We start from the raw sequence: 144179 nt of genomic DNA, 5'->3' as shown, positions 1-144179 counted from the left end.
GTCTTGCAAACTGTGCTCTTTCCTGTTTTGCTTTCATAATTAGCACACTATTGAAATACATTTACGTTTTGGAGGGTACCTGTTGCACCTTCCATTTTATTGTCAATATTTGTTTATCGTATCATCTCTTAATGATTTTTGTTTTCCACTTGGGTCTATAGAACAGAACTTATATGAACATTCTTGCAACTATCTTTACAAGGGGACATCCTTTTGATTCTCTTCAGGAAATGCCGAGGAGGAGAATTGGTAGCTATACTGTAAACATATTTTTAATCTGATAATAAGTTATCAAATTGTTTTCAAGTGTGACTGTGCTATTTTTTTATTTCAACCTCAATGCATAAGAGTTTTGGTTGCTTTATATCCTTCCAATGAGTCATATTAATGTATGTGCAGTATTATCTAATTGTATTAATTTGCTTTCCCTAATGATCAGTAATTTGAGTATATCTTGTCAAGTGCTTATAAGCCATTTTTAGGATTATCTACCTAACAGATACTCAGTTTAGTCTATTTTTAATAGTTTTGTCTTAGTATTGAGCATTGAGTATATTTTAAAGATTCTTAATACAAATTACTTCTCAGACACTAATGAGGGAGATACGTATTTTCAGTCCACTAACTTATTTACTTTCCTTAATCGTGTTGTTCTAGACCTGAAGATTTTAATATTGATGACAACCAATTTAAATATTTTTCTATTATATTTGAAATTTTAAGTTTTTAAAAAATTTTTAATTTTAATAGTTGTGAATGTTTACAAGGTGCCATGTGTACATTTAACAAATGTACAAAATGTGTAATGATTAGATTAACTACATATTCATTCCCTGAAATATCTTTATTTTCTTTGTGTCAAGAACATTAAAAATCCTCTTTACTAGCTATCTTGAATTATTAATTGTTGTTAATTATATGTATGTATCATGTTTTACATGTCCCAAGAAATTTTTACCTAAAGTCATGAATGTGTTCTATGTTAACTTCTAGAAATTTTATTTCAACTTGTGAAGGTAGGTGTGTGCCTGATACAGAAATAATTGCTGCATATTCTCTGAGATCACAATGAGGATTATATGAATTTTGACTTTTTGAGAAAATCTAACATTCTTCATCAAGTGTGGATAGAATAGATATATAAGGTTGTCTTCTTAAATCATTTATTTTACATCATTGCCATAATCTATTCTTAAAATAATACCATGCAGTCATCATAATATTTTCAAACTAAATTTTGAATTCAAGAACTAGAAAATTGTAAAACTTCATTTTGAAAATATTTTTAGCTATTCTTTATCTTTTGCATTCTGATATAAATTGTACAATACTTTGGGCATTATTTATGAAAAATATATCCTGCTAATGATTGTTTTGTTCAGAGTGTAGGTTGTCCAATAATTTGACCCATTTATCTAAAAATAATTTGTCTTTATTTTAATGTTTTATATGCACTGATTTTAAACTTTGTTTTAAAATTGAAAGCTGTGTTACATAGAAATACAATCCATTTCTTATATTGACCCTGTGTATTACAACTGTTATAAAGTGAATATTACTTTTAGTTGATATTTAATAACATCCCTTAACACTTCCAACATAATGAATCACACTGTCTATGAACAAACAGGATTTTCACTCTGCTTTGAAAAATTACAGGACTTTTGTTTTCCCCATTTTATTGCACTAAGATCTTCAGTACATAATAAGAGCAATTTTTATGCAACCTTTTTAAAATTAAACCCATTTCATCATAATACCTTATCCTTTGATATGCTGTCACATTAAATTTGCTAATATGTTGTTGAGTATGTTGCTTCTGCGCTTGTGATGTATACACATAAATAATTATCTTTCGGTGGTGCACTTTTTTGTGGTTTAACTTTTTTGTGATATTATCCCATAAAATGAGCTGGCAAGTACTGCTCTGCTTCTGTTTCCTGAAAGCTTATGCATGACTTTAAGTATTGCATTCTTTAGTTTTTAATAGGTTTTACCTGCAAAGAAATGTATGTCAGATTAGTCCCTGGGTTTAATCCTGAGTGCCAAAAACAAAAAAACAAAAAAACAAAAAAACAAAAAAAAAACGAGAAAAGAAATGAAATCTATGTTTGGAAATTTTTTTGGTAGATAAATTTTATTATAGATAAAATTCAATTAATAGAGGTTTGAGGGATTTTCCAAATTTATTCTTGTTTTGTTGGAAATTTGCATTTTTCAAGGAATTTGTATATTTCATCAGAGTTTTAACTTATCAACATTATTTTTAAATACTATGTCCTGGTCACCATTAGATCTAGACAATGTATTAAAGACCCTTTCCTATCTTTAACTCATTCTAGATCTGTACTGATGTCCCGCTTTCATTTCAAGTATAGATAGGTAAGCTTAATTTTTACCTGTTATGGTTTGGATGTTGAATTTTCCCTAAAAGTTCATCTGCTGAAGACTTGTTCCCCAATGCAGCCATGTCCAGGGGTAGGGCTTTCAGAAAATGATTAAATCATAAACACTGTAACCTCATGAGTGGATTAATCCACATGATCTATTAATAATTTGAATGAATGACTGGAAGTGGAAACTCTAGGCAGGTGGAACATGGTTAAAGGAATCAGGTCAGTTGGGGTAAGCCCTTGGGGACTCCTACATCTGATTTCTGGCACCTTCCTTTCTTCATTCCTCTCCATTTCTGCCTCATGACTGCCATAAGTGAACATACGCTTGTGGCAGGATGCTCTGCCTCACCTCAGGCCCAAAGCAAAGGAGTCAGTGAGGCCAGTTGACTGTGGGCTGAAACTCTGAAGACATGAGCCAAAATAAATCTTTCCTCCTCTAGGTTTTTCTCAGGTATTTTCACAGAAAAAAAAAAAAAAAAAAGAAAGAAAAGAAAAGCTGAGTAACACATCATTCATTTTTACTTATCCAGTTAAAAATTTGAGTCTTTCAAATTTCTTATTATTTCATATTCATTGTTCTTAATATTGCTTTTTGCTACATTATTTTTATTAACTTTGAATTCTCTTCCTATTTAAAGATGAAATCCCTAATTTTCCTTTAGCCTGAAAGCTTTCTTTTAATATTTCTCATCATTCCAATCTTTTGACCACAAATCGTTTGATCTTTACCTTCATTTTCATTTTCTATATTTCACTGGATATAGAATGTTACACTCATATTTCTTTCAACAGCTCAAAAATTGTATTCCACAACCTTCTGATTGACTTGTTTCTTCTCTAATGCAATGACTTTTTTTGTTATGTGTACTTTCAATTGTCTTCTCATTATTACCTTTTTAAGTAACTTAATGATGAGTCTTAATGTGGTTTTCTTTAATTTTAAAATACATGAAATGTTTAAGCTTCAGTGTTTAAGACTGAATCCTTTAGTTAACATTTTTTATTAAATTCATCTATTTTAGTGTCATTTCTTCCTTTAATTTTCTGTACCCTTGTATTTTCCTGAGTCAAGTTAAACTGCTTTTATTTGTTTATTTACTTATTTTCTCTCGTAGTTCACTGAAGCTCTGGTAAGTCTATTGGAATATTTTTTGTGCACTTCCTTTACATTTTTTTTTACATTATCTTCATCTTTCCCTATATTTAGTTTTATAAGGCCTAATATTCTATTAACACATATTAATTTTTTTTTACTTCAGATATTTCATTGTTCAATTCTAAACTTTTTAAGTTCTTGTAAAGTAATTTGATAATTTTTCTACATTAAAATATGTTTTAATCAGTTCAGGGTCATTTCATCATAGGTCCAATTTTCTTAATTGTTGGCAAGTCTAAAGTATTGTTTTGAATTCATAGCGAATATGGGGAATGATGTTGAGCACATAGTTTTTCTTGTCTTTCTTTAAAAATGGTTTGTTCTTCAGAAAACATCCTCATAAATCAGCTTTATATTAAACATTCTTACTTTAGGACTAGACTGGGGATTTTACTCTAGGGCATTTTTAGCCTTACTGCACAGAACTGGCCTCTCTGGTGTTCTTTTGGAATGTGTTATATATTCAATGAGGTTCTTCTTTCTTGGGTAGTCAACATTTGAATATCCTGAAATATTCAAATGTTGTACCCTGGTGGATCTTTCGCTTACAGCTCATTGGTCATTATGTATCTTCTAGTTGTTCCCTGAGGTGCTGATTGGATTCTCTTCCTATACATGATCGGCTTTGCAGTCAGCCAGAGATTCAAAGTGATGCCTATGCATCTTTCTGGAGGTTTTCTCTGGAACTTTATGTTTAGCTCATTCTATTACTATGCCCTACAAATTTCAGCTGCCTCCTCCCCACTCCCCACACCCATTCCCCCTTCACTTCCCTGAGTCTTCTCACTCAAACAAGATTTCAGGATACGCTTAGCTCCTTCTTGACTCTAGTAGCATTAGTTCATTTCACATGGAAGGTAAGGTGGTCATGGGCTTACCTTGTTTTTCTCTCTCACCTAATAGTCCTGGCTCTAAAGCACCAGTACAATTTCTCAAGAAGTTTCATACATTTTGACCAATTTTCTAAGCATTTCTTTATTTTATGACAGTCTGGCTTTGGTTAATATATCATTAACTGAACTATCAGTTAATATGTCATTAGAGTTGAATTCCAGGACATATAATTTAAAGCAAGAAGAAGGATCTATGATCATATGATCTAGAAGCTGTGCTAAATTATTTAAAGATACCGTCTTATTTTACCCTGAAAAACACCCTAGGAGATTCTATTATCCCTATTTCTTCAATAAAGGAGAAAAGAAAAAAGGAGTAAGACATACTGATAACTTGATGCTGGAAATTTTCAGAAAGGGTTTATTTAGGATTAGATTAGGAGGAAAAAGAAATAAAAGGGGAACAAACAAAAAGTGTATAAGAACATTATTGCATGGAATTTTTACAAATACTTTTTTTTTTTGAGCAGGGGTTTCAAAAATAGGAGTGATGTAAATCTTAGGTAATGTATGACACTTAAGTGACAGAAATTGCAGCACATCAGCTTAACAATGTATTATACTGTTTAAGCAAGGGAAAACCACTAAGGATCTTTCCGGAACTACTCTGAATGACTTTGTGCACCAACATCTAGAGCTGCTCTGCAGTGGGGCAGGAAAATGTACACGTTCAACTCTGGCTTTCAGCATTGCTGCAATATGTTGTTTATTGACTGATTCATAAGGAATTCTGACAATAGTCATTTGAAAGACAGTTCTAAATTAGAAGTTTTCTATCTCTGGAGTACAAAGCCTCTGGCATTGCTATTTAGAATCAGAGAAACTGGCAATGTGGCCAACAGGTAATACTTTGAAAATAAATTATGTTATGATTGACTGGTAGAACATGCTGTGCTCAACCCATTAGAAAATCTAAATCCAGAGTGGACAAAATATTGGTTTGCATTGTCATTCATTGATTCTAGATATTACAAAATAACAACAAAAGATATTTTAGCTATCAAAGGATGGGGAGAAATTAAATTCCTTCATGACATCTTACCTTGTCAAGGGATTTAAATATATCACTTCCAGTCATGTGGTAAACATAGATGCCAATTGAGCACAGCAGTCATTAGAGAACCTGTTTTATTTGTGAAACTGAATGTTGTCCAGAACACTGGGTAAAATCTCAACTTTGCTACTCTCCTGGGTGTTTAACATGAAATGAGTTTTATTACCAATTCAGATAAGCATAAAAGATAGAGAATTTATTAGCTCTCTGGGGTGTTTATATCCAAAAAGATTCCATAAAAGCTATGATGGGCAAGACATGACAAAAACACTTATTGATATTTTTTTCTGCTTTAAATATATGTTCAGTTTTCCATTGCATTTGGAGGAATAAGTCAGCCTGTGAAAGCACCCAAGGTGAGCAGGTGTTGCCAGTTTAAACTTTTCTCATTAAATTCCTCATTTGTCAAGTTTATGTGTTAAAATATCCCCTTACAGTTCTAGTATATCATATAACATATTTTACATCATTAGTTATTCACTAATGCTCAAATCTTGGAAAGAATATCTATATTTTTACAGAAGAAAAAAATAAAAAATAAACTCTACCTTCTAAAAAGCCACCAATTACTGAAATGGTTTGTATGTTACATTTTTGTTTTGTTTTTCCTAAATCATCAATATGATTTCAGTGGGAAATAATTTATTGGACTGTATAAAGGAAGCACGCAAAATTGATTAGCTGTTTTGCAATGACCTTTGTGCTCTGAAAACTGTCAATAACTGACCATTTTAGACACTGGCATGAAAAAACACAAGGCATTTTCATTTGTTTGTCTGTCTAGTTGCTGCTTGAACAGCTGGAATGTCTTTCAGTGATTCTCATTCTCCTATGAGAGCAGAGCAGTGCAATCTCATTTTCTGGGCCAAATTCAAATAATCATGCTTTAATTTCACAAAAACTAATAATTTGGCTACATCGATTAGACAACTACTGGTGCCTTAGCAGTATATTTATAAATCAAGCAATCATAGTCCCAAATTTCCCAGATGTCTGCAAGCTTGCACTGCCATGTGGTAACATCAACTTTATTGTCATTTGAGTATACCTTAATTTCATTCTTTCTCAAAAACAATGTGCTTTTGGAATTAGGAATTGTCAGCAGCAATGTGGCAAATTAAATTTTTTAGCATGATAAATACAGTTTTGTCTTCTTCTTTTCAGGTTCTGTCTATTGAAATCAGTGCTTTTATGTCCATTTCATGTGCTTAGCATAATAAGCTGAACAAAGGACCCTGTTCACATGACATCACACAAAGTGGATGAGACATTCCTTTTTAGCTACTCTAGAACTTGCATGGTGACCTTGAACAAGCTACTTAACCTCTCATTGACTTATTTTTATCACCTGCAAATTGGATATAATAGGTTCAGCTTACTTCTTAATGGTACTGAAGGGTAGTTAACATAATATTTTAAAAATGCCTCAGGCCCCTGAGGATTCATGCTCTGAAACAGCAGTTATATTGGAAATCAGAACCTAGACCACACTTGCCACTCTTCAATTGCACATTTATGCAAATCTTTATGTCTACTCTTTGCTTCTCAGATTGACCTCAGTTTTTTTTTTTAATTTTAAAAGCATCTCTTATAGGTTCTTGGTCCATTTGAAATTACCGTTCAATAAAACATGTAGTTTGTGATGAGATTTGCAAACCCTAGAGAAATTAAAGATTTTTATTAAAATATCAGGTCTAGAGACTTTTTAAAATATTTTAAGCATTGAGTTAAAATTAGGTAGAGCAGATGGATAAAATTATAAGAATATCAGAAAAAATATGGTTGGTAATAAGCTCATCTTCCAAGGTATATTGGAGAAAACTTTTATCTTAAAATATTTCACTTAGAAGTGGTATTATTTTTTAATCCTTGAAAATAACATATCTTTTTCATTTTACCCTTAGCACACTTATAAACAGGGGAAGATTTTCTTACACTTTACATGTACACGGATATTTTATTTTCCTATTTCTGCTATTGTCACAGTTTTTATTAATTGTAGGTGCCTGGACAGAACTGCTGCAATTTCTTTGCAGATATAATTATATGTACTTTTTTCCTCTTTTCTTAAGATATATTTTTCTGACAGTCTAGCATCAAGTTTACTAAAAACAGTGACTGGATCCATCAGAGATCTTCATTCTTCCACTTTCTTGATTTTCATTCTCTGTGTTTAGAATCCAAAGTACATGAATTTGGGCTGGGAGCATAGCTCAGTGTAGAGTGTTCACTTAGCATGTGTGAAGCTCTGGCTTCAGTTTCCCAGCAACACACACACACACACACACACACACACACACACCAATGTACATAAATTCTTTTTTCTTTAAAATGGGAAGGATGCAATCATTTATTTGGTGACAGAAAAAGCAGTAAGACTAGCTACATCTCCAAGCCAGTTGGAGTGCAAGAGTATTCAGTCACAGTGAGAATGTGCTTAGTCAAATCAGCTTTTAGTTTTTTGAAAATAATAATAATCAGGTATTTGTAGAAATGTGACTTGTCCATTTTTTCACTTAACTAAAACAATTGACATGATTTGATTGTATTAACCTTTGGTTAGTTCCTTAACTCAAATGTACCCAACAAAATCATATTTGAACAGATGTACCAGAATGTCCTAAGAGATCTGAAATCAATATTTAGAGAAAATTCTGTAAATCAATTTAAAAAATTATGTGTCATAGAGTATGGACACAAATTAAAAATATAAGTTATCATGAACTTCATCATAGGAGATATTTGATATTCTCATGGAAAATATCAGGATCAAGAGCTTAAGTATATACATTTGCCATTTGACCATTTTATCTGGAAATTTTCCCTATGAAGATTTGCACTGAAGTTCAGGTATGTAATAGAAGTCCATCTTGGATTCCTGCACAGCATACAGGGATCTGTCTCAAATACTGGGCACTTATAGAAGGTAAGCTTCACGGAATATATTGAAGGAAAATGGTCTTCAATTTACGGTATTATACAATTTTATGAAATAAGAGATGAGGGAGAGATTATTAAGAACTACAATAATTACTGAAGGAACCAGTACCTACAAAGCAAAGATAGATTTTTTTGCAGAACACAGAAAAGCATCTGATTTATTGAATTATGAGATCAACAAATACTAATAGCATATATTATGGTTTAGATGTGAAGTATCCCCCAAAAGCTTATATGTGAGACAGTGCAAGAAGGTTTAAAGAAGAAATGATTATGAAAGCCTTAACTCAACCAGTGAATTAATCCCCTCATGGATTAACTAAGTGGTAACTGAAGGTGGGTAGGGTGTGGTTTGAGGAGGTAGGTTATTGGGGTGTGTCTTTGGGACATATATTTTATATCTGGTAAGTGGACTCTCTCTCTCTCTCTCTCTCTGCTTTCTGATCATCATGTGAGCAACTACTTTTGGCCACACTCTTCCACTATGATGTTCTGCCTCACCTTGAACATCAAGGAATGGAGTTGGCTGTCTATGAACTGACATCTCTGAAACTGTGAGCCCATGAATACACTTTTCCTCCTCTACAATTGGTCTGGTCAAATCTTTTAGTCACAGCAGTGGAAAAACTGAGTAAATCATCATGTATGGAATTGAATAGGACTTTAATCAGTGACTGTTACAGAACAATCAAGAACAAGATATTATCTGTTCAAAAAGATTAGGTATAACAAAGGGAAATGAAGGGAAGGGATGGGGAGGGAATAAAAAGACAGTAGAATTAATTGGTCATAACATTCCTAGTCTTGTATTTGTGTACACGATCAGGATTACTCCACATTATGTACAACCACATTCTATTTAGGTGGTATCCTAATAGAATAAGTTGTACTCTATGTATGTGTAATCTACCAAAATACATTCTACTTCCATGCGTAACTAAAGAGAACACATTAAAAAATTAAAAATCTGGTTATAAACTTGAGTAAAAAATTAATGCAGTAGCAAACAACCCTTGCCACTTATGTAATCTCCATTCCAGACTATTATCTTTTATCATAACTCAGATAACCGAAATACAGGAATGCAAAATTATCATCTTGATTATTTTGGAGTTCTATGAAGCAGGTAAAAGGAGAAATTTTATGACAAAGTTTTGGTACACAAATTGGACATTGTCAGAATATTATTTCTCATCTGGAAGCTGAGGGATTTAGGCAAGTTCAATAAGTGTATGCGGTTTCAATAATCCACCTCCCCCCGCTCAAGTATCCTAGGGTCTTGAGGCTTTTATTATATGTAATCTTATATGTTAGGTTGCTTTTTAACTCTAATAGAAAAACAGTTTTTACCAGCTAAAATGCAGGTTATTTACTATATCAATAGGAGGAAAGATGGATCTAGAGTTAGCTATAATTTAAGCTTAAAGATGACCTCATGAAACAGATTTCCTTGCTCATTCATTAGTTTAAAAATATTTATTGAAGCTGGGTACGTGGTGCATGCCTGTAATCCCAGAAGCTTAGGAGGGAGGTTAAGACAGGAGGATTGAGAGTGAAAAACCAGACTCAGAAAATTAGGGAGGCCCTAGGTAACTAATTGAGACCCTGTCTCTAACTAAAATATAAAAAAGGACTGGTGATGTGGCTCAGTGGTTCAACGCCCCTGGGCTTAACAACAACAAAAAATTATTGAACACCTATTTGTAGCCTAGGCACTGACCTTTGAGTGTGCTACTTTTGAAATGAAGGAAGATTATTTAACTATTCTCCCAAAGTAAGGTGAAATTTAATTTCTCTAAACTTGAATCTTGGCTGGTCTTCCTGTCTTGCTCTGCCCCAAGAATACAGTCCAAATGATGTTTTGTTACTATCAAGCATTGATTGGATCCTTCCAAGGCCTACCTGGTATTCTTAGAGTGTTCGTTCTCCAAACAATCTCTTTTGGAACACGTTTCCACATTCTGAGAAGCCCAAACTATGTGGAAAGTCTCCATAGAGACATTCTAGTTAATTGTCCATGCTGAGCTGGAAGAGGACTTCTACCCAAGTCAGTTTTTACCTCACTTGACTGCATTTATGTAAGAGATTCTTAGTTAGAACCAACAACTAAAGCCCAGCATATCATAAGCCTATGAAGAGTAATAATAAAATTTGGTTTTACTTGCTAGGTCTTGGGGTCGTGTGACAGGCTGCCTTAACCACATAACATGCAGTGAAGTGTACAGTTAAGAATCCCTAGAGTCACGTGGTTGTGTTCTCATTATGGAGGTGTTAATACAGAAGCTATGCAAATATATCAGGGAAGGTGGAAGAGAAAGAGGGAGAGAGAAGAAGTGGAGGCAGGGGAACAGAGAAGAAAGACAGAAAGAAAGATATCTTGGTCCTGATGTTCTTGGAGTATGGACCAGTTCCTCTTCAGCAAAGAAATCAATTACAGACACAAAGAGACTCTTTCCTGCATTCTATCCTTTAAAAACAAATAAATGAATATTTTTTGCCAGAAATTCTCCATTATATTTCCCAGAAAACCTTCCATATTATGTGAGATAACTGAGTCACATGCCCAACACTGGCAGCAATTGATTTAGACCAAGAGGCATAAAGAAGTAAGTCTCAATATTAACTTGGAAAAATCATGTCCTTTTATGACCAAATAATATCTTAGAGGAAGCCTGATTTTATGCTACCTCTCTGGGAATTCTGAATTAGAATTCCTTGAATAAAACTCTGCATCCAATTTAAATCATCCAATACATATACATATAATAAAAACACAGGGAAGAGGTAAGTATCATCAAATGCTAATATTGCATGAATTGGATGAAATAGTGGGCTATTATTTACCTGTATAAATAAATAAATACATGCAGAAGAATTTCAACTACTTTTAAAGACTTATGAAGAAAATATGCAAATAATCTCATCTGATATTAACAAATGCTTAAGAAGTCTTTAAAAATCTATTAAGTAGATTGAATTATACGATTTCAAGAGATTTGTGTGAAGGAATTTTTAAAGTTAAAAATTATAGTAATTTTAAAGAGGAAAATATAAGGAAAGACAATTTATTTCTTAAACGAAGATGTCAAGCCGGGGCATGTTTTCCCATGCCTGTAATCCCAGTGGCTCAGGAGGTTGAGGAGGGAGGATTGCAAGTTCAAAGCCAGCCTCAGGAAAAGTGAGGCGCTAAGCAACCCAAAGTTACCCTGTCTCTAAGTAAAATACAAAATAGGGTTGGGGATGTGGCTCAGTGATTGAATGCCCCTGAGCTCAATTCCCGGTACACAACCCCCCCAAAAAAAGGCATCAAAAGAATGAAGTTATTACATTTCCTGGACAAAAATTTAAAAATAATTAATTTTAAATGATCCAACACTTTTATGAGAACTACAAAATGAACTTGCAATAAAATGCAATTGAGAAATTTCATATTCTAATGTAAATAGACAAAATTTATTTGAATAATATTCTGCTTAAATATTTGGTTTTGGAATGTAAAAATAAATACACCAGTATTAGAGTAAATACAGTGGAGTTTTGAGTATAAATCCAAGGTAAGGAGTGGCTTTGAAAAAAAGTATAAAGTAAGACTTGTAAAATTTTTTAAAAAATGAAAATCTTTCTAGCCACCAGCAGTAATATTAATATATAAAATTAAGCTTTGGTTTCAGTCTGGACTATATTCATCTCTCTTTAAACAATAATTTCCATTTTAGATTTTATTTCAATTTTAAAACATATTATAAAAATCTTAATTCATATTCTCCTTAGAATCACTGAAATTACAAATATATAAAACCTTTTAGAAGCATGATTAATATATACCAATAACTATGAAGTCTAGGTTATATCTCTGCAAGCATTCATATTACATAATTATTTTTAATAACAAATTAACTTCAGAATGCAAAGTATCAGATTGTCATAATTCTGTAAGTCCCACTAATATGCATAGGCAAGACTCAGTTAAAATAGAATGAGGTGATCTGTTTAGATTTCTTTTCTTCCAAAAATAAGCTCTATTAGAAACACACCTTGATTTCTTAAATATATCTGTGATATTTCCAGTTTGTTATCATTATTACTCAGCAAGGAAGAATTTAAGCTTCCCAACCATTTTTCTCTTATAATAGCTTAATTAAAATAGTGAAAACAACTAAAAATTCTTCAGTAAATGTGAGATGTTTAATTATTCTACCTCTTCAATTGCAGAAAATGAAAAACTGAAATAAAATTTCAGTTTCTTTATTAGATTTATTATGTTACAGCAAAGATGCATCTAAGTCTAATAATTGACTTTGGAAAATATTATTAATTAAATTTAAGACATTCATTTGCCTTCCTAGAGGAAAAATTTCATAATTACTGACTAATCATTGTACAATAAACATTACACATGAATTTCCAAAGCGTATATTTTAGTGAATATGTACTCATAGAAAAACTATTTTTAAGTACCTAATTTTCCTTTTTTACAGAGTATATGTGTCAAATGAGAGTGTTACAAATACTATCAGCTCTGTATTGTTTCCATTTTATACCAAAAAATTTAATGTTGATAGTTGGACAATTTTCCTTTAAGAATTCTCTTGGAGAGATTTTTGCCTACTTTTTCTAAAACCTAATGTTTATGATCTAATATTTTTGCAATTCATGAAAATTTTAATTTCTGAACATTTATGATCTCCACAAATCACCTCCTTGGATATTTAACCTCTCTACATTTTCTATAGTCTTAATTTATACAACCAAAAGATGGCAGTACTTCATCAACTATTCTTTTGCTATAGCTCTTAATATTTATTTTCATGACAGGCAAAATCTATTGGGTGCAATTTTTGTATTGCAAGAAAAAAGATATATTCAATATTAACAGTTATTCAACAAATATTTTAATTTTTGAGCTTAAATCATAATAGATTTATTTTTTAAAAAGGATCTAAAAACTAAAATCCCCATAATAATAACAAATGAGGTATATTCTAGTAGGATATTTTAAATATTCTTCTGCAACTCTTCTCAGGGCTATATTTGATTAGTTGCCTATGAGACTCATTGAAGACAAATCTTTGAAGACCTGTGGAGTACCTTTCTATGAATATAATGATCTTGATTTCATTTTAAAGAACTCGAGGCTTATAAATGTTCTTTCATATGTGGCAAAGTGAGGCTGAATCTTAAAACTGTACATTAGCTTGAGAATTTGGGCTGCACCCTAACCTCTAACAGGGGCAAAACCCCTGTATTTCTAATTAGCACAAAATCAATGTAAGGAAAGATTTTTACCTTTCAATACTGGCAGTACTGAATGATATGTCTTTGAATTTTAGAATGATAACTTTGTGATTTTTCTCACTGCCTGTTGCATTAAAAGCAAGTTTTCTCTGATAATCTTTATCACTTCTCTTTCCTCTTGCTCACTCCTTTAAATAAAATAATGAAATAATTCCATTTTATCACTTTAACATTTTTGTCATATATTATAAACCACGAATTATTTCATCTCAACCACATTCAAGTTTTAATCTAGTCTCTAACTTTGCCTGTTCCATAAAGTTTGTCAAAGTTTATCACTATGTTATATATTGTGGAACATCAACCTACATATCCTGTTTGCATTTTCCAAGTTGGGTAGCGATCAAGGCAGCCTTAACATTCTTCTTATATTGTCCCATGAAAGAAATCTGGAAAAAATGTTTTGGAGAAACAACTAATTCAGATAGCTGATGAATCAGGCTCATACAGAGGTTACTACTGACCTAATCATAGCCATCCTTTCAGCATCTTGTTGGATACATTAAAAGTCTACTATCCACAAGGTGGGCATGCTCTTGAGCTTCAACTGGTTTGTTGGCGGGCACATCAGAAGAACCCCTGGCCAAACTTTACCTTCTGTTTATTATGACTAATTACCATATGTATGCATACTCCTTAACTGCATAAGTTGATGCTAATGAAGCTGAGCAGCATTCCACAAAAGGACTTCCCATTTCCAGAGAAATTCATTCATATTCAGATACTGCTTATGAATATTAATTTCCTAAACAACATAAACCACAACCCACCTGTCTGTGGCACAGCTCAGCTCTTGAGTCTTCCCACACTACCCTTGAATTTGTCTTTAGCTTTGTCAAGGAACCCCTTCCTCTGCTCTGAAACATGACCAATCCTGACATTCCTTTCTAGAATGACTATCCAGGGCCCAGAGGGTTTTAGTAGAGGTCTCCTCTTTTCCAAGAGGGCTTTTCTAATCCATGACCAATAACAATCTGGACTTCAGGGTCTCCTTCCAGAATACAGGCTTCTCATTCCAAATTTCTTTGAGTGTTAAATTTTATTAATTTAAATTATAAGTATTTTTTTCTGCTTCTTTGAGGATAAGTCTTCTCCCATGTTCTTGCCAGTTTTATAACCCATGGATATCTTTTCCAAAGACATAGATAACTTCCCTCTGAAACAGGGTCATCAAGAAAGGGTTCTGTATTCCAATCTCTGTGGTAGGGTAGGAGACTTACTAAGATAACTGCCAATGAGTGAACACAGATGGTCTGAACACCTGGAATACCCGTGTCCTCTAGCACTTTCTCCACTAGCTCATCTCAGTGCATAAAAACTGCCTTTTGTTTCAATAAATTTGAGTTCAATTTCTCTCTTCCTACTGAAATGGACTTGACTCCTACTGCAAAAGCACGGAATTAGTCCTTCTTGTCTGTTTAACTCCATCTACTGCAATTTTTCTTTGACATTCTTTTCTGTTGTTGAAATTGCTGAAAGAAAACATGTCACAGATATATTTCAGTGATTCTCTTCATCTAAAATATGTTTGAGATAAATGAAATAAGAGTTCATCTTTTTATTGTCAATATTTTTCATGTGGTAAGTGGGGATCCCTGTTGCTGAGTTTGAACATTTTCAGGAAAATTTAAGGTAGCCCTTAACAATCACTTCCATTTCTTTACCTTATTTCCCAAGTTCCTCCATAATTTCAAGGAAATGTCTTTTATCAAAAAGTTATGGTAAAGAATGGCAAATCATGTTGGAGAAAAATGAATTGCCTAAGAAAATCTATCCCATACTTAGGTAAGTGTCAGCAAATAGATGGGCCTTACTGAGACAGGCCAATCACAAACAGAATAAGACTAGAGTTTGTGAAGTCTAAAATTTATATAATCTGAAAAGTCTTCAATTGGGAATGGAAAACAGTTTGAATACAAAACTTATTCTTGCTACTGCCAAGCCCTTCCCTCTGGAAAATAGCTATGTGAAACAATGGTGGATTCATCCTGTGAGGGAAGACAAAGACATGGCCATGTGTTTGTGCACACACATCTGTGAACTGGCAGACAAGATGATTCTTGAGCCTCAGTTAGATTCCACCAAATCCCTGTGTAGGATGTAAACTAAACTCAGAGCTCAGAACTCAAAGCAGATCTCACAGGAAAGAAGAAAATTGTGTAAGATAAAAGTAATTACAAACGCTCAGATCAAATAATTCTCCTTTAGCCCATTCTTTTGCATATTATTCTACACATTGACTGTTTCCTATGATGGTCAAGGTGAATTTAGGAAACAAATGTGACCTAATAGGAGACTTAACCAGAGATAACCTAAAAAGGATGAAAACATAGATATGTATGTAAGTCTGCATGTCGGGGTACGAACACACTCAATGGTACTCCTTGGTCGATTGTTCTCCACTCAAGTGTGCACAGTGAGCACTCTGCTTCTGTTTTCCTCTTCTAGCCCCTCTGTAATTTAATAACAGGAGCTGACACTTGTAATAATGACAATGGGAACATGGAAGACTTGACTGTTTTAGTTTGTTTGTTTTTTATTTGTTTGTCTTGAGAAGATTTTGATAGGATGAGTACAAAATGAATGAAAGATGAACAAATGTTACGTGCTTGCTCTTGAACATAGGGAGCATCAAACTAGCAAACCCGGATCTTGTAACCAATCATGTTCTCCTTAGAAAGATTCATTTTCATGTTTAAAAACCTCCTTGTCATGCTATTTATTTCTACCCAGGCTAAAAACTTTCTGAGCTCATTATGGAAAATAATAATATTATCTATCTTCCAAAAAAAAACTGTAAACTGTGACTCAAAGTTAGTTTCACTTTGAAAAGATAAAACTCTCTGCTGAGCAAATGAAAACTAAAAAATAAGTTCCTTGCCTCTCCCCTTCTAACTCCACTTTGGCTCCCCTGAAATTAAAACTTTAAAGTAGCACTTTTCATTTCCCAAAATATATTCACATTTATTACTCCGTTGTTATAAAAGACAAAAGTAACCTAGTGAGAAAAATCAGGACAGGATTTTGGTTGATTTAGTTATTCATGTGTTTCTTTTCCATTAGTGGAAAGAGAATAATTGTCTTTTTGGTTTTTGGAATACTGTGGAGACAGTACTATATTTGATGATTGATAAAGGATCACTAAATCAAAAGTACTCATAAGGGTACAGGAAAGCTTTCTAAGAATCTTATGAGTTTTAAGGGAATCAATTTCCAGATTCTCAACTTTCATGTAGGCCATTTTCAAAAATTGATCTGTCTGAGAGTGCACTCTATGATAACATTACACCTTCACCACACCTTTCTCCTTTTCAATTGTTCTTCAATTTTGCAAATACTGAATTTATTCTGACACATACACACATCTCCTACCATTCCTAAACTTTAACTCTCAAGCATTTTTCAGATTCACTTGTCACCCAACAGGAACTTTTGGAGATATGGATTAAGTTAATAAAAACTTTCGTAAAATCATATGGTTTTTCCAAGTTTTACTCGTTAAAAAAGTTAATGACCAAATCAAGTCATTAGCTGACAGACAATTTGTCTGTAATATCTGTGTGTAATAAAACAGTTTTAGAGAATTGGGTAGCATCATGCTAACAAAACTTGGCATTGTTATTTTATTGTTATGAATTAGGCACTGACCTCTACAAACCTGAAGAAAAAATAAAAAGAGAGAGGAATGCCTAATTCAGCTTTAGTCTAGAAATAAGTAATATTCACCCACAGATATAGTAAACAATAATTGAAGAAGGAAATCTATCTCATTAATAAAAGCATTTCCAACAAAAGTTGACATAAAAAATTATATATTGAACCCCTAAGTTTTTATGCTGTGGTAATCTACTAATATCTAATAAAATTGTATAAGATTATTTTTATATTAAGACATTTATGATCACAAGATATGTTAAATTATATGTATTATGTGTATTTGGGTGAAGAAAAGATGACAGTCTTTTAGGACTATGCTGTCTTACATTGAGATAAAAATCTATGCGGAATTTGAATGGAAATACTTTAAAAACTTCTTAATTTACAACGAAATAACTCAATAAATTTAAAAAGTGAATGGAGTGTATAATTATACATATCCCTTTGGAAGACACATGTGTCAAAAATCCAAAGAACATTGATTCCTGCAATCATTACAGAGGCAAAAAGAAAGAGCATAATCTTCTGTTTATAATATATAGCATATGAAAGTCTGACAGCACAAAGATATGTTAGAAAGTGAAAATCCTATTTCAAGTAAGTGTGTTTACTTATATATTTATTTTAGAAGAATCTTTAAATATGGCATTTGATATTTTTATAGACCCTTAATTCCAACCATATTTTTTATGAAATGACAAAATTCCTTTTCACCTTTGCTACCTTCAATTAAGGTAATTAAAAATATATAGGAAAGGTGGTTGAACTTTAACCAACCATATAAGTGGATAAATTATTTAAGGTAATGAGTGATAACATTATTTTGTTTAGATGTTTTCTATGAAGTTTGTTTTTAAAATCTATTGCAGCTTAGACATGGGACTAATTAGCCATGATATTGATAATAGTGGTTTTTTTTGTTTTTTTTTTTTTTGTATTATTTTCCCTTTCACCTTAGGAAAAAAGGGACTTCAGATCACATCAGTCTTTCTTAATCATATTACAGCAATAGTCAACAAAGGTTGCCAAGGACCAGGGTCATTGCCAAAATGAGGTGAGTTGCCTTTGCTACTTACCCAATATAAATGGCTGCCAAAAGAAATTATACTTGAAAAGAGGCCAGATTCACAACATTTCCAGACTCCTTAGAGTAATGCAATTTTAATTTTAATGTTCTTCAGAAAAGAGGCTAAAAGGGAAGTGCCCCATGCTACTTCCTGTGTTCTGATGCTAGCAAACCACAGCCAAAAGTGCACTATGGCTGATGTGCTCAGTGTTGGGAAGTCACAGTGACAGGAGGGCAGATATTAGAAGCAAAGATGCAATCATGTCATTCAATTGCAAAGAATCCTGTCCTAGAATCTTATTTTCTTTTGGATAAAATGCAAAACTCTTCATTTGACATTCAAGGAGAGGAATCCCTGCCTGGCATGCTGCTGCCTAACATTGCAATCTCTTTATATTTTCAGACCTTCCATGTACACCTTCCACAGCTTGAAATACTCTGAAGTGACTCTCATTCAATTCTACCTTTAGGTCTCAACTTTAGTCTCATTTCTTCAGGAAGTCTCTTCTTAATCTAGATTTATTTTCATTTGTATGTGGATCCCAAAGCCTCTTTATAAGGAGGAGGGAATATAGGGACGAGAACTTGGCAACTAATATTTAGGGGGCTCTGACTATATGTCAGGCAGTCATTAGCTCTTTGAATCATTGCAATAGTGCCATGAGGTAGAGTCTACCATACTATTATCCCCGTATTAAAACCAAGTGTTAGACTCTGATTGTGGTAGCCTGTCCAAGATGACAAGACTAGTAAGTGGCAGTTAATTACTTCTTTAACATTCATCTTTCCTAGTGGTCCCCTACCTCTGTGAGAGTAATGGTGAATGTCTCTCTTGCTCATTTCGTGTTCACCTTGTGGACTTGTGACACTGTGGATAAATATTTACTGGATAACTGGATTATGCACATAATGAGATGATAAAGTATTTATATATTTGTGTTATATCATGGGATATGAGAAACATTTCTGAGTGACAATTGCAAGAGGGGTGTTTGGTTCCAAGTTTAATAAATAAAAGACAGGTTATTATCTATCTTGGCAGAGCTGTCCATGTATTTTAACCTCAGAGAGTAGCAAGCTTGTCATTTAAAAGCATATCAGTGAGCAAAATAGCACTCAAACATTGTGAATGAGGTTAATTACTCCCCTAGTTTTATTGATATTATTTGATTAAAATAAAAACTTGGAAAAATGTAAAAAGTGTCTAAAAATGCCCTTTATGTAAAGAAAATAGGTAACTGCCTTAATTTATCTCATTTAGTTCAGTTGAATACTTTTGCTGCATAAGAAATAAATCCAATAAAGTAGTATTAGTCTAATGATAACAGTCTTTATAGAGAAAAAAGAAAATGCAGAGACAAAGAGTGATGGCTGAATCCAATAAAAAACATAACCACTGTTGAAATTTGGCTGTATTAGTTTGGCTATTATCTAACAAACATATTGAAATACTATTGAAAAGGGCTTTAATCAGCCTGTTTATTTGTAGAAACTGAGTAATCTATTTAAACATTGTGTTCTCAGAATTTTGAAGCACCCAAAGTCAACGGTTTTTATCAGCATGTCCTGATTTATTAAAAATCAAATGTTAAGAACTGATTCTTTTTCAATGCAGAAATCAAAGCAGTAGATTTCTAGGCTCATTTTGTATGTGCTTAAAGTTTAAGAGAAAGTAGAAAAATATTATCTTCATGCACCATTTTTAAAATAATGCCATTTTCATGACATCAAATGTTGTTGCCTGAATTATATACTAATAGTCTGGTAGACTTATTTTCCTCCAGTTTGAAATTAATTAATCACTACTGTCTTTACTCATGGCTTCTACAATTAGGAAACTTTTGACACTATGTAAACATATGACTTATTCATATATCCATATATATTACACATATGCAAGTTTGACAATTTATTCTTAATGCCTAAATCTGTTATACTATATACCATTACAATTTGATGATGAAATATCTATATTCAGTTATTGTATTTACTTACAAATAGTTGTTTATGAACTTTTAAGCTGAACAATTTATTTTCTTAAAATATTGGAATTCATTATGCCTGAATTATTATTCTCTCATTCTGAGGGAATTGTCAATAAAATGTAGATTTCTGTAAACCAGTCAGTTTGCAATCAAAATTTTATCTTTCTAGCATCTAGCAACAAAAGCTCTCCTTTAAGACATTTAGAAAGGCACTTGAATACTGCTGCCAACAGAAAGGGATCTCTTTTTAATTATTGGCCATATTCTATAGGTAAGACAAATATTTAGTTGAGTTTCTGATTTTATCTGCAAGTTTCTAAAATATTTTCCTTAAGCTTTGGTTTTATCAGTGGTATTAAGAATCTGTTTGTAAATCCAAGTTTTCTCATGAAAAATACCAAAGTATGAGTGTATGTGTATATATGTATGTGTGTGTGTGTGCGCGCATATACATGTATATATATGTGTGTATATACATTTATGTGTACATATATGTTTGTGTACATATACATGTATATATGTGTGTATATATGTGTATATGTATATATATATACATATATATATTTGAGAATACAAAAGAAAATAAAAATATTTATGAATGTTAACATCTCAATTTTCTTTTGAAAATGTAAAGCTTCACTTACAAACTTTTAAAATTATCCTTAGAAGATGATTAACAATTATACTGTGTTCAATCTCTGAAAATATTTTTAAATGACAGCAAAGTAATTTCATCTACTGAATATGTGGCTACTATATAATACCTGGAAAATAGGGTGAAAATATTATTTTGTATCTGTCTTTTCATTCAACCAAATTGCATTAGAAAGAAAAAAGAGATAAAATTTATATAAGGAAAGTGAAATAAATATGAACAAAGAAGTTATAATAATGTGGGGTTAGTATGTTCATGCAAAGACCTCTACTTTGTGAGGAAAGAAGCAGCAACACAACATAGAATGCTCTGCAAATAGAAAAATGCTTATGAATGTATTTGAACTAAGATGTATGCCTTCAGGATCTTTACACATAATGAAAATAAGATGAAAGCCTGTCATAAAATCTTGTCAGTTCTATGAGGTACAGGCCACTCAGTGATTATTCAAGCAGATATACTAAGATCAACTTTTGGTTTACTATTTAGTAAATATTCCGGAACTTAATGAATTTATATGCTAAACTTGTAAATTGCTGCCCATTAGAAATGCAATTAATTGTGTAGCAGATAACTCTAGATGAATATTACTCTGTAAATAGGAGCTAATTTTATACCTAACCCAACAACACCATCCTAATACTTCTTTAATTGCTCTTCCTGATATCTTTCCAAACGTTCTTTGAACAAGTGATAAAATTACATACCTTACTGTATCCAAATCACTTTTAACAAAATTCTTTTATATTTTTATGATAATTCTATTTTCTAAACTTTAAAAAGTATTATTTATACATATATGTATATTTTCATAAACTTGTCAGGCTAAGGGAATAGTTCATGTGGAAGGCAAATGATAAATTATTGAGCAATGCTACAGTATTTGTTACAGTCTTTTAGAAGAAGAAGCAAGACTATATGATGATAATATTAAAATCGACAAAATAGGTCTGGGAAATTTCATGGCAACATATGTAGTAATTTATTCCCCAGTTTAGGAAATAAATAAAAACACTGGTGTACCCACCATTCCAAACCTTTTTTTTTTTTTTTTTTTTTTGAGTGAAAGCATTAGGACATTGCATATAAATTTTAAGTCTCCATTTCCTTCCCCTACATTGTGCAAAAACAACTCGTATACAATTTGAGATTTCAAATTTCAATGCTATTACTAGGTATGTTTGCATCTATGAGCAATATGTTATTTAATGAACAGTTATTTTTATATAAAATTTAAACTATAAGTTTGCAATGTAATTTTATTTTCAATATTTTGCATTCCAAGCTTTTTAATTTTTATTTATTAATTTATCTGGAAATTTAAATTTCATTTACTATATGGTGTTCAAAAACATAAATACATAAGCATGTATTTATTTGATTTTTTGTTGTTGCCATCATTATGAATATATCTAGTTTTTTAGTTGATAAATGATACAGAAGGCCATCTTCTTTCTACCTCGAGCAGAAACATTAGAGGCAAGCAATATTGGCAAATATTCCTCTGGGCTATATAACTTGAATCTGAATTTTGGATTAAACAATTATATTTTTTTTCAGTTTTAGTAGATATTTGCAAATTGATTTTGAAAAGTGAGTACATTTTTATTTCAACCAACAATATAAGAGCATAATTGACTCTGCACGTTTCCTATGGCAACACTTAGTACTGTCAGAGTCTTTATTATAAAAATACTAATATTCCAAGTTTTCTAAGGAATCTGAGGGTACAAAGAAGTTGATAGTAAGGATATGGGGCTGATACTATGATCTCTGAAGTTTGGGTCCTCCTGGGTTGACTTAATCACAGCAGGTTGCAGGAAGAAGTCAGTAGAACTGAAGCACAGATTTCTGAGGCTGAGGTACAGTGTGGCTACCTTAAGAGTACTCAATGTGATTGGTCTGGAAATCTAAGAATGACATCTGCAAATTAGAAACAACTCTTCTTACTAAAACGGTAATAGCTTCTGACTTGGCACCCAGGTATTGCATCTGTGACACTTTAAGAAATAATAAAAATAAAATAGAAGTTAAAAAAAGTTAATTTTAATACATATATGCCATTATATCATACCTTATAGTTCTAAAAAAAGTATCTTCCCACACAGTATTATAAGTTATTTGTGATTGCTTGTGTGTGTGTGTGTGTGTGTGTGTGTGTGTGTGTGAGGGGGAGGGAATTATATTCCACTACCCTAATTTAAAATTATTTATGTTATCTTGAATATTAATCTTACATCCTTATTTTCCCACTTTAAAGATTTATGGATGAGAGTTTTTCTACTTTGTGTAGTTTCATAAGAAAAATGTGGAATTTTGATTATAATGGCATTAAATTTATTAAAGAGATTTGATTCAAATATTGATTCTTCTTATATGTAATAATTTCTTCATTTCTATATGACCTTTTATATTTTCTTTAATTTTATTTTGCAATTGTCTTGTTAGATTTTGAAGTTACATTTTGTGGTAATTATAATTTATCCTAATATACATACCACATCATAACTATGAGTATATAGAAACGCTGTGACTTTTGTTATGGAGTTTTGTCTGTTCAGTCAACCTTGGGGAACCCTGAGTGTCTTAAACTAGAAAGTATTTGCTGACAGAATCATTAGGATTTCTGTATACTCAAATGTATCTTCTACAAAGAACAATTATTATGGCTCCTGGTTTCCAGTCCTCATGAAATCTTTTTTCATGTTTATTTTTACTTCATTGGATAGGACTTTCAGGATTATATTGTAGAGTAAATCAGTTATGATTATTGATATATTTGGACCACTTTGTTCATACCCGTTTTTTTTTAACTCAAAATTCGTCAAAACCATGTTATTACATATTAGTTCAATCAAATTAATTGAATTTTTAAAATTGCATTCTATTTTTCTCCCAGAGGGAAAGCTGGACATTTGTAGTTTGGGGTTATTAAATTTTAATGTGCACATATGAATTAACCAACAGAAAGATAATCAATATCTATCAATTGCCAAAACAAAGAAAATTGTACTACTCTCATAACTCACTGAATTCAATTTGACCTTGTTTTTGACAGCAACCAAAATGAATATATACCTCTTATTTTTTAGAGTAAACAAATTATTATATTAATTGTTTTACTTTTTACTTTGAAAACAGCCTTAAGAAAGTGTAATTGGTGTACAATATGCTCCTGATATTGTGTACATTTTCATAAATGTACACATCCATGAAACCTGCACCTTAATTGAATCAGTGAACCTACTCATCACCTCTGATGTTTCCTCTTATTTTTTGACATTTATTCCCCACACCTGCTTCATCCACAGGTAACCATTGTTCTGCTTTATGCCATTTTACTTTAATTTTCATTTCCTATGGTTTTATGTAAATGAAATCATAATTTGTATACTTTTTAAAAGTCTGTAATATGTCACTCAGTATAATTAATTTGATATTCAAGGCAAATGATTTAGATTTAGCAATAGATGCACTTTTTTTTTAATTTATCAAACTTCTTTATTCCAAAGTTTGTGTCAAAATTCTTTATTCCAAGTTTGATTTCCTTGTAGTATATCATTAGATATATTTATATTCAACAAATATCTTAAGAATTAAACTAATATTGGTTGGTTTAAAAAATTGGAATACATGATATTTTCCTTACTCATAAATCATATTTATATATTGAGTAGGTTGATGTTTTTTAGCACCTTCTTTAGGTCAGACATTGCCATATATGTTAAGGCTGTAATATTGAACCAAGAGGGAAAGTGCCCTCAGACAGTTTACAACTAAAAAGGGTTGATTTCCAAATTTGTAAGAACAAAATTTAGTATGCCTCCTGGTTATTAAGAGAAATAATAAAGAGGTGGAGACTCTCTGGAATAGGGGATAAGGTCAGTTTAAGAGACGATACTGGAGGAAAATACACTTTATCAAATGGTATATGAATGAAGCCTGAATATGAAGGGTCCAGAAGTGCAGAGATCCAAGGGCACTAAGCCTAGAAAAAGGAATGTTCTTATGCATGAGAACAAAAAGGACCCATAGGAGATCAGTGTGGATGAAGTGAGTAGAAGAGAAAGTAGCATCGAGGAAAGAGCAGCATAAATAAAAAAGTTGAGGCAAGAAAGGCATTTGCTTCTGCCATCCCATACATCGGGCTTGTCCACTGATTAAAGGTCTGTTGATTTCCAGAGGAGTGAGATGAGAAGTTAGATAATTTTGAACCGTGGAATGTTATTCTAAAAGATAGTCTTTCTTTTATAGTTATGGTGTGTGGAGCAAGAAAACAAGAGGATAAGGAGAGCAGATAGAGATATAATGCTGTGGCTTAGGGTTGAATCAGAGCTAGAGAGGACTCAAGGCAATAGAAAGTGGTTGAAGGCAAATAAGTGGATAAGGAATCCAATTCGAGTATTTGAATGGAGAAGGAAAGAGGAGAGTGGCAGGACCCAAGAACATAATGGTGCCTACAGGCAGGTGAAGGCATCGGAGGCCATGTTTTCCTAATGGCTTCCCTGCTCTTGTCCAAGCTCTCTTATCTCTTCTCAGTCCTGTGTGTGTCTGTGTGTCTTTCTGTGTGTGGAACACTCCTTCTCTTACACATTTCACATTTTCATATTCACTCTAGATCTTCTACAACAGGTCTCAGGCTCCCTGACACTCTGGATCTGCTGCCTTCACAACTCCCACATTACATTAATAGCTCCAAGCCCAGTCTCTCACTTTAGACCTCATTCCGAACTTTTACATCTGGGTTTTTAATAACACTGGCATTTTACAACTCAGTCTTAAATGCAATCGCCTTCCTTGTTCTAGTACATTACCTTTTAGGTGGTTTATCCCAAAGACTTAAGTAGTGCTTATCAATTTTCTATATAGCTTTTTCTTATGCCCTTTTCATAAGATTATGTGTAATTTACTGACACAAACTGTGTAAACAATAAACACTCAGTTTTCAGATGAAAAATCCAAAGGTTCTTTTTAAATCTTCTCCTTTGTTATCTCATATATTTAATCCATACCTGATTATATTTCATTCCACCATCAAAATGATTATTTTGTTCTTGTTTTACTCCTTTTCCACCCTAACACACATTTGTTGAGGGAAGAAGTTCCCTTAGTTTGTATCATGAACCACTGATTATTTGATTCTTAAAAGTATGTTTTCTTATTAAAAAAAAAAAAGATGAAGAAAAGGGAATAAAGATCAGGAAGTGCATTAAACAAACAGAAAATTTTCTTAATTGCAGGATGCGCTCTGAATACTCTGTGAATACAGGAGTCCCATGATGTATATGATATTTAACAAATCCTCTTTCTGTGGAGAATCTCATACATAAATTATTCTGCTCTGAGAACATCTCGAAACTCTGAATATCAGAATGTATTGGAATAGCCTCAGAGTTGCTCTCCCTTCACGCTGGCTTCCTCCCAAACTTCCTAATATTTTGAGTCTCATTTTTAAATCTGATTATTTACTTCCTGTATTTAAAGCATTCAGATGGTTCTTTGTTGATTTTAGAACAAAGTTCAATCTATTAGGGGATGCAGACTTTTTCCCTTTCTCCTTTTCTTACACTACTCATTATTAGACATGCAGACCTTCAGCATATTGAATTATCTGAAACTCCAAACTCTGCTTTCCTTCCATCTCCATATGGTTAATGAAGCCAGAATTGAGGACAGTCAGTTAGTGTAGAATAGGGAATTCATGGAATCCAGGAAATGGAAGCCATCTGAGTCAGGGAAGTTAGAAACCACCCCTGGGAGATTGGAATATCACTGTCTTCAGAGCCCTTTGATTACCAAGGTAACCTGCAAATACTACCCCACCCAAAAAGGCAGAAGGTGGGGAATTGCTAATTAATGCTCCTAGGCCCCTACCTGCCTGAATCACTCTATTTGGACCTTCCCCCTACCCATCTGCTTCTCACCTTTTTGCCATCTCACCAGCATCTCCTTTGCCTCGTCACATAGGCAGGAAGGAGAAAGATAAGGGGGGAAATAGCAGAAGAACAAAGTAGACTCTCATCTATAAAAGATGCAGGGAGCTCTCACTTCTTGGGGATACCAGAACACCAACCATGGCCCCCTTCTTCCTCCTGGGAGAGGTATATGTAAGTACCTTTAAATAAAACCTGCTTCATATGCTTGCCTTGGTGTGCTTCTCTAATGTTCAAACTTCAACATCTGAAGAAGCAGAACTCCTTACCCAAAACTGGCTGTATTGCATTTTTATGCCCTTCTAAACAACCTTCTCCTCTGTATTAGTTAGGTTACCATTCACTCCTGTATATTTGCTTATTCTTGGATATTTTTTTACCTTCCTTCCAGCTACAGATTGTTTTTTTCTCTGCTGTTATACTCTCAGACTTCCAGGTGTCCTTATGCTCACATCAAAAACTTTCAGAATAGGATCTCATACTTTCACCTAACATGTCTTTCTCCTCAGTGGAATTAATCTCCTTACACAGAGCCTGGAACATATGTGGAATAAATGAAGTGGATAAAATAATATGTTCTTAATGTTGTATTTGCCTAAAAGTTTAGATGAACATTTTCTATTATGAATTTAGTAACTGCTCTTCCTTAAGTGAGAAATTGCTCCTGTTAATATTTTCTTGCCCATCTCCCAATTCCAGTGTTTGCTTTTTATTTTTGGTAAAATTAGACCTGGAATAATGTAGTTACAAAAAATTAGTAGATAATTTTGCTCTAATTTCCATTTGGCAGGTGCCTCCTGCTGCACAGTTCTTTGTGTAATCAGTGTGTGGTATGATTTGCTCTCCTTTCTTATGCTTTATTATTCACCTTATGAGGCATATGTGATGATCTAATATTTTATTCCAGTAAAACTCCAGGTTTGCTCTCCAGTATGATTATATTATATATGATTATACATGTCACATTTATCTCACAGATGGTGCCTTTTTAAAAAGAAGTCCTTCTAAGCCAATGAGATGTCTGTATTTTACCTTATTTCAGGCTATTATAGGTGGAAAACCTTTTTAAATTAGTTAATACTTTAATTTTATAATACAAATAGAAATAAAGGTGAAAATGTAACAAACATTAGAGAGAATATATTAATATACAGATACTTTATACAGTTTCTGTGTAATAATGTGGACAGTATAATTTGGCTAACAGGTTTTAACATTAGATGTCTAAATTTCCATCCATATGCATTTCTCTGAAGAAATTCAATTTCTAGGAAGGTAGCAATACTGTTTAATTGTATAATCTGTCTAATCTGGTCTAAGAGATGGATAGATTAATTTAAAAAACAGCTTCATGGAGTGTATTGTTGGCTACTTGCCATTTTAAAATGTTCCCCAATAATGCTTTGATGGAAAGTCTATTAACTAGTGTGCATTAAGTTGAATTTGTTTAAGTCCTGATGACATCTTGCTTGTTTAATAAAGTAGAGTAAGACATCATAATAATACATTTATTATATTAATAAATCTTTAAAAAATATATTTTTGCCTTTACAAAAATAGGATGAGATATATTCTGAAGAAAGAAAACATACAAAAAAGGTTGTGATAAGAAAATTCACAAATTTAATAGGCAGGAATAATAAATAAATTTTTATGTGTGTGCTTATGTATGTATGTGCTTGTATTTACACACACACATATGTGTTCCAGTATACTATTTTAAGGAACTGAAATGATTTTCAAAATAATTTAAAGAAGTGTTAAATTAGAATTTCTTACTAAATATTTAAATATTTAAAATATAAAATAAAACACACTTCATTTGTTGTATGTCCTAAATATTGTCAAAACATTTTTAATACTAGTAATAACTTGATATTAGAAGCTGAAGTGAAATACTGGAAATTAATTTAGCATATATACATATGTGTGTGTATATGTGTGTGTGTGTGTGTGTGTGTGTGTGTGTGTGTATAGTTACATTTGTTGTCATAGAATTTGACCAATAATTTAAAATATAATTGTGCTTTATGACGAGGTAGGCAAACTCTGGTATGCATTTGTAAAGAATACTGTGAAACAGTAAAGTGGTTAGAATTAATAGATGCAACAAAATGGGGAAACTTAAATCTATCCTGCTAATCGAAGGATAGCAATTTCAACAAAGGAATCCGCCTATATGATATTTTGGAAAAGGGAAAATTTCAGGTACAAAAAGCAGATTATTGCTTGCTTTGAAAGCACAAATACTAAAACTGGAATGACACAGAGAAGATTAGCAGCATGTCTTTCTTTCTGGATAACACACAAATTTGTGAAGTGTCCCCTAGTTAACGTGAAACAAAATCAAAAGAAGCAGAGCAGCGATTGCCACAGTTGTGGTAGGGGAAGCTACTGAGTGCAAACAGCTGTCACTACAAGATTTATGGATGGTTATAACCGTTCTTGATCTTGACTATGATTGCGTCTACATGATTGCATGCATGTGTGTAAATTCATAAGACTATTGTTTACCAAATAGAATAAATTTATTATACATAAAATAAGCTAAACTATATACCATCACTGTGTATGAATTAATCTAAATTATTTCCCTTTTCTCTGATATTAAGCGTGTGTTTTGAACTCTATTCATGCCATAATTTCTAGACCAATTTTATAGGGACTCGGCATCTACAAGTTTTCCATGGAAAATGTAAGTACATAACCCCATTCATGTGCTCAGTGTACCCAAGGTGGGTTCATGGAAAAGAATTAGAATTTAATAGTAACAATTTTTCTTTTAGTATAACACAGAATGAAGAATGCCATTTGCTTTTTGGTATCTAGTCACATAAAAGTGTCATGTGGTTTTAAGATATATTTATTTTCATCATGAATGCATTGATTTTCTTATGCTTGAAATTTCTTCTAATTATTGTCTTTCCTTCTTGAGTCAATGCACGAGTGTCTTTCTTAAGGAGAAGGATGCTTGCATATTTTTGGTTTACACATCTAATTCTCATTAGTTTTCCGATCTCTGTATTTTAGTTTTCAAAATTTTAGTTCCAGGTACCAATCTGCCTTTAATTATATTAGTACTTTAATATAAAGTATGTTGGGTTTTTATAGTATTCAAAAGCTGAATAACTAAAAATAGTTGATTCACTTTATTTGTTTACTCTAGGAAACTTGTTGGCCATGTGGAAGCAGTATGGTTATTGCATTGGTTATTTGTTTCTCATTTGTAAGGACCTACTTCTTGTCAGGCACAGTGTTCCATCACAGGAATAACAGGGTTTGAAGTCTCATCTCAAAGGCTCAAGAAAGAGGCACATAAAGAAGAAATAATTCCATATCAAAATATGAACACAGAGTATATGAAACACAGGGCAGGGGAAGATGATCTTGGTTTCAGCATTTAAGAAGGATTTTGGAGACCTGGCAATTAATTTGGGTCCTGAAGGATGGGTCTGTGTTTGTCATGATAATATAGCAAAGCACCTGAATGAACAGAGTGATAAGCCAGGACCAACTATGGAATCCTACTAAGTAAGTTTTGAACTACCTTGATATTGTCTAAGACAGATGAAAATGTAGTTACATTTGACACTTTGTAGGCACTGGAAAATCTGCCAAAGTTTGGATGTTGGTTTTGAGAGAGATGACATTCATTTTCATCATCCAAATGATCTTGCTAATCTTTATCTTGGTTTTGCTTGTCCCAGGTATAGAGTGAATAGTGAGTGATTTACTGGTGTAAGTAGTATATAAATTCACTATTTTCTACTAAAATGTATTAATTCCTAAATAGCTTTGAAAAAAAGAGAAACTCCTTGATTTTTTAATGTGGCTCATTTACTAATTTCACTCATCATACCAAGGTCATGTACATCTAGCTTTCCTGAAGACAAAAGCTTTTTCAGAGTTACCTCTTCTCTCCTTGAGTATACCACTTAAAACTTTTGTTGCAAAGGAAATCAAAGTAGAGCATCCCTTGGCCCCTGAAGGCTGACTGAGGGATGTCAATGGAACAAGTCCAAAAAAGGATACATAACAATTAAAGCCATATATTTATGTTATGAAATAGAGAACCAAGAGATACCACTCATGAAAGGAATACATATAAACAAGAATTATATATCCTTTATTAAAATAACAAATTTTAAATTACATGTTATATTTAAAACCGCAATAATTTTTGGTTAATCGAATGAGTATACAGCACTACCCACATAAAACATTCATGCGAACACAACTGTTTATCACACTAAAAATCTTTAGCTTAGTTTCTTGATATTTCCAAAATGTTTTCAGACTGCAGAAGAAATGGAATAAGATGCAGAGTTTGGCATTATGCCATTTATATAATATATTCTGTTATAAACTTAAGACATGAAGATAAAGAGAGCCACTAAAAAGTAGTAATAAAAGGAGCAACCATAAAAATCCCTTTTAAACTTATGAATAAAGGCATTACCAAAATTGAAAAAAGTTGACTAAAGAAAGCTCTGAATTATTGCAATGCAAGAGCTCAAGCAATTTCTCAAACCATATATTGACTCATGTATTTCTATGAAATGGAGGCCAATTTTATACCTTATTCATGCATTCAACTAATTTAATGTTACATTAATCCAAATAAGTTCTTATTATTTAATTTAAATTTAGTAAGACACTACATAAAATGAGTTAGTAAATATTACACATACAAAATGCACATATATTCAGCACATAAGAACTTAAAATATTTTAATAAAATATTTCATGATAGGCCTTTTGTCTATTTTTCAAAATGATCCTAGTACTTTTGATTTTTCTTAATTTGTGTCTATTTCATAATTTGTCCTTCCTTCTCCTTCATCCTGCTACTAGACTTTTTTCAATTTCTCTTTCTTCTTTCTTGAATTTATGATTGTTAAAATAAATTGATAGCTTGATCAGTAAATATTTGAAATCTTGCATCATGCTTGTCCGTCAATATTCTCCAAAACAATTTGCCCCTAACAGAAGAGGTTGATGGCTTCATCTTCTTTTACCTGGTCTTTTTCATTGCTCAGAATTTATGAATCTCTTTAGAATACTGCATTTAACTCAGTTCATATGAAGTTAGAAACAGGTTAGGTTCTTCCCATAATGGTGTGTGATTCGACATATATTGCATAATAATGTTGAACATAAAACTCAAGGATTTTACAGTGTATTTTTATTCCTAAAAACATGAGCATTTGGTTTGGAACTGAAAAGTCTGTTAATTAATTTGAGTCATTCCATCTACTTTTCTCAGCACTGACAAGAAAGGGGAAAGTGTATCAGCTATTAATAATCTCAAAAACATCAATAGTTCTTCTAAAACTCCATCCAAATGCTGTCTCTATTTTAATTTACAAATTACTTTTCTACATTTATCTAAATCCTTCTATAAGACTGTTCTCTCAGATATTCCTAAAATTTCTGAAGATTATTCCTTCTCTATTTCCAAAATTGTGACGTGTGTCTTCCCACTTTTTAAATTACTCTGGGTAGATTTCCACTATCATCTAAGTAAAATATCAGAGTAGTTATCCTTCTTGCCCTTCTGCCCTTCCTTTCTCATCTTCTTTTTCCATCTATTAACATCAGTTTTCTCCTTATGAAGTTCAGCGTTTTAGCTTATAAAACATGCATTATTTTCTTGTTTTTCCCTTCTGTTACACACTGATATATTTAAACATTCTATATCTATATTCATAACTTCATACTCAAATCTCTGAAATAACTCCCTAATTGATCTGCTCTCTTTCCCTGTTGCCATTATCCTGCCAAACCTTCATTTATATCTCAGAACACAGTCACTAAAATACATACTTGTTTACTTCTCCACTCCCCCAAGTTATTATCCCTTCACAAGTTCTACCTTCTCAGAGGTAACAGATTTCCTGGAATGTTATAGCTGGTGTTCAACAGGGAAAGTATTTTTTTTTTCATTTGTTGTTTCTTTTTAGTTATACGTGACAATAGAATCAATTTTGATATACAAGCATGAATATATCTTATTCTGGTTAGAATTCCATTCTTTTGGATGTATATGATAGTGGGATTCACTGTGATGTTTTCTTATATGTATACAGGAAAATTATGTCAGATTCATGTTTGTTAAAAAGAAAGATTCTAGGTTCAGTTAGTTAAAATTGTTTCTAGAGTTTATTGTGTTTTTGTTTTGTTTAATCTAGTTTTACTTACCTAATGATCTCGAAGAAAATTTAAAATTAAAACTAATCTGTGAGATACAATGTCATTTTTATTTTTTGATATTTTTCTGTGTATTGGGGAAAACTTATATCCTTGACCCTACCTCTAAAAAGTGAGAGCATAGTCCAATTATTAGGGGAAAAGGATAAAAAAATTTCTGAAAAATATACTTCCCCCAGAGACAAAAGGCACTGTTGAAAGACTAAAAAATGAACAGATATCCAAATTTAAATACTTAAACAATGGGCATCTTGAGTAATGTAATGGAAGATGAACACAAAAAAACAAATACAACTTCTTGAGATTCAAAATGCACTGTTGGAACCAATGCATTGACTGGATAGAATCATAGAAATTTAGTTAGTTCAGAAAGAAAAAAATGATTTAATTTGAGGGCAGAATTTGAAGCTATCTAAACAGAATCATAGGAAGACAAACAAAAAGAAAATGTAATCAGTAAACCAAAAATCATGAGACATTTTACTCACAAATAATTGGAATCTCAAGGAGACCTGGGATATTTAAAAATATAATGGTTCTGTATTTGCCTTTTTATAAAAATTGGAAATTCAAAGTCCAAGGGTTCCAGTGAATTCCAAGCTGGATAAAATTGAAAAATGAAAACACAAAATTCCTCTTCAAGAAACATCAAAATCAAAATGCTTAAAGCAGTGAAAAAATATTAGACTGACACCACAATGACATGTTATGTGGAATTCTAAAGAAAAGAATAACTTCAACTTCTTTTGAGGAAACTACTGAAGCCAGAACTGGTAATTGGTGGAGTAATTATGCTGAAATCTAGAATAGTAGATTTGTTTGCACCATCATCCACTGAACCTCAATGATTATTATAGAACACTGAAACTAACAGCAGCATAATATACTTGTTTTTCAGCATGGTATTGGCATCAAAACATGAAAACATGAATACCAATGATACAGAACAGAAGACACAAAGACAAATCCACATAAATACAGTTATCTCATACTAGACAAGGGTTCCAAAAACACACACTGGAGGAAAGATAACCCTTTTAACAAATGGTGCTGGGAAAACTGGAAATCCATTCATAGCAGAATGAAATTTAACCCCTATCTCTTACCCTGCACAAAACTTGACTTAAAATAAGTCTACATATTAGACCAGAAAACCCACACCTACTAGAAGAAAATGTAGGCCCAACACTCCACCAGGTCAGCATAGGAACTGACTTCCTCAAGAAGACTCGTAAAGCTCAAAAAGTAAAATCAGTATCAATAAATGGGATGGAATCAAATTGAAAACTTTTTTTATGGCAAAGGGAAAAAAATCAAGAATGTGAAGATACTGCTTACAGAAAGGGAGAAAATCGTTGCCATTTGCACCTCAGATAGAGCATTAATCTCCAGGATATATAAAGAACTCAAAAAAAAAAAAAAAAAAAAAAAAAACCTTAAGCACTCCCCCCTCCCCCAAAAAATAACCAAATCAATAAATAGGCAAAGGAACTAAACTGAAACTTCTCAAGAAATGCAGTCAACAAATAAATGAAAAAATGCTCAACATCTCTAGCAATTAGAGAAATGCAAATCAAAACTACACTGAGATTTCACATAACTCCAGTCAGGATGGCAAAAATCAATAATCCAAGTAACAATAAATGTTGGTGAGGATGTGGAGAAAAGGGTACAACTACCCATTGTTGATGGGACTGCAAATTGATGCAACCACTCTGGAAAGCAGTGTGGAGATTCCTCAGAAAACTTGAAATGGAACCACCATTTAACTCAGTTATTCCACTCCTTTGTATATATCCCAAGGATTTAAAATTAGCATACTACAATGACATATGCATATCAATATTTATAGAAGCTCAATTCACAATAAATAAGCTATGGATCCAAACTAAGGTCCTTTCAACAGATGAATGGATGAAGAAAATATGGTAATATACACAATGGAATATTGCTCAGTCATAAAGAAGAAATCACTTTATGACATTTGCTGGTAAATGAATGGATCCAGAGAGTATCATGCTAAGTGAAATAAGCCAATCCCCTCAAACCCAAGGTCAAATATTTTCTCTGATATGTGGATACTAACACAGAACAATGGAGGTGGGGACAAAAGTTTAACAGATTGGACAAAGAGGAATAAAGGGAAGGTAAGAGGGATAGGATTAGGAAAAATCGTGAAATGAATCTGACACAACTTTCTTACTTACATATAGGAATACACCACAGTGAATCTCACCATCATGTATATCCACAAGACTGGGGTCCAGATAAGAATATGATATACTCCATGTTTGTATAAATATGTCAAATTAGTCTCTTCTGATATGAATATGAATAACTAAAATGAAAAAATAAAAAAATATACTTGTATTTTAGGTGAATAGAAAACACACTCACCAAGATAAGTTTAAGTATTAAAAGATGTATTTGTACATTTAGATGGACTAAATCATATGAAATATGTTCTCTGACCAAAACAGAATTATTGAAAGTCTGTAAGACAGAGATAATTGAGAAATCCCCTAGTATTTGCAAAGTAAGCACAATCCACATTAACCCTTCAGTTAATGAAGATTTCATAACTGAAAATGGTGAATATTTTAACTGAATGAAAACTAATCAAATTTTTATGCAAACAAATTTAACAGCATAGATGTACAAAGTCACTGAAAGACAAATTACTAAAACTGATTCAAGAAGAAATACAAAATTTGAATGCCTCTGTTTATTAAAGAAATTCAATTTTCTCTTAAAAAACATCCTATTAAAAAACTGTATTGTTAAATGGTCTTGCTGTTGAATTCTGTGAAATTGTTAATGGAGAAGTAATAGTAATGCTACCTACCTAGAAAGAATACTTCCAAACTAATTGTAAAATGTCAACATTACTCTGATCTCATTTTGCTTGACAGAAATTCCTCTGTTCGCTCATATTCTCACAGTAATTCTTGCAATGCTTCCCAGTGTTTTTATTTCTTGAGTAACAAATGTTTTGGTAGACACGAAGATATAACTACCTCATATATTTTCTTATGTAATAGAACCCAAACATTTCATTGTTAACACTCATAATGTTTTGGTAGGTCTTGTTTTATTCTAATTTCTTGTTAATATTAAAGATAGTACAGGGGTCTGGTGACAAAACCCTATGATTCGTGGGGAGGCAGAGGCAGAGGAATCATGAGATTGAGGGCATCCTGGTCAACATAGTGAGACTATCTTTCAAATAAAATACATTACATTGAGGTTTTAAAAGTTATGTGTATATGTCTCTTAGTTTAAGATACTCATTTCAAGGCGGTAAAAATGGAGTGCACTTTTTAATAAAGTAAATGGAATATTACGTGTCTGATAAATTTGCAGACTATTAATGTTCATGATTGGGATTCTCTTTCTTTTTCTGACTCATTCATTTCCTCAAATCAATGGTATTAATAAATGTGTGATTTCACTTTTGTTGAAGTTCCTTTAGAACTCATATGCCTTTTTTACAGAAATGTTGTTCATCTCTCTCTCTCATTCTATGTAACTGGCACCAAATTTTCATTTGTAATTCAATACAAGAATTATATTTTCCAAGTAACCTTGTTTACACCAACTACAAATTTGACTTCAATGTTAGCCTGTTTATTTTCATTGCTTGCATGCATATTTGGTGCTTGGAGTAGGCTCAATATTTGACTGACTTTCCATTTCTTTAATCTTTTTTAATACAGAAAAATCTATTATTTTGTCTTTGCAACTCTATCTCTCATCACCATGCCCACTATAAAATATTAGAGATAGAAGCTGAATTAGGTGAAAATATACTAAATGGATACATATTCTGTATCAATGTTTACAAAATGACTTGTAGTAATCTTCAAAATAGGTGAGATTTTTTGAGGGTACATTTGATGCAGATACTTTGTGTTAGCCTCCTCTTTCTGCATCATATTCTGTAATTTCCATATGGGATCCATGTTAGGAGCAGCCTATGTCCCCATGTGAATGTCAGTTACAATAAAAGTTTCCATTTATGACCTGGCAAATGTCATTCTAACTTCATTCATCCTCAAAAATTTTTGAATGATTTATTTATTTTTTAATTTTACAGACTGCATTTTGATTCATTGTACACAAATAGGGTACATCTTTCCATTTCTATAGTTGTGCACCATATAGATTCATACCATTCTTGTAATCATACATGTACATAGGTTAATGATGTCTGTCTCATTCCACCATTTTTCATACCCCCTTCTCTCATTTCCTTCTACATAATCTAAAGTTTCTCCATTCTTCTCTCACCCACCACTACCCCACCCCCATTATATATCATCATCCACTTATCAGGGAAAATATTTGGCCTTTGGTTTTTTGGGATTGGCTTACTTCACTTAGCATGATATATTCTGATTTCATCCATTTATTTCCAAATGCCATAATATTATTCTTCTTTATGGCTGAATAATATTACATTGTGTATATATAAAACAGTTGCTTTATCCATTCATCTGTTAAAGGGCATCTAGGTTGGTTCCACAATCTAGCTATTGTGAATTGAGCTGCTATAAACATCTATGTGGCTGCAGTACTGTAGTATGCTAATTTTAAGTCCTTTGGGTATAAACCAAGAAGTGGGATAACTGGGTCAAAAACTGGGTCCATTCCAAGTTTTCTGAGGATTCTTGTTTTTTATTTTTTTATTTTTTATTTTTTATTTTTTTTCTCTACACACCAACTTAGTTGCGCTCTCCTGAATACTTATAACTCAGACACATAACTCTCCCTCATTTGTTTCATCTTGTGACACTAGGGTGATTCATACAACATTTCTCTGAACTCCCCCGATCATTGCTTCCATTTGATAAGTGATGTTTTGGAGGAAAAACAGCCCAGGAGCAAAGGTAACCCAGCTAGCAATCCATGAACTGGCTTACTGATATGTATTCCTTTCAGGCACACTTAAATTTGCTGACCAAAAAGAAGATCCTTTTTCTTATATACCATTATTTCTAGTATAACTATTTTCTTATGAAATACATTATTGGTTTTGCCTTAGACTATCTACCTCTCCCCAGATAGAACAAACTTCATATTTTTTTTTCATTATGGCACATATGTTAGAGACCTAAAATTACCACATTCAGAAAAAGTGCAGATAATAATTTAGACCAGGAAAGATAAACTGACCTAAGTCTGGCAGTTTCCAGTTCTCTATTCTCTAGAGCCTAAATTAAATTATAACACTCCCTTAAAAATGTTTTAGGTTAATGTAATATCAATATGAACCTTTTAATTACTCATTATTACTGCTTAGTCCTTCCACTAAAGTGGAAGCATCACATTAAACAGTTTAATAATAATGAGTCTAAGTCATGAGACACTGTGAAGCAACATAAAAATCACAATTGTCAGAAACTAAACAAGAAATGGTGGCTGGCAAAAGGATTTCATTGTGTTTCCTTTAGAATTTTACTTTCCTGCCTTGACAGAGATCAATTTTGTATATAAAATTTATAATACTTACCATATGTGTATAATAGTCTAATAATTTTGTATAGCTTATAAATATTTATTAGTTGTAATTTTATCCATACATGAGCAACTGTTCAATAATTGTAAAGTAAGATTTTTACCAAGATAACTGTACATTTAACAATAGAGAAATTCAGGCATTTTACATTTACAATAATAGTAAACTTGTTTGAAAAGCAAAATGAATTCTATTATATCTTAAAAATCATACGTTAGTTTATGCGCCTTTAAAAGTTCTCATTAAATTTAAGATGCTGAACACCAGAAGTTTGTAGGAAGAAGTTTGTGGAACTTTTTTCTTTTATAACTAAAATGAGGATGGAAAGTGTATATGTGTGTGTGTGTGTGTGTGTGTGTGTGTGTGTGTGTGTAATGAATCATGTTCTTTTTGTGCATGTGACACTTGCAAACAGTTTTTCATTAGCATTGAAAAGAGTTGAGCCCAACAAAGCTTAATTCAAAATTCAAATTGAATGATAAGTTAAGCATGTGTACTTCAGTAGGAATTATTTTTACATCCTGGGATTATCTGATGAGCCACTCTCAACTCGTGTGTGATTTTTTTCTGGTACCTATAATGAACTGTACTAATATACTGGTATTCCCTCAGCCTCTTCAGCTTTTACTTGAGTGAGTCCTTTGATAGGGTGTGTGGCTCCTTTGGGATTAGATGGTTTCACTTCAAGTTCCTCTCTCACGATGATTCTTTACAGTGCACAGACCTGTCTTCCTTCAGGTCTTCCCCAAAGATCCAATGCCTCAAAGTTCTTTTCCAAGTAGTGGACACCTGAGCAGCCACTGGGTCTTTCCTCTTCTTCCTTTTCCCCTTCCCATTCTCCTCCTTCTTCTCCTCTCCCTCCTCCTCCTTCTATTCATTCATTCTTCTCTATTAATTGTAATCTTCCCTGTAAGTTTCAGGAAACATTCAGATTAAAACAGAATGAATCATGATGGGATGTGAACAACGATGCTCCTCCTTTTCTTCTCAGTCTTCCAACCCAATACCTAGACATTACTTGATGTCACAGGATGACTCCACCAACTCCTGACATCACAAGAGAATAGGGAGAAGCAATCATCAGTGTCTATTTCTTCATGTGTTGATCATTTCCAAGAGACTCAGGCCTAGTTCTCTCACCCACTTTTCAGCATGATTTGATCAATGACTCCAAGGTGGAACTCATGGTCTGAGCTCAGCAAACCCTCAGGAGAGAGATGTTGGTCTCAAATTATTACAGGCATGCTTCATCTCAATAGTGATGCTTTATGGCATTATTTGGCTTCTAGTGGTAAACTGTCCCCTATTTTTCCTTGACTACTCCCTCCAAAACAAACTGTGGATTCCTATCACTCTTTTGTTTCTTTATTTTCTTTACTGCATAAATCAATTATGCAGTCTTTAAATTTACTTGTCACAAATGCGTTGTTTTTTGTTTTTGTTTTTTTCTCATGAAAATATGTCTAGGAGAGTACATTACTTCTTCAGGCCCATTTTCTATTGTTCCTCCAAAACTATAAATAATAACTGAAATGGATAACTAGTCATTTTTAAAATAAATGAATGAATCCTTGAGTGAATATTCTTTAAAAGGATACAAATTAGCAAGTCATTTAGTTTTATCTATGAACTTGCTGCTCTACATTATAAATCACATTACTTCAAATAAGGTTGTATAGATTAAGTTTTTTGTGCTTAAAAAAACTAGTTGAAAGAGAAGCATTAGTTCACTTATTAAAAATATAATTTATAAAAAAATTATCAAACACTTATCTTTCAAGGTGGGAAACATATTATGTGCCAAATTATTGAATGGAAAGTAAATAATACAGACCTTTAAAGAACGATGTAGAGAATATACGGTAAATAATTCAGAACTTCAGAGGACTATATAGCTATAAACTAAAGGGCTCAGTCCAAGTTAAATGGAAATGTTGAAATGTAATGGAGACCTCCAAAGATGAATGACATTATTTAGAATGGTAAAAAAGAAAAGTACTACAGAAATGTTTATAATAAATCAGAATATCAAAAAATTTTCAACGTAAATAATTATGAAATGTGGAATTAGTAGAATGCAATTAGAAAAACAGTTTAACTTAATTAATTTTATATAGGGATATGTATGAATAAAGTTAGTTTAATTGGTGCCTAAATGTAAGGAATTGATGTTAGACAAAGTTGATGGTGAATATATCTTACAAATTATTTTTTAACTGGGAGGAAATTATCACCAATGAATTCACAGAAAAATGTATTTATAGCTATAATTTTTCCCTTAAATTGAGTATCAGAAGACTAAAACATAGAATTGAAAAATATGGGCAAAACTGCTGATCTGAGTCATCAAGTCTCCTATAGTCTTTGCATATTTAACTTTGACATAAACAGATGAATGTACAGGAGTAAGGATGTATTTGTAAAATAACTTTCTTATGATATATTTCTATAACATAACCTTAGTACAAGGGAAAACTGTCAGCAAACTTTAGTGGTAACTCCTACAAAATAATAAGCTGAGGTTTCTAGGAAAACCTATGGTAAATTAAAGAAATTTTTAAAAAATAACTTCTTAGGTCCACAGTTTACAAAAATAAAGAAAAAAAAAAGAATCTTAAGTCGCAAATCTCTTAGCCCTGCATCTCCCAATAAAAATGATTTTTCTATTTCTTATCATTAATCCTTCAACCTACTGTTCAAAACAAAAATTATTCTTCCATCTTGCCATGAATCTGTCAAAGGCACTGCTTCCAACAAAATTGACTTCTCTAATTTATGTTTCTTTCCCTGAATTTCTGGAGCTTGTGTTCCCAATTTAACAAAATAAAATAAAATTTTTATTCAGTATTTTGAGACCTTTGGTTATAAGAAAATTGCATTTTCATTTTGGTTAAAACATTCCTGCTGATGCATATATTTATAAGTGAATAAAATATTCACACTGAATATATATTTTTTTCTGAGCATAGAAAATAAAAGTTTTCTTGAATAGACCATTTAACGTTACCATCATTTTAAAATACTTAAATGACCACTGAAACACATAAACACATTTGCAATTATAACATAGGTTGTCTGCTTACAGTTTGTTTCATAATCGTATATTCCACAAGGATTTTTTTTTTTTTATTTTAACAAGATATATACATGATACGAATTTTCTGTAAAAGTCTTCTTTTCACATTTTTCTTTCTTTTTTAGAGGAAAATCTATAGTTTCAGGGGAGAGGAGAGAAATGTCATGACTTAACTGAATCTTGAGTGGCAAGAGCTTAATCTGGTAAAATAGATCAGTTCAGTAGGTTCTTTTTCATTGCTACATTGAATTAAAATGTTATGGCTCTAATTTCCATATAATTTATTTGTTTCGGTGCTTGGATCTATTATGTAGCAAACATTTAATTGCATAACCACTGGTAACTATTAAAAGACAATATACCCATTTGGAAACAAAATCACTAGAATTGCTATGATCTGTGAAAAGCATCTCATGAGAGTTGGCAATGAAAACCTGTGCTTTATTCAAGAGAGTCATAGTAAAGTAAAATCCATCAAAATAACAAGTGACTGATTCTTACACTGAAAGAGAATCTTTCTCATATGAACATTATGTATTTCAAACTTTTGAAAGAGAGGCAGAAAAAGTCAAATAAGTCAAGTCAAACCCTCATATGTTTCATGACAAATAATTCTCATATTAAAACTTATCAGGTAGATTTATCAATAAGCATGTCCAGAGATATTTTGGAAATTTAGCATAAAGTAAAATTTATACATGTATGTTCCTAATCTCTTTCAGAGTCAGGCCTATTAGAGGTGGAAAAACAGATACAGGGACACACAGAGAGAAACAGTGTTTCACCATTAACTGCAAATACTTAAACCCACTGATACATCTTCATTTCCTAATTTCTCTTTAGTTGAAAGGAGTGGACTGATGAAATGGGGGGAGTCAGCAGAATAACAGTTTTTCAAGTCCACTTTAAATGTATTTTTTTGCCTCTAATGATTTGAAGGATGTTCTTAAATAAGGATGTTCTTAAATAATGAGGAGAAAATGAGAACTATATTTAGTCACCTAACCAAACCTGCTAACTATCCTTACCTGTTCAAATCTACTTTAACGTCTCTCTGAAAGTTTAAACTTTGTCTTTCTAAAAAAACATTATGTTGTAGAAAATAATGTAATCTTAGTTTCACCAGTTCATCAAATTTAGAGTATTCCTAAATGACCTTTATTCTTTTCATTATGTGCATTAATATCTTGCACAATACCAGGCACAAGTAAAAATTAAATTAAATGCTTTTGACTCAAGAGTGAAGAATGAATTTGAATAATATATGTATGATTCCTAAATATTTTATAATCAAAGTGCTTCATTTAGGTCAATGATCTAAATGAATCAGGTGTATAGTATGATGTATGAAGAAAAGAAAAAGACTGAAAATATTTTATTCATTTTTAAAATTTACACACATAACAACATATATTACCTATATATGAGTATTTTTAAGGGGAAATATTCTCTTCAGATAATTTATCATTGTCTTCAATATGAGGCCTATACCTAGTCAGCAGCATCCAAGTTTTACTCCAGTGAGGTTAGAAAAATCAAGTCAAACCCTCAGGACACTGAGTGGAATAATGACTTTGAGGAGAATCTACCTCATCAGGGAACATAGTCTCTATTTTATGTCAACATCTCTTGTGATTTTACTATGACTATTTCTGAGTGGATGTAACACCTCCTCCCATAAATAGATTAGTTTTACTCATTTTGATTATATATTTGGATGACTTATTATAATGGGCAATATCACAACAATATAAGTATTAGTAAAAATAATGCCAGAACACAGTCTGCCAAATTTACCTGAAAAATATCATCCACTAGTTTGTTACAGGTAATAGAATTTGCTCATTTATGTTGGGAGAACTTTTTTCATAGATCTCTCACAATTTTGCATGACTTCCATGACTTATCTGAGCTTTTTTTTTTTTTTTTTTTTAACTATTTTTTCAAGGATGCTTATAAGACAAGCTGAATTGGAAGATTGAGATAATTTCTCCTGTTAGCAAAGAGAGCTAAGGGGAGGTTTATTTTTTTCTCCACAATAAAAAGGATGACTACCTTCAGGATAAAGGTTTTTCAGGTTGCTGGTAGCTCCTTTAAAAGATCAGAGTTTTCTAAGCGCTAGGATACTCAGCTGTGATGCTAAACCACCAAGTGAGTATAACTTCTACTTGAGCCTCTCCAAATGACCATGGAACTTGGGAAGCAAAGAGAATTCTCAGCATGAAGTGCATCCTGCCTGGTGTGCAGAGTAATAAAACCCTTTGTCTCTGACCTTGGGATCTCATGTTTTCTATCCTTATCCATGACACTGTGTCAGGTTAAAATTTTAGTTTTCCAGAAATATAACATTCCAGATCTTTCAGAGTCCTCAACAATATGACATGACTATCTTTAATATAAAAGTTACTTATAATATTATGACTGTGTCTTAAACTAATCTACTATATATATTTAATCAATTAGTTATGATTGGGTTATTCAATGAGTTCAAAATAATAAAACTTTACGTGATTTGATATTCAAAGTTAAAGAATTTATAGAATTATAAGTTTTACAACTTTTGCAACTAAAGTAAATGTACTTTAAATCATGTTAATGATATTTAATATTATTTCAAAGAAATTTTAATTCTATTATATTTTGTTAACTAACAGTCGTATAAATGTTGACATGGAGTGGTGAAATACTTTGGTGAAACTTTGGTAAAAGTTAATATTAAAGTAATGGAAGATTGCATGCTTCCTGATTTCTACTGTATTACATATTCCATTGATAATTTTAAGTCTATTTAATAAAATAATTTTTCTTAGTTTGCATTTACTAAACATAATATTACAAAGTTTTCAGGAAACTGAAAAAAAGTTAGATATAGACCATAACCTATGAAAAATAGATTATCCTTTCACATGTTGAAAGAAGTTTTAAGGAAATATCAATGTGACTCAAGCATTAAAAAAAAAAAAAACAATTATCAATATATTAGATAAAATTACTGGTAATATCTTGACACATTAAAAATTGTGTTCATAATTTATTTATGGTTTTGAATCATCATCTTTTTTTAGTTAATGTCTTATTGTAATCCACCTAAAAATAACTTTTGTGTAAAAAATTAAAAGTTACCAAATATATGAACAACTACATAAATAAAAATTTAAACATTATAAAGCATATTCTGGATGCACAAATTTAGGATCTATCTGGCTAAGTGATTTAATTTGTGAGTCTTTGGTTTAGAATTTTCATTTAAGCACTATTTAAAAATTACTTCTCATCAAAAAAACTTCTAAGAAATTTTGTTTAGGAAAAGCAATAGTAAATGTTAAAAACAAAATAGAACAAAAATAATCATTTTGATGTAATGAATACATATTGAACTTTAAATCTAAAAACTTTGAAACACTAATTCTCCTTAGAATGTAGTGTAATATTTACAAAATAGACTATTTTATTGACAAAAAGAATAGGCACAAATAAAGAAAATTGAACCATAAAGGATAATTTGAATTTTTTTTTTCAATCACAAAGCAATCAAGCGAACAATCTATTAAAAATGCAACAAACATTTGAAAATGAAAATTAAATAACATAAAGAGCTCATATTCATAATATTTTTGAAATTAGAAAATACATATACTCATAGTCATCAAAAATATTTATATTAATATAGAAATACCATATTCCAAAAAATGTGTAAAAGGCATTTTACAATCTAGAGGAAAACGCATCTTTACATGTTTATGTTTGAGAAGAATAAAGTCTGAAAATGAGTGATGTGATTATCCAACTTAAATATCATAAAATAAAACTACTTGAGTAGTTGGAAGAAAAAAGAAAATCTAAGCTTATAGTAAAATAATTTTTAGCAATATTATAGAGGATCATGAAGTCATATTCATCTCCTGTTTCTTCATATTTTTGTATCTCTGAATTCATTTAGAAAGATAAAAACAATTATAAAAAAATGAGCTGTGGCTAATTTTTTACCAAAAATTTCTACCACATATCAATAAATTGATTTTTTTAACCATTAGTTTCTACCAACAAAGTTTGGATCATATAATAATAATTTAGCTGGTATGGAAGGAATGGCAACAATCTCATTTTATAAAACTATAATAACCCTTGTCACTTGTAAAGAACATTCTAAAACAATTCTGCAAAATTTTTTCTCTCATTCAACCAAATGCTGAATTCCTTAAAGAAGTTTTGTGAATATAAGACCATTTTTATGTTAGTTTTAAAATATTGGGATTATCTGCAAGGGCCTACGTTAATTACATGGCCTCTTTAAATACACAGAAATCAAAGACAGACTTGAATAACTAAAAATATTACATGAATGACATGTACCCTGAAGATGAAGTGAACCATACAGGTAGATTCTAGACACTGAGGACAACCACACAAGACAACAGCCAGCAAGGAAATGTGGACTTCAGTTGCCATCCACAAGGGATGGAATTCAGTCAACAAACCTGGATGTACTTGGGAATGCTTCTGCACTAGTCTGCAAATAAGAGTTCAGCTTCCTCGGGACCCTTAACAGAGAGCCCAGTTAAGCTTTTGGAGACATTGGACTTATGAAGCTCTGACATAAGAAATGGATGCCTTTTTTAAATTTATCTTTTAACTTTTTACAGACTGCATTTTGATTCATTGTACACAAATGGGGTACATCATTTTGTTTCTATGGTTGTACACATTGTAGATTTATACCATTCGTGTAATCATACATGTACATAGGGTAATAATGTATGTCTCATTCCACCATTTTTTGTACCCTCCCTCCCTCTCATTTCCTCTACATAATCTAAAGTTTTTCCATTCTTTCTCAGCCCCCACCTCCCACCCCTATTATAAACATCATCCACTTATCAGGAAAAACATTCAGCCTTTGGTTTTTTGAGATTGGCTTACTTCACTTAACATGATATTCTCCAATTCCATCCATTTATTTACAAATGTCATAATATTATTCTTCTTTATGGCTGAATAATATTCCATTGATTATATATACCACAGTTTCTTTATCCATTCATCTGTTGAAGGGCATCTAGGTTGGTTTCACAATTTAGCTATTGTGAATTGAGCTGCAATAAACATAAATGTGGCTGCATTACTGTAGTACGCTAATTTTAATTCCTTTGGATTATTCCTCCTCGAAAATCAATTTTTTCAATTTTGTGTTCTTATCCATCTTACTAATGCTTTATTCTGTGTTGAATCATATTTTTTATATAACTTGAAGTGGCTTGTGTTCTTTATTTTTGCATTTGTTCATTTGTTTTTAAGGTTGTTCAATCAGAATACATTGCTGTATTTTTTGTTATCTCATGGTGTATATTCCTGCACTGTTGTATTTGTAAAATCTGCATTTATTTTTGTATTACTTGACATTACTATTAGACTGAAAGCTCTTTGTGGACAGTCCAGGTCTTGTTCATGTTTGAAGCCTGCATCTACATGTTAAATGAATGGCAATATTGACAGAGAGTGAATATTTATAAATTTCTCTTAGAAGAGGAATGAAACCTAAAGATTAAGTGATCTCTAATAAAGTGCTCACTCCTTTTTGACTATTACTTATGTAATTTACATTGTTTATTATATCCTTAAAATATGGCATTTCTTATTTCCATTGCATGAGAGATAATCTGTGTAATGATGCAACATGAAGCAGAATGAAAATACACATATAAATTACTTAAAGGCTTGATTTTCTCGGTGGATGCAGCAAAACTAAGACTGAAATTTTAATTCTTTCTTGCCCAGTTTAGCCATTATCAACAGAACACAGCATTCTAGGTCACTCCAAAGATTTTAGCACAATATTTCACAGATGCAATTTTAACATTTCTATAAAAGACTGGATAAGTGGATGAGTCCCCTGAATCACATTGTGGCCACCCAAGGATTCTCTGCTCATGAAAGCATTTCCTATTTGGGATGATATCTTGAATATGTGTGAATCATATCCCCAAAATAAATACTCCTCAGGCATGACGTTCCAATTCATGCTTGCCAAATGAAATTGTTTATCTGTTGTGTTACACAAATTTCAAATGCCTCAGGGATAGAGTAGCAAATGTACTGCTTTCCTTGATGGAAATTTTGAATAATGTATGTTAGTCTTGAAGAAACTTGTGAGTCTTTATCATAGTGCTATTTATTGCTTTAATTTCATTATGATGTTAGTACAGAAAAACTTGTTTCCATTTTAAGTCTCTCTTAAATTCATCAAAAAGATCAAATTCTGGACCATACATATCACAAAATGAAAAATCATTTGTTTAAATAAAATCAAGCCAACATCACTAATTGATGCATCTTTACCCCCTAAAGCTGTATGAAATGACTGCTGTGTAAGTATATAATCATTAAAATGTGTTGACAACAATTTAGTTATTATCCATGGAAATTGTCAAGCATTATTCCAATAGTAATCAAAATGAAATCAGTTAGACATGATATAATATGTCGTTACAAGTTTTTCAGTATCTGGATAAAAATTGCTTACAAATGTGTTTCCATTCTGGAACTTAACAAAAGTATGGAGGACAACTGTTGAGCTTTCTTTTCTCTGCTTCTCCTTCCCAATAGAAAAAAAGACATAGGATACAGCAAAACCCCTCTGTCCTCCATTGTGGAACAATAATAACATTATGGGATATTCACTGTTTCACATTTTAATCATGCTATTTGCTTGAGTCATATTCTGGGTGTTAGACAAACATGTGGTTAGACAAAGAAGAACTCTACTGAAACAAAACCTCATACGCATATTGAAGGTTCCAATTTTCAAATTTTTCTTGTCCTTTGGGGAAAATATTTTTTCCAGAATCAATCAAAAGATCTGAATGGTAATCAGTGCACCTAACTTTTGTAAAAGCTTCTGAAGTTTACATTGTGTCAGAAAGTACTTTAACTTTCCTACCTACACTTAGATTGAAACAAGAGAACTATTAAAAAATAGTTTGAAAATGAATATTTGAAATACCAAAATCCTTGAATGGTCCATAGACTGAATTAATAAATATTTACTCTTTGAATGCATTAGTTATTAAGTTCTTTTTTTTTTTTTTTGTGAATAAGACCAATGACATTTATTCAAAAGTGGGAAAAAACAAAAAAACAAAAAACAAAATAAAAAACCATTAGCTAATACCATCTACAGTTCCTTCTAAATATGCTTACCTACTTGTGATGGAGAAACCAACAGGAAACAGTAAATCGTGGTTTATTTACTTGACACATCTTCCATAGGAGACGTATTTGGCTGAACCCTCTTCATAGCTCCAATACAATCACAAAGTGCACTGCGGGATCTCAGATTCACACCTAAAGGTGCCTAACCCCTATGCTTCATATTTTGTCCCTGAAAGTCTGTGTATTCTCCCAGTTCTAAAGGTAGTGTCTATTAAAATCAGCATTTTGCTTTATGGAAACAGGCAGCATCTGATGGTAAAGGGTCAACAAGATTTGACTTAACCAAAAGTGCACTAAAACTGAAAAATGATTTCATCATTCTGTTTTGCAATGTAGTTTCTAGAAATCAACTGTGATAAAAAGCAGGAAATACTGTTAAAATTTTACTAACTCCTAAAAAGCTGCAAGTTGGATTTAATAGTTTATTATGATTTATAAGTGTCATTTTTAAAAACATCAGTCCATTAAACCATGTAGAAATAAGTATGCAAAAAGTCTGCAAAACAAAACATTCTTTAAACATGTTTAAGTAGATAGATTATCTGAAATTCTGGATTATTCAGTCACTTCTTTATTATGCTATGGCAGCCAAGTAGTCCTTAACTTCAGTTGGAGTAAGTCGCCTAAATCCAGCTTCATTGCAGATTCCAACTTCAATGTTATCTTCTGTCATTTGCCCTTCGAAACTTTCCTTTAGGGTTAAGATGGCTGTATGAATGGCTTCTTCAAGTTCCAAATCTTCATTGTATCTTTTCTCAAGGAATGTTTTCCCATTCACATAGTTCTTTCCCATGGCTGTGGCCTTCCAGGCAAAGTAAGCTCCAGATGGATCTGACTGAAATAAATATGGTCGTCCCTCATTCCATCCACAAATAAGTAAAGAAAATCCAAATGGACGAACACCACCTGACTGGGTGTATTCTTGCACCACAGAAGCTACTCTCTGTACCAGCTGAGCTGTGGGAATGGGTTCTTGGTAAACAAGACAATATTGCTGAGCCAGTTTTCGAGCTCTGTGCACAAGCACTCTGTAATCTGGGCCCATGCCACTATAGACCAAACCTATATGTTTGGTAATTGGTTCCACTTTGTGTACACTTCGCTCATCATACAGAATGGATTTCTGTTTCTTCTCAGTGGCTAATAAAACACCATTTGCAGCTTTAATTCCCACTGAAGGGGCTCCTCCAGCTACAGCAGCCAAAGCGTATTCAATCTGGACAAGTGTACCAGATGGGCTGAATGTAGTCAGCAAAAAGCTGTAACCGCGCTCTGCCATCTTTACCCGGAGAGGCAAAGCACACTGGCGCACATGCGCACCCCGGCCGATTTCTTTACATTTCCCCCTCTCTGTTCCTCTCCTTCAGTTATTAAGTTCTTTACCACCTTAATATGAGAGACTCCGAGAGGCTTTTCATTTTCAGTGCTACAAAGACAAACATTAAATTAAAAATATAGACGATAAAATATAAAAATAATGTATTAATGATATAAACAACTTTCAGTAGAGTAAACGTGAATTTAGAATATGTGTGTATGCATGTGATCTGCTATGTTCTGAATAGTTGCCATCAATTCATATGCGGAAATACAGAGGTGATGGTATTAGGAGCAGAACCTTTGGCAAAAGGTCTACTCATGAGGGCAAAGCCCTTAGTGATAGAATCCAGGCCCTTATAAAAGAGGACAGGTAGTGATCACTGACTCCTATTACTATATGAAGACACCATGAGGAGGAACCGGAATGCAGGTGCTCACCAGACAGATGCCAGTTCACCCTCGATGTTGAACTTCCGTGTCCAGAAGAGTGAGACATAAATTTCTGTTCTTAGTAAGTTACCTAATTTATAGTATTTGTTAATGATGACTTGAAAAATCTAACTCATAAGTCTTCATAATAAGTAGTAAAGTCAGGATTCAAACACAGCAACTTCTTAAAGACTAAACTGTATAAGCCCAACAGTTTTATACTCTGTTGTGTTCTGGCCGTGCATTTTTGTAAATATTATTTTGTTGTGATTCAAGACACAGGACATAATTTACCATTTTGATCATTTTAAAGTGTAACTTCAAGTGGAATTTAGAACTTTCAATACCATCAGTATCTGTTTCTAAAACATCATCAGCACCGCAAAGGCTAACCTTGTACCCAGTAAGCACTCACTCCATATTCACCTTTTATCCTTCTTTTCCTATACTTTGGCCGCCTATGTTTATCTTCTAACATTTTTACGCCTTTTCCTTTGGGTATTATTCGTTATAGATGAAATGGCAATGAATGTTACAACTTTTGTTTGTCTTCAGTGCCCTTATTTCATTGTTGGTTCTTACAATGTATTATTTTTATTGAAATCTAGGTAAAGTCATTTGCAGACAAAACTTCGAGGATGTTATTCCATTGATTTTGAGTAATATGGTAGGTGGAAGGACTCCGTTCAAAGTTAGTGCCTTTAAATAGCATATGTAAGTTTTCCTGCTTTATTTGAGGTCTTTTCTTTGTCTATACTCTTTTATAGTTATATTATGACGATTCTAAGGTTGAGTTATATTCATTTTTCCTGCCTACAACTCATGAAGATTACAGAATCTGAGCAGTTTTATCTGAGAACAGTTCTGATTCAGTCCCAAATTGTATAACATTATATCTGGTCCTTTCACCAGCTGCTTTTGCTTCTCCAAATACATCTAGATTGAAATCTCTCATTTTATTTTCAAATCTTTCACTTCCCATTTATTTTCCTATCTCTTGTTTCTCTATTCGAATTCTCAGTAATTCTGCTAATATCTGTATTTCAGTCCTCTCATGCCTTTCTCCCTTTCTGCTGCCTATTCTGTTGTTTAATCTTATTTGAGGAGCTCTTTTACATTTCTAGAATTTTAATTTTTGTATATTCCAAATCAGATTCAGCATTTTGATAGCCTCCTTTCCTTCCTATGCTTGGGCAACATCTATTATTGTTTAAGCATATTATACATGATTTAATACCCTGAATCTAATTTTTAAATTTATATTCTGTTAACTTTTACAGGATATATCCAACAGAAACTCATAGACTTTTTTCTTTGGTTATTTTATTTTCTTATAAATATGCTACATATATATTCCATATACTCTGGCCCTATAGTATTCAGAAAACAATGAAGGTCTATGAAAACATCTGTTGCTATAATGAAGACTACATTTACTCTACAAGTGTCTAGACTGTTGACAATACTCAGAAATTGTGCATAATGCCTATGATTTAGGTCATTTTGGTTCAATAAGTCATACATTTTCTAGTCTCACGCCTGCTTCAGACTGGAAGTGATGAATTATCAAGGAAGGGTCTTGGTACCTCACTCTCTCCTCCACTGTATTTGTTTATTATCTCCCTATATGGAAGAGTGCTATTTATTTTTTTAGCTAGATTTAGTGATCATTCATGTTCAGAGTTACAACTTTATATTGGTTTCTTTGTCTGAATTTTTAACTTACCATGGCTTATTTTTTGCACTTGTTGGATTAAAATCATAAGATTAACTTTAATCTCCTAGATTCTGCCTAGTTCCTCAGGACAATTGTAGCATCTTTGTAAGATTTCCTCTGAATTTTTTTTCTGGTTACTTCTGTTTTCTTTTTTATGTTTTTTAACTTTCTTTCTAATATTGTTCAAAAATACCTTGCCAGAAAATCTTTAGCATGTTCAGTGTGCCATATTACCAAAAAATGCAAGTGCTACCATCTTTTTTCATTTTATTTAGTTATTTGAGGGATAATGTATAAAAAGAGGAGTTATTGATCTTGATGCTAACCCTTAACAGGCATGTAGTATCTCAAATTTTAATTTTTCTTTAGCTTAAATGAATGACATTATTTTATAATTGCAGAGTGATAAAAATTTGAAATTACAATAAAAAATAGGAATTTCTCATTCAGTGATTCAAAAGAAATAATGTCCAGATAATCTCCAGATGCCTTTGCTGAGTATAAATCCTCCTAGGCAATTAGCCACTGCTGCCTTTGCCTAACTGACCAGCCATTCTCAACTGCTGGCTGTATTCTATTTCTTGGGCTCCTATCCAGTTTCGCCCTTTTTGCCTACCACTTTCCATTTCTGACTCACTCTGGTTTGCCCTTTTTAATCTGGCTGCTTCCCAAGTAATTGCCTTGGGTGGCATGTATTTTATCAACCTGCTCAACTGTGCTAAAAAATGCTTTATTTCTTCATCTAGTTTCAACTTGATAGAAAACTCAACATTTTTAGGACCCCCCAAAATGAGCCTTGCTGATTTCTTAGGAGAAAAGTATCCAGTGTATTGTTTTTTGTTTTTTGTTTTTGTTTTTTAATTTAATGTGGTTAATTTGAATGGGAGGCAGTTGTCATTAGCATAGCAGTTGTTTGTCTAAGTCATGATGAACCATCTGAGTTTGAATCCCTTTTCTTCCATTAACTAATGAATGTGTAACTGTGGACAAGCCAAAGTATATGTATCTGAAAAATTAGAACAATAAGAGTATTTCTATGTTAGGAGTGTGTTGATGATTCAATAAGAAAGGACGTTAGGGCTTCAAAAACTGAGCATTAAGAGCTACATACTTAAGTACAACTGACCCTTAACTTTCTTCTCTGGGCAGCTATAACCTTTAACTTCCCCATTCTGTAATATGTCAGGAACCTAATATTGGCAAACTAATCAATAACAGAATAGTCTGCTGAAACAGTAAACTGTCACAAAAATAATCACTGTTGTTCTTGAGATTTGCAGAACTGAAAAAAACATCTTGTGACTGAGAAATAAAGATCAGATGTGTGCCATTTGGCCATAAATCCAGAACCTTCACCTGCTGTGAGAATGTGCCTGCTGGTCAGCAATTACACATCATCCACTATCAGGAAGCACTAACCAGTCTGAGAACACCCATTGCCAGTCTACATAAACCACTCTTAAATTCATCCTGGCAAGATGAATTTTGTACAAGTCTTATATCTTCTTCTCCAGCTAGTTTTTTAATAAAGTCATCTTCCTTGTCTTAAAACCTTTTCACTTGAAATGAAGTTGTGAAGTCTCTTGAAGTCTGTTGTGAAGTAAGCAGGTGGGTTTGGTTCTAGAAATACTCAAGTGTTCCATGTATATAGATGTGTACCCTAACATGCAATCTAGCCTATGTATATATATGAACATTATGTATGAAAATTTAGATATAATGTGTAAAATTTATATTAGAAATTCATTTAAAATGTATTATTTATATAAAAGTATTTACATATACTTAAAATACATTATATTTAGTGGCCAATATATGTTAATGGAAATATACTACAGGAATATATGAAATATAGATAAAATGTATACTACATTGAAGAGATATTCTTTTGAACTTTTAGAGTAGGAAAGTGGAAGATATTTGCATGAATTTTAAATTTTCTTTAACTCATCTGATAACAATTTAGCCTTCCTGGAATGTACTTTTGCTTCTTTCTCTCCACCTGAATCAACACTTCAGTTCAATAAGGTAATTTTATTAATTGCAATTTCCATTCATCTCTAACTATTCTAAATTAACATGAATGTGTATTATCTGAATAAGTACTTTATTTCCTATGGATGAGTATGTGGTTCTTCAGGAACTTGACTGGAAGTCTCCTAAAAGACGTGGCAACAAAATATTATCCTCTGTCTCGTATCAGAATCATAGTCAATGTTAAATAGTTATGTTTTGGAACTATTGAATCTTGATTTCCCAATCCTAAGAAATTAAAGCACTGGAATAAAATAGCAAAGATAGTTTACATATTGGTTGCCCCTTATTGCCTCAGTCTGAATCAGGCTGAGTGACTAGGTTACTTCCTATTCTCCTACATATACTCAAGAGGAGGCTCAATTACTGGGGAAATGGGATTCAAGAAACTCTAGGTTCAAAGAAATTGGGCATAACTGATAGGCACAGAGATACTGAATTTGATAAGAAGCCATACAGCAATATGCTAGCACAGTTCACTAACTAGAATAGTCCCCCATGAAAATGAAAAATGAACTAATTGTCCAATTACCTACAACACTAAATTTCCAAATTTTGTGTTAATCAGAATCACCTGTAGAATTTATAACAATTTGAAATGAGCTAAATATAGAAACGTAGATCCCACATAGACTTATATACAAAGTCTTAGAAACTTGAGCTCATAGTAGTAGAGAGTAGAATGATGATTACTAGAGACCAGTAGGAGTTGGGGGGATGTGGAACTTTTAATCAATGACTACAATAAAAGACAAGAAGAAAAATTTTGAGATCTATTGCATAATATTCTTATCTATTGCTAAAATAATGAATGATATATTTTAAAATAAGTGAGTTTTTCAAATATCTCAGTATAGAAAATGATAAGAAAGACAATGACTAAATAGATTAGATTGATTCAATCACTCCACATTGCATACATATGATATTACACTGAATGTCACTCTGTAGACCTTAAAAATATACAATTTGAGTTGTCAATTAAAATAATATTACTATTTGAAAAAATTATCAGACACTTGAAGAGCCTTATAGGCACAGAGACCATTAGGTGTGATATAGCAAATGTATTATTAACTATAGAAATTAAATAAAATCTATATATAACAGGAAATATAGAAATCATTCGTTGATTAATAAATAAGAATTGTTCCATACTCAGAATAGCAGGAGCATTGAGTATTGATTTTAATATAATGCAATATGTTTTGATGATATAGGAAGATTAGAAATAAGGGTATTGGTTATAAAAAACAACTGAGGGGAGAGAGGGGTTAGTATTAGGGTTAGAGTTAGGGTTAGGGAGGGGGGCAAGAATGGAGGAAGGAAGGACTGTATAGAGGGTAAAGAGGGGTGGGAGGGGTGGGGGGAAGGGAAAAATAACAGAATGAATCAAACAACATTACCCTATGTAAATTTATGATTACACAAATGGTACGCCTTTACACCACGTACGAACAGAGAAACAACATGTATCCCATTTGTTTACAATAAAAATAAATAAATAAATAAAAAACAACTGAACTCTGGCCCACCAAGGCGAGCTGCTTCAAGGGGTGGTGGAAGGGGTCGGTAGAAGTGAGGACCCAGTACCTCCAGGCCTCTCTGGACAGTATTTAAGAACTTGTGGACTTACCAAGTGAAACACAAGGAAGCCCGCACCTTATAGCCCTGAACTCTTCTGGGGTAGCTGAGTCCCAGGAGCCCCTCATGAGGATTTCAAGATGAAGAGACTGCTGCCAGCTACCAAGAGTAGCTAGACTTGTTTTGTCCTGTCCACCCTCATTGCCCCAACTCCCATGTTGTTTTGTTAAAAAAAGAAAAAAAAAACTGAAAACCTCATTTATCATAATAAAAAGCAAATAATGTCAAAAATTAGAAAATAAAAACAGTAGATAAATGGCATTACTTAGAAACATCCATTTGAATATCTGAGGAAAATGTAAATATTGTTGGAAAGAAAAGGGCTGGAGCAAGACTTGGGTGAAATAGGAACGGGAGGGCTGTCTATGGATTCCATTCACATTTTATATTGCTGCTTAAATTCTATCTACTTTCATGCATGCTTTTGATAAAAATAAAACCCATTTTGAATGCATATATTATGTAATATATACATTATTTAAATACACTTATTGATGTTTAACCAACATCTATGACCAGTTATATTTTTCCCTCCATACAAAAACTTGGAATATTAATGTTAAAAGTAACAGCTAATGTAGTGACGTTTCAGAGTCAAAAAAGTTCTCTTTAATTGAATAGCATACATAGATTTAACATGAATGCTTTTTGAATGTTGTTTTGCCATTTTTGTGTAACTTAATAATGCTGAAAGTGTGAAAACTTTAAAGGTCATTGTACAAATATTCTGCAATTGCTTCTTTAAATAACACAATTAGTAATAAATACATTTCTCAAATGTTATATAACAGATAATTTCATCCTGTAATTGCTAATTAATTTAGTAGTCAAAAGAAGATAATATTGATTTTAATCACAGTGCTATAATTTACTGTAGTGGGTAGAAATATGTATATTCACTCAAATGCCTGCAGTGATACCTCTATTTCCTGTATTGCACATCTACACTCCTTTTCACTCTTTTAAATACTCTTTTGGTTGAATTAAATCCTATAGTAAGTTTGAAGGAATTCAAGAATAAGAAGTTAAATTTTTCAATTTTTCTGTGTTGCAAAATATGTACTCTCTAACACTGAGGGCTGATTTGAAGAAAATAAAAATCCTTTATGAATCATTTATTGAAAATCAGTATCTCAGAATTCTTAAATTCTCCCTGTGCTATTTTCTTCTAGCCCTATTGTTGTTCTAAAATGCCCAGGCTCCATTATCTCCTGATGTCTTCCTTCACCCATCCACTGAATATATTGTCTCCCCTCTTTCTTTCTCACAGTGAGATTGTACATATGTGTATATACTTTAAAGGAATTATTTCTTATCTAAATGTAATTTTTATGCTTTCTGTAAATTTGTAATAGATGCAGTATATTACCTTGAGAATTTTAATGAAATATGTGCATGAACTTCTGTATTCATTTTCTTTTCCTCAATTTTCCATATTTTTGAATCTTTTAGCTAGATTTTCTTTTTTGTTTTCATATTTGTTGCTAAAGGCTTTGTTCTAATACTTGGTTAGTCTTTATATCTCACTCATATTTGTATGACTGGGTACTAATGATTTCACCCAATTTAATGAAGAAAACTTACCATTTAATCAGTCAATGCCCTAAAATCTTAATACCATCAATGGTCACATTATTTTGAGGTGCTCTTTCATGAAAGCTATTCCTATCTTATGGTTTTAATCAACATGGTAGATAAAATAATCATTATTTATTACAGCAGTTAATTTTATGTGTCTACTTGACTGAATTACAGGATGCCCAGATATTTGGTCGAACATCTCAGTGGGAGTTTTTATGAGGATACATTTGGAGGAGATTAACATTTAAATGATTAGATTGGGTAAAGCAGATTGCTCTCTCTAATGTGGTTGATCCTCACTCAGTCAGGTGAAGATCTTCACAGAATAAGAAGTTTGACTCTCCCTGGAGCAAGACATTTCTCCTCCTGAATACCTTCGAAATGAGATACCATTGCTTTTTCTCTGTTCTTGGACTCAAACTTGAACATCAATCCTGAGTCTCAACTCAAATGGTTGCTATAACATCAGCTCTCTTGGCATTCTGTGTTGCTGATACACCCTGCGGGTATTGAAACTTGTCTGATTTCATAAATCCTGGGTCAATTACATTAAAATATATCTTTGTCCCTCCTGTATGTGTGTGGGGGGGTGTGTATGGTAAATATATTGTGTGTGTGTGTATATATATGTATATATACATATAATATATATGTATTAATATATATAATAATATATGTATATAATAATATATAATAATATAATAATATTATATTATTATAATAGTAATATATATGTATATATACATATGTATATATATACATGAACACAAATATACATATACTAAATATACATTATATATACAAATACATATTCCACATATATACTGTGTATATATACTATATATAGTTCCTATGTATAGTTTACTATATAGATATACAAATACTACATAATATATATAGTATTTTCTCTGTCACAATCACCAAAAATAAAAAATAAAAAAACCTTATATAACTGTCTTTAAAATATAACTCATTAAATTAAAGCATATAATTTGTGTCGAACTATGAAAAATGTTAATACATTTTATTTATTTTGCTTTTGATTTGAATACTCTTTCTAGTGCATTCAATTTAACATATAGCCTAAAAGACAGAAGTTTTTTATTTTTCATAATACATTCCATTTTCTTGAAGTTAAATTTATAGGAAACAGAAATTTGGACAAATTACGGTATCTCTTAGTGTAGAAAGTGGTCTGATATTTTTGTCTATGCATAAGAAGACAACAGTATATGCACAGGACTTTCAGATGAGCTACAAAATGTTAATAAACTTTTAGCTATTATTGGATATTTTTATTTAGCTTACTGTCCAGCACCTTGAACAGATGATAGTATATAAAAATCATTTAATAGGCATACACCAGATAGACATACACACAAATACACATAGATCCACACACACACACACACACATATACATATAAATCATTATAGATCATTACTATTATTCTTCCATGCAACAAATATTTGTTAACTGTTCATTCCGAAAAAGTTTGAAGTCTTGGCCAAGGATACAATGAAAAGTTGGACAATTTGCTCTCATCAATCTGTTGCAGAGTTCAAAAAGCTGAACCTCAAGTAAAGCTGCCAGATCTTCTAATATCATTCATGTTATTGAGCAGGTATCCAAAATAAAAGAGGAGAGTAAGAAAATTAGGCTAGTAATCATTCATATATATAAAGTACCTGCCTTGGGGCTTATAGTATAAAGGTGATTATTTGCATTGTCCTGAGCTCTTTCATTTTCTTTTTCCTTGTAAGAGAAAAGCTGTCTTTATGATACTTCCCCTTTCTTTGGATTTCCAGAATGTACCTTGTAATGTTTCTAATTTAGATTTCATTCTTTCATGAAATAGCCAAATATAAAAAAGACACCTTTCACCAAGTAACAATAGCAGTTTTATGTTGTGCAGCTCTACACATCTACCAGTGTCATCTGTGAAAGATATTTTACATAAGGGCGAATTTGTCAAGGACTCTTATTTTTAAGTTGCCAACATTATGAAACCTTTACTAAGTACTATTCCCTTTTCCATTCAGATAACTGATTTTAGCATAGTTTGGCTGAAGTGCGATGTTTTCATTATTTGAAAGTACTCATTTTGTCTGTCACTTATTATCTAGGAGTGTGACTTAGGCTACTGAGGCCTGATGGAATAATGTCAAAAAAGCACAATGCAAATAATTATTTCAATGAACATTACTTTTCCTTTCCTTCATTTCCAGGCACCCTAGTTATAAAACCACACTTGTGTTTTAATACTAACTTCATGAAATTTCGTAGCAATAGGAAAATCATGCTCAAGCACTTACTACCTCTCTCTACCACCCAGACAGAGCAAGTCAAATATTTTATTATTACTTTTAATTTTGCAAAGAACTCTTTTCTATAGTTCGTTATCACACTTTAGTTTGGCAGCTGATAATTTAGGTTTGCCAAATTGTAGAGGGCATTTAGTTGTTGGAGGCCGCTGCCCTGTAGGGCCCGCAGTGGTGGCTGGCCTCGCCCTATGGCTCTGAGAAGCCCAGCTGCAAGTGCTTTCTATTGGCTGACTGATCTCCTCCGCGTCCGTGCTTAGCTCGAGATCAGTACAGGGCCTCATTACCCACCATTAAGTCTCCAGGAGCCAAACACCTGACCCGTTAAGGTGATCGGCTGTTATATCCCATAAAGCTGCGTATTTTGCACGGTGGCGGGAGCAAGCAAGGCGGAGCAAGCAAGGCAAGGAGGGCAGGCAGCAGCTGTGGGACGAGAAAAGAGGAGAGGCGGCCATGGCGCCACGAGAGAGGAAGAAGAGAGAAGTGACAGCTGCACTAGAGAAAAGAAGGAGAGAGAAAACTGCACGACAAGAAGGAGAGAGAGAGCTGCACTTCAAGAGAAGAAGGAGAGAGAGAACTGCACTTCAAGAGAAGAAGGAGAGAGAGAGCTGCGGGACAAGAGAAGAAAAAGAAGACGGCGGCGATGGAGGAGGAGGAAGAACCAGGCACTCGGCTCAGAAGCTCTCCCATAAAAATAAAGACCTTAAAACTTCATTTGAGAGCCGAGTCTTCATTGTACTCGCTGGACAAGACATTTAGTGCCATAATGTGTGTGCTCAGAATGGGCTTCAGACATGAAAAGATTCCCTATCTCAAGCAGATCATGGACAACATCTCTGTGCTTGCATTACAATAATTTGGACAAGAAATTATAAATTTATAGTTTGACTGATTCAAAGCAAGTAAATGCCTTGTTTGTGTGAATCTACAATGCACTAAGCATATTAAATGTCTATTGAAGGGAAAGGATGTTTAAGAGAAAATCAGAGCACTACTATTGCTTGTAGTTTCTCAAATTATTCTTAATGTGCTCCTCATTTGTTTGAATACATATCATGACACTTTAATTATTAAAAGTGCCTTCACTTTCAAATACTTGTTTTGTTATTTACAATAGTTCTCAAATTTTATACTTTACAAGAATGTGAAGTCTGTTTCAAAACAAATAATTAGAAAATTATTATAATGCTAATAACTATTTTTTTAATTTTTATGATGATAGGAAATATTTGTAATTGATGATTCTAACGTAAGTTTTTCATCTTTGTTATTTGAATATTACTAAGAAGTGCCAATATGATTAAACCCAGTCCTATATGCTAAGATTTTCAAAATCAATATTAAAAAATACAACAAATATGAATATTTGTTCTTAGTTTTGGAAATTGAATGAATCATATCATTTATGTCTTATTTAAATTGAAACTCAAAAACGTTTGATTATTCTTTGCTGCAGTATCTTCATTTAGGAGTTTGCAATAAGATGAAAAATGAAACTCAGCTGAATTTAACTGGTAATGTCTAAACTGACAATGTTTATGATATATCCAAATAGAAATAAACAATAAAATAACATTTCAAGACAAAAACTCTTCAAATTTTTTGTTTATGGAGTGGAGATGCAAAACTCTGAGAGAAAAGAAACAAACCCCATGATTCTGACAAAGTAAAATTTGAAGATGATGCCTGTGTCAGTGTGGGGGGAGGGGGGTTAAGCTACCTGACTTTGAAATAAAATTAACTGTTTAAATCAAAGGAAAGAAAATAAATTTAAAAACAGTATTATAGAAGATATGTATTTCTATTTTGTACTTTAAATCTGTCTGTATGATATGGGTATAACATGCTCCCCAAAAGCTCTAATGTCAGTGCATGAGTGTTCAAAGGTGAAATGCAGGTGGGGCATGGCTGCAGGAACTGCATCACTGAGCACACAGCCTGAAAAGGTTCATTTTCCCTTGGCCACTTCCACCCTCTCTCTCTGCTTCCTGTCTGCACTTCTCTTGCACGTCCTTCAGCCATGAAGTCGGTCTCATCTCGGACACTGTGCAATGGAATCAGCTGACCAAGGATCGAACTTGTGAAACCTTGAGCCAAAGAAAACTGTTCCTCCTCTCAATTGTTCTTGCTGGACATTTTGATCATAAACATGAAAAGTTGACTTATATACGATCTTCCATTAGTTCATTGTTAATTATTTATTGAACCAAATATTATTTAGGTAATCTTAGAAACACGGTTGATGTATCTAATGGCGTTTTTAAGAATTTTTACTGAAAGGGAGAACAAAGTGGATATACAATTCATTTCTTTTTTGTTCCCATGTGAGATGTAAATTATGACTGATTCAGAGGTAATCACATTTTCACTCTAAAAAGAAATAAAATGGGTACATGATGCTTAGGTACATGATAAAGGGCACATATATATGTAGCCGTAGTTTACTGCCTGATTTTATATAATTCAAATATTTTATAGAAGAGGAAGTATTTCTCTTAAAGTATTTTTAGGGTTTAAACGTTCTCTGAATATAAAACCAAAAATATGTTATCAGTATTACATTATATTAGACAGTGCAATACTCCTTTTCTATTTCACACAAATGTAGATATTCATTGTTTAGTAACAGAGATGCACTCTGAGATCTGCATTGTTAGATGGTTTCATTGCTGTGCAAACATCAGAGTGTACATACACAAATCTAGACAATATAGGTTATAAACTCAATGTTGCTTCTTGATGCAATCAAAAGACCTACACAAATAGAATGTATGAAACACTGCCAGTGTTACACAGCATACTATTTTAAATCAGACTACATTTGTTTTTCATATAGAAACATTATGTGCAAAAATGATAAAGTAGTATAATAAATTCACAAACAAGGAATAGTCATTTATTAGCAACATCAAGCATTATGTATGCTATATAACCATATGCATTATATCTTTTTTAGTTTATTTATTTTGATTCATTGTAGACAAATGGGGTACAACTTATTTTTCTGGTTGTACATGAAGTAGAGGCATACCATTTGTGTAATCATACATTTGCATGATTTGCAATCATACATTTGATTGTAATGGTGTTGGACTCATTCTGTTATTTTTCCTTCCCCCCACCTCTTCCACCCCTCTCTTTCCTCTATGTAATCCATCCTTCCTCCATTCTTGCCTCCCTCCCTCCCCCCATTATATATCATCATCCGCTTATCATAAAGATCACTCGTCCTTCGGTTTTTTGGGGATTGGCTTATCTCACTTAGCATGATATTCTCCAATTTCATCCATTTGCCTGCAAAGGCCATAATTTTTTCTTCTTTATGGCTGAGTAATATTCCATTGTGTATATATACCAGTTTCTTTATCCATTCATCTATTGAAGGACATCTAGGTTGGTTCCACAATCTGGCTATTGTGAATTAAGCAGCTATGAACATTGATGTGGCTGCATCACTGTAGTATGCTGATTTCAAGTCCTTTGGGCATAGGCCAAAGAGTGTGGGATAGCTGGGTCAAATGGTGGTTCCATTCCAAGTTTTATAAGGAATTTCAAGTGGCTGCACTAATTTGCAACCCCACCAGCAATATATGAGTGTACCTTTTTCCCCACATCCTTGCCAATACCTATTCTTGCCTGTAGTCTTGATGATTGCCATTCTAATTGGGGTGAGATGGAATCTTAGGGTAGTTTTGATTTGCATTTCTCTTATTACTAGAAATGTTGAACATTTTTTCATATATCTGTTGATTGCTTGTAGATCTTCTTCTGTGAAGTGACTGTTCATTTCCTTAGCCAATTTGTTGATTGGGCTATTCGCATTCTTGGTGTAGAGTTTTTTGAGTTCTTTATATATTCTGGAGATCAGTGCTTTATCTGAAGTATGAGAAAAAGCTTTTTTAGGTTGAATCTACCCCAGTTATTGATTCTTGTTTTTATTTCTTTTGCTTTGGGAGTCATATTAAGGAAGTCTGATCCTAAGCCAATATGATGAAGATTTGGACTTTTTCTTCTATAAGTGCAGGGTCTCTGGTCTGATTCCAAGGGTTTTGATCCATTTTGAGTTGAGTTTTGTGCAGGGTGAGAGATAGGAGTTTAGTTTCATTCTGTTGCATATGGATTTCCAATTTTCCCAGCACCATTTGTTGAAGCGGATATCTTTTCTCCACTGTATGTATTTGCCACCTTTATCTAGTATGAGAAAATTGTATTTATTTGGGTTTGTGTCCGTGTCCTCTATTCTGTACCATTGATTTAACTGTCTATTTTGGTGCCAATGCCATACCATTTTTGTTACTATTGCTCTGTAGTATAGTTGAAGTTCTGGTATTGCAATACCCCCTGCTTTACTCTTTCTGCTAAGGATTGCTTTATCTATTCTGGGTCTCTTATTTTTCCAAGTGAATTTCATGATTGCTTGCTCTATTTCTGTGAGGTATGTCATTGGGAGTTTAATTGGAATTGTGTTGAATCTGTATTAGCACTTTGTGCATTGCACAGGTTTATTTATACTAGCATCATAGAAACAAATGAATAGTGTGTTATGTTACCACATTGCATATACTACGACATTACTATGTAAGAAAATTTTCTATCTCCATTGTAATATTATGAATCCACCATCATATATCAGTACATTGTTAACCAAAAAACGTTACGTGGATGATTACAATATGTATGTTATTAGAGAAAGAATATGTATTTATTTAAGTGATTATTTTATAACAGTAATGATTAAAAATGATTTCCATAATGGTTATGGAACAAATACAGAATCTCTACTGCAATTAAAGTGAAATGCTTCCTTCAATGTATTTTTTTAACTTTTTTATTTGTTATAATTCATTGTACATGATAACATACTTTTAATGAGCAACGACACACTAAATACTTAAGTATGTCTGCTTTATTTTGCTTTTAACATAATAATGTGGTCATTTATCAAGATATTTTTACATCCTATTTGATATCTAGTCCTATGAATGCATCCTCATTAATTTATCATTCCATTATTGGTGACATTTAGAGTGTTTCAGTGTTTTCATGCCATGATATTAAAAAAAAAAAAAAAAAAAAAGATCAAGAAAAGTGGACATGCTACTGAAAACCTATACCTAAATCTTTAAAATATTTTTGGCCAAGGAATAATGTTAAAATTTATCAAATCCTTTTTAAAGTGTCCATTGGAATAATCTTACCATATTTATCTTACATTCTGTTAAAAAGTGATGTGATGTGTCACATTGATAGATTTGCATGTGTTAAATTAGGCTTGAATCCATGATGCATACAATGATGCATATTATGATAGTCATGATGCAAAATCTTTGTGACTGCTGTGGAATTCTATTTACTATTATTTTATTGAGCATTTTTATCAATATTCCATCAGAGAGATTACCCTGCCCTTTTGTTTTCTTTCTTGTATACAGCTTAGAAATGAAAATAATGCTGACATCTTACAAGAATACGTAATTTTTCCCTTTGGCTCTATTGCAAAATTTAAAGAACTATTTGTACTAGTTCTCCTTTAAATATTTGATAGATTTGGCCAAGAAATAATCTGGTTCTAAAATCTTCTTTTTGGAAGATCTTTAAAATTTGTCCATCCATGTATTCTCTTTCTTCATTTTTCATTTATTGAAGTACTATTGTGTGAATCTGGAATAACCGCCCCCCCCCCCCCAAAAGTAATGTGTTATGTAATGTGTCAAAGTTCAGGAGGTGAAAAGATAAATAATGAGGACTCTGACCTCATCAATGAATTAACCCATTTGATGGATTAAATTTTGAATAGATTTACAGGGAAGTGGTGAAAATGATATTCAAGTAGTCCATGTTGGAGTAAGCAATTCAATTGGGCCTTAGGAACTTTATCTGTCCCTCAACTGTTCTTGTCTCTGCTTCCTACCTTCCATGAGTTGCACAGCTTCTTTCTTCCACCATGTCCTTCCACCATGATCTGTTCACCTTGGAGCCAAGGGACAATGGACTAAATCCTTTGAAACCATGAGAAAAAATAAATCTCGACTCCTCTAAGCTATTCTTATCAGGTATTTTGTTCACAGTCATGAAAAGTTAACTAACACAGAAATTGAACTTGCTGTATTGCCTAAGACATGATCTTTGGTAGGACATTCCAGATCCAAATCATAAGAGATAGATTTTATTTTTCTATAATTTTATCCACTCCCTAGACTACTTAACTTGTTGGAATATAATTGCTCATAATTGTTACTTATTATCCTTTTGATTTCTGAGGCATCTGGAAATTTCTCTGCTTTTGATTTCACTTTTATTTATTTAAGTCTTCTCTATATTTATCTTAGTTATACTAGCTAAGTTTTGTTGATTTTATTTTTTCAAAAAAATAATCAGTTTTATTTACACTGTTTCAGTTTTCATTCTATATTAGATTTTTTGTTCTGCTCTGATTTCCATTACTTCTTTCTTTCTTAGTACATTCTGTGTGGCTTATAAAACTGCCTGGGGTTGGGTACTTTAATGAAAAGAAGAAGTTCATCTTGATCATGATTCTGGTGGCTTGAAGGTTAAGAGAGCATGATGCAGATATCCTGGTGAACACTCCATTCCAGTTGCATCACACTATGGCAGGACAATGAAAAAGGAAATGGTCATGTAGAAGGACCACATGAGCAAGAAAGAGAGGAGAGAGAAGACAGGTTCACTCTTTAATAACAACTGTATCTAGAAACTGTCCAATCTGAAAAGAGAAGAAACACTCCAAAAAAACAGTATAATTTCATTCATGGTAGTGTTAGTCTCCTTGACTAAAGTATCTTTCACCTGACCCTACTTCCTTAATATTCTACCATCTCAACACTACCAGACTGTGGACCAAGCTATTAATTCCTAAACTGTTTGGGGACATATTCAAACCATAGAAAATCCCTCTTGTTGATTTTTTTTTTTTTTAGTTTGCTTTATCTATTTTTAATTCCATAAAGTATAATGTTAGTCTATTTATTTGGAATATTTCATGTCTTCTAAAACCAGGCACTTATTGTGATGAACTTCATTCTTGAAATTGTGCTTGATGCATCTCATTGGTTTTAATATATTGCGTTTGCATTGTTTCTCTCAGGTATCTTTTGTTTTAAAATTTTTTAATTGCATTAGAGCTATACATAATTATTGTATTCATTTTGGCATATTAATAAATGCATATAATATAATTTACTCCATTTCAGTCTCCATTACTGTCTGTTCTCCCCCAGCTTTCCTCTCTGATTGTATTCCTTGACCCTATTGGTCTTCCTGGAATTGATTTATTTTTTAATGGTTATACTATAGTTATACATAAACCAGGTTTTCATTGTGATATATTCAGACATGCACATAACAGTTTTGTCAGTTTTATTCTGTTGCTTCTCCACCTTTTCCACCCTTTCTCCCTTCCTGTCAACCTCATTCCTCTACTACACTGTTGTCCCTTCTACTTTCATGAGAACTCATTATTTTTAAAATCCTCTATCTTTAGCTTCTGCATATGAAAGAAAATTTAACCCTTGGCTTTCTGAGCCTGGCTTATTTCACTTAGTACATTCTTCATTACTACATATTTACTAGTAATTGCCATAATTTTATTATTCATTATGACTGTGTAAAACTCATTTGTGCATATATACCACATTTTATGTATCTAATTTTCTTTTGAAGGACATCTAGTCTGGTTCTATAACTTGGTATTGTGAATTGTACTGCTATAAATGTTGGTATTCACGTATCACTGTAGTTTGTTGATTTTAATTCTTTTGGACAAAAATCAGAGTGGTATAGCTGAGTCACATAGTGGATCCATTCTTAGTCTTTTGAGTAATCTATATATTGCTGCCCAAAGCACTAATTTGCAGTACTAATTTGCAGTACTACTAGCAATGCATGAATGTCCCATGTTCGTGCATTTATCATGCAGTTTGTCAGCATTTATCATCATACATATTCTTGATAGTTGCAATTCTAATGCAAGTAAGATTAAATATCAGTGTGATTTTGATTTGCAATTATCTTATTTGTAAGGATGTTGAATGTTTTTCATATATTTTTGGTTATTTGTATTTATTATACTGAGAAATGTCTGATTAATCTTTTGCCCATATATATTTTCTTAGTGTAATTTTTTGAGTTCACAATTCATCTTGATATTATCTCCTTTCAGAAGAGTAGCTGGAAGATTTTCTCCTACTCTGTGGGCTCACTCTTCCTTCTCTTCATCATTTTCTTTGCTTTGTAGAAGGTTTTGATTTGAAGCCATTCTTCCTATTAATTCTTGGTTTTGTTTCTTGAGCTTTAAGGACCTTCTTAAGGATGTTAGTGCCTATACCAATATTCTGCATTGTTTACCCTATATTTTCTTCTAGAAGTGGCAGTATTTCTGCTCTAATTCCTAGATCCTTAATCTAATTCGTTTATTTTTGTTCAAGGTGCAATAGTTTTATTTTTTTACTTTTGGATATTCAGTTTTACCAGCATCATTTGTAAAGATGCTACCTTAATCCCATGTATTATTTTTTCAACTTAGTCAAGGAACAAATGATTGTAGTTGCCTCTGAGTCTTCTATTCCATAATTTGGTCTTAATATCTCTATTATGTTTTTGTTCTACAGATTTGAAGTATAATTTGAGATCAAGTATTACATCATGAGCAACACCCTAAGTGCTCAGTATTTCTTTGCCCCTTCTTAGACTTTCCTTCCTCCATACAAATTGTAGAATTCTTTTTTCTAGTTCCATGAAGATGACTATTGGTATCTAATGTTGGTCCCAAGTTTTTTTTTTTTCCCGGATGAGTCTTTGTCTGGTTTGGTAACAGAGTGATACTAGCTTCATAGAATGAGTTTGGAAGGGTTCCCTCCTTTTCTATCTCCTGGAATACTTTAAGGAGTATTGGTATTGTTGTGCCCAGATCGCGAATCCCCAAAGACCACCAGGGAGCCGTCTCCGATGCAAAAGCAAAAGGGTCTTTATTGCAAGCTGGAGCTCAGACTCACAGGTTCACTGACACAGCAGGTACTGGCTGAGGGTCCCGAGTCTCGATTCAGTGGGATTTTTACGAGCTCCACAGTAGAGCGGGAAATTTGAACAAAGCAAAGTACACAGTTGGCTGATCTTCTAAAATGTGTTGTTTGGCATGTTTCCAGGCTTAGGGTACCCAGGTCTTAACATATTGACATATATGGTTTGGAATGTTAGGCATTGGCTTGTTAGCTCTCAATTAGTTGTTTGCCAAAGACCAGTCCTAATCTAGTAGCCTTCCTGGAATCGGCTATCTAGGCCTGAAATCTTTCATGCCGTAAATGCAGCCTGTCATGGCCCTGATTTAGCTCCCTTTTCAGTATTAGTTCTTCTTTAAAATCTTGTAGAATTTGAGAATCCATCTGGTCCTGGGCTTTTCAAGCTGTCACTATTTGCCAATGACATGATTCTATATTTAGAGGATCCAAAAAACTCCACTAGAAAACTTCTAGAACTAATAAATGAATTCAGCAACGTAGCAGGATATAAAATCAATATGCATAAATCTAATGCATTTCTATTCGTAAGAGTTGAATCCTCTGAAAGAGAAATTAGGAAAACCACTCCATTCACAATAGCCTCAAAAAAATAAAATACTTGGTAATCGATCTAACAAAAGAGGTGAAAGACCTCCAAAATGAAAACTACAGAACACTGAAGAAAGAAATTGAATAAAACCTTAGAAGATGGAAAAATCTCCTATGTTCTTGGATAGGCAGAATTAATACTGTCAAAATGGCGATTCTACCAAAGGTGCTATACAGATTCAGTGCAATTCCAATTAAAATTCCAATGACTTTCCTCATAGAAACAGAGAAAGCAATCATGAACTTCATCTGAATGATAAGAGACCTTGAATAGCCAAAGCAATCCTGAGCAGAAAAAGTGAATCAGGATGTATCACAATACCAGAACTTAAACAATACTACAGAACAATATTAAAAAAAACGACAAGGTATTGGCAACAAAATGGACTGGCAGACCAATGATACAGAGTAGAAGACACAGAGGTAAACCCACATAAATATAGTTAGCACATACTAGATAAAGGAGACAAAAACATACAATGTAGAAAAGATAGCCTGTTCAACAAATGGTGCTGGGACAACTGGAATTCTAAATGCAGTAAAATGAAATTAAACCTCTACCTCTCACCCTGCACAAAACTCAACTCAACATGGATCAAGGACTTAGGAATTAGACCTGAGACACTGCAACAAAAGGAAGACAAAGTAGACCCAAATATTTATCATGTTGGCTTAGGATCAGACTTCCTTAACAAGACTCCCAAAGCACAAGAAATGAAAGCAAGAATCAATAAATGGGATGGATTCAAACTAAAAATCTTTTTCTCAGCAAAGGATACAATCAATAATGCGAAAAAAAAAGCCCACACAGTGGGAGAAAATCTTTTCCACACACACTTCAGATAGAGCACTTATCTTCAAAATTAATAAAAAACTTACAAAACTTTACACCAAAAATACAAAGAACTCAATCAATAAATAAGCCAAGGAACTGGACAGACACTTTACAGAAGAAGACATAGAGGTGATTAATAAATAAATGAAAAAGTGTTCAACATCTCTAGTAATTAGAGAAATGCAAATTAAAACAAATTTAATATTTCATCTCATTCCAATTAGAATGGCTATTATCAAGAACACAAACAATAATAGATGTTGGCCTGAATGGCGGGAAAAGGGAAAAGGCACACTTTTACATAACTGGTGGAGTTGCAAATTGATGCAGCCACTCTAGAAAGCAGTGTGGATAATCCTCAGAAAACCTAGAATGGACCCATGTTTTGTCCCAGTTATCCCACTCCTACGTTTATACCCAAAGGACTTAAAATTAGCATACTACAGTAACACATCATGTCATTGTTTATAGTAGCTCAATTTGTGGAACCAACATAGATGCCCTTCAACAGATGAATGGATAAAGAAACTGTGGTATATATACCCAATGGAATATTATTCAGCCACAAAGAAGAATAATATTATGGCATTTGCAGATAAATGGATGGAACTGGAGGATATCATGCTAAGTAAAGTAAGTCAATCCCCAAAAATCAAAGGTCGAATGTTTTCCCTGATAAGTGGATGATGATATATAATAGGGGTGAATGCGTGTGGGGAGAGAGAAGAATGGAGGACCTTTAGATTATGTAGAAGGAAATATAAGGGAGGGGGGATATGAAAAATGATTGAATGAGACAGACATCATTACCCTATGTACATGTATGATTACATGGATGGTATGAATCTACATCTTGTACAACCATAGAAACAAAATAGTGTACCCCATTTGTGTACAAGGAACCAAAGTGCAGTCTGTAAAAAATATAAAAATAAAAATAAATTAATTAATTAATAGAACAAAGAAATGCTACTGATTTATGAATGCTGCTCTGGTGTTCTCACACTTGATTAAACTTGAGAGAGTAGTATGTGCCCAAAAGTTGTCAATAATTTCTAGGGTTTCTAAATTGGCTGAAACATAAGTTTTTTTTTGTTTTTTGTTTTTTTTTTAATTCATAATGGTCCTCTGGTTATCAGCATTGTCTGTGGTTATATCTCTTTTTTATTCTCTGATTTTGCTATTTGGGTTTTTCTTTCTTATTTTTGCTAAGTTTAGCTATGTGTTTATTAATGTTGTTTGTCTTCTCAGAGAACCAACTCTTTGCTGCATGGATCCTTTGCATTATTTTTTAATTCTCAATTTTATTAATTTCAAATTGTTCTTAATAATTTCCTGTCTTCTACTGGTTTCGGAATAAGTCTGCTTTTAATTTTGAAGGACCTTGAGATGAAACAGTAGAATTTTTTTTTTTAATGGAGGTACTCAGTGCTAAACTTTTCTCTTAGAATTGCCTTTATGTAGTGTTACAGAGAGTTTGACATATTGTATCTCTGTTCTTGTATCTTTCTAATATTTTTATTTCTTCCCTGATTTATTCTCAGACTCATTCCTCATTCAAAAGTTTCTTATTCCACCTCTATGTGCTAAAATGGTTTTTAATATTTTCCATTAAGTTCTTATAAGATGCAATGAGTTATCTTGATGTTTTTGTATTTGTTAAGACTTGCTTTTTGTTCTAAAATAAAGTCAATGCTAATGATCCAGGTGCAACTGTAAAGACTGTGAATATGGTTGTTAATGAATGAAATATTCTACAAATGTCCTTTACGTCTACTTATTTGATAGTATCTTTTAAGTCTGTAGAGTATTTAATTTGTTAATGGCTCGATCACCTATCTATTGGTTGAGTTATGTTGAAATCCCCCTGAATTATTTTGTCATTCAAAGTACACATTTACTTGACTTTACCTCAAGTAATATTTGTATTATTTAAGTAGTTAAACCAATGTTTGGGACATCAACATTTACAATCATTGTATCTTCTTGTTGTATAGACTACTTTTCAATATGAAATGATGTATTTTTGTCATTTGTGATTAACTTTGGCTTGAAGGTTGCCTTTTAAGTTGTGGAAATAGCCACTCTTGCTTGCTTTTAGTCTCCTTTGCCTGCTGTATATTTTTCCCAACCCTTCATATTGAGTCATTTCCTGTAATGAGTCTTTTGTAAACAACATATTGTTGGGTTCTGTTTTTGTATCAACTCTTACAGTCTATGTCTCCTAATTTATATTCATTGTGATTTTAGAGAGATGGTTAACATTTCCTGTCATTTTGACTTATTTATAATATTTTATTCAGAATTTGCTCTTCTTCTAAGCTATCCTTCTAGTAAATCATTAACTTGCTAGCTCTAAATTTTGTTTTGAATTTCTTCATGATATATTTCTTTAAGAATATGCTCCATTACATGTTTGGGTGTCATAGATTCTTAGAGTTTATGCATATCATCCAAGGACTTCATTTTAGCTTAAATCATGAAAGATTGTTTTGCTGGATTTAACTATCTTAGTTGGCAATCATTATTATTCAGAGCTCTGTATACATTATTCCACACCCTCTTGACTTTTAAAGTCTGGGCTGAGAGTTCAGTGTGATTCAGATTTGTTTATCCTTAAATATGACCTGAGCTTTTGTCTTGCTGCTTTTAGAATTCTGTCTTTTGCTATGAATATCAGACATTTTAATTTTAATGTATCTTGGAAAAGATCTATTTTGACCTTCTCTATTTGATGTTCTAATTACATCCTGTATTTGGATATCTAAATCATTGCCAAAGCTTGGAATATTTTCTGATATTATTTCATTGAAAAAGTTATGCAATTTCTTAGTTTGTGTCTCACTGTACTCCTCAATTCCTGTGATCCTCAGATTTGGTCACTTTGTGTTGTTGCAGGTTTCTTGAATATTGTGATCATTGTGTTGTAATTTTACTTCATTGCTGACTAGGTTTTCAAGATTTCACACCTTGTCTTGGAGGCCTGGAAATATTTATTGTGTATGGTATAATCTATTAATGATACCTTCCACTGAATTTTTCATTTGATTTGTAAATTCCTTTATTTCCAGATTATCTGTTTTTAATTTTTTAAAACATGTATCTCACTATTGAAATACCCTTTCACCTCCTGTTTATTCTTCTTTAGTTCATTTCTTAGATCTTTTAGTTCCTTGATCATTTTAACCGTCAACTTTCTGAATGTCTTGTCTATAATTTTATCCACTTCAATATCTGAGTATTAATTGTTGGACAGTGGGGTTATATAATTTTGGAGGCAGTACATTTCCTTGCTTTCTCATATTTCTAGTATATCTAATATGAGATTTGCCAATCTGCTGGAATGGATCTTTCTTCTACAGTTGACTGGAGAACTCTTTCACTTTACTTCATGTTCCAAGCCAGGGAAATGTTTCCATGTCTAATGGGCCAGCCATTAGGTTCTTGGTGTTTTGAGAAATTGCTGAGACTCTTTTAAGGGGAGAAATGATCACCTGCAACTATAAATACTTAAAAGCAATCCATATACTAAACATCTTTAAGCTTACTAAAATATTTTTTATAATTCTAATATGTCCAAAGTGGAACAGAAGGATGGTACACTAAAACCACCTGAAAGACTGGTATGAAAGCATGAAATTTATATTATACTGCATAATATATGAAAATCAAAGAGAAAGAAGATGTTAGATGAAAGGAAAAAGAAGGGAAAGAGAAAAAATTAATAAGTAGGTGGAAAGAAGAAAGGCAGAAAATGAAAAACTAAGTAGATGAAAAAAGAGAGGGTAAATTAAAGAAAGTAGAAGAAAAGTTGTAATGTATATTTCTGGTTAATACAAGACTTTAAAAAGATAAAATGAGAAACAGCCCTCCACTACATAGGAAAAAACCAAAAACAACCAAGCAAACCAAATCAAAAGAGAGAGAGGAGAGAGAGAGAGAGAGAGAGAGAGAGAGAGAGAAGAAAGCCTGAGCATAAAAAACAAAGGAACACACACAATAAGTAAACATTTAAAAATATGATGAATAAATCTAAAATAAACAAACAAAAAAACTAAACTAAATAAACCAGCAAAAGAAAAACTGAACTAAATATCAAAACCCACCTATACATATTTTCAAAACAATTTACATTTGCTAGCTCTCCCAGACCCACATTTAAAAAAATAACACAAAATAAGTGAGGAGGAGAGCAAGGACACAGGCAAAGGATGGAGAAAAATTGATAAGTGAGAAAAGAGAGGGCATTGAGGAAAATAGGCATGAATAGGCCCAATTAGAACAAATTTTCACGTTTTTGAAAAAAATTCCAGTAGTTAACAATGAAAAAGCTAGGATTTAATGTGCAAATTTGGAACCCCCACGGTTCAGTGGACTGAGGCAGGCAGGAGGATAATAGAGCCAGTGACCAGGAAGACACTCTCTGAACACTAAAAGTAGAGAGAACTAGGGAGGCAGCTTTGTGGCTGGTTCCCCTTTCAGTTCAATCCCCACTTACCACCAACAAAAATGAAACAAAATATAATCAATTACTATAAATCAACTACAGAAGAATTTTTTTCAAATGGGAGTTGGGAAAAAGAGTAGACAGAAAAGGTAATAGCAAGTTGAGGACAACAATAATGAGAAGAAACTATAATAATCAAATTAGAGAAGAATCATAGCATGGATATCTCTATATATTATAACATTACTGATAAAAATGGCATGAAAATGGATTACCAAACACAATTTCTTATACAGTTAGGAACTCTATCAAGTCGATATATAAAGTTTTACCAGTGAAATAAAAAATTACGCTTTGCTAATGTTTCCCAGATGGAGGAATTTCTTATTCAGATTCCCTGCTTTGGATTACTTCTGATATTGAAGATGTAGTAGATATCCAGGTCTCCACAGTGTAACCTGAGTGTTTGTGGTTGTGACTGTAGCATCTACACTGATCTACTCAGCAGTATATTTACTTTTAGAACTTTCTAGATAAGCATTTTACATCAAAGACTTCCCTACACTCAAGTTCTTGCACTTCTCCATGACAACCTCCACATATCTGCCTCTGGAATGAGCACATGTGGCTGTAAAGTTTTTATGACATTCCCAGACAACTAAAAGTTCTTCAAATGGCTTGATGGAGCCTCCTGAGTGTCTTCTGTCTTGTTTCTTTTTCTTTCCAAGGCTGGAAAAACAATTTTGTGTACTGATTAAATGATTCGTCCTAGGCACTAATTGCAAATAATTTTTATTGTGATTTCCTCTTGAACACATTTATTCAGGAACATGTTTTACATATTTGTGAATTTTCCAATATTTCTTCTTATTGATTTCAGGTTTCAAACCATTGTTATCTAAAACAAAAGTAGATATCTTTTCAATTTTCTCAAATTTATTGACTTGTTTTGCAGACTAATATACAGTCTAGTCTGAAGAATGTTCCATGCCAGGTAGAGAAAAATGTGTATTCTGCTGCTTTTGAATGAAAATTCTTTATATAGTTGTTCTGTCTTGTCCATAGTTTTGGTTTCCATGGCTTCAGTTACCTATGGTGAATCACAGTGAGAATATTAAATGGAAAATTCTAGAAATAAATAATTCATGAGTTTTAAATTGTGCACCATTCTGAGAAACAGAATGAAACCTGGTGTCAACCTGCCCCATACTTCCTGGGACATGAATCATCTCTTTGCCCAATATAGTCATGCCATTTGTGTTAATTATCCACTAGTTTTTTAATAGGTTATTGGACCAACTGTTGCAGTATTGCATTACTTATGCATGAGTACTTTTATGGAGTCACCCAATGCTACAGGACAACATCTACTTCATTCTCTTTACTTCATCTCATTACAGAGGTATTGTGGCATCTCACGTTATCACAGAAGAATGACGAGTTGAGAACAGCATTTTGAAAGATCACATATGCATAACTTTGTTAGATTATATTGTTTTAACTATTCTGTTACTATGAATTACTGTTTGTCTCCTTTATGCCTAATTTACAAATGATACTTTTTGATTAATCTTTGTGTATAGGATAAAAACCCAGCATACATGGCGTTTGCGGTATCCATAATTTTAGGCACTTACTGGAATCTCGTATGTATTTTTCATAGATAATGGAGGGTACTGTGTATCTCTCTGTAGTTCCATTGTGCAAAGCGAGGAGCTTTATGTAGCTCTCAAGAAGGTCCATTGTTTAAAGTTACTGTTAAGTGGGCAGGCTCAGGAGAAGAGCTGGTGAAACATTGTGTAGCATAAGAATTCCTCTATTCTCGGGAGCTATGTGCCTGAGATCAAGGTCGAAGCTGGGACTCTTCCACAGAGCCTCCTCATGCAGGGTATTATCATAGCAGCTAGGTATCCTATGCCAGAAACATTCCCAGGCACCAGGCACGCCACAGCCATGAGATCATCAGAGATCCCCAATCTCAGACAATGCTCTCCTATAGTCTGTCACTGCTCTCCACAATTGGAATCCTCTATTATAATAATATTGCAAGCCATACCTCCCTTTATGCCAATTAACATTTGCTTTATGTGTTTAGGCATTCTGATGTTGGGTGTATAGACATCTTAATAGCTAAGTGTACTTGATGAATTGAACTCTAACTTTAAATAATGACATTCTTATTCAATTCTGACTTTTTTCTTGATGTCTACTCAGAGAACCACTACCATTTTCCTTTTGTTACTATTTGCATGGATTATTACTCATTTCTTCCCTTTTATTTTATGTATGACCTTAACACTTAACTAGACTTCATATTCCTTGATGCTATGTCCATTGATTGGAAAATTTGGTATGTTTACTTTAAAGATTATCCTTGATGGATAAGGACTTATTGTTGTTTTTCTATTTGTTTTCTACTGTTTTGTAGGGTCTTTGTCCCTTTCTTCCTCTGTTATTGTCTACCTTGACGACTTCATAATTTTCTGTAGCTAAACTTTGATTTATTTCCTCTATTATTTGTATATCTGCTATAGTTTTTTTTCTAGTGACTACCATGAAGTTTCCATTAAACATCTTAGAATCAATTATTATAAGATGATAACAACTTCTGCCACATACGAATTGCCACATTTTGCCCTGACCTAAAATTTATGTTTTTGCCATCATAATTTGCATCTTTTTATATTGTGTATTCTATAGCTTAGTGTTGCTTTATTTATTTTTCACCATTTGGCTTTTAACTTTCATACTCGCTTTATTCAGCTTTCACACCACTGTAACCAAAATATCTGACAAGAATAATTGGAATATAAAAAGTTTATTTTGGCTTATAATTTTCAGATGTTCAATACACGGTTGGCCCATATCTCTGGGCCCAAGGTGAGGCAGAAAATCAACCAGAGAGGCATGGCAGAGGAAAATTGCTGAAGATATGGCAGCCAGGAAGCAGAGAAAGAAAGCTCTGCTCACCAGGGACAAAAATATGTGCCCCAAAGTCTTGCCCACCGTAACATACTTCCTCCAGCCACACCTACCTGCCTATAGTTACCAACTGATTAACACACATTGAATTAACCCAGTATTAGGTTATAGCTATCATACTCTAGTCACTTCTGCAATGAGTATTCTTGCATTGCCTCACATCTGAGTTTTGGGGAATACCACATATCTAATCCATAATAATACTGGAGATATGTATGATTTATTGACTGCCATTATAGAATTCAACTATTCTGGATTTGACTATATATTCACCTTTACTAGAGAGTTTTATACTTTTGTAAGAGCACACGGTATTAAGTATAAAGCATCCTCTTGTTTCCACCTCAAGAACTCCTTTAAGCTTTTGTTTTCTTCCCCACTTAACTCCTTTTGGAAGCAGGAATCTAATTGTTATAAATTCCTTCAACTTTTTTTTCTCTGGGAAGAACCCTCTCCATAATTTCTGAAGGAGATATTTAGCTGGGTATGGTATTCATTGGTCAGCAGTCTCTGCTTCCTTCCTTCCTTCCTTCCTTCCTTCCAGAAATCCTTTTCTCCCTCTTCCTTTCCTTCTTTCCTTCTTTTAGTACTTTGAATATATTCCATTCTCTCCAAGTATGCAAGGTTTCTGCTGAGAAATCTGCTGACTGTCTAATTAGGATTCTTTTACATATGACCTGATGCTTTCCTCTTGATGTTTTTACATTTTCTCATTGTTTTTGACTTCTAACGAAGTGTAAGAAGTGTGGCTTGGGGAAGACCTCCGTTGTATGTATTTGTTTGGGGACTTCTGAGCTCCGTGGATTTGCATGCTCACACTTTTCCAAAGCCTTGAGAAGTTTTCAACAACATTTCATTAAGTAAACTTTTTGTTATGCCTTTTCTCCTTGAATTCTCATAGTACAAATATATTTCCTACTTAATTGTGTCCCATTGGTTGTTTTCATTCTTTCTTCTTTTCCCCCTCTCCGCATCATTTCAAAAGATCTATCATCAAATTCACATTCTTTCTTATGCTTATATAGACTGATATTTAAGAACTCTGTTTTCTTTTTTATTCCATTGTCTAAATTTTTCAGGTCCAAGATTTTTATTTACTTGCTGTTGATCATATCCATCTGTGTTAATTTTATTTGATTTTTTTAAAATTTCATTGAATTATTTATATTCTCTTGCATCTGACTGAATTTCTTTAAGGTCGTTATTTTAATTCTTTTTCAGGCAATTTTTAAATTTCCATTTTGGGGGGGATTAGGTACTGAAGAATTATTTTGTTCTTTTGGTGGAATCATACTTCTACGTTTCATACTTCCTGTTTCACTGTATCTGGTGACATAGTTAACTAATCCGAACTTCACAGCATTACTGTCAAAAGGGAAAACCTCACCTACAGAAGGTTTGGGGTTGCTGGCTGAGCAGAGTTCAAGGGTTCTGGCTTTATGTGGCACAGTTGTATACTGTCCATGCAGTTTCTTCATTCATGATTGATGTCAGGGATGACTATGGGTTCTTCAGTGGTGTAGGCCGCAGGTGTCTGTGACATTGATAATGGATTTGCAGGTTATTAGGGCAAGTAGGGATCCTCCTATACTTGTCTTTCTCAGAGTGAAGATCCATAACTGAAGAAATCTCTCTTTGTGTTGAATCTGACAGGGCCCGCAGGCAGCCACAGGAATACAGGTATCCAGGGCATGGATATTCAAAGCAGCTGTGGAGCTGGGTTCCTGGGCTCGGGGGTTTGGGAAACTACCGTAGTACCTGGAACTTCAGACATGGGCTCACTTTATAATACACAAGTGTTCGCAATTCTCCCACTCGGCTGGGGTATTTTTGTTCTGTGGCAAAGGGAGCAGCACAGCACTAGTTCTGTTCCAGGAAGAGGCAGGGAACTTCACCAGCTTGGACTTTGGAGGACTAGACCTGGTACAGGCAGGTAGAATACTGTTAGTTCAACCTGAGTGGCATAGCTCAGGCCTCTGAGATTTCCTGGGATGCAGGATGTTGCATTTGCTCAGAAATGTTCTCATATTCTAGAACTCATGGCTTCAGAGTTTGCAAGAACTTTCAGATGCCTGAGCAGTGGGTCATTGCCTCAAATGTGGCACTAAGGATTGTAGCTGCTGCATGTGCCAGAGGCTCAGAACCCCTGGAAAGAGTGTGCTGCCTTAACTGTGGCACGGTAGGAAGGGGCAGCTTATTGCTGTTCTTTACCAGAGATTTACCAGGGATTTGAGTTCTTTTGGAGATGGGGCACTGTCTCAGCTGTGGCACAAATATCCATGATTACTCCAGTGCACCAGAGGCCAAAAGTCCCCTGGAAGCTAGGTGGCGCTTCATCTATGCCCTAAAGGGAGAGAGCATAAGTGATTAAAATGGGAGAACTGGATCAGTTTCACAGTAGGTTGGCATCAGTGAGTACTGTGTAGCACAGGGCATACTTTCAGATGATTGTGTTACAGTGGTAACCTCCGTGATGGAGAAGTGTGCTCCCTGCTCACTTACAGAGTAAGATGAGTTCTAGCAGTAGCTTCATTCAAAGATGGAGCAGCCCAAACCTGGAGGTAGCAGGATTCAGTCTTGTCTCCTTCCTATAAAGTAGCTCAGCATGTGGACCCTGGGGAGACACTACAGCTGCCCTCAGAGGCTATGAAGACTCAGCCTCTAAAGGAGGCTTTGATAGCAACTACTACAAGTATCCATAGGGGAGATGCAGACTGCTGAAGTGTCGTTTCTTGCCTCTTTCCTGTGAGGTGAAGTCCTTCTTGATACTGAGTTGATCCCAGTGGTAGTATGAACTGGTGGAGGCAATGCCTTCCCTTCTCTTCCTTATCCTATATTTCTGTGCTCTATCAGATTTCCGTCGCTTCTTTGCTCTTCTCTGGGCTTCTTCTTTAACTATTTTAGTTAACATATAGGTGTTTATTTATTAATTTTCGTCTTGTGGGGTGAAGAGTGCTGGGAGCTTCCAGTTGGCCATTTTCCTGACATTACTCCTGAAATTTATAATCATAATTGTTTGTATATAGATGCAATATGTGGTTTTCCTAAGAGAAAATCTGCCAATCCAATTTTGTGTACACAATTTTAAGTTGCACATTTCCATTGCTACAAATAATAGGAATTATCATTATGGGATATGCATATGTTAAATCTTATTTGTTATAGCAAAACTCCAATTAAAAATGAGTATATCACTTCAAAGTTTCCTTATTTCACATTATTGTTAATCTTAGGCATTGCTACACTCTTTGATTTGATATTATGAAATGAAATATATTATTCAATTTGAATTTCATTAATTGTCAATAATTCAGACAAATTTTGAGTGAAATTGAGTATATTTTTCATGTGTTTTATAGCTTTTTTTTCTGTGACTTCCTCATAAGGAACATTTTCCAATTTTTTGAAATCAGGTATCTTATCATTATCATAAAAGAAACTTATACCAATTTTAGATATTACTTCTCTTTTATTTGTATAACCAATATTTTCTCTTGTCTGTCGCTTTTATTTTCTCCTAGTAGTGTTTATTTTTTATACAGAAGTTGTTCATTTTGATGTTATCCAATATATCAGTGTTTTCCTTTGAGTTCTATGAATTAATGGTCTAGACTGGGAAATGTCTTTGCATACCTGAAGGGAATAAAATTATTCATTCTCTTAGATTTTCTCCTCATTTTTAGAACTTTAATCTTTCTAGAATTTATATTTGTATCTGGTGTGAGGGTAGAATTTCATTTCTTTTTCAGTATATCAAGGTCTTTTCCTCAAAACTACTTATTAATCAGTCCACACTTCACCAATGCCTTTGCCTATTTGATGCCAGGTTTTCATACATACTTAGATCTGTGTCTGAATGCTTCACATTTCTTTTTCATTTCTATCATCATGTGCCAATTGAATAGTATTTAATTAATAAAAGAATATGGATCCCCATGATAGATTTTCAGCTTCACAACTAACCATCTGTATGAACTTGACAAGTTTCAACACTTCACTAAGCCTTAGTTTCAACATCTGTAAAATGAAATACAGCTTATGATAGTGGGCTTTAATGAAGACTGATTAACTGACTTTTCTAGAATGGGGCTGAGAATAATTAAGTACTATACATACGTATTTGCTGAGCAAAAATGTAAGAACAGAAAACTAGTAGAAAAGTTACCCATTTTTACTATCTTTATTTATTTATTTATTTTTTTAACTTTCTTTGGCCATGCAAGTATTGTGCTTCTCTAAGTTTTTGATTGTTCAAGAGAACTTTAAGTGATGCCTAGTGTTGAAAATGCTTAGCATCCTCAGGTCTACTGCTCAAGTTATCAGGTATTTTATGACATTTTATGTTAGGCCAAGTGAGTTTGAGGGCATTCTAACAATGGGAATTAAGCATAAATTATTTCATCATGGTGTTCCCATAGTAGACAAGTATCTTAAAGCTTATCCAATGTTGCACTTCATATTATTGTAATTTTGTACAAATGTATCTCCAAAGGTCTAAATGTTTCCTTTAAAAATATTAAAATAACAAAAGAATTAATATATTTCTGTACAAATAAAAATGTTTCATTTAATATGTCCTATTCTGCACATTTAATTTACAAAATTAAATGAATCTACACATAAATGTGTGCATACCTCTTAGTTTTATTTTTTACAATAGAAAAAAAATAAGGTTTCAGAAGAAACAGTGGTACTTAGGCCTGCTGTATAACAATAGCTACTACTCTAACTTTAGGATTCCCTATATTCTGTACAAAACTTTGTAAATAACAACTTTATTAAATTGTTTTCAAATTCCCAACTTGAATATATAGCTTTCTTCTAGGACTGTAACTGATGACACATCACTTAAACTTTTATATTTTTATAATATTACTAAATGTTTTAATTAAAAACTTTTCAAATAATAATTTTGAAATTCTAAAACATGAATTATCTCCAAGGCACGTAACTAAAATAAAACTGAGCGATGTACCCACAGGTTTGATAAACACTTCAGAAAAATGTGTCCTGGTTTCCTTTATATTTCCATGAAAATAAACTATTGTTCAAAAGAGACTCTAGTTTTCTAATCACCTGTGTATTAACATCAAGTATCTATCAGTTACTTTATCATTGTTACTTTTAACAATATTACTTGAGCTTAATTATTTTATCCAAAATCAGAATTCATATGAGCCATGTTTGGGTTTTTTTAAGAGGGAAAAGAACTTTATTTCATTCATTACATTATTTCTATTGTTTGGAAAGCAAAATGCTATAGCAGTGATTTTTTATTTTCCTCAAAAATAGAAAAATTTCAGTAAGACATTCTAAACATAGTAATTATGAAATTATAAAACATGAATTATCTCAAAGGCAAATAACTAAAATGAAAATTGAGTCGTTTAGTTTTAGGCCTGATAATCACTTCAGTAAAATTGTCCTTGCATCATATTTTTTAATGGAAAAAAATTTGAAATTTGTTCTAATTAGTTATACATGACAGTAGAGTGCATTCTAACACTTCATACATAAATGGAGTATAACGTCTCATTTCTGGTTGTAGTCCTATATGCATATAGGGTAATTATGTCCAATTCATTCTACTACCCTTCCTACACCCATACCCATTCCCCTCCTTTTACTCCCCTCTACCTAATTCAAAGTACCTCTGTTTTTCCCTAGCCAACCCCAGCCTACTTATTGTGAGTTAGCACTCTTTAACCATTCATCTCTTGAAGAGCAATGAGGTTGGTTCCATAGTTCAGCTATTGTGAGTTGAGCTGCAGTAACATTGATGTGACTGCGTCACTGTAGTATACTGATTTTAAGTCCTTGGGTTTAAACTGGGTCAAATGGTGGTTCCATTTCAAGTTTTTTGAGGACTCTCCATACTGCTTTCCCGATTGGGTGCGCCAATTTGCATTCCACCAGCAATATTTAAGTGTACCTTTTTCCCCACATCCTCACCAACATTTATTGTTGCTTGTACTCTTGATAATTGCCATCTGGAGTGAGATGAAATTTTAGAGTGGTTTGGTTTGCATTTCTATAATTGCTAGAGATGTTAAACATTTTTCATTTATTTGTTGAGCGTTTGTATTTCTTCCGTGAAGTGTCTGTTCAGTTCCTTAGTCCATTTATTGACTGGGTTATTTGTTTTTTTTTTTTTTTTTGGTATTAAGTTTTTTGAGCTCTTTATATATCCTGCAAATTAATGATCCATTTGAAGTGCATGCATTAAAGATTTTCTGGCATTCTGTAGACTCTCTATTCATGTTTTTGTTTCCTTTGTTGAGAAGAAGCTTTATAGTTTGAATCTATCCTATTTATGGATTCTTGATTTTATTTCTTGTGCTTTAAGAGTCTTGTTAAGAAACTCAGGGTCTAAGGAGACATGGTGAAGATTTGGGTCTACTTTTTCTTCTATTAGGCACAGTGTCTTGGATCTAAGGCCTAAATTTCAATCCACTTTGAGTTGACTTTTGTGCAGGCTGAAAGTTGAGTTTAATTTCATTTTGTTACATACGGACTTCCAGTTTTCTCAGCACCATTTGTTGAAAAGGCTATCTTTTCTCCAATGTATGTTTTTGCCACCTTTGTCTAGTGTGACATACCCACTGTATTTATATGGGTTTACCTCTGTGTCTTCTGTTCTGTACCATTGGTCTGCATATGTGTTTTGGTGTCCATACCATGCTATTTTTGTTTGTATGGCTCTGTAGTACACTTTTAAGTCTGGTATTGTGACTTGCATCATTTTTATTTTCATGAAAGTGAACTGTTAACTCCAAAGAGACAGTAATTCTGGAATTATCTTTGGTTCACCCATCACTGTCAATTTACATGATTAGAAAAGAGAATGTGTCCCCCTTTCTTTTCACGAGGAAAAGAAACAACTTTCATCCTCATATTATACCTATTTTGTATTTTGTATTTCTTCTGTATTTTAATAAAAATTTCTATGCTATATAAAAGAAAGAAAAATAAAAACAAAAAAGATTAATAATTTGCAATGTTCAAAAGATGGAATTTCCATACAATGTAAACACTCGATTTTATTTGAATAAAACTAATGTAAAACAAATAAAGTAGAATACCAACTTTTGGTAATAAACCAGATTTTATCAGTGAAATAATTAATTATAATTCATTGATTAGTTTTTGTGTATGACTAGCACTGCTGTGCAGTAGAAATATTAATATGATTAAGACGTGATTTTTACCAGCTTATGGTAAAATAACCAAAGAGATATAGCTATAAATACGCTAAAGAAAAGAGAATAATGAGTAATTACAAAATTAAAAAATATATAAAATTGTCAATTAATTTGTGTGTGCTATAAAAACTAAGCATGGATCAAGTTGATTGTATAGTATTATGTGGTTTGAAAGGTATTTATTAGGGACTTTCTATAAGATTAGAAAATCTAAGCCAGAAAGGTTTTATTATAGCAGACAGACTCTGATGAGAAAAGGGAAATAATGAGAGAAGTAAACATATGCTAAATTCAATTTTTTCCATTCACTGTGCATAAATTATTTTTGTGAAATCTGACTTTGTGCCTCTATTTTCCTTCCTTAGCTCTTTTAAAATTTTCTAACTACTTTAAAATTCCTTTTCCACACTTCAATCTGCACTTCTTGTTGTTGTTAGAGAATAGGTTTTGGAAATATCTGCCACGGCTAAGAATGTGCTGTATGAACAGTTTCCATTTATATGAATTTGTACCTACTTCAATATTCTGTTATGACTCCATAAAATGTAAGTCTGAAAAACAGATACACAATCATTGATCTGTAAGGCCTGCTTCAGTCCAGTGACATGTGATACAGGCAGTTATCTGTTCACATAAGCTTATCTGGATACTCTAGAAATCACAAAGACCCAGAAAAAAAAGAAAATGTTGAAGTTAGATTCAGTCAAACAATGCTCAAATATAATTCTGTTTTTAATAGTTATATCAACTTCACTTTTTGGAAAACTCATTTTTCCTTCCTGCTGACATTTTATAGAAGGATATAAATTGACATAAATAAGAACTATTTCAAATATATAGCTGGCATTCATCTTAGAGAACAGTATATGTGATTCCAAGATAGCAGAACTGGTATAAATAAGAAAAAGTTGTTTGATAAAAAATGATACATGTGTTTTAAAGTAACACACTTTATATATTCAAAATTCTTTCTTAAATACATATTTTCCATGACTAAGTGTGCAAACTCTACTGCCTTACTTTTTCTATACAGATAATATGATTTAGTCTACAGTTGGATTGTAAGGAAATTGAAAACTAATTTTTCAATATAGTTATGCCTCTGTCAAAAGATAAATATTCCAGACAAATTGTTTTGCACTAATTTTTTAATCATAAATTTAGCATTTTTTTTGGCTATGATCAGTCTTATACGTCTAAATTTTGTTTAATTCAATAAGTACCTCCTGAAAACCAAAGAATTTTGGAGTAAATCAAGATAATATTTTGTAAAATGTATTAACATATGTTTCAATAAGAGATGGATTGGACTTCAGATAATGTTTAACGTGCATTGAATAAATATAAAATTTTGAAAATGAATTACATTTAAAAATTCAAATGAAATATCAGTGTATAAATTATTTATAAATTCTTTTTGTTTCATTGAGATTTACATGTTCAACAAGTACCTGGAATTCTAATCAAGAAGAAAATATCACAAATACTTTGAAAAGGAAAAAATCTATATGAATCATTTAAAAAATTTCATCAGAAATTATGTGGGCCAAATATTTACCAAAATAAATAAAGTAAAAATTTTCTAGGACCCTAGAATATTCCCCGAAGATATGATTCAGAAATAATTGACATATGGATCCATTTATGATGAATTCAAAGTATTATGATTAAAGTATGCAACTCATGAATTTATCAGGGTCCCTTTAACTGACTGTACATGTACACAAAACATAGCATGTAAAGCTTCCTCTAAAGATACAGGGAAAAACACCCCAAGTTAAATAGGTGTTTTCCTTTCACTAATTACACAATAGTGATAGTCTATTCTTTTTAGAAAACTGGTATCGTCAAGCTATTCTTAAATTCTTCTAGAAGAATCTCTCATTTATGAACGGGGTGCACCACTTTCTCTTTTTCTCTCCATTTATACATATGACATATTGACTCACATATTCAACATGAATCCATTCATAGCCCCCTTTTGAATTTACCACTTCTATCTCTTTCAACAGGGCTACCATGTAAGACGCATACATTAGGCCCTACACAACTCTTTGTGACAGATAAATGGAATAATGATGTTGATCTAAGAAACAAATTGAATAGCTAACCTCTAAACTGCTATTAAATGGAATTACAATTCATTTACTGACTACTTTTTACATGTGAAACTTTTCCTAGGCATTGTAGTGATTTTTAGAAGATATATGCTTCTTTAGTCAGCTTTATCATTGCTGTGACTAACCTGACCATGAGGTTCAGAAGCTTTTGGAGGTTTTCGGAATTGGTTGGAGGAATTTTGAGGTGTGTAGAAATGCATTAGATTGTTGTAAGCAGAGCTTAATGTCTGATTCTCATGGGAGAGCAGAAGACCAGAATGCCAATGGAACTGTGGACAGTAAAGAGGGCTCAAGAGGGTTCAAAGAAGGACTCTATTGGAAATTGGACTAGAAGTCGTTAGTATTATGCTCTGGCTGAGAAGTTATCTGCATTTTGCCCATATTCTGAGACTTTCTGTGAGGCTGATTTAAAAAGCAATGGACTTTTTAATCTGGTAGAAAAAATTTCTAGGCAATTATAGCATTTATGCAGTGACATGTATTTGCTGGTGGCTTTTAGTCAAAAATATTTTTGCGATAATCAAAAGCCAAAAACAGAGCAGAAAACTTGAAAAACTTGAACTTGAAATGCAGAAGTAAAATTTGGACTAAGGAAGATGCAATTATTAAAGGCATTACCACCAGTAAGAAACGATAAAGATTTTGCCCAGATACAATAAAAAAGATGGCTTGAGGGTATCTCAGGAATTGGCAAGATCATATCCATTTCAGACTCAAGGAAGTAAAACTAAAAATTGCCTTGAGAAGAGATCAGTGGGGCACCCTTCTTGCACAAGGGGTCCTGGGAAGTTTTTTCAACATGCTCAGCTACCTGGACAACTCAGAGGTTTCTGCAGTGTGAGTCCCTGAAAGCTTGACTACCGCTCGAGAGATTATGGCAGACCTTAGCATCAACCATGTGGTGTCGGTTTGGCAGGAATGCAGGATTTTGGAGTTAGGTAGTCATGGAGGCTTCCACCAAGATTTCAAAAGAAGGCCTGGGAGGCCAGGCAAAGAACAGGAGGGTTAGAGTCCCTGTGGGAATTCCCTGAGAGAGTGATTCATGCAGATATGAGGAGGCAGCCAAAACTTTGGTGGAGACCCACCAAGATTAAGAAATGCCAGTAATGGAATGTCCACTGAAAAAGGCTACAGGAATTCAGTTGAGACAAATAAACAAAACGGCCACTTGGGCTGTAACAAACAAGGCCACAGTGGCAGAGCTACATAGCCCTTTGAATAGATCATCACTATGCCATGTGCCCCAGATGCTGGACACAGAAGTACAGGACATGTTTGCCCAGCTGAATTTTGTTCTTGCTTTGGTACCATTCCTTCTTTCTATGCCCTATTTTTATGAATCTAAATGATTACTCTGTATATTTGCATATTAAATACTTGTAACTTGCACATCACTTTTGATTTTGCAGAATCTTATGATGGGAACTTGCCCTGAGTATCAGAGGAGACTTTGGACTTGAACTTTTGGGAACTGTTGAAATTATGCCAACTCTTGGAAATGAACACAATATGTTTTGCTTTGTGAGATGGTCATGAACTTTTGGGGAGAAGGGATGGAATATTATGTTTAGGATGTGAGGTATCCCCAAAAGCTCATGTGTGAGACAATGCAAGAAGTTTTGGAGGAGAAATGATCAACTTATGGCACTCTTAATCCAATCAGGTAAGTGATCCCCTGATGAGATTAACTGAATGATAACTAAAGGCAAGTAGGGCATGGCTGGAGGAGGTGGGTCTCTGGGGGTGTACCTTTGGTGTATGTATTTTGTATTTGTTGAGTGGAGTCTCATGAACCACTTCCCTCCAGTATACTCTTCCGCCATGATGTTCCGCCTCACCTTGAGCACTGAGGAATGTAGTCAACCTTCTATGGACTGAAACCTCTAAAACCATGTGCCCCCAAATACACTATTTAAAGTTAATAACATCTAAATACTATCTTCTTAGCAACATGTAGACTGGTGTTTGACCAAATATCTGGGTATTGTGATCTAGCCAAATAGTCACATAAAATTAACAATCACAAATAGCATTTTTTGAAATAGTTTAAAGAATTGATGACTGAAAAGAATATCTCAAATCCAGTCCAGTATCCCAAAACTCACTGCAAGCCAATATTTCAAGATTTCAATACTTACTTGTATATTAAATTCCATTTTGCTGTACTCTCCAAATATGGAATTTTTGCCTTCATGGAGTCTCCACTGTAGTCTTTGTTAAATCAGAGATTGTGTCTTTAGCAGAAGATAAATTTCCTTTTAATAGTTACTAAATGATGAAACTCCAATTAAATCTTTAAAAAATGAAATATTTCAGTATATTTTTAATTTGGTAACTATGCTGGGATCATTTTATCAAGAATTCTACTGAAAAGTATTTCTGATGCAGAGATCCTACCTCATTCCTCAGTCATCTCTAGATTTTTACCAGCTGGAGATTTATCAGTTATGATGCAAATGGACATCACTTAAAAAATGAGAAGACATTTATTATATGAAATATTAATTTGTTGCTAAAATACCTTTTTCTTCTTTCCATTGCATATCAAATGTATGTATCTGTCACTACTTATCACTTACTTCCTTTCAATTTGAGCAATCTAGTTTCAGGCCTAAATTCTATGTGTTTTTCAGCCAGGCCATAAATAATTGCAAAAGCTTTACCTGGTGGGCATCATGGGAGAAAGCTGCCCTTCCCACACCAGACTTGGAACACAGCCAGTACACTGTAGTTCTAAAAGGAGGTTCAGGTAGGGAACCAGATAGTTCTTCTCTTTCATGTATTTATTTGAATTTCCAGTCACAGCATTTGCATGCATAGTTTCCTGACAGGCAGCAGTTCTCTTTAGTTACCATTGCTAAGGCTTCTTTATTGGAGAGACAAGGGGAAATTGTGAAGTCACTTTCCCCCTCTGATCCAATATGCTATAGATTCCACTCAGCCCTAACCTCTTGGCTTCCCCTCAACCCCAGTCCATGAAACTCTCATTGCCTTGCCCCTCTGCCCCAGCTGTTTAGGACTCCTTCAACATGTGGACCAACCCCCAGGTCTGCATTGTTTTACCTGACCCTCTGTCAGCACTATTCCAGGATGGAAAACCACTAAGGGATCAGCTCCTTCCCTGGTTTAAGACTCCTGCTTATACTACTACAAAGATTGATGAAAGGATTAACTCCTTCACTTTTGGTTTGTTGCTTTACAACTATCTGACTTTTGGCACCTCAGCTCTTTCTAAGCTCAGCTGAGATCCTGACAAAATGTAGTGATGAATTACTTTAAAGTTTGGAGTCAAAGCACTTGACCAGTTCCCTCGTTACTTATGCTGAAGATTTTAATATTTCTCAATCAATACAAATTGATCAAGATCCAACAATATACTGCCACAACTAGTTTGGGGGTAAATATTATTTTCTATATTTATTTAAATGATCATAATTTTACCATCAGTATTTCAATAGTCCTGGAAAAAATTTCTAGAAGTAAATAAAATCCTCCCATTATTCATGAAAGCATGCCTTCATTTATTCTTTCGCTATTTATGAAAAAAATATATTTAAGGAAGTCTTGACCTGTACTAAATAATATGGATTAGAGCTAGTGAGTAATATGTAGCTTAAATTTTTATAGAAATAGAAATTTCATGTAGAAGACTTATAAAAATGTAAGTATTTTCCTAAGGCATGCAGAAACATTTTGTGTAACCAAATATGAGTCACCAACTATCTTTAGTTAGGTAAGGTAAGATGTCACTGAAAAGATAACTCTTTAAGTCATGTCTTAAAGCACGAGTAGAAATTTTTATGATTGGGAAAATAGGTAATTATATTTTGGGCTGGGTAAGCAAACTGAACAAGAGTGTATAAAAGGATCACAGTACTGTGGAAATGCATATACCAAAATATAATGCAAGTTTCATATTTGGAACAAAGTCAACAAATAGTGAAAGATGAGATCAGCAATGATACATTAGATGAGTCTTGTTATCATGCTTAAAAATTCTAACTTCATTATCTAAGGATGAGGTAATATACAGATTGAGAATAGAAAATTAATACGATGGTTATTTTTATGGTTGTTTAGTTTGAGTACTTTATATGTAATATGTGTAAAATGAAAATAAATTACTAAAAGGAATACCACTTAAGACTATATATCAATAGTGAATGACAAAATCTCAATAATAATTTTCACCAAGGACTTCATTAGAATAACATATGAAACATTTAAAGAAGATAGATGATTTGGCTGTAATCCAGGCTTTCTAAATTAGAATTTTAGGGGGAGAGGCCCAATTACAAACACATTAAAATTTTCAATAGTTAAAATTTTTCTAATGTAAAATGAAAAGGACAAATGGAAATTTTAAATGAGTAGATAAACTGTAATAGACTTAAGACATCTTTCTGAACAAGAATCAAATACTTTGATTACTGATTCTGATGGTTGTGATACAATGTGTTGAATCTAAATAGATGGTGGTAACATCAACCGAGAATGTTAGAACATAGGGAAAAAAAAGTCTTTGCAATGGTCGAAAACAAATTCAATTTTAAATATGTGGATATTAGATCTTATTAACATATTAAGCCACAAATTAATTTGAATTCCTTTATGAATTCCTCATTAGTTATTCACATTTATACAGTTTTAATAAGCATGTTTATATTTTTGTGTAAAATTACTTAGTAATTATTTGCTTAAGTGCTAAGGGTTTCCATAATAATCCAACAAAAGGATATTTCCTTTACAGAAGAGATTTGTAGAGATTTATTTTGTGTGTATGTGTTGTGTGTGTGTGTGTGTGTGTGTGTGTGTGTGTGTGTTTAAATCTCTCTTCTGAATGGGTTCATAGTCAATTTGTTTGATGGATAACTGACATGGAGATGTAATATCCATTCATATGATTTCATTTCCAATTCTCAATATAATGTTGCTCACTGATTATAAAGGGTAATTAATTTCTCATATAAGCTTTACTCTCATTTCAAAATTCCCCCTGGATTTATATCTAACCAATTATTTTTCTTCTCCAGCAAAGTTTCTGATTTCTGTAAAATATTCAAAATTCTTTGTTTCTAGTATATTTCTCCAGTTGTAGACTTTCTTTATATTTCACATGATACATGCTTTCAAAAAACTGAAATATTTTTCTCAGAATTGAAATTGAAATTTTTCTTAAGATATGTCATATTTTTAAAATTCAGAATTATATGAGAAAATTCTTATCATTGTATCCAAATGGTTTTGTATATAAGGTATGTAGTTATAAAATATGATCACAGTTTTTAAAGTAGTATGTGTAAATCTTGCAGTTCAATCATCTGTCAGTCAATAGGTAGACCTACTAGAATGTTTTTACTTTATAAGAACATTAGTATCACAAAAGGGACTTATGTAAGTGCAAAAACTCTAGAATTTGATGTTTAAATGGTTTTAAAAGTTTAAAAAACTGTGCCTGAAATTATTTCATGAACAGTGATGCTCTTTGTTTGAATGAAAATAATGGATTAGTGGTAGACTGGATTTTAAGATGGCACCTATCATTCCTACCTTGTTACATAAACTTTGTAAAATCGTCTCCCCTTACTGTCAGGAGGACATGCAAATGTCATGGGATATCATTTCTATGATTTTGTTACTAATCAACTGACTTTTCTGGAGGTGTTGGATCTGATCAAATAAGACCCCAAAGAAGACTGGGCCCTTTCTTCATAGAATTGAGAATGTCCATGCCGAGTGTCACAGAGCTATGAAATGCCTGTGGACTCTAGAAGATAAAAGTAGCTCCATCCAAGAGTCAGAAGGAAAACTAAGACTTTATTCTAAACAAACATTAAGAAACTTAATTCTTTCAAAACCACAAAACATTTTCAGAAACCTGAGCTCCAGAAAGAAACATAACCCAAATTACACTTTGGTTTTAGCCTTCAGAAAACATGAGTAGAAGGCTCCATTCAACCATGCTTGGAGTTTTGATCCAAGAATAGGAAAATTAATGATATTGTTTTAAGTAGCCACATTTGTGATAGTTTGTTACACAGCTCTAGAAAAGGAATGCACTACTTTTCTCTGAAAATGCTGCTTATGGGTATGTCAATATAAATTGAGTGTTAAGTCACACTTTGGAAAAAAAAATTGCAAACCCTCAGATCTAAAGTTAGCTTTGAAAGCTATCCTGCATAATCCAGATATCAGAAAAGTGTGGTCTCATTTAATTCTTTGATATATTTTATTTCTCTCCAGTTGTAAGTCATTTTGTTTTAAGTCTCTTTCTCTCTAGACTGAATCAGTTACTCCCAGAGCTAAGCAGCAGTCCACAGGTAGCACCAGTTTCTTCAGTGAATGTAAAGTGAACCAAGAAATAAATCTTTTAACTTTAACATTAAATTACTTTCAAAACTAAAAATGGAAGACATTTCTTAAGGATTTATTAACTGAGGAATTCACAAAAATAGTGTTACCTTAGCAACTCATGACACAGAAATTAAGCTGTCAAAATCCCGATCATTCAAAAGGGGTCACTGATCTTTGTGTCAACACAGCAGATGAAAAAGAGCTTCAGTGATGTACTTTGCCAGGTTTTTTTGAACTCTAATAAACAAGCCAAGCTGTGTTTATGAATTCCCTAAAATAGACAAGTAGAGAATACAGCAGCATCTGAGTGTGCCAAAATGGATTTGCAGGTACTTTGGCATTGCCCACATTACCAAAGGGTCTTCATTTATTAAATCATTTTTTTTTTAAATGAGAAATACCAGAAGTGCCTCAAAAATCCAAGACCAAGTTCCTGCACTTTTCAAAATGCATAGTTTTATCACATTCTCCTTCATTAAGTAGAAATTCACCAGGCCAGTATTTCCCTTAAAATAAAAGAAAAAGAAAAAGAAAAAAAAGAAAAAAAACAAAACAAAACAAAACAAAAAACAAAAAAAGAAACTGGATGTCTTTTGGACTGAAGTTTAAAGAGAAATCACCATGAGAATCTCAGGTCCCTAAATATACTATGAAGTATATTTAGATGTTACTAATTCTATTTTTTTCTGACAAAAAGACAAAATTAGAGAAAAAAGAAGATTCCAATATAAAATAATGTCTCGAAGACAACTCTAAATAGGGAGCACACATTATTTTAGCTGCTAATAAAGCTTAACATTACTAAGAAAGTTACTTCAGAACATACATTTTACATGTATTCTGTGAAGACCAGCTTTTGACTATATTGTACCACGTGTAATAATGTTAGTCAATAAATGTGGGGAAAATCATATTGACTCCTGGTAATCTATTTGTCTCTCAGACAAGTCATATCTTTTAGACATATCTTAATAAATATGTTTAATATATAACAGCCTTTAACAAAGATATGGGCATCTAATCTTGGTTGTAGTTGGATTAGTAAAGGGAATATTCTTCCAGTTTTGGTATGACTCTGCTGTGATTCGTTCTGACAGCATTCTGATATACTTGTCATTCTTCATTTCTAAAGAATGAATGGATAGTTACTCAGGTCTATTAGCCTAAAGTAAACTAATAATGGCTGCTAATGCCACTCTCCCCCCACCCACTATCCACACCCTACTCTCTGGAACCTCTTAATTTGTTAGGTTACACTTCAAAAAGGGTTATATAGATAATATAAGTGATATAAAATATTGAAAGAGGAGAGTGATGGTAGATAAATTGGACTGTGCCTAAAATAATTGCATAAACCCTCTAAGGGAAGAAATATTTTGCCTAAAATGATAAGATGGACAAATCCTTATTAGATTAAGAAAAGAGAAAGAGAATATTCAAATAAAATCAGAAAATCAGAAATGAAAGAGGTGATACAAAGCATTCTTCATAAATAAGAAGGATCATGAAGAACTATTTTTTAAAAATCACATGCCTAATAATAGTTAACTTATAAGAAGTATATATATTCCTAGAAACATAGACCCTCCACAAAATAAGTCGAAAAGAAAGTCTGAACAGACTAACACAAATGAGGAGATGGAATCAGTAATGACAAAACTCTCTCAACAACATCAAAAAAGCCTAGAACCAAAAGTTTTCTTCTAAACAACAAAAGAAAGAACATTTTCAAATTTACTCATGTGGTCAGTAGCACCCTGATACCCAAACAGACAAAAATACTACCCCAAATGTAAACTATAGGCAAATATCCCTGAAGAACACAGAAGGAAAATTATTCAATAAAATAAGAAAAAAATGAAAAGGGATCACACTTCACTCTTAAGTTGGATTCACTCCTGGGACATAAGGATGATTTAACATGCACAGAGCAATCAGTGATGTAACACATTAGCAAAATAAGGGACTGCACATTTTCACCTAGTAAATCGGGAAAAAGAACTTGGCAAGGTTTGACACCCACCTGACCTCTCAACACATGTGCATTGAAAGAACTTCCCTCAACACAATTAAAATCATTGGTGAAAAATCCACTGCTAGCACCATAAGCAGTGGGGAAATTCTGAAAGCTTTCCCTCTGTATCCCCATACAAAGAACACATGCCCACGCTCACCATTTCTCTTCCACACAGCATTGAAAGCCCATCCTAGAGCAATTAGATATAAATATGAAATAAAAAACATCTAAATTGAAATGAAGTAGTGCCATGATCTGTTTTCAGATGACATGACCATGTACATAAAATCTCTAAAGACTCTACAGCAACAACAACATACCCTTGCAGAACTAATATACCTATATATTAAAGTTACAGAAAAAATAATCAACATCCATAAATCAATTACATTTTAATAAATAAAACAACCATAAGAAAATAATCCCATTAATAATTAATAATTTGAAAATGTTCTTTCTTTTGTTGTTTAGACGAAAACTTTTGGTTCTAGGCTTTTTTGATGTTGTTGAGAGAGTTTTGTATTAATAATAACAATAAAAATTATAATACTTAGAAACAAACTTAAATAGGGTAAAGTTAAATATTGAAAATAATAAAGCATTGGTATAGAAAATTAAAGTACAGAAAAATGGAAAGACAGCCTGCATTCATATATTGGAAGAATTAATATTCTTAAAATGTCCATATGAATCAATGTGGTCTATAGATTCCATGAAATCCCCATCAAAATCACAATGATATTCTTTATATAAATAAAACTGAAATTGTGGGCTGGGGAGATAGCTCAGTCAGTAGAGTGCTTGCCTTGCAAACACAAGACCCTGGGTTCAATCCCCAGCACCACAAAAAAAAAAAAAAAAAAAAAAAAAAAAAAAATCTAAAATTCATATAGAACCTTGAAATATCCTAAACAGTCAAAGAAATTTTGAGCAAGATCATATCCAAAGTCATCACACTTCCTAATTTTAAAATATACAAAAATCTACTATATTCAAAATATCATGCGTAATCACACCTGTATGTAGAATCTAACACCATCCAAACAAAGAGTTGAAATACTAAAAAAAAGATCTAAAACAATCAGTTGAAGATTAGTTACCAGAGGTCAAAGGGTTTGACTTGCAATTATAAGATTAATACATTCTAGAGAGGTAATATACTGCATGATGTATATAGCTAGTTATACTATATTTTATACTTGCTAAGAGAGCAAATAACACATATTTTCATATCACTTAAAAAAAACTATAAAAAATTATGTATATGTTAATTAGGTTGATTGTGGTAATCATTTCACATTATACATATGTATCAAAACAACACACTGTACACTTTGTGTATACACAATTTTTATTTGTTGATTTTACCACAATAAAATTCAAATAAAGAGTATGGTACTGTGTAAAAATAAACAGAACTCTGGACAAAAAATAAATGCACGCATTTATATTCAACTGATCTTTGACAGGTGTGTCAAGATCACACAGTGCAGAAAGTATAGTTTCTTCAATAAATGATGTTGGAAACTGGGTAGTCCAATGCAGAAGAATCAAATTAGACCCTTATGTTCATACCATATGCAAAAATAAATTCAGGAAGATTAAAAATTTAAAGGTAGACCTGAACACATAAAACTACTGCAAAAATAGAGAAAAAGATTCTTGACACTGGCCTGGGCAATGATTTGTTTTTATTGGTATGGCAATAAAATCACAAGTCACAAAAGCAAAATTAGATAAATAAGATTGCATCAAACTGAAAATCTTCTCCAAGGCAAAGTTAAAAAATTAACAGAGTAAACAGGCAACTTTTGAAATAGGAGAAAAAATTTACAAACCATTTATGATAAGGTGTTAATATTCAAATGTATAAGCAAATTGTACAACTCAGAAGCAGTGAATCAATAAATAAAACCCATTTGGAAAATGGACAAAGAATCTTAATAGACATTATGAAATCAAACATATATGGCCACTATGAAAAAGATCTCTACCTCAGCAACCAACAAGAAAATGCTAATCAAAACTGTAGTAAGATATCAATTCACTCCAAACAGAATGGCTATTACCAATAAATGAAAGATAATTAATGTTGGTGAGAGAAAGGAAACCTTGTATACACTGTTAGAGGGAAAGCAAAATGATGAAAATACCATAGAAAAGTATGAGGTTTTCAAATTATTAAACATAGAGCTACTATATGATCCAGCAGTCTCACTTCTGGATATACTTCCAGAAGAATTGACATAGGATTCCAAAGAAATCTCTACATCTTCAAGTTCACAGTCACATCATTCCCAATAGTCACAATACAGAAACATTCTAAATGTTAGTCCATGAGTGAATAAGAAAAGAAAAAACTTATAAGTACGTATACACCCATATACACACATACACACACTGAAATATAAACATTAAAAATTAAAACAAGGGTATCCGGCTATTTGGGATAACAGGGATAAAACTGGAAATCATTTGCTAAGTGAAATAAGCTATGCTTAAATACCAAACGATCTCACTTTTATGTAAAATCTAAATTCATTGCACTCATAAAAACAAAGAATAGTTTGGTGGTTTGTTGGAGCTGGCCTTGCCTGAAATTAGATGTTGGTTAAGAGATACAAAGTTTTAATTATGTAAAATGAATAAGCTAGGGAAATCTAATGTACAAAAAATGTGCCTTCAGTTAAACATAGTATTTTACACTACAAATTTGCTAAGAGTTTAGGTCTTAAATTTTATGCTGGAACAAAAATTAAATAAATAAATAAACCAGAATAGAAAATGGTAACTATGTGATATCACGAACATGTTAATTAGCATGAGATTGTGGTGAACTTTTAAAACTGCATACATATATAAAATGATCAAGTTTTACATTTTGCATGCAATTATTAATTGTCAATTCTACCTCAATATAATTGGAAGATAAAAACCAGAACATTTCTCCAGCTAATCAGAGAGGTACAGTGGAAGAAGCAGGAGTGACTTGAGGTGTGAGAAGTATTTCATCTTTGGTTTATGGCTCAAAGAAGAAGGCCATGATCCTGGGAAGGCAGGGAGCCTCTAGCAATGCAAAATGACCCAGGCAACAAATGAGTTGGGTGGCAACTTCAAGAATCTGGAAGCTAATGATCTAAATCAAAGAATTATTTCTCCAGAGTATCCAGACAAGTTCGGAGTTCTACTGACACCTTGGTTTGGGTTTTGTGAAACTCTAAGCAGAGAATCCAACAGACTTCACCAGAGTCTTTACTTCAGAACTGTGAGATAACAAATTTCAGTTTAGATACTAAATTAATGTAATTTTTCTTTGTCAGTCATATAAATTTACTACACCAAACCTAAAATTTGCTCTATCATGTTACTTGACCTCTGACTCAGTCTGGTCCCATTTTGTTATTTAATGTTTACTCAACTTCCCTACTGTTTTCTTCTTGGCCTGGTTGAAACTGTGCCCAGGTGTAGTCCACATTTTAACTTCAAATGGAAATACCAGATACTTGTTTTTCTAGCTCATTCTAGGAAAGAACTTGAGAATGCACTGTTTCAATTGCACACAGTACTGATCATACCTGAAAATCTAAGTTCTGTGGTACTCCTTTCAAAATAAATTTTCTCAGTGGAGAATTCCACAGACAAACATGATAGACCTGGGCTGGGAGCCAATTCCGGGAGTCTAGCCAGCATGAGATATCCAAAAAGAGTTGGAAGGTGGCCACAATCAAAGGAAACAGGCAGAATACTCACATATTGCAAGTGGGCATATTCTATTGTAAGCTCACTCACTTCCTGCCCTGAATCTTAAAGAAATGGAACCCATTCTGATTTGATTGTCATTTTCATTGAGAAAAGCTATGAGGTGAATGGGGTACAACTGATATTGCTTCTGTTGCTTCCTCATCTTCTTCTTCCTCTTCTGAAAATTTTATACTTCCTCCTTCTACTTTCTCCTTTTTTTTTTTTTTCTGAACCTTCTCTTTCTAGTTATCTTCCTTTCAATTATTATTTTGGCAGACAGAGATATATTCAAAATTAATGCAATTGGAATGGTATTACACATTGATAATTCAAAGACATTTTTACCCTTCTGAACACATTGGTGAAAAAAGAGATTACATTTATTTTCTAAATACAGGTGAATGGGGAACAGAATATTCTGCTCATTCATATTTAAAGAACCCAAGCCTATTTGAAATATTAGTATAACTAATATGCAACTTAAATGTTTTATTTATTTTTTTTGAAAATCAGCACATACTTATGAAATTAATTCTGTGATAGATGCTAGGGGTGTGGCAATAAACAATTCCATCATTTTATGGAATTTTCACATAAGAAAAGGCAGATATGAAACAAATAAATACAAAATTTCTATGATACCAAGTCCCAATTATATTCCAGTTTTATATGGGAAAATTAAGCTATTTTGAAGCAACAAAGATAGGATTAAGAAAAATAATTTCTTAATGAATAAATATTGAATCATTTCAACTGAAAACTAGAGATGCAATAGTAGTTGATAGAATGAATTCACAAGGTAAAGAATTATTAAGAATAAAAAATAATAGGGAGATTTGAGCTGGCAGGTACTTGGCACATTAATACTGAAGTACAAAGAGGGAGAGGACAATGAGTAGGAACAAACAAGTGCAAACCAGATTGTGACAGTTTATGGAAATTGTTAAACTTTATCAAGTTTAACCTAAGACTATTTGAAAGATAATAAAGTGATACAAGGAAAAATCTGGTAGGACCAACACACTAAAACTGACCTCTCTGATATATATAGGTAATGTGTTCCCGGGACCAAACAGAGCAGTCATAGAGCTGCACAATACAGCAGTGAAAACTAATACGAATTTTTATTATTTCCAAAGTAATGGCTAATTATATAGTGAAGATTTTCTATGCTTTTATTTCTTCGTCTTATCAGAAATTATCATTATAGGAAGTTCTTGATGATCAGAAACTCTAAGTACCATATACCAAGTGACCTTTGGGGAAAGTAATTTTTACATAAATACTGCCAATGGAAAAAACAGTTAAAGAACTAAATACTAAGAGTGTTAATATTGAGATGCCTCCTAGGTGCTTTTCAATATATGTGTTACATATATTAATTATACTCAATGGCATCGAGTGTTTTTTCACATTCAGTGTAAAGGATGGCAGTGTGTTCATTATACTTCATTGAGGCAAAGGGATAGTCAATAAGTCTGGCCATTGTGTTGTGAAAGATATGTCATATCCTGGTGGAAATATTTAATTGCTGAAATAATCCTCCATATTGTCTTCTAACATGCCAGTGCTAGAAGATTGTAATTGAGATGATGGATCCATAGAAATAAAGCATCCTCTATTGCTCAGTCTCCACTAGAGACCTAGTACACATCATTCTCTGCATGAGTAAAAAATAAAACCTAAGTGTCAAGCAATTAAAATCTGAGGGCTTTTTCTTATAGCAAATAGCAGACTATCCTAATTTATATATTAGTATCTTGGTTTCACATTTTAATTTTAATTATCAATCCTACTAACTTTAGATTGATGTTTTATTTCCTTAAATTTCTTCATTTTCATTGAGTTGTTAGTTATCCATATGTATTCCACACATCTGATGTCAAACAACCTAAGAATTCACTCAAATTTACTCTGGCTCTTCTATTAATACTGGACTTCATTTAACAGATGCTCCACTTAAGATGTGTGCCCAACACTCCATGTTAAAGTCAGTTTTTAAATGGCTCTGAAAGCATTTTAATATGACATTTAAAATTATTAAGACATTTTAAATTTTTCCCTTGCAAAATAGAGAAGACGTTTTTCCTTCCAAAATGATCTTTGTTGACTTTGTTAAAATATTTTTTTTTTAGGCTTCTGTAATGTGTCATCTTCCAGGTAAGAGCTATTCTTAATTTTAATTATTTAATCATCTTGTTATGTCTTCAAAGGTTATTCCAAATGGAGCCATTCCGCATTTTTCTATACTCAATTTGTTTACACTCTTTATTTTCAGAATAGAAAGTGTCAGTTTTAATCGACATCTCATTCTTGAAAATTGGGAATCATTAAGTTATCAAGACTCATTTTTTTAATGGATACCATACTGTTCATGCCTTTGGTTCTCATGGCCACAGTCTTTGGACTTATCCTAAAACATTCTTGTAATTTCAAAGGGATCAATGTCACTCACATAGGTCAATTGAATTTCAGGGTTTCAATATATTTTAATATTTTCAAACTGCTGAATATCAGCATTCACAAAGTATTGTTTGGATGATTATATTTCTTCCCAATGACCTTAGTGGAACTTTGTTTATCATAACAAATAAAGAAGAAATATATTGTTCATGTTTATAAGATTATCTGCAACATAAAGTTCCAAACTTTTTGTTTAGACCATTCTGCACTTCTTTCATAATGAAATCTCTTCAAAAAGATTTGTTGCACACACTCATAACCCGGCTTGTAATGTTGTTATTATTATCTATTTTTCTATAGTTTTAGACATACTTCACAGGTTAAATCTTCCATAAGGGCTTACAAAACATGTCCAACAATTGTGCCATTGTAATACCATTGTAATACATGTTCTAATTATATTTTCATTGCCATTAATCACAGAAACATTTATAACTGCAGGTCCCTGTGCTACATATTTTTTCTTTTCTAATGTTGATTGCAGTTGTTTTCATTTTGTCAGTGTTCAAGTAATCTAGTAACAATGAAATCATAGTATATTTTATAATAGATATTCTATATTTTATTTGCATAATATGAAAAGCACAAAATGGTATTGTTCATTCTCAAAATAAAACCAAAACAAAGTCAAAATAGAATGGTTGCTTTAGCTTTCAAGATCTATTTTCAAACTGGATCATATCTACTTCCCTGAAAGTTTTCCTCTTTGAAGAGTACTTTTCTCTGTGTGATAGGGATGAAATAGTAATTAGCATTTGACAATTCTGCACTGAGACTCAGAGTCTCAAATATGCACTGAAGTAATTTATAAGGCATTTGATAAGGTGAACTGATGATTAGATGTAGGTTAAGTCCCAGCATAAACTTTCTCAAATTGTTCTACTAAATTCAAGGCACTGATTGAGAGAGGATTAAGGAGTCGGTAAGAACTGTTTTATAATCTGCAGAGTAACATGAGGGCTAATTTATTCCTTTATCCTATTTTTAAAAGCTATTTTAAGCAAGAAGTAACTCACATATCTACTCTGCATTTTTCCCTTTCGGTTTATAGCATATGTAGCCATCATATACACCCATAGTTATTAGGTTAGGATTAATTCATTTTCATTACTAATTAAACCGGTAAGTAAAATTAGTTTTCGTTAGACTCAAAAACTGTTTATATATTTTAAAATGACTTAACTATTATAAAATTAGCTTCTTCTCTTTTGTTTACTTCATCTCAATATTTAGCTTTGATTTATTACTAAATAATATGGAAAACCTACGAGTTGGCTTAATTATTTTAAAAGTTATCATTTATATGCACAGGCCTATATTCTAACTTTTAATTAGACAACATAAAATCCTTCAAGATCTAACATTGATAATTTTTTCCATAGGCCTATTCTCACTTAGTGAGGATCATAAACTAGTCATTGTTTCTGTAACACAATGTATGCTTTTGTTTGCTTTCTCTATAACCTCAGATGTTTTAATTCACATTCTCCCTACTCTATGTGTCATCTGTGGGAGGGAGGGATTTCTCTATAAAAAGTTTTCCTAAATATAAAGAAAATCCTTCGTTAGATTGCAAATTTATTCAGAGAATAGTACTTACAGAATTGATGTTATCCGTCTTTGATAATCCTGAAAATGAATCAAATAAAAAACATGTAGTCTATATTTACTGACTGAACTAATGAGGGGAAAGGGTGTTTCCCATTTATAAATAGAATCCTGGAGGTCAAAGAGGTGCAATAAAATAGAAATGTTGCTGCCATAAGTGGTTGGGAAGGGTTCAGATGATTGTTTTCCATGGTTCTCAGTTTTTCCATATACACGTACATGGAAGGTTTATTTGTGTGTGTGTGTGTGTGTGTGTGTGTAGACTGGGTGAAAAGAGAAAAAGAGAGAGAGAAAGAGAGAGGGCCTCTTAGAAAGCTGGGAAGATAGCAAAGATACGAATTTCTCCCTTTAGATCTATTCCTTTGAAGAGTTAGAGAATATCAGGTTGGATGTAAATACAATATCGACAGCATAAATCAAAATGAAACAAAATTAACATATATAGAATATGTTTTAACAACCAAGCTATTTCACATTAATCATTACTCTGGAAGGCACATATAGTACTCAAATACTGTAACTAAATTTTGTAACTATAACACCTGTCTTTGGTGATAAAACCATGGCCTATTTTATGAGGGGGTACAGTTTTTCTCTAGCAGGAGTTAGGAATGTGAAGTGATGACATATATATATATATATATAGCAGGGTTTTTTAAAAAAAATTTTGTCATTAATTTTATATGCAATGCCCTCCTCCCTTTCACCTGCATGTGCTCCATTGAAGGAATTTCCAAATAGCAAAAAACATTTAGTTTAGCATGGATGTACCCAGATATTTTCTGTTAGGTTGTTCTGAAACTAAATGGCATTCCTTTTGAATTTTCTGTGATACATTCCTGAACTTTGTTGTCTTTCATTAAACATAATTAGTGTACGCATCTATCAGCACAGTGTCTATTGAAATGCAGACACCGAGAAATCCATGTTCAGTAAATGAAATAAATAAATAACAGCTTCAGCATGCCTCAGAAGCTGGTCCAAGAAAGCTGCCCACACTTACACTTGAAGACCCTGATGCTGGAGAAGCCATGTGCACTGCAGGAGCTGGCAAATCAGAGCACACCAGTACTAGGAGAGAAGACCTTACCACTTCCAGTGTCTCTCTGGTGTTTTCTACGGACAAAGTTTAACATCATGAGTGCTGGCAAAGGACAAATATTCGTAGAGCAAAGTTTCATTTTCACAGAACACACAGGCAATGAAGGTTAAGTTTGGTGCTGAGAGGCAATAATTTAATAACTAGTCCTCCTAAAGAATTAAAATTGAATGAATGGAGCATAAATAACAGAGAGAAATAAATATGATACTTTCAGTAATAAGAGAAATTGTTTGTTTGTTTGTTTGCTTGCTTTTTAGGAGTCAAGATGCCTCAGAAGAAAGAAAGAAAAAAGCAAAGAAGGGAGGTGAATGGCATGAGTTAGAAAATCAATTATACAAACATCATGGATTAAAAAGCAGATGATGTTATCATGAACAAAATATGTCTATGTGCACATATATATACAGGTTTAGGCGTGTATATATTTATAAATACAAATATGTATATTATACACATATATGTATATGTATATGCATGTATATACACAATACACAAAATTTGTCTTCTGTTTGTAATATAAAGAGTAGATGATTTTCTAGTAAAAGGATTGCTTTTTCATATATATATATAAAATATGTGTGTACATATGGCAATATACATATATATGGCAATAGTTTCTGGAAACACCCTCACAGATACACCTAGAAGTGTTGTTATTAATTTTCTCAGCATCCCTTAATTAAGTCATATTGACAAACAAGATTGAAAACAGAAAATATTCAAAACACAATTTCCAGACTTTTAAAAAGATCATAGGATTTTAAATATATTAATGAAGTAAATATACAAATTTATTATTTATTTTTAAAATAATTTGTAATACATTTTTAAAATGTTAGCTATGTAGCAGACAAATTTCATTCCCAAAGCTTTCGAAATGTCCAACAATAAGGTTTCATGATTTGTAGACTGTGTAGATGATGAATTATTACATTTATTAATTAGAATGGATAAATAATCAGAGCTATTAGATTTTTAAACATTATAATGTAATTCTCTAAAATATGTGACAAGTAGTGAGAAAATCAATTTATCTTTATCATGAATAAATATCAATATGTGTTCACTCAAAAAGCAAAATTACAGGATGTGGTAGGAATATGTTCTCTAAGAACATAACAAGCAGAGTTTTAAAAGTGTTCATGATTTTCCTCCTATCATGTTTAAGACATTTCATAAAGTAGTAAGTAATCCCTGACAATTTTTATTAATATAGTTAATGCCTTCAAAATAGTTATTATTTAGCAGGAAATAATAACAAATCAGATTTTAATTTAAGTGATTTATACATTTAGATTCTTTTTTTCTTCTTAGTGTACAGATTACTTCAAATTGTATTATAGTCAAAAAGGACAGGGCATCTACATGAAAAAATTCAAATGAACATTTAATGATTGCCTAATATAAATTAAATATCTAAAAGTTTTTGAACGGAACAAATGTTTATATTTAAAAATACTTTTTTGTTTACACTAGAGCAAAGATGTGATATTTATAGAAATTTTATTACTAAAACCATGATAATACTGATGATTTTTATTAGTTATTTAATAAAGTACCTTGATTTTGAACCAACATTTTCTTTGATCACTCTTCGATCATTGGAATAAATCACAATTATTTTGTAAAAATGTGAAGTTATTTTACTTTAACTCTTTTGTAACTCACAAATTGCAACTCTTTAAGCTAATAGAGTGAATGCAACTAGAAAACTAATAATAAAGCTAAAATAGTTAATCAACTATTTTAGTTCTGTTGCTTTAAATTGTTTAGATAAACAGGCAACTTGAAACAGGCAATTTGAAAATGTGGCATTGGCTAGGGTATATCCCTCTAGGAGAAACTTGGGCTGTAGCAGAAGCCCAATTTGCCCCTGAAAGTGATGGGTTGCTGTCTCTCTATGCCATTATCCATACTAACCTCAGAAATATAATTTTGTTAAATCAGAACACTGTTGTTTTATACTTATCTGACAAGAAAATGTGAGCAATACTTCTGTCAACAGTCTAAATTGGACTGCCCCAATTACAAACACATGGTTATTTTCTGTTTATGGCAAAACTAATGTAGCCCATTATTGAGATGTGCCACTTGAAATTTTGAAATGGACTAACATATGTATCCTGTGATTATTTGCCTTCTTCATCTTAGTAACCAGGTACCAGTTATACTGCATTTTCTTCTTTTAGTGTTCTTTCTAATCCTGTGCTTAGATTTATGGTAAAGTATGCATCAATCAAATTGGCAATGCTTTTAGTCACATTTTAGGAGAAAAAATGTTGAATTTAATCAACAAATGCCCACGTTTTGCTCCTGTATATCTAACTGTAAGCCCCATTGCAGTTCTAATGGCTTACTTTAGAGATTTTTCAGAATACTACCTTTATTTATACAAATGTATTTGAATGTTTTTGCCAATTAACACTTGAAATGAAAAGAAGGATACACAAGGATCTTCCAAAGGCTTAGCATGCCAATAGTGTTGTGGCAGCTACTTAAAACTATCTTCAAATAATAGACTACTTGACTGCCACTGCCAATTGGATTTGCTTAACTATTATTTCCCTTTAGCCAAGGGCACAGAATGTGGAAAATCTTTATCTAAGGGCTCAGGCAGAAGCTTAGCTATTCATCATTTGTGTGGGGATCAAATAGGCCAGGTGTACTGTTTATTTTAATGAAGCCAATATTGAGATGGGAGCTCAGAATAACAATGCAAAGCATTATTCACTTACTTTGCACCATGCAGTTGCAAGAAGCATTTTCTAGCACACACACACACAAAAATAACCCTGGCTTTAGTTCATTTTGTATAACATTTTTCCCAACAGTGAAACCAATTGTGTTTAGACATGACATTACACTATGAGATTTGTTTGTCTTTTAATAAAAGGCTTCCTTTAAGAAAATCAAATTGTCATATTTTCCAAAGTATACTATGTTTAGGACCACAGACTGAAAGAAAAACATATTTTACTATGTGTAAAAAGATTACTGAAGTTCAAAGACACTCTAAACAGATTGCATATTTGAGTGTGCAATCAGAGGATGGTAGTGATCTGGAAGGTGATTTTAAAGTTCCTTATCCTCATTCTTGTATACAGTTCTTGATAGTTCCTCCAAATACTGCTAAATTCCAGTGTAAGGGGAGTTGTGAACATTATGGGTATGTTTATTTATCAGTGACAGGAAACAATTTGCTTATGATAAAGATGACCAATGTAGCATGGAAACATGATGTGATAATAGTAATGGCCAAAATACACAGAGAAAGTAGTGGCATTCTTTAAAAGATAGATGGTATATCACCCAATACCTAATCATATGCCTCACTCTTAGCATCTGAGAATTTCTAGTGACTACTACTACTTTGCCCTGTGTTTTAGATTGTGGAATAAATAAAGAAGCATGTCAATATTTTATCAAGCTAGTAAAAATGACTATGAAAATCTATTTCTTCCTAGTTCTACAAATTCAATTACATCTTTGTGTTTCCCATAATAGTAATGACCAGATTTAATGATTTTGAAGACACATTTGACAAGGGAAATTTACACAACTCTTCATTCAGGTTAAAAATTCAGAACCTGCTTATCTAGATTATCTTCTAGGCACTATAGAAGATACTGCTTTCATGAAGTTTTAAAGAAAAAAATAAAAGGAATGCATTGCAGGTGTTCCTAAGTGATTCATATTATCATGACTTCTTATAGATAAGATAAGGCAAAATATCCCAGTGAGAGCACCATTCTATAGTAGCAAAGAGAGTTTGATGAGATACATAGGCCCCAAGATGAAAAGATGTTTGAAACTGTTACCAAATTATGACAAAGCATCTTCCTGATTCTGAGTCTTTGCACTCCTCCTGGGGAGAGAGCTCACTGGTTAAATTCCAGAGATAGCTGACGGGTTTAGTACTTTACTTCATTTGGTTCTCTGTTAACTGTTGTCTAGTCAAAGAAGACTTTCTTGAGTAAAATACACATCACATGCCATGATATTACCCAACTTTCCTGTCCTTCATAGCCCTCCTAGCATTACTTGGGTAGACCCTTTTTTTTTTTTCTCACTTGCACTCACAACTAGATAAGTGCCTAGTCTTATCTATCTCAACCAGATTGAATGAAAGCTCAATGACTCTGGAGCTCTCTAGCCTATTTTTGCTCCCCCAATATCTAGAAAAGTGCCTGTCAGAACACTTCACACCCAGGAAATATCTGTGGAATGATCACCTAATTACAAGTTCACCAGTATGAATCCTGAGAAAATGAAATGGTATTTATATAGTACATAGAAATAATAAAACCTTTCCTGGGAATTTACACTGGACTGTAAAACACTGATTGACACTATTTAGTCAATCAGTGAATCCACCTACATGAATCTTTGCACAATGAAGTAGTGACAAGTATACACACACACACACACACACGCAAGCACACAAATATGAACTGGGGGTGCAGTATCATCAATGTTTTCTTATTGACAATTGCAAGAAATGAAAACATTTTTATGAAATTGTTCCATTATTTAACATACTATTATCAGCTTTGGAGTGTCTGATTTTTTAAATAGCTTTAATATATATGTTGAACATGTAATAAATTTCACATGACATATAGTTTCAAAAGTTATGATGTATGAATATACCTGTGATACTGTACATTCAGGACAAAGGACATACCCATCATGCCAAAGCCTCTTCTCTTATGTCTCTGTAATCCCTATCACCAGTCTGTCATTTTATCTCCCTTGGAAGATCAACACTGATAAGTTTTTTGCAAATATCAAGGATTTGTTTTATAACTTTATAGAATAAGAACAGTGTCATATGTATTTTTATGTCTGGGTGATTTAACTCAGTATAATTGTATTTGATTATTATGATTGGTATTCAGAACCTCAGTAGTTTATCCCATTTTATAGCTTAGTAGAATTTTGTTGTCTAGATGTATCACTTTGCATGTTCATTATTTTGTTAATGAACATTTTGGCTTCCAATTTAGTCTATCATAAATGAATTTTCTGCAAACATTTGACTACCAGTTTTGTATGGACAGAGGCTTCTCATCTCTTTCTAAATACTCATAAGTAGAAGGTTAAGATCATATAGGAGGTACACGTTTAACATTATAAAAAACTGACAAACACCTTTTCCAAGGAAATTGTTTTTTGTAATTTCTGTCTTCAGTATCTGGGAGTGGAAGTTTCTATGCACCCTTACCTATGTTTGCTATTATCAGTCCCTATAAATTCAGCAATTCCATTTGATGTATAATAAATATCTCATGTTTAAACTATCACCTTCCTAATACCAAATAATGGAGAGCATTTTCCATAGGTCTGTTATTCATATAGACTTATTTCTTGAACAGGATTTTCACAACTTTTACTCATTTTTGTAGTCTCTTCTTATTGGTTCTTTTTAGTTATATATGACAGTAATTTGACATAATTATACAAGCATGGAATACATCTGTTCTAATTCAAACACCAATACCTAGTCTTCCCTTCCCTCTGCCCACCCCAGTTCCCTTCCCTGTATTGATCTTTCTGATATTTACCCATAGTTATTTTTTAAACTACTTTCTTGTGAAATGTTGAGATTCACTTTGGTGTATTCATATAGGTACATAGAAAAGTTATGAAAGATTCATTCCACGGTCTTTCCTTTTCCCAACCCCCTTCCCTTCCCTTCATTTCACTTTGTCTGCTCCACTGAACTTCCAATTTCCTCCATACATCCCCTGTAATTGTGGGTTAGCTTCCACATATCACAGAAAAGTTTCCACCTTTTATTTATTTATTTATTTTTTTGGAATTGGCTTATTTTACTTAGCATGATAGTCTCCAGATCCATCCATTTACCAGCAAATGCCACTGTCATTTTTCTTGATGGATAAGTCATACTCCGTAGTGTGTATTACAACTTTTAAAAATCCATTAATCTGTTGAAGGGCACCAAGGTTGGTTCCATAGCTAAGCTATTGTGAATGGACTGCTAAATATGTTGAAGTGGTAGAATGACGGTCATATGCTGGTTTTAAATCCTTTGAATATATACTGAGGAGTGGGATAACTGGGTCAAATGGGAGTTACATCCCTAGTGTTTTGAGGAATCTTCATACTGCTTTCCAGAGTGGTTGCACCAATATATAATCACCAACAATATATGAGTGTACCATTTTCCCCACGTCTTCACTAATATTTATTGTTATTTGTAATTTAGGTAATTGTCATTCTGACTAGAGTGAGCTGAAGTCTTGGTGTCATTTGAATTTTCAGTTCTGTAATTGTTAGAGATGTTGAACATTTTTTTAAGTATTTATTGATGTTATTTCTTCTTTTGAGAAGTTCTATTCATTCCTTTGCTAATTCATTTGTTGGGTTATTTGGGGTTTTTTTGGTGTTAAACTTTTTGAGTTCTTTATATATCCTGGATGTTAACACCCTACCTAGTTGTAAGTGGCAAAGATTTTCTCCCATTCTGTGGGCACTCTCTTCATGCTTTTGATCATTTCTTTGTTATGAAGAATCTTTTTAGTTTGACAATATCCTACTTATTGAGTAATCATTTTACATCTTGTGCTTCAGGAGTCTTATTAAGAAAGTCAGTTCCTAAGCTGACATGTTGGAATGTTGGGACTATGTTTTCATATAGCAGGTGCAGGATTTCTGATCTAATTCCAAGGTCTTTGATCCAATTTGAGTTGTGTTTTGGACAAGTGAATTAGAGGGGTTAAATTTCATTCTATTACAAATGGATTTCCTTTTCTCTCAGCACCATGTACATATAAACATATAGCTCCTTTGCCTAGTATGAGGTAATTGTATTTGTGTGGGTTTGTCTCTGTGTCTTCTATTCCCTTGGTCTTAATGTCTGTTTTGGCATCAATACCATGCTGTTTTTATTATTATACTCTGCAGTATAATTTAAGATCTGGTATTGTGATGCATCTTATTTTGCTTTTCTCATTAAGGATTCCTTTGACTGGGCCTCTTATTTTTCCTAATAAATTTCATGATTGCTTCTTCCATTTCTTTGAAGAATATCCTTGGAATTTGATGGGAATTATGTTGACTCTGTTAGCACTTTTGGTAGTATGGTCATTTTGACAATATTAATTCCGCCTATCCAAGAATATGAGAAGCCTTTTTATCTTCTGAGGTCTTCTTCAATTTCTTTCTTTAGTGTTCTATGGTTTTGATTTCATCTCCTTTATTATATTGATAATCTCTTTATATTTTTATTATTGAGTTTTGAGAGGTCTCTATAAATTATGAATAAAAGTCATTTTGCAGATAAAAGAAGTGCAAACAATTTCTGCAGGTTAAGTCTTGTGGCCTTATTCTCTTGTTAGTGCCCTTTGAATATCAGAAGTTTTAATTTTTAGGAAATACATTCATGAATTTATATTTTAATGATGGTGCTTTTTTAGTATCTCTAAAAATATCTGCTCCTTACAGAAACTCACAAAGATTTTCCTGTATTTTTTATTTTATGTTTTAAATTTTCACTTTTAGGTCTATGATCTAAATTCAGTCACTTTTTAAAAAAAAATGTGTAAAACCAAGTTCATTCTTTTCATATGGATACCATTTTTTCCATACCAAATTTATTTTTTTTAATTGTAAACAAATGGGATTCATGTTGTTTCTCTGTTTGTACATGGAAAGGGCATACCATTTGTGTAATCATAAATTTTCATAGGGTAATGTTGTTTGATTCATTCTGTTATTTTTCCCCTTTCCCCCACCCCTCTCACCCCTCCATATCAAATTTTGAAACATTATTTTTTTCTCCATTTAATGGCCTTTGCATTTTCAAAAATGTATATGTATGTCTCCATTCTGTGTTCTGATTGTACTTTTTCTTTATCTTGATACCATTATAATGCATATTTTGTTCTTAGATTTTGTAACTTTGTAATAATTCTTAAAATTACATAGTCATAGTCTCTCAACTTTTTCTTTGTTTTTGACATGTTAATGCTCTATGTAATTTCTGATTAGTAATTTAATCACCTGTCAATATTTGTCTATATTTTAGTGTAAAACTTACTCATCCTAAAAAAACTGAAATTATAAAACTTCACATTGCCCTCTTTTCCTATCTGATGATAACCACTATTCTACCATCTGCTCCTATGATAGTTAGATAACATATAAATGGAATCATACTGTATTTATTCTTCTGTGACTGGCTATTTACTTAGCATCATGTACACTGCATTCATTCATGTTGACCCAAATGACACTTTCCTACTTTTTTGAGGATGAATAAATTTCCATTGAAAGTACATACCACATAAGATTGTTCCACATTTAAATTAAGCTGTTCAGTTGTTCATTCTTTTCTCTCTCTTACTTTTTTTCTAGTTTGTATTATTATGGCATCTATTTTAATAATATTTCTCCAATGTCCAACCAGTTGTAAATTTCTTTTGTATTATAGCATTTGTATATTACAGATTAATATCAGTGTTTTATACTTTCAGGTCTCAACTTTGGAAATACATAAAATTCAGTTAGTATAACCATTTTGATATGTGTGTCTGCCAATTATAACATTAGGATACTTTCACATTCTTTAATTAATTTCCTTGTATTCTTACATTAAGTTTTGTTTTCCTGTCTTTTTGCAAGCCTGACAATTTTATTTAAAGCCAGATATTATAGATTTTATTTTGTTCATATTAGATGCATTTATATTCTTCTAAAAATTCTAAAGATGTCCTCTTTCAGGAAGTAAAATTGTTGGAAAATGTTTTTTTTTTTTTAAATCTTGGTTTAGAGATGTCTTTGTAACATGAGCAATACTCAGTTTGAGGATAATTAATACTCACTACTTAAGAAAGATTTACAAGTCCACTAGTTATGGTAACATGGATCATGGTTTCTGTCCTGGTTGACAGAAAGAGGCGCCATAGTAGGCATATGTGAAGGAAGCAGACTCTCCTATCTAATACATTTGAGTGGCTCCTTCCTTTGTCCAAGCATTTTATTCACAGCAAGTTCTTACTAGATTGTATCCAAACTTACATGTCTGCAGCAGATCTGTTACTACACTATCTAGCTCTGAGAATTTTGGCTACCTTGGCTTTCCTTTATGTCCTCCCTTATCATCTGAATTAAGGAAGGTCACTAGACTTTAATTTTTTTTCTCCTGCTATGTCCCTACAAATTTTTCTCATGCAGTGGTTTGGAGTATTTTAGGTATACTAGACAGGATTCTCTATTTGTAAGGATTCTCTCTCTTCATACACACACACACACACACACACACACACACATGCACGCACATGCATGCACACACACACACACAGTAGTCATGATGTAATGTAGAAGACACATAAAATCAATTATAAATTCTCTTGGGTGCCATTATATTATTTTAGTTGGTATTTTACACTAATGAAGAAAATTTTTCTTTTACTAGAGGAAAAACTAAGCTCATAAGCAATTATGTTTAGATAATTCTGTATCATATCTACAAATATAGATCCTGGTTAGATTGGGACTTCTCTGCCCCACCTACCTATTAGAATGTGTAATTTAAAAAGGCATAATTATAAGAGAAATAGACAAATATCAGAAAAGCTAAAATTATCTTCAGCATTATATGAAGAAAAAAAGGAGTGAAGAGGATAATGTTACATCAAAACAAAATCACTGATCCAAATATAGACATGTAATGAATGCAATTCACTTTCTTTATGAAAGTATCCATCAACAACATTTTCCTTTTATTTTTGAACCCAGTTATTGCTTGAAAATTTAGTGAATCTTTCAGAGAAAAACATCCCAGACTTTAATGTAAAAAAGCAGAATTGTGTAGTCTGTCATAATTGCTGTATCTGATTAAACAGATTGCACTCAACACTTTATCCTTGAACAAAGAACCACAACTATATAATCTGAGTATAAATAGTGCAAATTACTTTTAATATGTAATTAAATGTATAATGGCTCATTGAATAATAGCTATGTATAAATTAATGTAGAACATAAAAATATTGATGTACCACAATGCCTTTACAAGTTTTAGTATCATCCCTGTTATATTTCAAGATAATTTTCTGTATGAAGTTATGAAGTTTCCATTTTGATTTTTTACACCCACTTGAAAAATTGCATGACTATTTAAAAATCTCTGGAGAACAAAATGTGTTCTTCACATAAAAAGTTCAAACTTTATTACCATTTGTCATAATGGTTAGAAGGACCAGGACCCAAGTTTCCATCATCACTACCCTTATCAGGCAGTGGATATTGTCATTCAAAAGGGATTACAGAAAGAAGATCTGAAATAAAAAAGTTTTCTGGGATTAAGTTAGGAGGATAACATTAGAAGAGTAGAGTACCCATTACTTGGCAGATTTGAATATGCATCATCTAATTTAATTGCCATAAAATCTCATCAAGTTGTCATTTTTCCTGTGGTGTAAACTAGAATTTGAAAACACAGCACTTGACTCTGAAAGTCATGCTTCAGTTTTCGCTTATCATAAAGCCAACTGGTTACCACTTTCCATACTGCCAGTTGTTGTAAACTATTTAATCACCTGATATATATTTTTATTCTACTCTGTATCCCAGTTTTTCATCCAAGGTTTGGGGTTGGAATATGATTAAAGAAGTTTTGTATATAAAATTGGCTTACTTTCATCTCAACTTGTTTTTATTGCATTCTTTTCTAAAAGTACTCAGAATGCTACTTATGGAGAATACTAAAAACAATGATAGCATTAATAGCAACAAATAATTTTCATTTGAATAATTGTCTGAATAAGGAGATAATTAATTTATAAATTGTTTTCAATTATTTTCTTTTGGAGGGTTTACTTCAGATTCACTGTGTCTTACAACAATTTCCCGAGTCTCTGTCACTTTCTTTTTCCATCTTACTTTTCTATACTATTAAATTAACATTACATAAGTATTATTTTATTATTAATAGTTTATGTATTTGTTCTTAGCCCAACTTTATTGTTTTTAATATGAATATGGATCAAATGGATGTTGGAATTTTCGTGTTTTAAAGACTTCTCGATGCATTTGTAAGCTTCAGCTATGTCATATATCTTCTCATTCATTTTATCCAGTATTCATTGATTTATACTCAGAAAATAACAACTGAATAAGTATGATGTAAGGGACATATTTTGCAAATATGCAGAATACGGACAGGATGTACTGAGCCTAGGGTGACCACAGTAAAAAAGATAATGATTGATTAAGAGACTGTGGTTTCACTCTGCTTGCCGTAAACAAAGTGAACCCCATGTAAATAACCCTCTTTCCTTTCCAGCCAATTACAGTAAAGATACTAAGAATGTTAAGGTTATAGTGGATTGAACTTCAGAAAAGAAGAAGACACCGTATTGAATTTCAGAATTCTTTTCTTCTTCCATTTTGGCAAAACTAATCAATAAGAAAGAATAATCCGTATTTCATACATCTTAAGATTTTATCACATTAATAAAGGTGCCTATTTTATTATTTATTTATTTTTGCAGTAAGACTTATAAACTTCACCTCTGCACAAATTAATGAAACTTTGTAATCTTCACTTTCCTCATCTCAAACTGAAGATAATAATATTGCAAAGTTCATACATTTCTTGTACGGTTCAAATTAAATGATGCAAGTAAACACGTGGGACATTTCCTGACACAGGGAAGTACACATTCTATGGCACAGTAGAGATGAGGGTATGGGTGCAAATTCAGTTATTAGTCCTCTAATCCTCAAGTCACAATCTTTAGGAAGAATTTTGTTTAAGTTGCATACATGTATGTGAATTTTGTGCCATCACCTTTGCCCCCGATGATTTGTTCTCATTGGAATGTGTGTTTACAGATTCTATGGTCAGTGGGCTTTGATAAGTATCATAATAGTATCCCCTTCAGGGTAACTTGTGTTCCTATCAGCAGGCAAGAATCATACAATCAAGGACCTTAAGTGTTAAAGCTCTAAGATAGTAAGTTGCTTGCCAGGGAATGCAACATCATCTATTGACTTAAGCCAGGTCTTAAGTAAATTGCTTTTTAAGAGAAAATCTGTGGTGGACCAGAACATGGGCCCAGTCCATAGAATTATCCATTTAATTTCGTGTTCTTTCTGCTCATGTTAACTGTTACCTATCAACATGACTGTTTTAGTCAGCTTTTTTGCTGCTGTGACTAAATGATCTGACCAGCAAAATTATAGAGGAGGAAAGGTTTCTTTGAGGTCTCACAGTTTCAGAGGTCTTAGTCCATAGAAGACCAGCTCCATTCGTTGTGTCTTGAGAGAAGCAGAACATCTTGGCGGAAGAGTGTGGCAGAGGGAAGCAGCTCATAGCATCAGGAAGCATAGAGAGAGATAGTCTCTACTCTCCGGATACAAAATATATACCCCAAAGCCACGCCCCAATTTCAATTCCTCCAGCCACACCCTATCACTTCAATTAATCCCCTCAAGGATTAATTCACTGATTGGGTTAAGATTCTTACAACCAATCATTTCTCCTCTGAACCTTCCTGCATTGTCTCACATGTGACGACTCACATACAAACCATAATATTGATATAATAAAAGTTAAAGTACACAAAATGCATGTGTTCAGAACCAAATAAATGGTGTAATCAATAAATAGTTCCTTATGTTCTAAGTCTTCATATCCTTCATATAACAATCATTTTTTAATTAACTATTGTAAATCAAGAACTGTTAGGTGACAGACATCATTACCTGGAATGTTTCTCTGACACCTAAAGGTAGAAAAACAGTCATTTATTTTTGTTTTTCTTTCAGTACAACAGAAAAGCAGGCATAACTCAAGCATGCTCATTTTATTTTACTTGACTTTAGCCCTTTTGGGGAGGAATTGCTAAAATAAACTTTAATGAAGAAGTATTTATATCATTGTCACAGTTTAATTTATGAGTAATGTTATTTAAATTTTCATTTAACTTATGACATGACACCATTATTGCAGTTACACTTACTTTTACTCAGAGTAACAACACAATTCTCAATGTTACAGGTCAAACCAAGGAACTTTAAGAACCTGAGAAGTATAGAATGATTTCAGAACTACATATAATAACTGAAACTTCTATTTTTACTAATAGTGTTTTTTTGACCTATAGTAAATGCACAGTAACAAAGTCAAAGCAAATTCTATTGCTGGCGTTTGAAGAAAAAAAGAAAGTGTCATTGTGAAGAATAACTTTGCAAAGTCTGAAATAATGAAAACAATGCAGAGAACATAATGATCTTCTAACCTCAATTTTCTTTACTAGAAACTCACTAAGCTAAGAATGCACATATGACAGCTTAACCAAGAAACAGACTATCAGACTCTCCTCTTGCAAATATTTGTTTTTATCAAATTAGAATTCAGAAATTCAACTGAAATTAAACAATCATGAATAACTAATCAAACAAGTGTCCTCAGTATGATTTTTTTCCCATTATAGATGACTGGATTTTTACATGGGACTAGAGTGCAGCAGAAGTCAATAGCATAGCCAATGTCTAGATACAGACAATACTAAGAAGTGTTTTGGAATATTATCATATTCATTCTGTTTTACATTGGATAAAACTGCTAGTTTTTTTTAATAGATAAATTATCTTCTGTGTTTAATTCTCACCTGGAATTAAAATTTCAGAGTGCTGAAAAACTTGGTTAAAGGCACAAGAGCTTAATGATGTTTGTAAATTACTTGGGAAAGACTAAATTTCATGATTCAGCCATTTCATAGATATCCCTAAATAAAAAGTCGGTCATTTGCACCTCCAAGAACTATCTCACAGGATAAAAGATGGGTCCCTTTCTCCTCCTCTCGATGACCTCTCTACAACTGCTCTAGTAGTGACAGAATCTACAGCTTCTCCTGAAATCTCTTGTACCTCTACTCTCAGCTGTATCTGCAGGTCTCCTTGCAAAAACTGCTGGCTATCAGTATTCAAACATCTTTAATCAAAACTGTAAAAAAAAAAAAAAAAAATTTTAAAGAACTAAATTAAAAAACACTGGTATCTCTATTCATAAAAAATATCCCTTTGTCTATTCTTTTCCCTCAAATTTTGAGCCCAGTGTTATGGTTGTGAGGTATCCTACAAAAGTTCCATTGTGAGACAATGCAAGAACTTTCAGGAGAGAAATTTATTGGGTTATGAGAGACTTAACATGATCAATGAATAAGTCCCCCTAATGAGATTAACTGGGTGGTAACTGAAGGTGGGTAGGGCGTGGCTGGAGGAGGTGGGTCCCTGTGGGCATGCTTTGGTGTATTTTTTTGGACCTGGCAAGTGGAGTCTCTCTCTCTCCTTTTTGAAAATCATGTGAGCTGCTTCCCTCTGCCACCCTCTTCCACCATGATGTTCTTTCGCCTCATCTCAAGCCCCATGGAATGCAGCTTGCTATCCCTGGAATGACACCTCTGAACCTCTGAGCCCCTAAATAAACTTTTCCTCTTCTAAAATTGTTCTTGTCAGATCTTTTAGTCATGGCAGCAAAAAAGCTGACCCAAACACCTAGTCTCTTGATTCACATTCCCAGATTCTTTAGTTCAAAGTCTTGTGATGGGCTGACAGATCTGGCTCCATGATAATCTTATAGGCCAGACTCTAAGGGAAATGACTAAACAGACTCCATTTTGCTTTGAGACTCCATGTTATATAGGAAATAAGTTTCTCCTATGGGAACACCCTGCCTCTGTACCCATCATCAGATACTTAGTGTGACATGTTTAACAATATAAAATGACAATTCTTATGTAACAAAAAATTGCTTTTAATCCCTTTTGCTCCTAACCAATGTACCATGTAAACAGTAATCGTGTGGTTACTAGTAACCATTCTTTAGTTTTACCTAGGTGATCCATTTCCCTCTCTGTTGATGATCTCATGATATTAGTTTGTAATTTCGAATCACAGCAATAGACACTTATGATTGATGTGAATTTTGGTATAAGAACCCCTACAACCCTTTGGTCAGGGCTGTTCTCCCAATAGCCATTTTTTAGGGCATTGTGTGAGACAGTCAACCAGCTAGCTTAATAAAGACTCTTAAATTTGGACTTCTCAGTGGCAATCAGTCTGTTCTTAAGTTGTGCCCCATAACAGTATCTCACCTTAACAAGGTACCTTCCACATGACATCAATAAATTGCTTCAAGAACTTCTGTACAAGTATCATTTTTTTTTTAATTTTGCCTCGAACTATCTTTTTCATTTAGCAATCATGATTGCTACATTTTGTATCTTTTTTCCAACTTACCTAACTAGATTTCAAGTATGTAAGGAAATTTACACGAAATCACGCTGGACACGGGAAATCACATAAGGGAATTTATTAAGCAAACAGTGTCTCCCTGCAGGGTAAGAGAGAAAATGAGAGGAAAAGAGAAAGGAAAAGAAAGGGCATGCGCTAGAGAGAGTGGAAAGCCAGGAGGATAGAGAAAGGTGTGTAGGACGGACAGAAGAATGGGAAAAGATGGCAGGAAAGCTATAGTAAACAGTTGAATTCCGCCAGGCTAATAGGGGACCGATACTGGAGAAGGATACTTGCAAGCTGACTGATGAACCAATAGCTAGCCAGGATGTTCACATATTGACAAGTGGTTGGAAGGCAGGGAAAATTACTGCACCTGATGGGCAGGGCAGCAGCTTTATACATTACAATGTAAAGATCATTTTTTCTTTGTTCATTCTTCATTTTTGTATTTTTTATCCCTTTTACAGATTTTCTTTCAATCTTTAATATCAGTCCATGGTTGCTACTCATGTGATCTATATAAAGTGATAAAACTAGCCAGTTGCAGTGGCTTGTGCCTGTAATCCCAGTAACCGGAGACTGAGTCAGGCTGAGTTCAAAGCCAGCCTTAGCGATCCAGTGAGTCCATAAGCAACTTAGTGAAACCCTGTCTCAAAGTTAAAAAAAAAAAAAAAAAAAATGAAAAGGGTTGGGAATGTGGTTAAATGCTTACGCACCCCTTGGTTCAATTTCTGATAACCTCCCCCCCCCAAAAAAATTGATGGATTTAATATTTGGCTATATGCTGTGAAATCTGGATCCCTAAACTATAGGAGATATTCAATAAAGCTTTGTATTTTAATTTTGTATCAACCAAACTTAAGTATAGAATTTCTACAAATTAGAAATTAAGTATATTAATGTTAGAATTCAAAATTTCATTACAATAAGGAATTCATTTGGAAGTCAAAGCTTTGGATGTTTTTATTTTTTCTATTCAAGTTCTTCCATTTTAAGTGGCAAAATGAAAAACATAATTTCTATTCTTAGTAACATACATAAAACTGTGAAATTTGCTAATTATGTGTGTAACTTTATGAAAAAAAATCATCATATATTAACTACCAATCTTCCACTCAAAGAAGCCAATGATAAGCTTGCTTCTTTGAGGAACACTAAATATAAGTGGACTGTCAATAATATGGTAAGAAACACATTTTGTTGCTAAAAAGGAATTTCTTCAAACCCTTTTAAAATGTTAACTTTATTTCTACAGTATATTTAAATAACTTATGAACATAAGTAAGTGCTCTAAAACCCCACTGAAATGAATACTTGGTAAGAGCCAAAAATAAGTGGACTCATGGCAGCTGCACATATTTCAATGATCTAGACCATGGCAGTGGTAGGGGGTGATTCAGAGAAGAGTTGCCTGGTTGGATCAAGGGAGAAAAGACTCATTTGGACACCCCACAGGTAGATCAAACAGAGCGATTACTAAAACCCTTTGCAAGTGCTTCTCTGGAGAGATAGGGAACAGCTGTGTTTGTATTCCATGATAAAAGCAGCTATTGAAAAGCAACCTGACTTTTGTTGGCCAACTTACACGCAATCAATCAGATTGACTAGGTGACAGTCCAAATCAGTCATTACTATGGGTGAAAACTGTGAATCGACCTTGCTACAATCCAGTATTTGGGTTATATGGGCATGAACTATGCTTGTATGCCCAAAATAAATGGAGAAGGAACAACAACAGGGTCAATAAACTTCACTGACCTAGTCAGCCTGATCTATTCAGAATCTCTGTAGTGTCCAAAACTAAGGTCCTATGGATCAGTCATTGAGATATACAATTACAACCTTCTCTAGTAATTAAACAATAATGCTGTGCTATTTTTGAGACTGTAAAAGTTCAGTAGTTCCCGAAAGATTTTGTACTTTTTCTCTTTATTAACCATTTATTAGCAATTATTTTCAAATGTACTTTTATCATGAAAATTTGCAAATATTTATCTAGAAACTAATGGTATCTTAAAATTTAATGATTCGTAATTAAAACCCTATACCTCCTAAAAAATAAAAGACAGGTCCAATATTTGAAAAAGTAGCACATTTAATTATACTCTCCTAAAAAGTTTTAATTTCTGTGATGTGTCTTATTTTTAAGCAAAGCATATTCAAAGAGCTATAAAAATCATGGTTTTAGTTTACATCTGTTTAATTAAAAAATATTCTTGTGTAACACTTGTGACTTTTTGGAAAATATAATTCCTACTCATTTTTTACTCTCTTTCCTGAACTAGTACAGTATCTTTCTGTTTTTTACATTATTTTTGCTTAATGTTTCCTTAGGTGTTCAACAGTACTCCTCTTCCTAAAACACCACGTGTACACAAATGCATAATCTCTTGATGGATTATTAAGAATGCAGGTTGTAGTAGTAAGAGAAGATCATCTTCTTTCAGATAATATACTACTGTTTCCTAACACAAATAGTTTTTCCAATTCTAACAGTAGGCAATTTTTATAAGCACATATATGTTTGTATTTACTAGATTTTTTGAATTACTCCTAAATTGCAAATATGTTCTTAACTGATGTGACTGCAAATATTCTAGGGCCCTCCCAAGCATTTCTGAATATAATTTACATGGAGTTTTATTCCTATTCTTCTTCAACCTCAAGCATAGTCATGAACTTTTCTGTGGAAATCTAAGACTATGAAAACAAGCTCGTTATTCAACAAATCTTATTGTGTTTTAAGAAAAATCACACAAATATGTGCAAACACACATGCATTTTATATATATATATATATAAATATATATATATATATATATATAATTTTTACAACAGGATGACATTCCTAACAGTCAGTAAACTGTCAGCAATGCTACTGAATATCATTTATTTATTCAACCAATATTACTGAATAACTACAATATTTGTGGATACTATTTTCTGGCTAGTTCAGAGACAGAGAGAGAAAGAGAGAGAGAAGGAGAGAGAAAATAAAACAAAGTCTGTGTCTTCATAGTGTTAAAATTCAAGTTGAGAAGACAATGAATAAGTGAACAGTAAAATATATAGTATAATGTCAGTTCTTAAAAAGAACTAAGATGAAATATTAGCACGCAAACAAGGTAGAGAATAAGTAGTAACCTATTTTAGGTGGTGTGACCAGGGCACCTCTCTGTGAGGCAGTGACACATTCTCATATGGGAGGGTGGCGTAGAGGAGCAAGGAAAATGGTGAAAAAGCAGCTCAGCCAGCTGATTAGGCCTCTGAGTCAGAAAAGTTCTTGGTGTGTCTAAGGGCAGGGAGCATACCAATGTAGCTGGAATATGGTGGACAAAAAGTAGGCTGGTGTTTGATGATGGAAAGATAACTAAAATGAGATGGCATGACTTCTGTAAGACAAGAAGGGGTTTATATTTAGATGTAAATGTGCTATTTATTGATTAAGTATTGTCACAATAATTGTGAGTAACAAACTTTAAAACACAGTAGTATACAAAAATTAGCATGCCTGTTTTCCTTCTGTATGACCATTGTCAAGGGTTCAGTTGGGCTCTGCATACACTTTTATATCAATGTGAATTGTATGTGTTTATTTTCGTCTGTCTTGCCTGGATGATAGATACATTAAAACAAGTCTATTTCTTTACTGTCTGACTATCATAAGATTGGCAAATGATCCAGGGAATGGAGTTGAGAAGGCATTTAGTACATATTTGTCAATTGGCTTTGTTCTGGAGAGATTTTTGAGTTAAAGCCTTTTCTAGACACATAGATCATCCTGATAAATTCCTCTGTAACTCTAAACTCTTCAAACATGCTTACATGCTTACTGGAAATATAAACCTTTCTTGTGCAGTCTTACGTGAACTTACAGCACTCATGGAGTTAAATCAATACCTCATGTCACCCAGATCTTTGCAGAGGTTTGTCATCTAGACAAGGAATTGCTGTACTTCTTCCATAAAAATCTGATGTACTTTATTCATAACTGGTCTCATAGTCTCTGTCTAACTAAGAAACTTTGCCATTATAGCATAAAATTATCCATAGAAAACACACTGAGGAATGGGTATCACTGTGGCCCAAAAAAATGTGATACTCAAGAGCAGTTGGAAGGCCAGATTTGGGTCACAGACTGTAGTTTGCTAACCCTCGATATGGTAGATATGGTAAGAACTGACTTTTTCCGATTACTTCTACCACTGCATCTGCTTATCATCTCAAAGAGGAACTGCATCCTGTAGATGTATTAAAGAAGCCTACATGTGACCACTTGAGGGGCTCCTAGCAGTTACTTGTGCTGATATTTGTTTTCTGATTCTTTCTTCATAGCTGCACCACTTCATTGACTAGGACCAGTGTAAGAACATCAGTACCTTGAGTTGAGTCTGATGTATCAAGATGTTCATATGGCTCCAATCCTCCAAGTGTCAATGTGGTGGTCTTCTTGGAATCATTAATATACCATGCTTACTGCATCCTATATACTAAAGGGAAGACATTCCCAGGAAGCTGCATTAAAAGGTATTTGTGACAGGGTTTCTGCTATTAGTGTCTTAAAGATGGCATCAAAAGAAAAATGTAAGGTTCTTCTTTCAGCCCTTGGAATAATAACTCCTGACTTAGGGAAAACAGCCAACCCAGTGCAAAGTAACAAACAACAACCCTCCTTTATTTCAATTTAGTCAATTCATTAGATGTACTCCAAGTAGGCAAAGTTCCTGAAAAGGGGCACAAAGATTGGTGTTTGTTATCAGAAGGTCAATCCATGGATTCTGACAATTCTGATAAACTTCAGATATCTTACTCGAAGTTCAGTCACATCTTATTGATCAGAAGTTTATTTGCTAAACTTAAGTCTTATGAGAGTAAGCATCAGGAGAGAATAATGGGAGTTGCTTGTACTTCCCCAAAATTATTCATCTCAGTGATGAACTGAGCATCCGTTGCCCTACCTAGCTACACAGCATGTTTATAAGGACAGGTTATAGTCCTCTAAAGATTCCAGGGAGGAGACTTAAATCAGGAGGGATCAACCAGGAGCAACACAGTTCAAAGTCAAGCAACAAATTCGATGTTAACCCGGTAAATACATGAACTTATGTTTAATATCCATGTATTTACTGTGTCTTTTATATATTGTGAACAGTTCTGAACTTGAGAGAAAACAAGAATTATGACTTATTAGCTTCCCTGAACCCTAGAATTTATTGTTCTTAGAGAATATATAATGTAGTGCAAACCAATATGGGAAATTTTTAAAATACCATAATTAATTTAGAAGAAAAATTTGATATTCTGGTTGTTTTGAACATCAGAAAATAGGATGATTGCTTGAAATTTTGTGACTACAAATGAAGTAATTTGAAAAATAATCTTTCATTATTTTCCTTTTCATTATTTAGATTAAAAATTTGATTCCAAGAAGTGTCTGTTTGCATTATAGAATAACACAAGGAATAAACACAAGGTTTATGCTAAATATCTTCCATTGCATTTATAAAAAAAATTCTTTCATCTCAACTGATTTAATAGATTGTGCTATACCTTAGGCATAATCCAACTAGAAATTCCCTAACTGGTAATGTTGGTATGTGAGCATTTTAATGTGTTTTCATTTTCTTAAATGTATAACACAGAGCAACAAATGAGATTGAAAGTAATGAGCCATGGATTCGTTTTTTTCTTTTTTTTTTCCTAACAGACCTATCACATTATGAGGGTAATAAACTCCTTTAGGAACAGAGACACCTGTCTTGGGTGCAGAAATGATAGAAGCAAAGTGAACACTGCCCTAGTAAGAGTTCATTTTATTTTCATGTTGAAAACATTTTTTTCTTTGCCCTTTTTATGTACTCTTTGTGTATTTCTATGACAGTTTTTCTCTTCTAATTTCATAACTTTTGATCTATTTGTTCCACCCTTGAGAGAACCTTGGACTGCAAAAATAGGGACATAATTGTATGCCAAGGTCAAAATCACAGACACAAATACAAAACTAGTACTGTTGTGAAAGCAAACGTGTTGGGGCAAGATTTCAGGTGACATTTATTGGTAGGTTTGCATTATATTAATGATTCTTCTCAAATTAGTGTACTCAAGTGTACTGGCTCAAAGTTTTTCTCCTCACCAAAATCTCTATTTTATTTTCATGCAATATACATTTCAATAAATGAATTTCTATTTATTGATCTTGGTGGGAAAAAGTCACTATATGACTGACCAAATAATCTATGTAGGTAATTAATATATCAATAATTAATATGGCATTTCCTAAACTTATAAAAGTAGGTTTTTACCACCTTAAATCCTTTTCAGAAAATGCCTTTATATGTTTTTTATATATTGCAAATCTTTAAAAGTAAAAAGAAATTGGAGGCTTGCACTGCTTCAAAACTTTAGTCAAAGATTTAACATTGTAGAAAACTGTAGACATTTGAAAGTATACAAAATTGGTCTCAGTTGGAATACTACCACCAGAATATGTCTTGTTAGTACTTCTTTTGTGTAATTCTGTGACATAAAATTATTTACTTGGCTTTTCATTTCCTCTTACAACAATAAATGTGTGATGAGGTAATCAAAACAATGCTGTGGAAAAACATTTTTGGAAGTATGTACTATAGTCAGAAATCTGCACTTATTACAAATTTAATTTTTTGTGTCATAGTAAGGTCAGAATAATTTTCAGGTCATAAATCCTTTCTGGAGGATAGTACAGGCCTTGTGTCAAATTTGATAGACTGGAATGAGTGAAACACTTGTTTCAGTTATAAAAGCAGAAAGTTGGGGTACAATTACAGCTTCCCTAAGGTTCTAGACCAAGATCTGTCATAAAACTAGCTGCCTATAACTCTGGGTTTTAAAAATTATTCATTTTGACACACCATATTATTAACTAAGTCACTCAGGAACAGGGATTTTGTCATTATTATCCTCATTATTACCCAAGTATCTATGCAAATGAGATTCTATGCATTATTCAGAGCAGAGATCAATTTTTATCTGTTGGAAATTTTTTTGGTCAATGTATTATATTGACAAAGCAGTCAATATGCTGAGAAGTTTAGTAGAACAGCAAATTTTAAGAGGAAAATAACCTTCTAATTCCAGCTTTACCAATTATTAATTGTGACTTTAAATAGAACTTTTATAACAAAGTAGAAGAAAATCTGGATTTGGGGACAAATCTAGGATCTCTCACTTATAAGGTATATAACCTCATACCAAATAAAACTAAATCAATAACTTTGTCTCAGATTGTTCTGAATATTAAATGAGTTCTATGTAAAGAACCTTAAGGAAAATGGTGTACGTTGCAGAATTTCAATAAAAGGCATCATTATCCAAATTTAAGTGGTGTGTTCATGCATTAATTTTTCATTTAATCCAATAATTATCTATGTCACTTATCATTCTTCTTTTTTTTATTTTGCGACACAAAAATGTATTTATGCAATTGCTTGAATGGCTGTCACATTAGAATGTAGAATGAGGACTAGAAATGCTGGAGACCTCTGGAGTGTGGCGGGCGAGACCCAGGGCCCAGGGTTACGCCACATGCATCCTAGATGGTGACTGGCAGAGAGCCAAAGGGCGTGCTGAATGCGCCTTGAGAAAAACAGGAAGTGTTTACCATTGGCTGTATGATAATTAGTTCAGCTGCTTAGCGCGTGGACAGATATATCTTACATGTGTGCTTGAGCACATGTGTGCTTGATCGCTTGACCTTTAATAGGATTGGATAGACGTATCTGTTTACAATTGCTTATGCATGAGACTGCTTATATATTGAGGGTGTTATCCGAATAAAGTGGAAGCTGTTTCATGAACTTCTGAAGAGTACCTGTCTTTTGTCCCGCTGGTCCATGGCAAGCGGCACTGTAGCACTCTTTACCTAGGTGGGCTGCTAATTTCAACCACACAGGAGGTGCCTAAGAAGACAGACCTATATGCTAGCATCAGAAGTGCTTTTTCACAAGGACAGTACTAATCAGATGCATAACTAAGTCTGGGGCCTCCAGTGAGGCTTTCACAAACTTTGCTGCAAAGAACACATTTTTTTTCTGAAGCTTGGATGTGCTTCACTCTTCTGTTTAAAAATGCAGTGTACAAGGGGCTGGAGATAAAGCTCAGTTGGTAGATTGCTTGCCTAGTATGCTTGGGGCTTTGGGTTCAATTCCAGCACCACCAAAAACAAAACAAAAAACAGTCAGGAAGGCATCCCTCATCTTCAACACAACCTGGTCGGGATGCACTTAGAGTGATGTTCCTTTTCTTCTTTCCATGGTATTGGTTTATTTGCATATTCACTTTTTTTAAAAAAAAGTCCCTTATTATTTGCATTAATACAAGAAATGTGGGAGCAACAATATTGGCACATAATTTTATAAATTATTCGGAGAACCTGTATTGATATTAAACATGTGAAATTCCTTAACGACCCTGAAATTCAATAGTCAAGAAAATAAAATCTTCTCTTTCAGGACCAAGATATTCTATATTGAAGTCTGACATGACTTCAGAGTACCTGCCTTACCCAAAAAAGTTTCTGAGCTGTTTCTAATATTTTATTTTTGTATGTTCTCCCCCATCCCTGTCATTCAAGGTCTTCATCTTCCTTAAGCCATTCAATGACATTCGCATTCTCAAGTGAGGCATAAAGTGGCAACTAGGATTCAGCACGATAGTTGTAATCACACAGCAATCACTCCTGACTTATTGAATATAAGATAATGAACTTCTCTTAACAAATCTAGATAACTTTAATATTAATTATATTATCACATTTCACAAAATGTTTTGTTGTTGTTGTTTTGGTACTGTGGATTGAACGTAGGGGACCTTCACCACTGAATTACATCCTTAGCTTTTTAATTTTTTTTTTTTTTTTGAAATAGAGTCTCACTAAGTTGCTTAGGGCCTTACTGAGTTGCTGAGGCTGACCTTGAACTTGTCGATCTTCCTGCCTCAGATTTCCAAGTGATTGGAATTACAGGTGTGTACCACAGCTCCCAGTTCACAGAGCGTTTTAACTGAACAGAGGAAGGTTGGATTTTTAAAACCTTGGTTACCTTCTAGACCTGAGCTTCAGGTCAAATGTCATGTTACATGAAATTGTATATCCTTGGACATCCACCTCCCTCTGGTACATTTTGAATAAATAAAAATCTGAGTTAAGTTCATATTAGGTTCCTAGGACTGACATTACAAAGCACCAAAATCTGGGTGGATTAACAGAAACTTTTTCTCTTAGAACTTTGAAGACCAGAATTGTCGGTTCCTCCTGGAGTCTAAGGAGAAACTGTTTCAGGTGTGTCTCACAGCTGTGGGTGATGTCAGCAATGCTCATACTCCAAGGCTTGTAGAGACATCACTGTAGTATGTGACCCCAGCTTCCATGATGCCATCCTATCTCCATGGTCTGGGATTCATGGAAATGCAGCTACAGGGCTAACTGCAATCCCCAGCACACCCGACCCTTCTCCTTTTAAATATATCAATCTGTCGTAACTCGTCTTTGCTAGGTGATACCAAATTCTTTCCCGGGATACATTTAGCCAGTTTAGTTCCTATATGAAAGCATACATTTTTGACATAATCATTTGAGTAGGGAAGAAGATATCACTGAAGATAAAATTTGTTTTTTGAGTTTGGTATTGATTTTTTTTTTGTAGGTATCTTCTGGTTTCCTCTAATTAGCATATTTTACATTGATTTTCAACATAGATTTCACATGAAGTTTGCTAAAGAATTGGAGTTGTGACGGAGTGGCGTACATATTTATACTGTTCATGATGAAAAATTTAAAAATATATTTATATTACACATTCAACTCTTCAACTTCTTTTTTTAAAAAATTCTAAGAATATATATTTCTTTCTCTCCACCACCTATGTAATTGGAATCTTCCTTAGTCTGCAAGGGTTTATGTTTTTTTCTCCTTCGTTTTTCCCCCCATCTTTATTCATCCAATTGAATATATACTTCTCAGGAAATTTCTATTTTTAAGATAAAATAGCCTTTTGCTTAAATACTAAAATATTCCAAGTAGTATGAGAATGTCTAAGAATATAGCCTACCAGGAATACCAAGAACATTAGGACTAAATTTGTGTAAAGATTAAGATATTTTATTGATTTGCATTCCAAAAGTTACTGTACTTTGAATTGTTGCAGAGTATAACTTAGGTAATAAATTCTGAGCCGAGGGAAACTTCAACTTTTTAAATTTTTTGGATTGCTTTATGATGTCTTTTCCACATAAAAGAAGGGTTTCAAAAATAGTCCCTAATGCGGATTAAGGGGTACATTTTTTAGAAGAGTCAATGGATTGTTTATATGAGGAAGAACTGATTTAGGCACTCCATAAAATAGAAAATTCAGAAGGGAGTTATAATGCAGGGAGTTTCAGGCTGGGATTTAGTGTTTTGTTTCATCTGGCTATAAAAACATGATTCAGTGAAAAGGACTCTCCAAGGACTTTTGGGAATCCAGGACTTCTGAAGTTTCCCAGAAATATATAACGAAAAGTTTCGTTTGGAATAAAATATGTGATCAGGACAACTCACATGCCCTATAGCTTCTGTTCTTTCATCAAAATGTGTTTTAGGAGCTCTGGAGGATTTTAATCTCTCCTACAAAGGTTCCAGAGAGACCCCAGGGTGCTGCAGGCTGGAAATATAATTGGCAAAGTGTCTACAATGCATCCTGCCATCTGGTAGAAGTCACCTGATTATCAGAATAAATCCCTGCCAGACAGAACATTGGGGTCATCCTTGCTCTAGAGATATGTAGGTGTCTACAGACAAGCTGGTGGGGACTGCCACCTGGGAGCTTGGTGATTTTCTACCTGAAGTTTAGAATAAATACTCTGGCTATGCCTGGGCATATCTAGTGGAGACCAAGAGGTTGACAACAGTGGGATGAAGGAAGGTAGTGAGAGTCTCCTATTGGTAACCCTCTTTCATGACCAGGAAGCAACTTTCTGACTGTGACATTTCTGACTGTGACCATGGAGATATTTTGAACTCTTTCTTTACTAAAAATTTTAAAGAATGTTTGGAATGTGTTTTACAGAATATATTTTTGGCCATCAGTCACTCAGCCAATAAACAAATACACCCTCATTCATTCTTTGCTATCAGTTTATGACCAACTGATGCTTTATATTTACATGAATATGGAAAGGATGTATGTTGCACGTTAATTTATAAATGTGTTAAAATATATCAAAACTAGCTTAAACAAATTTCAGGTGCCATAAATAAAGCAAATTATAAGTAGAATGAAAAAATGTGCATATATATATATATATATAGCATTAATGTATAATTCTTTACTATGTTTAAGCATTGGATTTTAAAACTTGTGTGGACATTATTTTTTATTACAATTATAAAAATTTCATTTGCAGTAGATAAATGTACCTTAAATATAATATCTATATATGAACTAGATATATAATATACTAACTAGAAGTGAATTCTATCAAATTCTATATGTTCCCATACAAATACATGGGAACAATAAATAAACATATGTAGTGAGCATAATAAGGGTTTTAATTGTTCTTTGAAAAATTTAAATCAGTTCTAAGCATTTGTACTTAATATCCTGGCAGCTAGATATATTATTTATTAGATATTATTGGTAGAGTCAACTGTGAGTTGACATTGTTCAAATGACTAATTTTCATAAATTCACTAATACTTCCAGGTAGCACATTAGATACAGCTGTTTAATGTGTTCAAACTATTTTCTGTGCCAGTTCAAACTATTTTATAGTTTGAATGTGAGGTGTCCCCCAAAAGTTCATGTGTGAAACAGTGGAAGAACATTCGGAGGTGAAATGATTTGGTTTGAAAGCCTTAACAAAGCAGTGAATTAATCCCCTGCTGACGTTAATGGAAGTCAGGGAGGGTATTACCGGGAGAGGTGGGTCATTGATGACATACATTTGGGGTTTATATTTGTTGAGCTGAGCTTGATCTCTCTCTGCTTTCTGATTATCATATGAGCTGCTTCCCTCCACTATACTCTCTGCCATGTTGTTTTGCCCCATCAGATGCCCCAAGTAATGGAGCCAGCTGTCTATGGACTGAGATCTCTGGAAACCATGTGTGAGCCCCCAAATAAACTTTTTCTCCCGTAAAATTATTCTGGTCATATCTCAGCAGCAAAATAGCTTACTAAAACAATGATTTCGACTTAAGATGCATGTGCTTTAGAATCAGGTTCTATGGGAGAGTAAGAATAGTTTCTAGAACTGACTCCTGTGTCTTGTGCAATTTTCTTTCTCTTAGGACAGCAAAGAAAAAAAAAATAATTGAAACATACAATTTTGCTTGTCTGAATAATCAGTTACCTTGTTTTATGTAGATTTATTAACTTGCTAGGGCTTCCCTAAAAAAAATACTACAGACTGAGTGGTTTAAACAATATTTTCTTATAGTTATGGAGTCTAGAAATCTGATAACTTCAAGTTAGTAAGTTTGGTATCTCCTGAGATATCCTGTTCTGGTTTGCACATAGACCCCTCCTTGTGTCCTCACATGTCCTCTTGGTGCATGCACGTTCCTGCTGTCTCCCTCTCTTCTCATAAGGATGTTAGTCATACTAGATTAGGGCCTGTTCTTAGAATTTCATTGCATCTTAATTCCCCCCTAAGGCCCTATGCTCACATGTAGCCGCATTGTAAGTAAGGCTTCAACATGTGAATTTTAAGGAATATGATTCAGTCCTTAAAAACAGGTGACATCACTGTCAATATATTTCAAGTAAAGAATATTTTAGAGAATTTTACAGATCAAAAGTAAAGGAGTCATTGAATAGGATAGCGAAGTTCCACATATCCAAGAATTTCTATGAAACTTGGTAAGCAGTTATTTCTTACATGCTTCACAGAATATTCGAAGGTGATGAATAAACTGCTTTAATATGAATGAAAGTCTCATAAAGAATTTCAAAGTAGAAATGGATTTGAGGCTAACTAACTTGCATTTTTTTTTTTTGTCAGTAAGGAAATAAGTATACACCAGTTCACCAACTAGAATTTCTACATGTCACTCAGATATTTGGGAATCGATTACCAGTATCCATCTGATTTTGTATTGTACCCATCTGGAGAAAGTGTTTGAACTCAGTCACTGTATTTCAGATGGGAAAGATTTCCCGGAAGCCGAATCCCTAGGAGTCCTTCTGTACCATGAACCCAGGCCCTCATACCTGCTAGACCAGTGCTCTGCTGCTGAGCTAAATGGAAGCCCTCATGATTTATTCTTGAAGTATCAATAAACTTCTGTGAGCCATTTATCTGAGAGTTTCAGGGGTTTCATGCACTGTGTGTGTGTGTGTGTGTGTGTGTGTGTGTGTGTGTGTGAGAGAGAGAGAGAGAGAGAGAGAGAGAAACTGGGGATCATATCCAGGGCCTAACAAGCCATGTAAGTGCCCTACCATTCAACCAAATCCTCAGTCCCTTATCTATTTATCTTTGGTAAGTCCATGGTGTTTCCAATTTTGACTGCAATGATAAAAGTGACATATTTCTAAAATAAGATGTTGCTGTAGAAGTTGCCCTATCCTTTAGGTTTTTAAAATTTTATTAATTTTTCATTAACATGTAATATTTGTACATATTTATGAGATACCATGTGATCCTTTGATTCATGTATACATTGAAGTAGTGATTATGTTAATTAACATATCCATCACCTTAAATGTTTATCACTTCTTTATGGTTAATACATTCAAATTTTTCTCTTCTAATTATTTTGAGATATATAATGTAGTGGAAGTAAAGTAATTAAATGATCCTGTTGTGCCATAGAACACCAGGACTGTTATTTTTAATACAATTTGTAGATCTATATTGCAACTAAAATTAAAAAAAAATGTATAATTCAATGTAGAGTAGAAAGTGAAACCACTGTACTTTCTGGAAACACATGAAACTATCTGATTTCAATCTCAATATACCTAAATTAACTTATATAAAATCTTCCTGAATTTTTGGTGAAAGAATGTCCATAGAAGAGACTCTTTTAAGTTTCAAAGATTAGAAAATCAATAATGGAAAGTCTCAAATTGCACCTCAATTTTTTTTTCTAATCCTTACTTATTCCAGACTTTTGAGTAACTCTAGAATTTATCTAAAGATGTTGTAGAATTTCTCTAATGATGATGTCCTATGATTAAATGTTTGAAAATGCTATTCTCATCTCTTTCAAACCCGTTTTCCTCTTTCTTCCTTTTTATTAGAAATGTTCTTAGTTCTATTGGTTTATGAAATAGTCTGGAAGTTCAGTCATTCTGATAGTGCCCTCCCTGTGTGTACCTGCACCAATTTCATTAAGGCTCTCACTTTGAGTTACAACCACAGCTGGCAAACTGTCTCTGGGCGGTGCTATACTTTGCTTATTCCTGTATTTAATTGAGCAACCTTCCCCTCACCCCCCAAAAAAGCATGGGATGTTTATATAGTTGTTTTCCCATCTATAAACTTGGTATATGATATAGCTGAAATACACAATAATAATAGTTGAAAATTGGTTTGCATTTATAGTAATACAACACTTTCAAGTCACAATAGCTAAGCTGTGGAGTCAAGCTTGAATTCTTTTTGTTTTGTTTTGTTTTGAAAAGTTCAAAACTCTTTATTACACAATAGATGCACTTAAAAAAAAAGACATTATTCTTTCTATATCATAGTCTTTCTTTAAAATACAAAATTGAAGTAACTTTTATTTTGGATTCTGCAAAATAAATGAGAAATTTATCCATTTATAACATGCAAAAAAGCTATGCTCTTTCTTTTCTTTGCCAAAACAAGGATATAATTTATCTGCTAAATGGCATGATTGATCCTTTCTTACTACGGTCTTTGTTAATAAATCAGGACACAGTTACCACCTCCAAGAATGCAATTCTGACCCTACAATTAGCATACCACTGACTCTGATTCCTGATTATCAGCACAAACCCTCACTTTGAGCTATCCCATAATTAGTCAGACAATACAGTGTCATGTGCTAAAATACCCTGGCTGGTAGAACATTTGCTAACCACTCGTCTGTCACATCCACGGATGGATCTCAGGCCCTTGTTTAGTTAAGAAGATCATCAGCCCTGCTTCCCATTATGCTGACACTAAGTGGCACCTGAAATCTGAATGCAGCAATTAAAAGTTTTTAAGGGCTTCTTAAATGGCAGAAGGCCAAATTCCACATGCAAAATTTTTGACTGTCTTTCTTAAATTTGGAAAAATTCCCTCAAATATTACACAATTATGAAGGTGGTATGCTAAAAAAATTGTGTGAAATCTAGCTTTTCTCATTAAAAAAACTAAAATAATTTTCCAGCTAAATAAGAAAAAATATACTTTTTGTTATTTGTTTCTTTAAATTTATATTTTACTCTCATTATGCCTGTAATTAATCATTTTTAAAGTATTTTCTGTTTTTATATTTAAATATTAGTCCTGTTTCTTAATTGTATTCTTTATATATACATGTAAGAACTATATTCTCCATATTTAAAGTCCAATTATTAGAAGCACAATAATTTATAAGAAAACTATTATATTATTTATAATCAGAATGAGGAATAACTGGCATGGTCACAAATTAACACTAGTACTTCCAACAATAAACTAACTTCAGGACTTGATAAGTATCTCAATTATATAATTATAAAGCTATAGGGCAGAGACTTAAAGTTCTAGTAAAAACCAATTTAATAAGAGACTTTATTTAGTTATTTCTGCCATTCATTTATTTACTTAAATCATAAATTATTAGATAAAAATCTATAATTAATTATTATCTTTTTTCACTTTGGTAACTGTTTTTTGATGAAAGAGCTAAGGAACTTTAATGTAGAAATAAAACTCTTAAATAATTGATATGAGAACTAGATATGCATATTACAACAATAATGAAAAACTACTGTCTATACCATGTAACAGTTAACTGGTAATGATCAAAGACCTAAGTGTTAGGTCTAAAATTTTACTAATTTTATGGAAAAAAAAAAGTGGAAGTAAATCTTCACCACTTCAGATTAGGCAAAAATGTTCCTGACTGAACAAAATACTGAGCATACAAAATTGTAAGATCCAAACTTTATCAAGTCTGGACCCTTTGATTTTTCAATGGTTATCATTAAGGAAAAAGAATCCAAATCACAGATTTGAAATAAAACACTCACCTGGTTAAAAAAAAAAAAAAAATTATATCTAAAATAATAAAGAAACTTGTAACTCAATAATTAAAAGATAAACTACTCAGACTGATAGAAAAGAGGGAAATTCTTTAAGAGATTATTAACAATAGAAGGAAAATGACCAGTAATTCTTTTGAAGTATCTTTATCCTCATTAGTCATAAAAAAAATATGTTAAAACCACAAAGTGACACTTTGCAAATGAACCAAGAAGACTGAAGTTAAAAATAATGAATAATCTGAATGTCAGGGAGGATGTGGAAAAATTGAAATGATGACATATTGCTAGAAAATTATAAAATTTTATAATAACTTATGAATAGTGTGTGATATTCCTTATAATGTTAAATTTCATTCTATGAATTCCACTTTTAGGTATTTATTCAAGAAAAAATAAAGCATGTGTTTGCACAAAGACTTGTGGGCAAATGTTGATAGAAACTTTATTCATAATGGTTCCAAATCACAATCAATTCAATTTTCCATCCAAAAGAAGAGCAAGTGAACACATTGTAGAATATTCAAAAGTGGAATACTTCTAATCAAAATAGTACATTAATAAATGGTTTAGTACCAGAAATGTTATATTGAGAAATAAAGTCAGATAAAGAAGAATACACACTATATCATATTGTTTTTATGAATTCCAAGGGTGAAACTAAATTAAGGAGACAGAAATCAAAAGTGTTTGTACAGGAAAAAGAGTTTTACAAAACAGGAACATAAGAAAATGTGTGAAGAAAAAGAAAAAAAATCTATATTAAAAATGGGGTAATGATCACCTGGGTATATATATTTATTAAAAGTATTTAAATTCACAGTCAAAACTGCATTTATCTCACTTTTGATTAGTGCAGATATTTTTATATGAATATTAGTTGTATTGAAATTATCAGTCATAATACACTAACAGAATAAACAGAAGTACTATGTAACTCAATAAATTTAGAAATATAATCATATATGCAGAATTTATTATTGAACTTATTTCCTTTTTTTCTCAACTTACATAATGAAAAAATATTAACAAGACTGTTCTGGATGTTTAAAGTTCTTTTAAAACATAGTGCTTAAGAGTCAATAAATTAAAAATATATATTGCATCTTTCTATATCCAAAAGAAAGGTAGAAAAATATAGCTAAGTCAGCTAAGAATTGTCATCTGGAGTATTATTCAAAATGGTGGATTAAGCAGCAAAATAATGACCTCTTCTTGATAAAATAATGTGATTGTGACCATATACATTGCAAGAAAGAAATAACAAATCACGATTGAATTTATATGTGTCTAAAGATATAAGGCTGTGATCGCCTCTGAGGGTAGTAACATAGGATAATCCCTGAAACTGTTAAAAAGCTCATGTAAATACTATAAGATCTGTCCAAGAAAGCACTGACTTAAGAAATTTGCTTCTTGACTTAGCCTAGTTTCCTTGTCTTTCAGTAATTACTGTTGTGTGTTTATATTGGACTGCAGTATTTTGTTAAAACATTTGACTTTTCATAATAATTTCAATGGGAAAATCAATCTTTGAGTCTAAGAGGGAATTTTGACAGATAAGGTTACTTATTACTCTTTTGTTAAAATACAACCTTGCCTGTTTGCTTTTGTGCAAAATCCTTTTCCTGTTCCCTAATCCTACCTCTGTGAAAGGAAAACTAAATCCTGTAAATCCCCTAATAACATGACTGTACTACTAGATCAAGTTGATGAGATATTGTTAGCAAGGGAAGCACCTGTGTTCTAGGTACCAATGGTAGGAAAAGCAAATGTTCAAAAGAAGTTGAACTCTTTCTTTACCCTATGTAATGAACTGAGTGCAATGATATGTGTAATTATCTGACTTTATCTGAAGTGTGAATCCTAGAGAGAGGCTACACAGTCTGTTCCTGGAAGAATATATATGGCACATGCTTGACAAATATATTTTGAATGAATTAATAAATTATCAAACAAACTAATCTAGAAATTAATGTCATACCTACCTAGGATTAAATATATCAATTACATAATATTAGTAATGACACATTGTGTGGCGGGCGAGACCAGGGGCCCAGGGTTATGCCACATGCATCCAAAGATGGCGACTGGCAGAGAGCCAAAGGGCATGGTGAATGCGCCTTGAGAAAAACAGGAAGCGTTTACCATTGGCTGTATGATAATTAGTTCAGCCGCCTAGCGTGTGGACAGATATACCTTACATGTGTGCTTGAGCTCGTGATCACTTGACCTTTAATAGGATTGGATGGACATATCTAGTTACAATTGCATATGCATGAGACCGCTTATATCCAAATAAAGCGGAAGCTGCTTCATGAACTTCTGTAGAGTACATGTCCGTTTTGTCCCGCTGGTCGGCGGCAAGCGGAAACATTGTCCTTCCAGATGAATTCTTACTATGAGTAGATCATTGCCCCTTTAGTATGCAACATTCCTTTAAACAATTAATGATAAATAACTTTATCATAAATTAAACTTCCTAATACAATGCCGTGGCTATCTGGAATATTTATTGATTTCTGTTAAATTGTGTATCACTATCTCACTACCACATCCTAAATACTTCATTTTAAAATTGAAAGATGACAATCCCCCTGTTCTTCCTTTTCCCTTGACTATTCTTTGGCTTCTTAGCAGAGATCTTCCATTTTTCTAATTAGAATTTATGAGTCAGTATGATTAAAAACTGTCCTTTTTATAATATTTGATTTTTTTAAGGAGCATGGTATTCTTTTCATATTTTCAGTGATCTCAAATCATTAATAAAATTCTGTAGCTTGTAATCTTTGGTTTTATGTTTATTTTTTTCATTGTACACAAATGGGTACATCATTTCATTTCAATGGGTGTACACAATGTAGATTCATACCATTCCTGTAATCATAAATGTGTATAGGGTAACCATATCTGTCTCATTCTAGATTTTTCATACCCCCTTTCTCTCATTTCCTTCTATATAATCTAAAGTTCCTCCATTCTTATCACACTTCCCACCCTGCTATGGGATTATATATCATCATCCACTTACCAGGGAAAATATTGGACCTATGGTTTTTATTATTGGCTTGTTTCACTTAGCATGCTATTCTCCAATTCCATCCATTTATTTGCAAATGCTATAATATTATTCTTCTTTATGGCTGAATAGTATTCCATTGTGTATGTATACTATACTTTCTTTATCCATTTATCTGTTGAAGGTCATCTAGGTTGGTTCCACAATCTAGCTATTGTGAAGTGAACTGCTGTAAACATTGATGTGATTATGTTACTGTAGTAATTTACTGTGTTACTGTAATGCTAATTTTAAGTCCTTTTGGTATAAACTGAGAAGTGGGATAACTGGGTCAAAAGTGGGTCCACTCCAGTTTTTCTGAGGATTATCCACACTGCTTTCAAGAATGACTGCACCAATTTGTAATTCCACCAGCTATGTAAAAGTATGCTCTTGATAATAGCCATTCTAATTGGAGTAAGATGAAATCTTAGTTGTTTTAATTCGCATTTTTCTAATTATGAGAGATGTGGAACACTTTTTTCATGTATTTATTAATCACCTCTATGTCTTCTTCTGTAAAATGTTTCTCCAGTTCCTTGGTCCATTTGTGGATTGGGTTCTTTGTATTTTTGGTGTAAAGTTTTCTAAGTTCTTTATAAATTTTGGCGATAAGTTGCTCTATCTGAACTGTGTGTGGAAAAGATTTTCTCCCACTCTGCAGGCTCTATTTTCACATTATTGATTGTATCCTTTGCTGAGAAAAAGCTTTTTAGTTTGATTCCATCCCATTTATTGATTCTTGCTTTCATTTCTTGTGCTTTGATAGTCTTGTTAAGGAAGTCTGATCCAAAGCCAACATGATGAAGATTTGGGCCTACTTTATATTCTACTTGGTGCAGGATCTCTGGTCTAATTCCTAAGTCCTTGATTCATTTTGATTTGAGTTTTGTACATGGTGAGATATAAAGACTTAATTTCATTTTACTGCATATGAATTTCCAGTTTTCCCAGCACTATTTGTTGAACAGGCTATCTTTTCTCCATTGTATGTTTTTGGTTCCTTTGTATAGTATGAGGTGACTGTACTTATGTAGGGTAGGTTTGTCTCTGTGTCTTCTATTCTGTACCATTGGTCTGCCTGTCTATTTTGATGCCAATACCATGCTGTTTTTGTTACTATTGCTTTGTAGTGTAGTTTAAGTTCTGGTATTGTGATATCTCCTGCTTTTCTTCTTCTGCTCAGGATTGTTTTGGCCATTTGAGATCTCTTATTCTTCCAGATGAAGTTCATGATTGCTTTCTCTGTTTCTATGAGAAATATCATTGAAATTTTAGTTGAAATTGCATTGAATCTGTGTAGCGCCTTTGGTAGAATGGCCATTTTGACAATATTAATTCTGCCTATCCAAGAACATGGGAGATGTTTCCATTATCTAAGGTTTTCCTCAATTTCTTTTCTCAGTGTTCTGTAGCTTTCATTGTAAAGGTCTTTCTCCTCTTTTGTTAGATTGATCCCCAAGTATTTTTTTTTTTTTTATTTTGACGTTATTGTGAATGGAGTGGTGTTCCTAATTTCTCTTGCAGAGGATTCATCATTTATGAATATAAGTGCATTATATTTATGCATATTGATTTTACATCCTGCTACTTAGCTGAATTCATTTATTAGTTCTAGAAGTTTTCTACTGGAGTTTTTTGGATCCTCTAAATATAGAATCATTCATTGACAAATAGTGACATCTTGAGTTCTTCTTTTTCTATTTGTATTCCTTTAATTTCTTTGGTCTGCCTAACTGCTCTGGCTAGTGTAACAAGGATGATATCAAAAGTGGTGAAAGAGGGCATCCTGTCTTGTTCCAGTTTTTAGAGGGAATGCTTTCAGTTTTTCTCCATTAAGAATGATGTTGGCTGTGGGCTTAGCATAGTCATTAAAATGATCAGTTATGTTCCTACAATTTCTATTTCTTCTAGTGTTTTAAGCATGAAGGGGTACTGTATTTTATCAAATGCTTTCTCATCATCTATTGAAATAATCATATGATTCTTAACTTTAAGTCTATTGATGTGACAAATTACATTTATTGATTTATGGTTGTTGAACAAACCTTGCATCCCTGGGATAAACCCCACTTGATTATGGTGCACTTTCATTTTAATATATTTTTGTATGTGATTTTCCAGTATTTTGTTAAGGATTTTTGCATCTATGTTCATCAGGGATATTGCTCTAAAGTTTTCTTTCCTTGATGAGTCTTTGTCTCATTTTGGTATCAGAGTGATACTAGCCTCATGCAATGAGTTTGGAAGTGTTTCCTCCCTTTCTATTTCCTGGAATACTTTGAGGAATATTGGTATTACTTCTTCTTTAAAGGTCTTATAGAATTCGGATGAAAATCCATCTGCTCCTGGGCTTTTCTTGGTTGGTAGGCTTTTGATGGCTTTTCCTATTTTGATGGCTTGAAATTGAGCTGTTTACATTGTGTATGTCTTCCTGACTCAGTTTGGGGGATCATATGTCTCTAAAAATTTGTCAATGTTTTCAGTATTTTCTCTTTTGTTAGAGTATAAATTTTCCAAGTAGCTTCTAATTATGTATTTCAATGTTATTTGTCCTGATTTTTCCTTTTTCAACACAAATTCTAATAATTTGAGTTTCCTCTCTTTCTCTTCATTAGTGTAGTTAAGGGCTTATCAAATTTGTTTACTTTTGCAAGGAACAAACATTTTGTTTTGTCAATTTTTTGAATTGTTCCTCTAGTTTCAATTTCATTGATTTCAGCTCTAATTTTAATTATTTCTGTCTTCTACTATTTTTGGTGTTGATCTGTTCTTTTCCTAGGGCTTTGTGGTGTGATGTTAGGTCATTTAGTTGTTGACATTTTATTTTTTTAATGTATGAGCTCAATGCAATGAACTTTCCTCTTAGTCCTGCTTTCAGAGTGTCCCAGAGATTTTGATATGTTGTGTCATTGTTCTCATTTACCTCTAATAATTTTTTTTATTTCTTCCCTGGTATCTTCTGTTATCATTGCATTATTCAGTAGCATATTATTTAGTTTCTGGGTGTAGGAATAGTTTTTGTTTGTTATTTTATTGTTGATTTCTACTTGCATTCCATTGTGGTCAGATAGGATACAAGGTAGTATCTCTAATTTTTTGTGTTTACTAATGGCTTCTTTGTGGCATAGCATATGGTCTTTTTTGGAGAAGATCCATGAGCTCCTGAGAAGAAAGTGTATTCACTCGATGATGGATGAAATACTCTGTAAATGTCCATTAAGCCTATATCATTGATTACATTATTTATTTCTATAGTTTTTTTGTTCAGTTTTGTTTGGAGGATCTATTCTCTGGGGAGAGCAGTGTGTTAAAATCTCCCACTAATATTGTGTTTTGCTCTATTTGATTCTTAAAATTGAGAAGGAATTGTTTGATGTACATAGATGCTCCATTGTTTGGGCCATAAATATTTAAAATGTTTATGTCATGCTGCTTTATGCTTCCCTTAAGCAGTATGAAATGTCCTTCTTTATCTCTTCTGACTAAATCAGGTTTGAAGTCCACTTTCTCTGATATGAGAATGGAGACCCCTGATTTTTTACTGGGTTCATTTGCATGATACGATTTTCCCCACCCTTTCACTTTTAGTCTATGGATGTCTTTTTCTATGAGATCAGTCTGTTGAAAGCATATTGTTGGGTCCTTCTTTTTTAATCCAATCTGCCAGTCTATTTCTTTTGATTATTGAGTTTAGGCCATTGACATTCAGGGTTATTATTGTGATAAGATTTGTATTCCTGGTCATTTTGGCTTATTTTTGGTTTTTAACTTGACTTGTTTTCTCCATTGATTGTCTTTTCCTTTAGGATAGTTCCTCCCTTTGCTGACTTGTACTGTTGCTTTTCACTTTCTCCTCACAAAAAAATATTGTGCTGAGAATGTTCTGTAGTACAGGCCTACTATTTGTAAATTATTTTAAATATTTTTTTTATCATGGAATGATTTTATTTCATCATTATATCTGAAGGCTAGTTTTGCTGGATATAGGATTCTTGGTTGGCATTCATGTTCTTTCAGAGGTTGAAATATATTATTTCAGGACCTTCTTGCTTTTAGGGTCTGGGCTGAGAAATCTGCTGATATGCCTAATAGTTTCCCCTTATCTGAGGCTTTTCTCTCACAGCCTTATAATCCTATCTTTATTTTGTATGTGAAGTATTTTCCTTATAATGTGCCTTTGTGTGGATCTTTTGTAATTTTGTGCAACTGGTGTTCTGTAAGTCTCTTGTATTTGATTTTCCACTTCGTTTTTCAGATTTGGGAAATTTTCTGATATTATTTCATTGAACAGTTTGTCCATTCCTTTAGTTTGTATCTCTGTGCCTTCCTCAATCCCAACAATTCTCAAATTTGTTCTTTTCATGATATCCCATAATTCTTGGAGGTTCCATTCATGATTTCTTAACATTTTCTTAGTTTGTTTAACTTTATTTTCAAATGTTTTGTCTTCATTGTCTGAGATTCTGTCTTCCACGAGATCCATTCTGTTGTTGATGCTTTCTATTGAGTTTTTAATTTGGTTTATTGTTTCTTTCATTTTAGGTATTTCTGTTTTGTTTTGTTTCCTCAGAATCTCTATATCTTTATTGAAGTGCTCTTTTGCTTCCTGCATTTGCTCTTTTAACTGTTTATTGGAGTGATCATGCATTGCCTGCATTTGCTCTCTTATCTCATCTTTTGCTTCATGGATCACTTTAATTATGCAGATTCTAAACTCTTTTTCTGTCATTTCTACTGCCACGCTCTCATTGGATTCTATCAAAATAGCATCTTGGTTTGTTAGGGGCACTTTAGTCCCCTGTTTTTTCATATTGTTTCTGTATAATCCCCTCTAGTGGTGTAGATCTGAGGTACTGAAGTTTCCCCCCTGCAGACTTATTGTGACCCTGCAGTTTTCCAGTACCTCTCCTTTGAAGGCAAGATCAATATTAGCAGCACCTAAATACAAAGAAAATGCAGTCCTGAACAAGACAACCCCTATACAGACTTTAACATTATTGTAATAAACAGGATGAGTTTGATTATTATCTACACTATTTCTAGAG

At 32.9% G+C, this 144179-nt stretch overlaps 1 protein-coding gene and 1 long non-coding RNA gene across 3 annotated transcripts; both read right to left on the bottom strand.

The window, feature by feature from the left end:
• Window positions 1–36755: 36755 nt before the first annotated feature.
• On the bottom strand, window positions 36756–103505 carry LOC306669764. 2 transcript variants are annotated; one of them, XR_013766220.1, is made up of 4 exons: window positions 103474–103505; window positions 50802–50883; window positions 39772–39805; window positions 36756–39665 (listed from the first exon to the last, which is right to left on the bottom strand). It is a non-coding gene; the product is annotated as an uncharacterized lncRNA (long non-coding RNA). The 2 variants fall into 2 exon arrangements; XR_013766221.1 differs by lacking the exon at window positions 103474–103505 and having other exon boundaries at window positions 50802–54215.
• Window positions 48906–50346, bottom strand: LOC306669903 (proteasome subunit alpha type-2-like). Its single transcript, XM_079154090.1, has one exon. It carries the CDS (start codon window positions 50320–50322, stop codon window positions 49618–49620), a length of 705 nt encoding a protein of 234 aa, XP_079010216.1. The 5' UTR covers window positions 50323–50346; the 3' UTR covers window positions 48906–49617.
• Window positions 103506–144179: the final 40674 nt, after the last annotated feature.

The sequence above is a fragment of the Sciurus vulgaris genome (genome assembly GCF_902686455.1).
Source record: "Sciurus vulgaris genome assembly, chromosome: 9".
Classification (NCBI taxonomy): Eukaryota; Metazoa; Chordata; class Mammalia; order Rodentia; family Sciuridae; genus Sciurus; species Sciurus vulgaris.
Note: the sequence above shows the minus strand (reverse complement) of the source record. Positions and strands in the feature narration are given on the sequence as shown.

Bases quoted from the DNA above. Each gene is read 5' to 3' on its own strand.
- LOC306669903 (XM_079154090.1), bottom strand. From the start codon at position 50,322: ATGGCAGAGCGCGGTTACAGCTTTTTGCTGACTACATTCAGCCCATCT.